General features: G+C 32.9%; 9 protein-coding genes and 1 pseudogene across 9 annotated transcripts; 9 read left to right on the top strand and 1 right to left on the bottom strand.

Moving 5' to 3' along the window:
- The first annotated feature begins 48,018 nt into the window (after positions 1 to 48,018).
- LOC124539197 lies at positions 48,019 to 49,491 on the top strand. The gene has a single exon (XM_047116495.1). It carries the CDS (start codon positions 48,019 to 48,021, stop codon positions 49,489 to 49,491), a length of 1,473 nt encoding a protein of 490 aa, XP_046972451.1.
- Positions 49,492 to 57,262: 7,771 nt separating this feature from the next.
- On the top strand, positions 57,263 to 59,646 carry LOC124539196 (UDP-glycosyltransferase UGT5-like). Its single transcript, XM_047116494.1, has 4 exons — positions 57,263 to 58,072; positions 58,623 to 58,845; positions 58,934 to 59,153; positions 59,355 to 59,646. Exons 1-4 carry the CDS (start codon positions 57,263 to 57,265, stop codon positions 59,638 to 59,640), a joined length of 1,539 nt encoding a protein of 512 aa, XP_046972450.1. The 3' UTR covers positions 59,641 to 59,646.
- Positions 59,647 to 62,786: 3,140 nt separating this feature from the next.
- LOC124539400 (UDP-glycosyltransferase UGT5-like) lies at positions 62,787 to 65,647 on the top strand. The gene is made up of 4 exons (XM_047116791.1): positions 62,787 to 63,746; positions 64,107 to 64,329; positions 64,589 to 64,808; positions 65,346 to 65,647. The coding sequence occupies exons 1-4, from the start codon at positions 62,925 to 62,927 to the stop codon at positions 65,626 to 65,628; spliced, it is 1,548 nt and encodes a 515-aa protein (XP_046972747.1). The 5' UTR covers positions 62,787 to 62,924; the 3' UTR covers positions 65,629 to 65,647.
- A 2,911-nt stretch (positions 65,648 to 68,558) lies between these two features.
- On the top strand, positions 68,559 to 70,918 carry LOC124539335 (UDP-glucosyltransferase 2-like). Its single transcript, XM_047116698.1, has 4 exons — positions 68,559 to 69,495; positions 69,849 to 70,071; positions 70,155 to 70,374; positions 70,633 to 70,918. The coding sequence occupies exons 1-4, from the start codon at positions 68,674 to 68,676 to the stop codon at positions 70,916 to 70,918; spliced, it is 1,551 nt and encodes a 516-aa protein (XP_046972654.1). The 5' UTR covers positions 68,559 to 68,673.
- A 4,336-nt stretch (positions 70,919 to 75,254) lies between these two features.
- Positions 75,255 to 77,540, top strand: LOC124539290 (UDP-glycosyltransferase UGT5-like). The gene is made up of 4 exons (XM_047116625.1): positions 75,255 to 76,124; positions 76,203 to 76,425; positions 76,509 to 76,728; positions 77,229 to 77,540. Exons 1-4 carry the CDS (start codon positions 75,303 to 75,305, stop codon positions 77,509 to 77,511), a joined length of 1,548 nt encoding a protein of 515 aa, XP_046972581.1. The 5' UTR covers positions 75,255 to 75,302; the 3' UTR covers positions 77,512 to 77,540.
- Positions 77,541 to 79,572: 2,032 nt separating this feature from the next.
- On the top strand, positions 79,573 to 82,353 carry LOC124539253 (UDP-glucosyltransferase 2-like). The gene is made up of 4 exons (XM_047116564.1): positions 79,573 to 80,467; positions 80,547 to 80,769; positions 81,670 to 81,889; positions 82,017 to 82,353. Exons 1-4 carry the CDS (start codon positions 79,646 to 79,648, stop codon positions 82,294 to 82,296), a joined length of 1,545 nt encoding a protein of 514 aa, XP_046972520.1. The 5' UTR covers positions 79,573 to 79,645; the 3' UTR covers positions 82,297 to 82,353.
- A 257-nt stretch (positions 82,354 to 82,610) lies between these two features.
- LOC124539252 (UDP-glycosyltransferase UGT5-like) lies at positions 82,611 to 85,037 on the top strand. The gene is made up of 4 exons (XM_047116563.1): positions 82,611 to 83,819; positions 83,910 to 84,132; positions 84,216 to 84,435; positions 84,627 to 85,037. Exons 1-4 carry the CDS (start codon positions 82,998 to 83,000, stop codon positions 84,907 to 84,909), a joined length of 1,548 nt encoding a protein of 515 aa, XP_046972519.1. The 5' UTR covers positions 82,611 to 82,997; the 3' UTR covers positions 84,910 to 85,037.
- A 347-nt stretch (positions 85,038 to 85,384) lies between these two features.
- Positions 85,385 to 90,386, top strand: LOC124539254 (UDP-glucosyltransferase 2-like). The gene is made up of 4 exons (XM_047116566.1): positions 85,385 to 86,925; positions 87,005 to 87,227; positions 87,311 to 87,530; positions 90,081 to 90,386. Exons 1-4 carry the CDS (start codon positions 86,104 to 86,106, stop codon positions 90,361 to 90,363), a joined length of 1,548 nt encoding a protein of 515 aa, XP_046972522.1. The 5' UTR covers positions 85,385 to 86,103; the 3' UTR covers positions 90,364 to 90,386.
- A 388-nt stretch (positions 90,387 to 90,774) lies between these two features.
- Positions 90,775 to 94,011, top strand: LOC124539251 (UDP-glucosyltransferase 2-like). Its single transcript, XM_047116562.1, has 4 exons — positions 90,775 to 91,669; positions 91,753 to 91,975; positions 92,136 to 92,355; positions 93,706 to 94,011. Exons 1-4 carry the CDS (start codon positions 90,848 to 90,850, stop codon positions 93,989 to 93,991), a joined length of 1,551 nt encoding a protein of 516 aa, XP_046972518.1. The 5' UTR covers positions 90,775 to 90,847; the 3' UTR covers positions 93,992 to 94,011.
- Positions 94,012 to 100,453: 6,442 nt separating this feature from the next.
- On the bottom strand, positions 100,454 to 119,983 carry LOC124539195 (annotated as a pseudogene).
- Positions 119,984 to 144,179: the final 24,196 nt, after the last annotated feature.

The raw sequence follows: 144,179 nt of genomic DNA, 5'->3' as shown, positions 1-144,179 counted from the left end.
TTATATTTATTTAGAGTTTTGATAATTTTAAGAGAAATATGTTATGGTTCAAGTACCTTATATTTAAAAAAAAAAACGCTAAAAAGAGTTTTTAAACGTATCTATAAAATTAAAAAAAAAATCATCCGCAAAATTTCCACAAAGTTTACATGTAAGATGTGCAATCTAAAATAAATTTAGCAACTTTAAGATAAAGTTGTTTGTTAGTATACCTTTTCGTTTTCCGAGTTTAGTTTCCGAATAAAACTAAATATAGCTTTGCGAGTTACAACACATGTGGCTCAAGAGAACGTTCGAAATTTAAAAATTTCTTAAATTTTCAATCTCATAAATAGCGCTAATTCAATTTTACATTTGATTTATCGTAATTGATTTTCGATCTGGCAACCCTGGGCTCAATGTTATTTTCTTTTCATTCGTGTCAGCACTATCGACGTTGTTGCTGCTATGAACATTTATCGCTTTGTAAAGTCGACTGATCAAATACAGTCGGTCCATTCGATTCGTTTAAAAACGCAAAGAATTATTTGAACAGATTAATAAAGTTAAATGGCTGCTTGGGTTTTATATTATCAAACTATACTTTAATTTTCCTTTCAATTTTTACTTAATAGAATATTATTTGCATATCAATGCCATTACATTTAAAAAAAACGCATTTCGAATTGTGTTCTAAATATATGTGACGTCACAGTATTTTTTTAATTCGGACAATACAAAAAACAAATATGTAATTTAAAGTGCCAAGACACTATATGTTATGTTTTAAAAAATAAGAGGTCTATGTATATAATACGCGTATAAGTTATATTCATTCTCACAAGCGTGGCCCTCTACGTTAAATTATTGGCATGCATTAATAGGAGTGTCGCTTACAAGATATCCTAGTGTGGGTAAATGAAGAAAAGGAAAAACAAAATAAAAATCAAATTTGATTATATAAATAATTCTAATTTCACAAATTTTGAAATATAAGTTCATTTTGTTGAAGATTTTTAAAAAAGATAAAGATTTCAGTTTATTGATAAATTCATACGATGATTGGAAGTATATCCGATGAGATATCTCATCGAAAAACACTAACGTAACTCGTTACTTATAAACACAAAGTTTGTCACTGATTTCTACATTTCCAACTTAAATAATGACAAAATGCCTTACAAACTCGCATCACTAACTTCCTACTTTTGGGCGATGAGATTCCAGAAACACTTTTATCACTCTTCACTAATATACAAAGCGCGAAAGAACTGTTTTCATATTTATGACTCTCAAATATGATAAACTTCCACACAAAATTTAATCCTAAGTTTCACCTTTAAATGATGATTTTTTTCCAACTTTTTTTAACTTTTAACAACTTTTTAAACTGATACACGTAAGTATAAATACTTATTTTAATTTTTTTACATCAGAAATGACGAATTTTATTCAAACTTTCATCGCCCTTTAGTAGATGAATTATAGAAATATATTCTTGGAACCTAATAAAATTCCATTCCAACTTGGAATTTCTAATAAAATATACTTAAAAACGAGAGTATTCATATAATCTAAATTGAATATTTTGTTGTTTCAACTATAATTACTTGGAAGGGTGGGCTTTCATGAGTGAATAGTATATGTATGTGAGTTATAATTTGTACATTTATAAAGTGTTCATTATACGGACGAGAAGGAATAAAAATGTCTTTTAACAGAATCAATTTTTAAAATGATTACATTTCATATAATAATATAACCAAGAAATGCCGATAAGTTATTTATTTTCTTTTCCATTTATTCTGAACTGGAAATTCGATTGGTTAAACTCGGCTTCTCGGCTTAATTTTAAAGTTTTATTATTTAATGTACTCGTATATTTAAATAAATAGCCATGAGCTAGATTAATAATTGTTAGAAACTCCATTTTCGTTCTGTATAAAAGTTACACGTCCGATGTATGAAACAGATTATTTGAAACTGTATTTTCGTTTGGAAACTTATATAAATCATCTAAAGAAGTTTATTTAAAAATAATGTAAGCTATATCAATTTAAATTAATTTTCCCGTTTTAATAATTATTTGTTTTTTATATTCCATAGAGAATATTAAGCCTTAACACTTTAAAATTATTGAATCGTATTTAAGAATTTATGTACACAATAATTATGCTCGTTGTAAATAATAATGTAGATAGAAAATATATGTAATGTAATGAATTGTTTTGCATAATAATGTTATATATTTATGTATATATGTATAATTAAAATCATTGTATCATTAAATACACTTATGATATTCACAACGGTAAATTACTTCATTTAAAATAATAAATTTACTAAATTTAGTTGATTCAATTTTAAATGAGAAAATTTATTTTGTTTCGTTAATCGGATTAAAATTTTCAATTTTGTTTTGTTGTTAATTTGAAAGTTACAATTAATACCGTAATAGAAATTATATTGCCTTTTAGTTTTATGTAAACTTCGGTTGATATTATTTTAAATATTGAATGACTTTTTCATTTGAGCAATACGTTTGAATATCGAACTTCATTATTCATTTATTGTTGTTTTTTTTTGTTATTCTTGTACAAAGTCACTTAATATCCAGTGTATAAACTTGTATAAAACATAATTATATATTTTAACCTGTCTTGTATTCAATTTATCTGATATTAATATTGTAATTATAAAGGATGAATATGAATGATTGTTCATAATAAAGAGATATTTGAAGCTGTATTATTTTATTTTATTATACCTGTCATTAATATACAGTACAGCAACAGCCTGTGATTTGGAACATATTCCACCACGCTGTTCCAATGCGGGTTGGTGGAATGCAAATGTGGCAGAATTTCGATGAAATTAGACATATGCAGGTTTCTTCACGATGTTTTCCTTCACCGCCAAGTACGAGATGAAATCAAAACACAAATTAAGCACATATACATAGTATATGCCTGGGTTTGAACCCGAAATCAACGGTTAAGATGCACGCGTTCTAACCACTGGGCCATCTCTGTTCAAATTGATAATAATGCCTTTTTATATTAAGTATGTGTGGCCATCTAAAAGGAAGTGGTCAGCACTGCCCATACAGCTAGCTCTAGCGCTATAAGCTATAATATTAACCATTCCTTACATTAACAATGTGCTACGAATCTTGGAAACTAAGATGTTATGTCCCTTGTGCCTGTATCAGTAAGTATATTTTGTCATATTAAAGTAAAACTAATATAAAGAGGAAAATGTTACAAAGGTATATTTATAAGATCTTATTACTTCCAGAAGACCATTGGACCCAGACTTGAAATTGAAATTGCTTGAAGATGTATAGTACGACAAAACTTAAATGTAGTATCGGCAAATTCCATTCGACGCTATTCGTCGCTATAGATTCTCGCGTCAGTTCAACGAGAGAAAGCAAGTGTAAATCGACGTGTCAAATTGACGAATAAATTAGGTCATATGATATTACAAGTTATAAAGTTTATGTAAAGATCATATTCACATACGAAATAAATATTGATAATTTGGGATAGCGTACTCATTTCGGATGTGATCGGTTTTACGAATATTGCCGATGCTACATCTAAGTTGTGTCGTACAATACGTGAGTCTACATAAATTTATTAACACGAGTTTGCAATAATGACAATAATAGCATTAAATCAGAGACAAAATCTAATCACTTTTTAAATTGAATTCAGTATCTATCTACATATTTAATATTATTGAAATTAACTCTATCTGTCTGTATGTCGCTGTTTCACAACCAAACCAATGAACGGAATTTGATGAAATTTGGTGTGAAGCAAAATTGAACTTTAAGAGTAAGTACATATGCTATAATTTTTACCTAGCACATGATAACCAACCTCCCTAAAACGCGAGTAAAGCCGCTAGCAACAACTAGTTATTTATAAGCACGCTGTATACGAACATGTACGACATATGCTCAATATATATAACACAATTAAGTGTATATAATCAAGTTTGTTTTGTAACCCAATGAGCTCAAACTATATTGGCTTATTAGTAGTGATTAAAGTATCCACTATCCTTACAGATCCGTCATCAGATCTTAAGATTATACCAAATTAATGTTGTGTTTTCTAAATTACGTGTATTAGAAGGCTTTTAATATAAATCAACTTTTACATGGTAAAAACTAATATCCATCCCATATCTTTTCATATAAATTGTAACCATATCTAAATATTTAATAAATACCAAAAGACATTTTTCTACGAAAGAAATACCGAATTCTGAAAATGTATAGGTATTTTGCGTACTTGAGATATTTCAGCAATTAAAGTTCAATGACCTTCATCGACATTTCGCTGTAAGTATTTATTATTTAAGAACACGTCATGAATAAATGAAATTGGAAAGTATTAAATAATATAATACGAATAACTGAAGAAAATGGAGGAAATTTACAATAAAACAATAGAAAATCATCCACTGATCTTCAGCAAAGCGGTTTGGTCACGATCAAAGAGGTTAAAAATGGTCATTTTGATACTTTATTATCTATTTTATTGTGTCTGACTCGGTTCTTATCAAAATCAAAAATGGTGAACAGAACGGTATTGTCTGCATCACCATTCTTCTTAGGTTTAACCAATCATCATGACAAATGTCTTTCGCCGCCGGTTTTTCCGAACCGTTACGACTTGAGAACCTTTAAGAAAACAGCGTACTCCTTCAAGGCGGCAACGCAGCTACAAGCCCGCCGGTGTTGCAGATATCCATGGACGGTGGTTGTCACTTTTCATCAGATGAGCCTCTTACTAGTTGCCAACTATCACATTAAAATAAAGAAAACATATGTCAAACGCAAGTCCACTGTCCAGTGTATATATTTTTGGGTATGAAATATGTGACCCTGTAACTGATCTCTTCGTAATTATGGATACCTTTGCAGCATGGGTATGTATTACTAGGTATGTGTTTATATATAGCGAGTTGTCCACCTGTTTAACTCAATTTTTTTATAACATCGGTTGGTGACTGGTAAATCACCTGATGATAAGTGGTCACTACTACCCATTGATATTAAAGGGGTAATGCACACCAACCTTGAAAACTAAAATAATTTATGCTGCAGTTACACTTGCTTATTCATCTTAGGTACATAATAAGTGGATGGTATCTATCTTGATCTATGTAAAATAAATTTTTCGGCTTAAATATCATGTGTTAATTGTGTAGTTAGCTTCTTAAATACTGTAAAGTTGTTGGGTTAGGTATACAGTTCAACGCTGATGTAGGCCGCCAGGTTTGTACGAGAATAACTCATGTAAAGCCTATTTATATGATACGCAGGTAACCTTTTTTTTACGCCTAGCACAAACTTCCTGAGCCGATGTACCCCAGTGGGTAGAACACGGGCATCATAACCGAAGACTGCGAGTTCAAACCCTGGCCAATTTTGAATTATGAAATATTTTTTTTAAATATGCTTATGTAGTTGTTTATCTCGGATTCGGTATGAAGGAAAACATTGTAAGGAAACCTGCATGTATATAATTTGAGTGAAATTTATTACCTTAGTACCTTGACCTCAAAAGAGTACAAATATTATCCATTTTTATCGCATCATAGAGCTATGATTTATACACCATAATTATGTTTATATCTATACATATAATAAAATTGAAGTGTCCGTTTGTAAAATCAAAATAACTGCTTTTTACTAAATGCATGTACCGTATACATGCATACATACATCAAAAAAACATTTTTTATAATTTTTGTCTGTCTGTCCGTCGCCTGTTTGTTTCGGCTATGCTCTGGAACAGCTGGACCGATTTTGACGAAACTTTCACTGGCAGATAACTTATATAATAAGGAGTAACTTAGGCTACAATAATATTTTTTTTTGATAAATTCGTACAAGGTCGCAGGCACAGCTAGTTTTTTATATAATCCATGTCTTATAAAATATAGTTATGTATATATTTACTTACAGTAAAAGCGACTTATTTTTGTAAGGAAATTACTTTAAATCGATTGTAAAAATTCGTAACGTCCAAAGTTTTACTGGAGTTCGTCTTAGTTTTAGAAAAAATCACGGGAATTTTATTCAAGCGTGCGGAACTGTTATTTACTGGTTTTGTATAAAATCTCGAGTTTCTTCGACCCTTTAGGGGGCGACCCTAATAAATACAGGTAAGTAATGTCGTTGAATCTGCCGTTTCGTGTAATAAAACGAATAATCTTTTAATTTCTTCAAAAATATTCCATTTTTAAATTACTTTTCATAACTTGATTTATTTCATTTCATTTGTAGATATAATTATTATTATTTATTTATGTTATATTGAACTATTGATTACATATCAATACAATGGTCGCTCCACATTTTTGGACCATACAAATGGTATGTGGTAAAACATATACAGCCTGTAAATTTCCCATTACCGGGCCGTGGCCTTCACTTCTTTTGAGGAGAATCAACCAAGTATAAATGTATCCACCACGCTGCGTCAATGCAGGTTGGTGGATACATTTATACTTGGTGGATTTTTACATGAGCAAAAGATCAATTATAAACATATGCAAATTAAGCACATTAAAATTCAGTACTGTACAGTACCGTACAGTATCTAAATTCAGTACCTGGGTTTGAACTCGCAATCATCGATTAAAATGCACGCGTTCTAACCACTACATACTAAATACCTATAATTACGACATTATTTGTCTGTACTTTCCCAAATGTTTTGTTATTTATTTAAATTGTGCTATTGTGGGCCTTTTGATAACCTGAATAAATAATACATAAAATATCAACATAAATACATAAATTCATTTGAGAGGACAACAACAGCTTACAGGAAATTATCTCGCAACGTTAGTATTTTCATATCTAGTTACAATCTTCAGATTCCTTTGTGTTTATTTTTTTTAAATAATGTTCTGTTAAATTTTCACAACTGGGTGGGTGTTAGACTCGCTGGCGTCAAGAACGCCTGGTGCGCCCAGTTCACCGTGATATAGACTAAAAAATCAGAACCAACTCTTTGGGATATCACGGGGTTACTTGAGCATACAACCGTGACGAATCTTTATGTATTTGATAATATTTATAAATTTCTCGCTATGAACACAGTATGATTTCAGTCATATATGATACAAAACATTTTTATTTATGACTTGGATGCGAAAAGTATTCTTGTCTTACATTTTAATATGAACTTTAGTCTGCTTTTAGTATTAAACTTAAAACCATTTTCGTTATTAATCAGTAAGCGGTATTTCGCTTACTGATTAATAACGAAAATGGTTTTGATTAAGCGATTTTATTATATATATATATATATATATATATATATATATATATCTTATTTTTTTATATATAATTATATTAATTCTTATATAAATATATATATGTACATATGGAATATCATTTATTTACATAAGAATTAATAACATTAAATGCTCAAATATGATTTAAATGCTGAAGGAAAAAAAGAATTATATAATCGGGTATTATATAAAATTACTTTTTTGTTCCATTTGCTGTCGAAACCTTTGCCGCTCGGAGTAGTGGTGCAAAAAGTTTCATCAAAAGTATAACACCTCTCCTCATTGCCTCCACTGGTGGCAGGAGGGCTGGTTCGTTTTTTGCCCAGAGGATCGGAATTGCTATTCAACGGGGAAGTACTGCTATATATATATAGGTTATATTATATATGCCAATTGTCCGTGATATGCTTCAGACGTATGACGTAATTCCCTTCTTATGTGGACCGCACAAATGCGTACTAATAATATCGCCTATCCTTTATCCGTATTCTTCTAGTGAGTGAAGACAGTAAGTGAAATCTTCGAAAATAAGAGCTCGGATTTCGAGGTATCCACTCCCCTTTTTACTCGTCATAATACCACTCATCTTTTGCGCGTACATATAAAGTTAATCCATTTAGATATTTTCATTAAAAATAGATAGCTGGTTGTCATCGTCACTATTATAACATAGTATAAAACAGAGTCGCTTACCGCTATCTGTCCCTATATAAGCTTAGATCTTTAAAATATATAACTTATATTTATAGTTATAAACAATATTGACCTTCAGAAACAAAAACCAAAATATCCTATGTAAAATATAAAATCGACTTTGAAACTAAATTATATAGTAAATGAAATTAAAACAACTAAGATAAAACATCGTAATGAGGAATATAAAAGCAAATTATAAAAATTAACAAAGAAATACAAAACTTAAATACATTACTTATGAGATCGAATGATGAGATCTTAATTAGGTAATTTTAAAGATTTAAGCATACATAGGGATATAGAAGGACAGAGAAGACAACTTTGTTTTATACTATGTAATGAATATGTCAATATCGCCGTTACACTTAAATAAGACATCAGAAAAAATATCAAGTTTCGAAATTTTAGAGCACATTTTGTTATGAGAGCAAAGTCTGTTTTAATCTCAACATAAATTCGAGTATGTAATCTATTACGATAAAGGATTATCTCCAACAATATATGTTATATTATGTTATTTAATACATGTTCGAAATTGAATTTGGATTCGTAGCTGTGTTACATACGAAATTCCTATTTGAGTTTAATTTCCACGGGGACGAGAGTTTGTCGACGTTTGAATTTGGGATAAGGATATATATATATACGCACTTATATATATAGATATATATATATATAAACAAATATTAAATCAACATATTATCGTTTAGTTTGAATTCAAAAGAAATTATATATAGTGCCCCGTGTAAAAAAAATATAATAGAAATTTAGTCTACATCGTATAGAATAGAAAGAGTCAGACAGAGAGAGAAAGTGACGGAAGTGACTCCTGTATAACTGTTTTTACTTTATTCACTCCAGTGAGACACGTAAAACTTTCATTTTAATACATATCATAAAATTGGACTGTCTGTTTGTAATATTAAAATAATGACTTTTTACTAAAGGCATATATTCAATATTTGTAAAGAGTAACTGAGGCTTTAACAATAACTTTTTGTTAAATTCAAACGCAGACGAAGTCGCGGGCATAACTAGTAACAAATATAGTTTTTTAACATTGTTATGCGTAAATATATGCGTGATGCCATAATATAAATACGTGATGTAGGCTTCAATTAATTCCAACGAATAAAACTGGCTTCGGTTACTTGAAACTAAATATAAATCTCCAATTATGCCGTTATATGATCGTCTTCTGTAAATGTAAAATTATTTAATCTGCTAAATTATTGAAATTGGCATAACGAAAAGGCCAAATAATTTTTTTTTTAATTCAATGTTTGTCTTTAACGAAGTAATAATGTTATATATATAATGAAAAAATAGGATCGTTTTAATTGAGCTTAGTAAATACATTTACAAATAGTTGTGCCTGCGAGCTTGTACGCGTTTGAATTTGCCAAAAAAAAAAAATTGTAGCCTAAGTTAGGAGTAACAGATAACTCATATAACAAGGAGTTATTATATGAGTTATCTGCCAGTGAAAGTGCCTTAAAAATTGTTCCAGTCATTCCAGAGATTAGCCGGAACAAACAGACAGACAGACAGACAAAAATTGTTAACAAAAAATATTTTGTTATATGTACCGTGTATACATATATATGCATTGAGTAAACAAGGGTTATTTTAATATCACAAACAGACACTCTAATTTTATTATATGCATGTATCGATGAGTTTTATATCTTCAATAAAAAACTAAATGTATACCAATAATCTTATACTATATGCTACATAGAAAAATACTATTATATTTTATTTAGAATTAACTAAAACAACATAAACGTGTCAATTCGCTGGAATCCGTGCCTACTTTAGGTATCGTTGTCTCAATTCTTTACTTTTGCACTATTAATAAATAAAATATTATTATAAAATAAATTAAATTTTTATTTTAAATTATTGTATTAATTATTAATGGTATTCGAATTTACTAGCTTATTCGTGTACCTTATTTGCTGGATAATAACAGTATTAACATTGTTTCATGTATATATTACCTGTCATCCACGAATAAGATTAACATTTGTATAAAATGTCCCATGAACGGTTTATTTTATCTCACAAGCCGTGTTTCATTAATTCATTAAAAATATAGAACAATCAGTAACTAGTTTTAGTTCATATTTGTATATATATATATATTTAAGCATTTAATGTTGTTAATTCTAATGTTAATAAACGTTACTATTTTCTGTTAAAAAAAAAGAACAATCATATTTTTCTCCCAATTAATATCTAATTTAATTTAAGGTATTTTTAGTAGTGATACTAGCAACACTCAAAGTTTAACTTGTGTTGAATAGTATTAGGGCCTTAATAGAATATTTAATTTTTTCAGAATATAATAATAATGGAGTTTTAAAGTTGGATAAAACTTTTCAAAACATGTGCCTACCGACCTTTAAATAGTCTTTAATTCTTGTTTGTGATTAAATGCTTTAGTTTGCAATTCAGAAAGTTGTAAGCATGTTTAATATAAGTATAATTCATTGATTATTCAAATTTTTATGTATCGAAAGAGGATCTCTTTGACGCTGAGTATAGCTGGCATAATCTTAAGCGTAGTAAATGGTAGGGCTTTGTGCTAGTCCGTCAAAGCCTAATTCTGGATCTGCATTTGTTTTAACAATCTGTAAAGCCAACTAAAAAAACATACTTATACCCCAGTTTGGCCACAATAAAGTCATGTTAATAAAAATAATTTGGACAAATAATTACGTTCATACCTAATGACTTGATATTTATATACTTATCGATTACGAATAACTACGCAGTTTCTATAAACCAATTTTACGCCTTGTAAGATTTCTCCGATTGCGTTTTTATATTTCAAAACAAATATTATCCCAAAATGAAATATACCATTTTGCCCCATACCTTCATTAAATTTATAATATAAATTTATGAATTAAAAACAAATCCTTTTATGATAAATTGTTATTCAAAAATAATAAATCGTCCTTTCACCTGTTTCTTGTTTCCAGGAAACACAGGTGTGTCAAGACAACGCAAATTTTAATACATTTATATTAAATTCTTTAAATTAAATGCCAACATCCTAATAATGTTCTTAATAAAATCAAGTTTATTTTCACTGTCTTTTTTATACTATATACGTAATATTGTCGTTCACTTATTAGATGTTGGTCATAAGTTTTTAGGCATCCTTATTTGGGAATGGGAACGTAGTAGCTATCCTTACTTGGGATTTAAGTTTCCGAAGCCAAAATTTCACCAAAATCAGTTCCATGGTTTGAGAGAAGAGAGAGATAGAGGTAGTATCGAATTTATAATATTAGTGTAGATAATAAGTACGGTCCGAGATGGAGTAATGGTTAGAACATATCTTAACAGATGTTTTGCGGGTTCAAGAAAGCACTCAGGAAAATACCATTCAATTTTCACACGCTTAATTTGTGTCTATAATTCATCTGCTTATATAAATTCATATACTTATAGGAATACATCGTAAGGAAACCTGTATCTATCTAACATCAACAAAATTATGCCACAAGTGTATCCACCAACACACATTATCGCAGCCAGGTGAAGCCCAGCAGCAAATTTACTTTACTTATATGCTTAAGAATAATTACACTTATATGCTTAAGAATTTACTTGGTGGTAGGGCTTTGTGCAAGCCCGTCTGGGTAGGTACCGCCCACTCATCAGTTATTCTACCGCCAAATAACAGTACTCAGTATTGTTGTGTTCCAGTTTGAAGGGTGAGTGAGCCAGGGTAACTACAGGCACAAGGGACATAACATCTTAGTTCCCAAGGTAGGTGGCTCATTGACGATGTAATGAATAGTTAATATTTCTTACAGCTTCAATGTCATCCGCCAACCTATGACATAAAAAAACGAATAATAATGTTTTTTGATAATAAAATACATATATCACATAGCCAGCCGACAAACATCAGAAACATATATTACAAACCCAAAATATATATCATAATTGTGATAGTAATTTCAAGATGAACAACACCAAATTAAAAAAAATGCTAAGCAACGCATATTGATGTGTGTGTGTGTTTTTAAATAGATAGAGTGATTCAAGGATTTTGTTCCTATAAGTATGTATGATACATGCATAATATAGTAGAGAAATACTGATTATTTATGTAATGTAAATAAACATGCGTTTACGTTTCAAAGACTGGCTGAACACTACGAGATAGATAATAATAATGTACTGCAATGGTATATGTTCATGTTTTAAGGATAACCCACATTAACCGGACGGACGGGCAGACGAGCATATGGGCCACTTGATGGTAAGTGGTGACCATTACCCATTGACAATGACGCTGTAAGAAATATTAACTATTCATTCACCCTCATTCGCTCATTCACCCTTCAAACCGGAACACAACAATACTGAGTACTGTTGTTTGGCGGTAGAATAACTGATGAGTGGGTGGTACCTACCCAGACGGGCTTGCATAAAGCCCTGCCACCAAGTAAAATCCTTAACTTTTTACTAATCCTTTCCCAATTAAATATCTTTAATACGTATATTTTGCATTTAAAATTAATTAATCTATATAATCTAGGCTCTATACAGCATTAAATTTAAATTAATATTTTCGGAGATATAGCGGATTTAAACCGCAAGGACATAGCAATTTGCAATGTCTAATGAAAAACAAGTTGTACACGTCGTGAATGAAGAGAATTGGTAGTATATTTAACATGACCATTTCTCCCGCGCAAAGCAGGGGCAGATCGCTAGTTTTGTCTTAGATTATTATTATTATATTCCTTTTCTTTACCTTACTAGAACTGTCATTACAAGTCTGAGCATTTACGATTCCAATTTGTATACAAATAAACGTTGTTTAATAGGATGAGATATGAAGTTGTCTATTTGCAACGACTATAACAACTGCCTGTAAATTTCTTACTTTTGTGCTAAGACCATCTTTCCCTTTAAGGAGAAAGTATGGAACATATTGCACCTGATCCAATGAGGATTGGTGGAATGAACAAATGTTTTAAAATGGCTGAATTTCCTTGAAATTAGACACATGCAGGTTTCCTCACGATGTTTTCCTTCACCGCGGAGCACTAGATGAATTATGAAGACGAATTAAGCGCATGCATATTCACTTGCCAGGGTTAAAACTCGCAATCATCGGAAATGATGAGCCACTAAACCATCTTAGCTATTGTGCGCGCGCATCATAATAATTCACTCTTATATTTTTTTAACACGCCAAAAGCTTAACTTCAAAACGGATGTTATTATAGTTGGCTGTTTGTAAAATAAGTTTAAAAAAAGTTTAGTTTTAAACAAAACGCCTGCGGTATGTGATCACGTCTCAGAAAACTTGTTCATTGTGGTATTTCTCACTAACATTCCAGAAACTGTAACAATAAATTTTAAAAGAGATACATCGGTTGGTTTTGTAATTAAAGTTTTAAGGAATTTATTTTGTTGTACGAAATAGTATTTGTCTAATATTTCAAGGAATATTGTTTTTAATTTGTAAGAAATAAACTGCTTTGTATAAAATAAAAAGAAAAATAAGTAAGAACTCTAGCTGAACTGAGGGTTATTTATTGGACGTTCAGCACTATCCTAACTTCTATTGACAGAATAATTTTCGCTCGCGTTTTATTTGTCAAGAGTTAGGCATAAACAACCCTAGCGTATTATAAGTCCTTACTTCATACCAAATTTAATCAAATTCGGTTCAGTAGGATAATTGTAAGAGAGCAATAGCAACATACAAACAGACAGTCTTTGAGATTTATAATATTAAATAGAATAACTGTATCGCAAACGGCAATTTAATGACACAATATAGTATTTCAACACTGAAAATGGATGATGAGAGCTCAATTAAAAATACATGAGTTGTGAAAATAGTTTTAAAGAGGCTTGAACTTCAATTCAGGACATTATTATGCTTAGCACTTGACGAACAACTCTTCAAAAGAGAAAGAAATCGCGTTTGATAACTAGCCTTTGATAAGCCATTGTCAGTAATGAGAAAATAAATTAAAATAGCGATATTCTGGAAAAACAATCTCGAAACTAACCACATAACATGATTGTGAAATTATAAACTGATTGGCATTTCACCTAAAGTTCGTTGTCATGATTTAGAATGAGATACGAAGTGAATTCAAACAGAATCACGCTACTATAGATACTTGTTACCAAATATCAAGTTATTTATTTAAACCTACACGTATCTACATGTGTAAATATTAGTTTTGAGTGATTTATTTTAATAAATGCTTTCTATTATGCTCTGCTTTGAGGACTAGCTTTATAAATATTACGGATGAATAAAACGCTCATAAAAAAAAAAACGCTCAGGTCGTTTTGGGCATATAAAATTACAACCGTAATAAGGGCGAAGAGATCGTTGGCGGATATTTATCTAAAGGATTTAAAAATATGCTTCGGATAAATATTTTTTTTCATCCATACGAAGTCGGGACAGTCTAGAGTTATTATTGATATTATCTTATGATAATCTTTTCATAAACAGTCCATAGTTTTAATAACATATTTTATCTTTTATAAATGAAGAAAATGAGATATATTACAAAGTATAATATAACATTTATCCTTGAGTTTGACAAGGGTCGTATTACCAAATTAAATTAATATTATAGCTACTCTGAAAAAGCAGAATGCCCAACATGTGTTTTGGTAACGATTATTTTATCAACGATTTTTTTTTGTTCCACTTCTAGTACTTTCTCGAGATTGAAATCGAAATCTTCGTTTAAGATACACAGAACTATATCGTGCACTAAAGTGCACATAGTAAATATAAATATTCAAGCGACATAAGTAAACGGTTTTTATAATACAAGTAGTAACTTAATTTTATATTCGTATGTTTCAAATCCTCACTTATAATTTCAATTCAATGTAAGTTAGTGAAAGCCGAGATGAGCCAGTGGTTAGAACGCGTGTATCTTAACCAATGATGTGAGTGTTAATAATGAATTTCGTGCTCGACGGTGAAGGAAAACATCGTGAGGAAACCTACATGTGTCTAATTTTATAGAAATTCTGCCACATATGTATTCAACCAACCAGCACAGGAACAGCGTGTTGAAATATTTTCTTTGGCCCAGCAGTGGGAAATTTAGGGTGTTGCACGAAATCCTTATATTAAAAACGACGTATGGAATCTTAACCAGAAAAATGTAACACTAAATGGAGTTTTATTCAGTAATTTATGCAAAAGTCTTACATGTTCTAATTGTTCCAGTTCCACGTTTACATAATTTTCTCGCGTTTTCTATTATCCTAATATATTTTATAGATCAATAATTGTATTACATGTAATCTATATATTATGAATAAAGTTTCAATAACTTAATCATTAAGGTTGATAACAAATTTGGGATCGTAATGGAAGTAATTTAATTTGAAGTCAATTAGATAATTATCTACAAGGTTGAGACTATATTAATGGTATATAAGTTACAACTTTATCTACGCGTATAATAAAATCGGAGTGTCGGTTTGTAATATTGAAATAACCGCTATTTACTAAATGACTATGTATATATGTTATACATCATTACGTGTTTATATATTTATGTCTAATGGTGTGATGAGAGAGATTAAAATGCGTCCTGGCTTTCCTTTGTCCGCGAGAGCCTTACTTGTAAGAGTTTGAGGGTAATAATCTAGATAATTATGTCTCAAGAGCTGAGATGGCCCAGTGGTTAGAACGCGTGCATCTTAACCAATGATTGCGGTTTCAAACCCAGGCAAGCACCACTATATATATATTCTTAATTTGTGTTTATAATTCATCTCGTGCTCGGCGGTGAAGGAAAACATCGTGAGGAAACCTGCATGTGTCTAATTTCATAGAAATTCTGCCACATGTGCATTCCACCAACCCGCATTGGAACAGCGTGGTGGAATATGTTCCAAACCCTCTCCGTAATGGAAGAGGAGGCCTTATCTCAGCAGTGGGAAATGTACAGACTGTTACTTTACTTTTTTTTACTACTTTTATGTCTCAAGCCTAGTTTTCTTGTAAAGGATGACGGATAGAGCGTCATAGTCATTTGTGTGACCATGCGCTTTAAATAAAGAAAAAAAAGGATCACTACCTGTAGATGCCACATTTGACCATTCTTATAGTAGTAAACTTCGAAACAGAAATGTTTAGTATGGTTGTGTTCCAAAGTGAATTCTGAATGATGACGTAACTACAGGCCCAAGGGACATGACATTTTAGTTCTCAGTGTTAGTCGCTCATAGGCTATGTGAGGAAGTATTAATAATTCTCACAGTGCAAATATATTTAGACGGTGGTGATCGCTCATCTTCCTGAAATGACATAAATTCTTCACGCCCTGCATGATAAATCTAGTTACTGTGGTGTGTACAACTAACTCTAGAATCGATTTGTCAATATGATTAAAATTTGGTTTGTAGATTGGTTTAATGTTGAAATTGCTCCTTAGACGCTTTACGTTCCGTTGAAATGCATAGTTCCAGTGGGAACTAAACTACGGCGAAATTTGTAACGCCTGAACGAATTTTAATCAAATTCTGTGTTTGTGTGTTCACTGTCTACAATCTATACGATAATATGTACAAAGCGGTGACATCGACAGCGGTGAATTAGTTGTATAAATTTGTTTAACGACAGGCTTTGCCAAAAGCATTAGGCATCACTGAAAAATTGACAAATCATGTTTACCAATTGAACAATGAATACATGCTTATTTTAAATCTCATCCCGGGGTCACAAATAACTTCCTAAGAATGCAAGTATCAATTTGTTATGGTCATAAAACAAAGTTTTAGTTTTTTGTGTTATTATAAGTCAGTATTTAACTCTAGCGAGTAAATAAGCTTTTCAACCGACATCAAAAAGGAGGACACCGGCTCTAAATATAACAATAACTATAACTACTTTTACATAGTCTAATATTTTAATTTCATTCTTCTCTAAAAAATATTTGAATCTGCAATTATTTTTATTACTTTTTAGTGCATATTAATTTTGATTTAAAATAGTAATTTGATTGAAGTAGGTTTTTCTTTTTGTTAAAATCTTCATTTACTCTAACATATTGATTAAATTGACGCATAATTTACTTAAAAAAATCTTCCTTTTACATATCACCTTTCTTGTATATAAAAAAAGAAAAAAAGTATAGTTTTTTTTGTGACTAAATTCTTTCAAGCGGGTTTCAGTGGAGCGAAATGGCAGAAATCGTCACATAAGGAAAAAGCGTTATGTTCCCTCCGGACGACTTCTCTCTCGCTTTCTTTTCATCACTTTTATAAATGCTTTTATATAAACTTATGTTTTGCTGTTAGTTACAATTCAAAAATCAAAAAGTCGCGACCCCTTAATAAATAATTTAACTACAAAGGATGAATTAAAAAAAAAAGTTGCCAATATCCTTTGAAGAGAACACAATTGCCACAAACATTTTTTTTTTTGCATAAAATAAATAAAAAAAGTTGTATACAATAATTTATTATATAATTTATAGAGTTAGACTAATATTTACCGTCATCTTAAGCACCAAATGATCTCCGGAAAACTTTAAAATCGGGTATCAGCAGGACATTCATATTTATTTTAATATACGATAAATAATACTACCAATATATATATATATACTTAAGTTAGCTTATAGAAACGGCAGGAGTTTTAATCTTAGTCACAAAGGCTTCAATTACATCAACAACAGCCTGTAAATTCCCACTTCTGGGCTAAAGGCCTCCTCTCCCTTTGAGGAGAAGGTTTGAAACATATTCAATTACATCACTGGTGTATAATGCGTCTTGTATTTTACCATATTGTAAAAACACACTTTTTTCATAATTTGATTTGTAAGCGCTTTTGGGTAGGTACCAAAAAATTATCACTGTGCTCTGGATTTATTGATCAGTAAGCCATCGTATATGAGGCATAGAGGACATATCTTATCTCTCAAAATTGAAGAATGGTAAATTCTAATAGTGACCATATCATTGGACGGTATAGCCTATCAATCATAACCTGACCCATTTGTCCTTCCGTCCTGTACTGTAAAACAGGCCACAGGAATCTTGAAAATAACAACTTTTAATGTAATTACAGAAACTTCTTCCACCTTTACATATTAAATTGGGACTAATGAAGAACTTTGTCATGGCACTCAACAAAGATGGAGTCGTTGAGTACCTGTGAAGTAAATTTCTGCGTCAAAGCGATGCCAAACTAAAAGAAGGAATCTTTATTGGTCTTAAAATTCAAGCGTTTCTGAAGTACTAAAACTTTAATTTAGTTTTAAAGGTCTTTTAGAAAGAGCAATGGTTTTCTAATATAGCAGTTGTTCATGATTTTTGGATATAATATGTTCCAAAATAAAAATTAACTGTATTTTAATAATATTTTCATATATGGAGACGACAATAAATGACTTCATACTCTGTCCGCGCTAATATTTCTCGTGAAGACGTCGACGAGAACCGGAATAAACCCGTCTGACCTTCTGTAATCAGTTTTAAGTAAGGTAAGAAATTATTTTATAGTAGATGAAAAAAATGTTCCATTTTTTATATAGATTTTAATTGGTTTTCATCTAGCACTTTCATTAGTACACGGGAATTTCTAAGTTTCAATTCTAAAAATCCAGAAAAAACAACTATCACAATACATGAAAGCCAAGGCTTTGGATGAAGTGAATTCCGTATTCCCTTTAAAGTAATTAAAAGGTTTTTTTTTGCGTTAACTTCGATTCAAACGCTTATACAACTCTAAGCTGTGTGAAAGTTTTTAAAAAAGTAGTTTTAAAATTTTGAATGAGCCTTCGACGAGTTGAGTGAAAACATAAATACCTTTGATATAAAGAGTTCTAATAAAATCCTTTTCAACTTTCTATAGACGGATGTTAAAAAATTATAAAGAGGTTTCATATCGTTTCCCTAAATTGTAAACATGACTTGGCACACAGTAAAATACTCTACTATGATATTATGAATAAGTACGTTTTGTAATATAATTAAAAAAAAACATCATAAAATGAAGTCTGATTTTGATGTTAATGTAGTTTTAGTAAAAACATTTTGGTACAAAAATATTAGATGATATGAAATTTTAGCATAAAAATCTAACTAGAACTGAAATTTAATACAACATTTAATATTTCCTTTTACAATAAATATACGAAATGAAATCAATACGAATGAAACAATGTGAATAATTCCATAATAACATCTAATTTCACAGAAATTCTGCCACATATGCATTACACCAACCCACATTGGAACAGCACAGTGGAATAAGTTCCAAATTTTCTCCTCAAGGAGAAGAGGCCTTAGCCCAACAGTGGGAAATTTACAGGCTGTCGTTGTTGTTGTTATAACAGAAAAATATCTACTACTTAAATTCAAAATGAGCATTAAAATTATGTCTTATCAATAAATTGACTGGCCGATTAATTTAAATAGATGTATGGAACGAGAATGTTCTAGAACATTCCCCGCATAGAAATAACTGGTTGTACCGATAATATTATGGGCTATGCCGCTTGCTTGTTTTTCTGAAGGATGGATGGTTCATTGAGGCTGAGTACTTATTACCAATGACCCTATTCTGTAACCGTCTAAGGACTCCTGCAAATGTGCCGGGTAATTTAAAAAAAAAAAACATTTATTTTTGTTTAATTTTCATTTTGAACACTGTGTATATACACGTATATATTGGCTCAGTGGTTAGAACGCGTACATCTTACCCGATGATTTCGGGTTCAATCCTAAGCAAGCGCGACTGAGTTTTCATGTGTTCGATTTGTGTCTGTAATTCATCTAAATCTCTTACTTGGTGGTGATGGAAAACACCGCGAGGTAACCTGCATGTGACATGTTAACCACTAACCCGCTTCGGAGCAGCATGTCGGAATATGCTCCAATCCTTCTCCTCAAAGGGGAGAGGAGACCTTAAAGAAATTTACAGGCTATTGATCTGTATAATGGTTGATGATATTTTTGTGATTAATACAATTTGATTATGAAGTTACTATGAACTGTTGTATATAGTAATTTAAAGCTTTTTATACTGTATTGTTATGACTAGCATAGCAGTGTATCAAATTTACATTTAGAAAATCGCCATAATGGTTTATCTAAGATATTACAAATTGAAAACTAATTAACATTTGATTATGTTTTTGTGTGTAATTTGGGATAATGCACCAACGTTGGATACAATATTATGTTGAGTAATAAGAGTAAAGTAAGAAGAGTAACAATAATAAGTAATAATCTAAAAACTATTGAAATTTCCAATATATATGTTAACATATTGGATATTGGTGGTAGCTTTCGCGAATCCCTATATTACACATATTTCTGATATTAATTAATTAGTAAAGCTAAGGTGGTGCTCAATACTTGAGTTTCGGGTATAAGGCCATCCTTACCATAGCTTTTATTATTAGACCAGTTATTGTTTATGATCTGTCATAAACTCTGAACACCAGTAGACTTATAATATAGGTTAGTTTGTTTTCTTTCAAATAGAATAAACAGATAAAATAGAGGCGTACTTGTACTACGAACTGTTCTTTTTTATGTTATATGGTAATAAATAAACAGGAGGCTCACCTGATGGAAAGTGACTATCACCATCCATGGATATTTGCCACGACGGCTTGCAGGTACGTTGCCGGCCTTTAAGATATGAAAACTGTAAGTAATAACAACAGCACATAACGCATAACCTTTACGTATGTGCATACTTTATTACATACCTTACTCGGGTTACACCCTACCTTTTTTGAGTCCGACTAATATCCTATATTGATGAAAAGAGTGGGCCATTGATGTTTATTATTTCTTTACCTTTTAGTTCATTATTATATAATTTATTTACTATTTATTACCATTACATTCACTTCATTTAATACCTCATTAGAGCAAGTTTATATATAATAGTAATATTAATAATATTATAAAATATAGAAATATATTGAGATGGTCGTGAAAAAATTTGATATCCACCATTTTGTGGTGGCTGCCATCTTGGATTTATAATGATACTCTACATACTCGTATACATTTTTTATAAGAATATCAGATCAATCTGTCAAAAAGACAAGGGGAAAGGGTATAAAATTTTATGTTATCTTTTCAAATTCAAATTATACAACATAAGAATCAACAAATGGTAACGATCATAGATACCTCGTGATAATCATAAATAAGGAAAAAAATATTACGTATAAAAATAATGTATTTACGAAACAGCTGCGTTTGTAAGATTCCTAACTTTAAAGTCGGTTTTCATTTTAGTTCCATCGCAAGTGTCCGTCTTCATTTCCACGACGCTGTCGTGCAATTGAATTGAGGGCAATCCGGTTCTGAGAATTTCCTGGACTTATAGTAAGCTATATGTAAATATAAAGTACATTGAACGAGTTCATTTTTAAACACAATCAACATTCACTTGTTTTAATCTATTTTTTTAATAAGTTTATTTACTATCAATTTTGTAATAACATGAGTCATAAAAAACCCGATTTGTGTGGGATGAAAATCGACCAAATGTATGGCCACTAACCCACATAGATGGAACTTGGTGGAATACGTTCAAAATTTATTTCGTAATTTATTAATTGTATTTGACTTACATACATTTGTATTCCAAGTATTGCCTTTTCTTTTCGGTTGAATCTATAAAAACCGATGGTTACAAAAATACATTGGTAGAAAAAGCATATTATTCAATACAAGATTTTATAGATGATAAAACTTGATGACTTTGTATTTTTAAATGTTAAAAAAGAGTAACTACTGAGTTTCTTGCCGGTTCTTTTCGGTAGAATCTACTTTCCGAACCGGTGCTAACTTCACTTAAATGTAGAATGACGATTCAAAAGTGCTTGTAAAAGCCTGCTTGAATAAAGTTTATTTTGATTTGATTTGATTTTAATATAATTCTGTAATATTTATTAAAAAGTGCTTTTACAAGCCCTATGATTTTAAAAAATATTGCAGTTAAAACGCAAGCGAAATCAATAAACTCGTCACATATGAAGCCGCGTTGTCGTCCAATATATTGCGCTCGCTATTGATATTGCGAACTAGCTTCTCTATTGACGGCAAACTGTATTAAAATGGCAATCGAATACATTAGGTTTGATGACATAAAGCTTATCAAACCTTTATAGTCAAGTTAATTATAACGATTGCAATACTCCTTTTAATAATCGACTTTCTATTCGTATGAAAATATTATCGATACTTGTATTTCTTTTTTTTTTTTAATCGGTAAGCAGACGTGCAAATGGCCAGTATGTATGTATGTAGTGTTCAGTTTTATTATAAGATCTTTATCTTTACACAGTATGAAAGAAAGTCGCTTATCGCTGTCTGTCCCTATGTATGCTTAGATCTTTAAAAATACACAACGGATTTTGATTCAATTTGAATTTTGAAAAAATTTGAAAGATTGTTTTTGTATATAATACATTGACAATATAGTAAAGATACATTAATAATTTTAGAAGTTTCTTATGTGATGTCGTAAATAAATAAATTCTGTTGTGTATTTAGTATTAGTATTGCACCCGTACAAAGACGGGGCGGGTCGTTAGTTTATTCTATTTCTTAAATCCTCAATTATATCTACGTGGTAAGGTTTTTAGATGAGTTTTCATAAAGCTGCCAATAAAATATTATTAGGTTGGCAGTATGAAATGAAATACATTAAGTATTTCATGATAAAATTTAATCGCAATATTACGCAACGCGAACGCAAATGCTTAGAACATTAATGTAATTGAATATCGAAATGTTTTTTAGATGTAATTATTTAAGTAAATTGTTTAAATAATTGGCGGTGAAGGAAAACACCTCGAGGAAAACTGCATGTGTAAAATTTCATAGAAATTCTACCACATGTGTTTTCCAAAAAACCTGCATTGGAACAGCGTAGTGGAATATGTTCCAAACCTTCTTCTCGAAGGGAGAGGAGGCCTTAGCCCAGCGGTGGGAAATATACAGGCTGCTATTTTTGATATTATTTAAATATTTCTGACACTCAAAAAGCGGACCATACTTAGAATATCTTTGAATGATAATATCGGTAATGAGATTATATAAATGAGGATTTAAAAACGAGTCGCAAAATTAGCAGATTGAAATGTATGACAAAGAACTGATGACCATTGGACTATACAAGTCCAAAATTTGACATATCGAAGCGTAGCATGATTGAACCTGTGTGTGTAAGTGTATTTTAAAAGTTTTTAAAAGTCGGATGATAAATATAGTGGATTGTGATTGGCTGATAATGAGGATTACGATGTAACTTCTTTATTTTAGCAATTATTTCATTGAAAACTAATTGTTCGGTAAATAGTTTATTTGACTGTTCGATTTCACTTCGAGGAATATTGAATTTAATATAATAGAAATAGAATGCATTCTATATTTTGAATATCGAAAATGAATAAATTCCACAAATCGTATTGTTTGTTTAATTTTATTCGAATGTGACATTCACTTCAAAAAATATAATAGTTACGATTTATATTATAATGACATTTTTTCGTTTTTCGATAATTCAAAATGATGAATGTATTGTTATTAGTTTAATAGTGATAAATATTCAATATTATTTAGGTAATTAAAGTATTTGTATTACATAATTTTAATTGATTGCTTATATTAATTAAAATCATGTAAAGTAAAGTAAAGTAACAGCCTGTAAATTTCCCACTGCTGGGATAAGGCCTTCTTTTCCATTAAGGAGAGGGTTTGGAACATATTCCACCACGCTGTTCCAATACGGGTTGGCGGAATGCACATGTGGCAGAATTTCGACGAAATGAGACACATGCACTATTATTTTTTTTAATTAATGTCTCATTTTGAAAGGAAACGATCTCGAGGGCTCGCGATATAATAACAAATTTCAAGAAAATTTTATACTTACGTTATCATTTTAAAAAATTGCTTTTAGATAATTTTTATAGTGTTACGACATAAAGACAAGTATTAAGAAAAGAAAAGACATATGACGTGTAATATCTGGCTGGATCGATGTTGGTTTTGCTAAATATATACGAGCTGTTGCTCGCAGCATTGTACGCGTGAAAGTTAAATATACTATAAATTAACTTCAAATATTACATTATATAAGATATCTTTGTATACCAGTGGTATGTTTTCACCTGGGTAGGGTATAATATACAAAAACGCTGAAATACGTATTTAGTCATTTATTTAATCTCCGTAGGTATGACATATTTAATTAACATAAGAATTAATAACATTAAATGCTTAAATATATACAAATATGAACTAAAACTAGTTACTGTATAAATCTTGACCGCGTGGAATGGTGGCAAGAATGTAGCAGCATTTCCCCATTGAATCGCAATTCCGATCCTCTGGGCAAAAAACGCCCAGCCCTCCTGTCACCAGTGGAGGCAATGAGGCGAGGTGTTATACTTTTGATGAAGCTTTTTGCACCACTACTCCAAGGGCCAAGCGTTTCGACTGCGAATGAAACAAAAAAGTAATTTAATATAGTACACGAGTATTTAGTTACATTTTATTTAGTTACATATTAGTACCAATCTAAAAATTGATAGTTTTCACTTGGCTCTAATCGACTCCCCTATGTCAGATCATAAACAACTCTATTTGGAATTGAAGAAAATAAAATCACCACCAAAACAACGTAGACAGTATGAAGCAATAAACTATGAAAAGCTAGCCACCTTGGCGACTGAACTTGAGCTTGACAAGCATAATAATGATTACATAGAATTTGAAAATCAATTAAAAGAATTAATTTCTAAAATTAAGACAATAAAAACGAAAATTCTAAATCTCCCTCAAAACGATTGGATAAACAAGGAAGTCATTAGTGAGATAAATAATAGAAATGCCTTATGGATAGAATTAAAGAAGAACAAAGATGATGACAATTTGAAAATAAAATTTCAGATAACGAGTTCATATGTATCAAAGTTTATTCAAAACACAAAAAATAACTATTACTATAAAGAATTTACAAAATGTTATAAAAAGCCGAAGAAAATGTGGAACCTTGTAAATAACCTATCTAACAATAAAATAAAACAAGTCTGTGCTCCTTCAAAACTTTCCGTTGATAGACAACATATCACTGACCCAAAAGAAATATGTGAAATATTTAACAAATACTTCTCTACAATAGGACCTATGCTAGCAAATAAGATAATAAACACTTCTTACGATAATTTGTCCTATGTCTTACCTAAAATTAATCTTGAAACTGACCATGTTATGTCTAGTCTTGAACCATGTACAATAAGCGAAATAATCCATATAATACACAACCTTGACAGTAACTGCAGTGTTGGAATAGATGGTATAAACACAAAAGTATTAAAACGCATACTAAATCAAATAGCTAGGCCCTTAACACAATGTTTCAATAAGTTATTATTAGCAGGATCATTCCCAGATACATTGAAAATTGCTTGAGTAACGCCTATTTATAAATCTGGACCTAAAACGGATCCAGGTAACTACCGGCCCATATCTGTGCTACCAGTCCTATCTAAGATACTAGAAAAAATATTACACAATAGATTACATAAATACTTGGAAACAATTAATTTTATCTCTGAACGGCAGTACGGTTTTAGACCAAGAAGTAGCACACTTACTGCGACAATTGACCTAGTCACTAAAATTAAACACAGCATCGATACCAAAAATATAGTTTTGGGTATATTCATTGACTTAAAGAAAGCCTTCGATACTGTGAGCCACAAATTACTGTTAAAGAAGCTGGAAAGCATAGACATCCATGGTAATGCTTTAAAAATGTTCGTATCTTATCTAACTGATAGACATCAAGTGGTGAAAATTGAAGATTATCAAAGTAAGTCATTACCTTTAACTTGTGGCGTTCCCCAAGGATCTATACTAGGCCCTTTGCTCTTTCTGACTTACATTAATAACATCCAAGACCTTGGCTTACATGGATATATAACCCTGTATGCAGATGACACTTGTCTTTTCTATTTTGGACCATCTATACAGAATCTCATCCTTCAAGCTCAGGAAGACTTAAATACTTTAGCAGTATGGTTTCAACGTAACCTCCTAACAATAAATACGTCAAAAACATGCTACATTATTTTTAAAGCTAAAAATAAAGTAATTTTGCCACACGCACCCCTTACAATTAATAATGAACAATTACAACAAAAACACACTGAAAAATATCTGGGATTACGGATAGAGAGTAATTTAACCTGGAATACTCAAATTGAACATATAAGAAAAAAACTAACATCAATTACTGGCTCAATTCGAAACCTAGCCCGATGTATTCCGCGTGAGCTGCGTTATACCATCTATAACACTCTAGTCAAACCCCACTTACTATATCTCATTGAAGTTTGGGGAAGTACCACTAAAACAAGACTAGACAACTTACAAATAGCACAAAATAAAGTAATAAAAATTCTCTTCCGATATCCCTTTCAAATATCTACTACAAAAATGTATAATGAAACCAAAATAATGAATATCCGACAGCTCTATACATATAGTACATGTATCTTGATCAGAAAAATTCTTGACAAAACTATCCACACTAATATAAAATTTACCAAAGTAAAGAAACATATTAAACGTAGCACCCGACGAGCTAGCCTCCTTGTATTACCTAAAACTAGAACAGCACACAGTAAAAAAACCCTTACATATGAAGGAGCACAACTTTATAATAAAATTCCTGCTAACATAAAAAATGTAAAGTCATTCAAAGCATTTAAGACAAAACTGGCTAATTACATTAAAGCACAATCATTTTGAATAACAATAATAGTATAATTTGATATTGTATTATTATTGTTATTTAAAATGATTATTTGAACAATAACAAACTAATGCGTTGAATGGCTAGTTATTTAAGACGAGCACAAATGTTATCTTACTTTTTCTGTGTGTTCTCATGTAAGCGACTTTTGTCTTTTTGAGAATTAATGTCTATAAACCTAAACCTAGTTCTTTTATTTTAATGTACACGATTATTTAATTCACGTAGGTATGTTTTTCAAAATTGCTTCCTTAATGGGTTGCTACTCAATAAAACGATCCCACTCAGCAAATAGAAAGAGTCATGCACTCTAACTTTATTAGTTAATGATGAATGAGTCAGACAGTCAAAATATGTATTTTTATATAATATATTGTGTACTACATAAATGATACAATAAATTATTGACATTGTAATAACGAAATGACGAGCACTAAAATTGTTATCAAAAATCACATGTGAAAAATACAATATTAAAAAATAAAAATTATTAAAAATAAAATTTCACTATATCCGTACATGAAAAAGAAATATTAAACAGTCGCTTGGCTGAAGGTTTTCCCTTAAGTGACGATTTGTGTCAGGTCACCCTCCTTAAAGCCGCGTAAGAGAACTCCGTTCTAATTAATAAATGAACATTTTTATTAGCAACGGAGAAAACGATGAATGAAATTATTCGATGCAAAGAAAATCACTCGACAAACAGAGGAGAGAACTGGAGTTGTACCGAATTACTCTGTATTATATAAAGATTTTTAAATAGATGCCGTTCTTGAAACTATTCTTGGATTTTGATTCAACAGAATGTTTTAGCTTTAAACTCAATTTTAAGACGAAAGAGTTTCTTCGTCGATCTTTAAATCTTAACCGATTATTGCAGGTTCAAACCCAGGCAAGCACTACCATATTCCACCACACTTGGAACAGTGTGGTAGAATATGGTAAATAAATTGGCGTGAATACTGTACAGTGTGTAAACATTATAATAGTACAAATAAAAATAACATTGAAAAGACAACAAAGGCAAAAATAATAAATTAAAAATAAAACATCTAAAGTAAACAATGTTTTATTAATGTACTATAAATACTATGTCAATAAAAAATATTTACAAAGTGATAACATTCGTATTAATTAAGTGTTATTATTAATAAAATATATATATTATTTTTAATTTAAAAAAATATTGCTATTTTAATGCCAATATCAAGATTATTCGTAATAAGTGGGTGGGTATATTCAAACGATTATTCTAAAATTTTGTAATTTTTTAATGAAACAAATCAATTCCACTGATAAATTCACAATAGTCATCAATATCGATTAGTTTATATATCATATACACAAACTTACTGAATCTAATAATGAGACATTAGCAATTCATCACAAACGTTGTTCGCGGGAATATTTGAATGCACCCGTCATTCCAAGATGGCCGACGCTATCCATGACGCGACTCTTTACTAGAGCGCAGTTTAAATAACATTGACACTTTTCCGACACGTATAAATAAACAAGATGGCGCGCCACGTGCTGTCAAATACAATCATTTGTGTATTTAATTTTATCATTTTGTATCAATCCTGGCAGAAATGATAATAATAGTTGGCACGCTAAGTAGCATAAGGCTGCCTTAACATCACACATATACAGAATACTAAAAGTACATACTAGTTGTATATGCGTAATGTTCAATTTTCATGGATCAATTACTTTTATTTTTAAAACTTTTATTTAAGTTACACAATTTAGTACTGATTATAAATATGGTATTAATTACAAAATTAAATAAAAACAAAATAGATATTTGTTTTCAGTAAAAGATGTACGTATTTTTATTATTATCTTGGATCTATTATTATCTCTAGTATTATTGAGAAAAAAATATTATTAATCAAAAGTTTTTATATAATCTTGAAAAGATGACTTATTGAACTCAGAAGGGCTTCCCCTTCTAATTAATTTAGGGTTGTTGTAGAAGTTGGATTCTATTCAGAGTTCACGTTCATTCAACTCCGGTTCTTGGAAGAAGTAAGATTTTTTATAATATAATAGATTGAATGCTATTGGAGCTGAGATGGCTCAGTAGTTAGAACGCATGCATCTTAACCGATGATTGCGGGTTCACATCCACGCAAGCACCACTTTATATATGTGCTTAATTTGTGTTTATAATTCATCTTGTGCTCGGCGGTGAAGGAAAACATCGTGAGGAAACCTGCATGTGTCAAATTTCATCGAAATTCTGCCTCATGTGCATTCCAACAACCCGCATTGGAACAGCGTGGTGGAATATGTTCCAAACTCTCTTCTTAATGGAAGAGGAAGCCTTATCCCAGCAGTGGGAAATTTACAGTCCGTTACTTTATAGGTTTATTATAAGACACAGAAATTATTATCTTATATCACATAGGAATAAATACAATATTGGTATCAACCGCTCACCACATATTATTATTCTTACAAAACACTATTATTGAAGGGAAGAAGGGAAAGACTATATAATGTAACTAAAACTTACGAATCGTTTTATCACAACGTAACATATAAATAAAAGCTAGTATTGGTCATTCATTATCAATCAATTACTGGCTATGACTATCACTTATAACGAAGTCTTTTGTTTATCTACTAGTGCAATATATATATAGTACCTACCTAATTTGTACCTACTACTTTTGTATACATAATCATAATTAATCAGTTGATTCCAATGTGAGTAAATATATACAATAGAGGAAATCGGCTGGCGTAAAATAATTGGAGCAGTGTAGTAATTTGTCTCCAGATTTACCTCTCAAGAGGAGAAACCTTTGTTTGACAATTTTATATTTGGGTCGAGATGGCCCAGTGGTGAGAACGCGTGCATCTTAACCGATGATTGCGGGTTCAAACCCAGGCAAGCACCGCTGTTTCATGTGCTTAATTTGTCTTTATAATTCATCTCGTGCTCAGCGGTGAAGGAAAACATCGTGAGGAAACCTGCATGTGACAAATTTCATAGAAATTCTGCCACATGTGCATTCCACCAACCCGCATTGGAAGAGCGTGGTGGAATATGTTCCAAAACCTTCTCCTCAAAGGGAGAGGAGGCCTTTAGCCAAGCAGTGGGAATTTATAGGCTGTTGTTGTTGCTTCATAAAAATATTATCTCAGATTATATACTAAAAGAATAATGCCATTTTATGAAATCGATATAAACGTTCCAAACATAAATCTCCTAGTTCATATCGGAAATAGTCTACATCGTTAGCTGAGGTCGACCAAAATCGTTGCAAAATAGAGCATATGACATTGGAAAATGATACCATTCGAAATTACCGCTTTATAATGACCCTTTGTTTGGGTATTACATTATGTTGACATAGAACAATGACTAAATTATTATTATTGACGGAATTATACATCGTTAACTAATACAGATTTACATAAAACCATATGTACAGTCAGAGTAAGAAAACCTTCGTCAGTTATCAAATTCATTCCTTTATCATGTCTTAAACTCTTAGTACCTTTTGGATCTAAACATCAAATCATTGCGACGCAATATGTCATTCTCAATCGGTGAAGCAGATTATCGCTCATACTGAGCACACGAAAATAGATCTTAAGGTGACGAACCTTATCTTACACTGACTGTACAAAGTTTTTCAAAGTTTTGGAATAGAAAAATAAAACGCTTTGAATGCATAAATGATTTATATCATATGTCTGATAAGCAATTTGAAGTTGAATCAGATAAAATAGTAAGTTTGAATAACCCTGGATCAAGAATATTACACTTGCAAAAAGTATTTATATCGCTATCAATATTAATTCGTATGATACTTGAAGGGATGTATGATATAGGACATATCGTGCGTAATAATTAACTAATACAAAAAATTGGAAGTGACTTGTATCGTAATCGAAGTATCACACAAACGAATCTTGAAACTTATGAACAATAGTAGTGCACGCGCTTTGTTTTGACGTACGGTAATTTAAATTTCGAACGGTCGCTATTTCCACAGTGTGCTTCTGGCTACGTACTATTATCATAGTTCGAATGAGTATGATAATACTGTTTTACGATTATCGCGTCCACGACACGAATAAAGTATCGATAAATTCGAAAGATTTGCTTGGGCGTTGTTATGTTTGTATCCGGTGGAACAAATATTGTAGATTTATTATAATTGTGTCGTTCGTGTACAGACCGTGGGATGGTCCGTGAATAATACTATGAGATATTTGTATATATTTTGTCTCTCTACAAACTGTTAAGATATCGATAGTATTTATGGTTATCAGAGATAATGAATAATACACAAAGTTTCAAATCTATCGATGTATCAAATAAAGACTAAATTAACTATTCGCATTACTAGTATTAATCATTTCACTAGGTCTGTTTTTTTTTAATGAGCGTTTTCAAATGGTATTTTAAATATAAACATCGAAAGCCTATGTCTTCGTTTCGTTTCTTATTAACCTTAAATAGGTTAGTAAGTTTATCTGTCTTTGTACTGTTATAAAAAAAAAAAATATTTTTCATTAAGATTTTGTTTTTTGGTTGACTAAATATATCATCCCATATTCGGATGTTTGTTCACAACTTTCATAAAAATAGACCTAACCTCGGCATAATACTATAATGCCAAAAAACTATTTCTTTGAATTCGTCACCAATTTATATGGTATCTCTATCACTACATAAGATAAGATAAATTACATGGAAATAATAATAGATGGAATTATACAAAACCTTCGTTTATAATAGCTTACGTTTCACTTTAAACTTAAGACATAAAGTAACTTGGAGATTTAAAGAAAAGGACCTTTTCTTAAAGAAACTTTCATTGAAAATTTCTGAAAACAGCAATGGTAAGAATAAAAGTTTTTAGCTGTTTATAACACTCAAAATTCTTAAAAAAAGAACTGTTTATTTATCATTTCGTTTAAAGTACATACACACATTGTACACCGTCTACCGACATACACTATTACACACACACATGTATTCGCGCTCGTAAGTACAGTCGGGGTAAAAAAAGGTTTGTCGCTTTAAGATCAATTTTCGTGTGCACAGTATGAGATAATCTGCTTTATATTGAGAATGACATATTGCGTCGCAATTATTTGATGTTTAGATCAAAAAAGTACTAAGAGCTTAATACTTGATAAAGGAATGAATTTGAAAACTGACGTAGGTTTTCTTATTCTGACTGTACATAATTCCTCGTCTTTACCGATAATTAAACAGCTAATAGGTTTATAGGTCTTTGTTTCAGTTGCAAGATACGACAGACACAAGAATTCGCGCGAGCTCACACTTGTAATTTTTATTTTCAGTAAATAAAAACACGATTAGTGAACAGTAGATAAATTCATTGCCCCTAATTGGGTATTTGCCAAGCGATAGCGAACAAAACACTGGAATAACTTCAGAAGGTCAAATGAGGGTTATCGGGATTTATTGTAATGGGCAGTTGGAAAAACTTTTGGGACCTCGCTTATCTCGAAGAAAGCAATAACGTTGGCGATTCCATAAGCTTGAATTTGTATTAGAGTATTGTTTTTTTATGAGTTTTAAATTTGATAACCAGCGGGTCGAATGAACTAATAAATGTTTTTTTCTGTGGGCAAATGTTCCACATTATGGTAGGATGTCACCACCAAGATCAATATTACCTAATCATTGCAGCGCCAAAACGCTACCCGCCTTGAAGACTAAAATGTTTTGTCACTTGTACCTCTTACACTTGCTTACTCAACTTCCCAACTGAAACATAATAATATGAAATATTATTATTTGAGAGTAGAATGTTTATGAGTAGGTAATACCTACTCAGTTTGGCTTGTAGGAAGTTTTACCAAAGTACTTATTAGTAGCGATCCCAATTATTTTTGCCTATAACTTGTACAATATTATAATACATACCATTGATTTTATTAGCTTAAACCTGTAACGGGGCTTTAATATAAATTGCAGGCATATACATAATATTCATAAACTATTGTATAGGCCCCACTTAATAGGGTCCTTTAGGTCCTTTAGGTCCTCAGCGAGATATGCCCTTTGGTGCTATTTCGGGATCTCTTGTGCCTTCAGAGTCCTGCGAGTTATCCGAATCGTCGTGCTCCTTTGAAGACATGTTTACGCATTATGCAATCTGATTATCATGACAATTAATGGGCAATCTAATTTTTCTAATAATAAAAATATCATAAAGAAAACATTTTGAACTTAATAATAAATCTTAAGTAGAAAATAAAACGATGTAAAATTGGAAAATACCTTTTATTATTACAACAGATTCATTACAAAAAAAACTCATTTGGTGTACTGTTATAGACCTATTAAAAGATCGTTAAAATCCTGACTAAAATAAGAATTTGTTCTATGGTTTAATCTTGGACCAATAATACAATATCTTTAACGTTACCTTACAAAATTAACGTCCTATGGGCATCGTTCTTTTACATTGTACAAACAATACGAACGAAAAAAGGCGGTTTCTAATATCACTACTATCAGTATACGACTGAAAAATACGTTTTTCTGTCAAACTCATACATGTAAATATTAAAATTCACTCAAATATGACATGTAAACATTGAAATATTCTGAATCGCAACGCATAATCGAAACTTCGCGTAAGTTGGCTTTACTTAATGGCAGCTACCTCCCGATGATTACAAATGCTCCGCTGACAACAATACATACATAATGTCGAATGAATAATGTCTTATTCCTGAGGTGTGTTAGTATTGTAAAAAATAGTTCTCTTAATGGTGCAAATGTCCTTTACCATTTCCATGAGGTGGCCCATTTGTTTTTGGCTTAACTACGTATAGAAAAAATCGATAAACATTTGTCCTATCCTGCTGTAAAGAGTTTCATTTCAAATAAAGATTAAGGTTTCTGATTCTGTTCACGTTGAACCGCAATTATGTAAGCTAAAAATTAAACAATGTCTTGTCCCTGAAGGCATTATAACTTCAAGGTTCAAATAATTTGGTCGTATATTGTATGGATGTAACTTGATAATTGGTCAAAGTGCAGCGTCTAATATTAACAATATTTGATAGATGGTCAGGTACGTTGCCACGTGTAATATAGGTTAAGCGTCACTGGTTCCTTTAACAGAGGTAACACCATTTGTCAATATGTTGGTACATCTGGCGTTCAGCCAGAAACGGATTTAACGAGCTCTATCTATTCAGGTTTAGGATTTATCTCGACTCTCGGAATTAAATTTGTGGTAAGAAATAATTTATTCCAGTAAGATTTATGTGGTTCCCAATCTGTCTCACCAATTGTATTATTGTGGCATTTATACTTGATCTTTGATGACATTTTGGCAATACTGATCCTGTTTTTAGTTAATTTATAGTGATTGAGTTTTTACATTTTTTATTTTACTGCTCATGATTTTTTGTGTTGTTCAGTGCCCTATCTATATTTCAGAGAAAAAGTAACAGCCTGTAAATTTCCCACTGCTGGGATTATGCCTCCTCTTCCATTAAGGACAGGGTTTAAAACATATTCCACCAGGCTGTCCGCATTGGAATGCGGGTTGGTGGTATGCACATGTGGCAGAATTTCGATGAAATTAGTCACATGCAGGTTTCCTCACGATTTTTTCCTTCGCCGCTGAGCACGAGATGAATTATAATCACAAATTAAGCACATATATACAGTGGTGCTTGCCTGGATTTGAACCTGCAATCATCGGTTAAGATGCACGCGTTCTAACCACTAGACCATCTCAGCTCATATTTCAAAGAAAAACAATCATATTAGGAAAAAGTGCCTCTGTTTTTCATTAGAATATGTGAAGGTAACAGAATACCCTACGTATTCTGTCTGGAACCTATCTTTACTAAATTGCGAAAGTATAACATAAGATAAAGAAAATAAGGGTCAGATCGTTATTTGAAAACTGTAAGGCAGATGAGCCATACATAAACCTTTCGTTTAAAAAGTGTACCCAACTATCTGTTCATCCTGACTTCTTATTAAGCTTATACTAAATGACCCCTCACATTTTCTCCACGTAAAGTTATATAGTTACAGTTTTGTGAAAAATGATAGACTTATATCTAATTATATATTTTATTAGAAAACAAATGGATATAAATTACAATCATTGTCATATTTATATAACGCAAAGAAAGGAGATGCTAAATAGATACAATTTTTTTTTCACTTTTAAGGAAATAATTGAGTAATTTTGGAAATAAGTTAGTTTTCATAACTAAATAGCACTGTATATATAGACATTTTAATCAGTATTGTATTAAGTTTATGCATAGGAACAGGCATACGAAAGTCACAAAACTACAGCAAAACGCTCGGTTGGATCATAATTCGTCATAATCAATCAAACACGATTGGACGTTGACAGCGTAATTATGATTCCATACTCGGCGCGGTTAATCACAATTGTTGGCCGTCAAACTATCTGAGGAATTATTGAGCATTCCGAATTGACAGCAATCATTAGAACTATGTTTAATGTGTCTTTTTTGTTTAGATGTAGGAAATTGCATTTCGTTTTTTTTTTTTTCACTGTTATATTTAAGCTCCAAAGAATGTCTCTTTTTTGGGGAAATTATCTTTAATTTATATGTTTTTACAAGCTTTTATTTAGTTTCACCTGTCCCGTTGTCTGTCGTTCTGTAATCAAATCTTGCAACTTAATTTTGATCCACTTCCCGATTTCCGATTGAGCTGAAATTTAGAATGCATGTATAAATCGGATGACAATGCAATGTTACTGTGACATAGAGCCGATCTGATGATGAAGCTGGAAGGTGGCCATAGGAACTCTGTGAATAAATGATGCAACCCTATCGAGTTTGATCTCATTACATTCGTCTTGACGAGTACTTTGATACTATATGGTAACCAGGGTCTGATGTTGGAGTTGGAAGGTCGCCATAGGAACTCCGTAATTAAACGACGCAACCCCATCGAGTTTGGGCTCATTGGATTAGTCTTGACGAGTACTTTTATACTATATGGTAACCAGGGTCTGATGTTTGAGCCGCAAGGTGGCCTTAGGAACTCCGTAATTAAACGACGCAACCCCATCGAGTTTGAGCTCATTGGATTAGTCTTGACGAGTACTTTGATACTATATGGTAACCAGGGTCTGATGTTGGAGCCGGAAGGTGGCCATAAGAACTCCGTAATTAAACGACGCAACCCCATCGAGTTTGGTCTCGTTTGATTCGTCTTGACGAGTCTCTTGCTTTCGTCCCATATTAATTATTAAAAATAGAGGTACTAAAAAGTTAAAAATAAAATTAAAGAAAAAAAAAACCTTTTTAAAAACAAGCTTTTATTATTTGTTTATAAAATGAACTAAACAGTTAAAAATAAATTAACTCTATTAAGAAATATAATACTTTGTAACTTGATTGTAACCTTTAACGACAAATAAGCGTCTTCGTCTAGGACAAAATAATTCCATATTGTACAAATTTATTTAATTTTAACACTAAAACTTTTCACCATACATAATTATTCAATCTCGTCCGCCTTTATCGTCTTTATCATAGTCCCCATTTATAAATAAAAGCGTGTTACATTGTGATAGTTTGAGGAAAATGTTGTGTTGTATCAAATCAAGTTACAAAGTGTTATATTTCTTATTAGAGTTAATTTATTTTTAACTTTTTAGTTCATTTTATAAACAAATAATAAAAGCTTGTTTTTAGAAAGATTTTTTTTCTTTAATTTTATTATTAACAGGCAGAATTACAATTTAAGTTCGAAGAATATATAAATATTTTTTAATAATTTTTGTTTGATTCAAATAATCATCATAATTCGATTATGGTATTCATATCAATATTATTTTGAATATCCAGTCCAGTAGATTCCAGTAAATATATTTATGGTGTTGGAATGTTTCTGGGTTCGAGATTCCTTAGCCGGCCAGGATGGTATTCGGTCAGTCGGTTCTTTATCGGATTATATCTATAGGAATAATAATTAAACGCCATTTTAGGTTGGAATCTATAATCTTCTTACAAGTCACCATTTTTACTCTCTTCACCAGTGTTTTCAACAGTCTTTGGCGTCATCTATTGTGCAATTGTAGTCTTCCAATTATTGGTCTTTCCTTGCATTATAGAAACAATTCATTCCTCCGTATTATAGAAACAATTAGGCTAGGTTTTAAACATTGTAACGTAAAAATTGGCTCACATGAAAGGACATTCACTCCATTTTCATACTTCTGAACTTGAAGGGATTTCTTGTGTATTTATTGAATACAGATAGGGGTGGAGGGAATTGCAATATCGCTATAGATGCAGGAACTTTATTACTTTGATGTATGAATATATGGCACCATAGACTTCAGTGCGCTTCATCTATAGAGCATCTGTAAACACAAATCTTCTAATATGATTGAATAACTTTGGATTAATGTATGTTAACTTATATAGATCATCTCTATCAATGTATTGCTGACGGGTTGAGTTGGGTTGATTGACGTTTTCACTAAGTAACAGCTCCCGGGTTTCGATAATTTAATTTTGATGTTTTATACATATTGCATCACGATAATTACTCCGAAATGTTTTATGAGTTCCTCGTTGACTATAAGCCCTTAATTTTCTTTTTGTTCTTGCTCTTTGATGCAATTATATTTCCTTTGCCGCATCAGCTAAGGTTCGGCAATTTTAGACCTAAAGTCTCCGTTGTTATGGTGTACAATGCCTTTTTAAATATAAATGTTTTGTAAGATCCCAGTAGTTTCTTTGTATCCTGGTATGCTATTTACCTACGGCATCTAGGTAATTTTTTAGTTCTTTTGAGGATCGAGCTAGAATGTAGTCTATCAGCCATACCTCTATGCCTTTGGGTGTGATTATGATTGGACATTTTTTTGGTATGTGGAATATGATTTACAGCGCCTTGTTTCATTCTCGCCTAGGGTAATGATGTTTTCGAGGGCCCTCAAGGCTGTCATATGGCTAATTATAATATTTTATAGAGGTTGAAAGGCTGAAGCAGCGTGTAGATGACGAAATTTTTTTTTTTAATTTTTGATCACTATATGAGTATGGTTAATGTAGACATGTTTCATATATGCCTTTTTGGTCTATTAATTTATTGGTCTTATAATTAATATTTGCATAAATTAATTGATTATAATAATACGAAAAATAAATTATTATTTCACTAAGTAAATTAACGGGAAACATAATACGGCGCTTCTTTGTTTTATATTTAATCAAAAAGATCAATTAATTGGACGAACTGAATCAAGAACATTTGCAAATATCAGGTCTTAGCAATTATTTAAATTAATATCAAATGTATACAGAATATCATTTTATGGAACAAGACTCATACTCACCTATAAAAGTAATACAGTATGTTGATGGTAATGAAACTAAATGCCATGTATATGAGCTAGATGCAATATATATATATATATATATATTCTTGGGATGGTCACGGGTTATAAACAAACAATATTCTTCTTGAATCCAGATTTATTTTGTTAACATTGGTTTCACATTAATCAGTGTTTCAAATTATACATCTAATATCTTATATTTTAAAACTAGTCTATCGTTCTCATTATTCAAGAATGATCCATTACATTCAATTCAAACATTGCCGTCGCATTCTAATAAATTATAGTTATACAATGTGTAAAAAAATAATAACTCTAACAATATATATATATGTATGTATATTTGTAAATACTTCAGTATACCTCAAAAATATAGGAAAGAAATGAATGTAAGTTCATATTATGCAAGTAATAAGTGATGCATGGTTAAAAAACCACAAGGGGCTGATTCATTCAGTGCGGTAACCAATAATATTTTACTGGGATCCTTGTCATCACTCCAAGGGGTTATCGTTTCTATAATGGCAATTTAATTAATTATTTTTTGTATTGGTTGGCGGACGAGCATACGGGCCACCTGCTTGTAAGTGACCACCATCACCCATAGACAATGAAGCTGTAAGAAATATTAACTATTCCTTACATCGTCAATGTGCTACCCACCCTGGGAACTAAGATGTAATGTCCCTTGTGCCTGTAGTAGCTGGCTCACTCACCCTTCAAACCGGAACACAACAATACTGAGTACTATTATTTGGCGGTAGAATAACTGATGAGTGGGTGGTACCTACCCAGGCGGGCTTGCACAAAGCCCTACTAGCAAGTAATCTTTCGTTCTCAATGTAAATAATATTTTAATAAATGGATTAAATATCAAAGTTGTCCAAAATATGGCAAAGACTAAAATATTTTTAATTAGTAATTCCATGAAAACGGAGGATTTTTTTTTTTGTTTAAAAGAAAATATAATTAAATTGATTTGTATTTTTTTGTTTATAAAGAAAAAATATTTTTATTAATTTGCATTCACCATACATATTTATATATTCGATAATAACTCAGCTATATTGTGCACTACTGAGTTTACAACTTTATTTTACTTAACAACTTATTGCGACTTTAATTTTACTTCCATAATTCCGATTACAATTTCGTCTACGTTGAAAACGCCATTTACAAATCCATAGTGATTATCAATCATCATCATCCACTACTGGACATTGGCCTCGAAAATAGCACGCCACTGTGATCGATCTTCGGCTACTCGCGTCCAGCTTCTGCCAGCCGCCTTGCGTAAATCATTCCACCGTGCCCGAGGACGTTCTACACTACGTTTGCCAAGACGCGGTCTCCACTCTAGAACACGTTTTACCCAACGGTTATCAGTTCTGCTACAAATATGGCCAGCCCACTGCCACTTCAGCTTACCTATCCGGTGGGCTATGTCGATGACTTTGGTTCTCTGACGGATCGCCTCATTTTTGATGCGATCTCGCAGAGTAAATATGATAATAATGATATCGCGTCAATTTGCTGTTAAAAGGTGTTTATTTGACTTTTCCCCCTTAATGAGTTAAATAGAGTAGGTACATGCACACATGCAGACAGTAAATATTTTTTCAGTGCCTTTGACAACGTTCAAGACAAGACAAGAAAGGCTGTGTTGTTCTATCTCTTTGTGATTATTTAAACAAAACAACATCAATGTTAAAGAGATTTGGACTACAGGCTTTTGTGTGATAGAGGTGCAGTAGGTATTTATTAGTTTTTTTTTGGAAAACAGTGGTAGGTTATTGGATGGTAAGTGGTCACCATTGCCATTACTAATCATCAATTCATTATACATTTAATAAACATGGTTTTACCAAAGTTAACATTAATTAGGCTCTAAATAACATCAATCCTGAGAGTGTCTCCTGCAAGATAGCTCAATTCAAGGCGATAATAATAGTACTTTGTTTTATTGTCAAGTCTGCTGACAGGATGTTACTGGCCCATGAAAATTGTGTATAGACTGTCTGCTGATGACGTGTCTGCCCCTACTTTAAAACAATAATTGCAAATTATTAAAAAATAGGCCAGGTAGCTTGCCTCCATATCTCAAAGATAAAAATTAAAATAATGATACATATACTTTCTGTAAAGTTAAAAATATCTCCGAAATATCGAATTGCATAGAGCTATTTATTATGTAAATATTGCGATAAGGATTCGTAGAAAATATTTTATGTTTAGGCCCGGTTTGGATATTTAAGGTAAACCGCAAAGATATAAAATAATATATTTACGTTCGTAGCATTTGCGTTTCGATCACATAGACCGTGATTATATAATTAGATACGTTCCACCACCACATTTTACAGATATTCTACAGCTAAACAACAGTACACAGTATTGTTGTGTTCCGGTTTAAAGGGTGAGTGAGCCAGTGTAACTACAGGCACGAGGGACATAACATCTTAGTTCCCAAGGTTGGTGGCGCATTGACGATGTAAGGAATAGTTAATATTTCTTACAGCGTCATTGTCTATGGGTGATGGCGACCACTTACCGTTAGGTGGCCCATATGCTCGTCCGCCAACCTATTCCATAAAAAAACGTTGATCCGATTCGTGGAAGATTTTCATCCGATGTTGTTCGCCGCCGAACACGAGATGAGTTATAAGACATGACAATACAGTGTTGCTCTCCCGGGTTTGACCTCTTAATCTTCGATTTACATTTTCATGTTTCAGTAACTGATCTATTAGGGATGTCCTAAGCATAGTTTTTAAATAAAATAAATTTTAAATAATGGACTAGTCACACATTATTCTGATCTTAATGTAAGTTATGACACTCTTGTTACGGAAAATCAGAAGTAACGACGGTACCAACACACCCAGACAACATAGAAAACTAATTAACTTTTTCTCCATCGACTCGGCTAGGAATCGAACCCACACACACTACTCGACCACGGAGGTCGTCAAATTGTGGCTATATGAATATGGATTTTTCAGTTAACATACATTTAATGACTCATCTTTTTTAAAAAATACTAGCAATACCCAAAGTTCATTAATTCCTAGTATTTCTATTTGCCGCTTCTTTTAAGCTAGTGCACAATAAAAACTTGTGTTAGAAATTGGGGCGAGAATAACTCAAGGGATCAGCATCGATCCTGGGACTTTTACATCGCTAGGAGCTGACGCTTCGTACAATTTATGGAATACTTATAACTAAATTAATTTAGATCAAATTCCCAATCAATTATATTCGATAATACACATATTAAATTATACAAAGACTTGATGTAATATTACATAATTAATCGTATTAAGTTAAACAATGAGAGCGACGATATAAGTGGATTAAAGTGATTCCTGATTTCTGAGTTCGACGTAATACAATTGACGTTGATAATAATTTGATTACAATGATATCAAATCTAAGAATCACTTGCTATTATAACTTAAATCGTGTATTATAACCTCTTAAACTTGATATGGTTTTATGGAAGCCACTACCTATTCATCATATATTTTACAATCAAACGGGACTTTGGCGAGAAGAGAGATGTTCCAGTTGTTAGAAAGCGTACATCTTATCGGATGATTGCTGGTTCAAACCCAGGCAAGCACCACTGAATATTCATGAGCTTAATTTGTGTTTATAATTCATCTCGTTCTCGGCGTTGTAGGAAAACATCGTGAGGAAACCTGCATGTCCCAAATTTTATAGAAATTCTGCCACATGTGTATTAAAGCAAACTGCATTGGAACAGCGTGGTGGAATATATTCCAAACCTTCTCCTCAAAGGGAGAGGAGACCATTAGCCCAGCAGTGGAAAATTTACAGGCTGTTTTTGTAAATAGGACTTTGCACTAATATTTTTCGGTTTGAAGAAAATTTCTTCAAACGCAATGTTTATTAGTGTCGATGACAGACAGATGATTTATTCTACCAATAAAAAATAAATAAAGTATTTGTTATAAGTTTTGATTTGTTCTCAAAGTGATCAACTGTAAATATACGAGTATACCCCAATAACTCATTTAATCAACGGCTCGGTAGCGTGTTGACTTTGTATTATTTAATTATGTTTAAGGGTACTTAAATTACCAATTAAGGTGTTTTCCATTTGATCGGCTTAATCTATAAATGATAAAGTAAATCTGTATGTTTTTCAGTATGTCGCTTTTTCACTTCCCAACCGCGAAAACATATTTGATGAAATTTGGTATAAAGTAAATTTGAACTCCAAGGAAATGGAAAAGTAACAATGCTTGCTGCATAGGCTACTTTTTTGCGAGAAAAGCCACTAGTAACAAAATTATTCGTTATAAATCTCAAGCCATACAACCATATACAAGTTTGTTATACACAGTGACAGCTACATAATCCGAACACGTGATACAAAATAAATCAACGAAATGCATCCATAATTAATGTTTGCTAATGACATAATTATCAGAGGGAATTTCAGTTACGTACTAATTCAAATATGTAGCTTATCATACAGGTGCATTAAATCCCCATATGAACTAATTTTGAACTCCCATTGTTAAAATTCATTAGGTTATAGTACAACACAACTTACATGTAGCATCGGTAAACTCAATAAAACCGATTACTGCCGATTTATACAACCAATAGAAATAACTCTCTATCGCACCATTCGACGCTATAGATTATCGCGTCATTTCAACCCGAGAAAGCAAGTGTATGTAAATCGACGTGTCAAATTGACGAATATATTAGGTCATATTACAAGTTAATACTTTTGTGTAAAGGTCATATTCACATAAGAAATAAATATTGATAATTTGGGATAGCGTACTTAATTCAGATGTGATCGGTTTTACGAATTTTGCCGATGCTACATCTAAGTTGTGTCGTATGTACATAAGTTCATAAATATTATTGTTCAGGATATGACAGAATATGTCTTTGTTTCTTTGATTTGTAAAAGTGCATAATAAATCCAACGATTTGCTGATTATAACGGCTCATTTACTAACAAATGGCCATTTAATTCTACTTTTCATAACATAGTATTCTAGTTATACTTTAAAGACGTCTTTGTCCTCCGGCGTGTGAAGCAACTTTACGATGATTTAACATTCTAGCACGTGCTATTATAGCCTGTTCGGACACTGCTTAAAGTACACGTACCTTTGTTTCTGTAATAATATGTAAGTTACAAACACTACTTTTTTTGCGATGACATTTTAATAAAACCTACAAAAAAGAATAATTGGAATAAGAAAAAACGTATTTATAATGAAAATATATACTATCTGTAATATGATATAATTCTGTATGTGTCACTGAAATAGATTTCATAGTTTAAATAAACTGTTTTCTTTAATATAAAATCACATCAATTTTTTATGGAAACTTATTACTTGTTATAAATATACACACACATACCAACGCGGGTTAACAACACGCAAACAATGCCACAATTTCGACTAACGAATGAAATGTCTGTTACAAGAAAGAATCTGAAGAATCTGTTACAAGAATTTTAAAATTAATGAATCTGAATAAACAATCATATCTTTGAATAAGGCGATTCCTTACATCTCACTTGTAAAACAATGAAAGCCAATCTGTGATATTATTTATTTGACGCGGACTTAAAATTGCTATAATTATTATTATTATCGCAGCAATTTATTCATACATATCATTTCCAAAATTTCAATGTCGTGTTCTGATTTTAAATTTACTTTTATTTCTTTCATAATTTAACACAATGTACAAGTAAAGCGTAGATAAAAGATGTATTTTTTGTGTTTTAAACAAGCGGACCGGTAAACGGCATCAGTCATTGACCACGTTAGAAAGTTTCTTTACGCCACCAACCTACGTAATCTAGATGCTATGTCTCTTGTTCCTGTAGTTACTCTGGCTTACTCATTCTTTCAACGGGAATACAACTACAGGTAATTATATTTAGCTGTAGAATATCTAATCACTACATATTATAAAATAAAGTCTCCCGCCGAACCTGGTACTTTGAATATGACGTCACTTGAAATATGGCGTCCTTATGATACAAGGTTGTCATTCTAATATTTCTCTTATGAGAAGAGGCTATTGTCCCATCAATAGTGTTAGTAACGCAGTAACTACATTACGTTAATTAAACCACAATCCTGTTTTGAATATTAAAGGTTGTTACGCAACATTTGATATTTGTATGTTTGAAGACGTAACTAATTCTGTATTGAAACAAACATATTTCACAGAGTTACGTATTTGTATATGTACTTAGTTTCAATCGTTGATAAATCTTTCATGGTTTGATTGATTGTCATGCTGTCTCGTTTTTTATATCACTGGAAAAACCGATTATTGTGTGAACACACCGGTGTAGTGTGAGATAATCAAGTGGATGAAATTTCCGGTGCTGATTGCAATAAAGACAGATATTAACCGTTGATTGCGGGTTCATACCCAGGCAAGCAACACTGAATATTCTTGTGCTTAATTTGTGTTTATAATTCATCTCGAGCTCGGCGGAAGGAAAACATCGTGAAGAAACCTGCATGTGTCTAATTTCATAGAAACTCTGCCGCCTGTGTATTCAACAGAGGTGGAATATGTTCCAAAAACTTTCTCCTCAAAGGAAGAGGAGGCCTTAGCCCAGCAGTGGAAAATTTACATGCTTTGATAACACTGTCAAATAGTGGTAAATAATTCATGACCATTTATGATCATTTATGGCATCTGCGTATGTCATGAGTCATAAGTCATAATTTTTAATAAGTCATTGAAATCGGGTAAAATTCCGTATTTCTTTTTGACACAATCGGTAACAATTATTATATAGTCACGAGGAGGGAAGATAAATTAATAACACCTACTTTGCAAAATTAAAACATCCTTTCCGGGGCATGGTACTCGTTGCCTTTTTTTACGCATGGAAAATCTTGGGTAACCGGATTATGCGGGATTCCTATTCATTAAAACCACTGCAATGGTATTCCTCGTCTCGGCATAACGCATCTGGGAAGGGTTACTGCTGGTTCCGTGGAGCTTTCCTTAGGGGGCGATAGAAATCTAAAATAGGAAACAAGAGACCCCCACTACACGCACCGTTGGGTCTAGGGTCACGTGCTATGTTTTTAAAGCTCCGGATGTCAGTGCTATGGCAGGGCCGAGACGAAGCTTTTGTTGTCTTCGCCGCAGCAAGCATCAGTCCTTTTCCATTCCCTTTTATGAAATTTGAATAAAGAATATTTTGATTTTGATACCTACTCTCCTTAACTTCAGTACAAATTGAAAGTAAACGAACGTTTCGGATATTGAAGTACTTCGATTAACAAACACCAATATTTCTGTGTATATATACCCAACTTAAAAGAGATGAGAACAGAAACTGATGGACTACACTATAAACTAGGTAGAAAAAAGTATCCAGTGCAAAAATGTATAAAGAAATATAATTACATAGATTTTTTTTTATATATATAAACAAAAGCTAAATTTTGCATAATAAAAAAAGTTAATATTGTGTTATTGTAAGTAAAAAAATATACAAAAGTTACAAATCGAAACTTACCAAATATTTCTTTTTTCCAGTCGTATTCTGCTGTTCTCTACTCGAGATGGAAATAGTCAAAGAAGTTCATCGAAGTAAAAATAATAGTATTTGGCGTTTGTAACACTTACAAAAACTCAACTCTAGCACAATTTAAATCCTAAAAACCAAAGCCGATGCCAGAACTGCTCTTGACTCTAAATGGCGAGTTCAAAGGTATATTTTATGATTTCCAAGTCCTCTAACTCTAACCGGCTCGTTATCTTCAAATATAAACTTCACTATCTACGTCCGTACCGTTTTTACATCCACCGTGGAACCCTAAAAGAAGATAAAAATCAGTGATAGTTATAACGCAGTCGTAAATCAGAGAGCCAATATTTTGTCGAAATCACTAGCACTAGGGGTGTGAAAATATTTTTGTTGTAATAAAATAAATATAAAAATAAGCTAAAGCAATTTGATCCTAATTACACATATATTAGTGGTACATTTAACTTAATTCTAATTCTGATTTTCACGTCGTTGATAAAAAAACTAAACTAGCAATCCGCCCCTGCTTCGCACGGGTGTAATACTGATACTGAATGTACTACAGAATTTGTTTATTTGCAACATCACATTAGAAACATCTAAAAATATCAATGTTTCTTTCGACCTTCTTGATTTACTCTGTCTATAATCAGTTGCGTAGTTTTAAATATTTAAGCACACATAGGGATAAAGTGATAGAGAAAGCGACTTTGTTTAATACTATGTAATGATGATGATCAATATCATTGAAAGGAACCACACAAAACCTAGTTTAGATGATATATTTTTGCGTATATGACAACCCTGTCGTTTCGGACGTGAAGCGAAAACCGATGTCCTATTACCAACCACGGGTGTGCGTATTTTGAATATACGAACTCCACCGATTCATATGAAATATTAAATTTTCACGAGTAAATTGGATCAAGCAATCTTCCCTACTTTCTATAGCTAATTCAATGTATACAAGATCGATTCAACAGAAAATTAAATCTGAGCTCAAAATCTTTGTTAGTTTCTTATGCATTGAAAAATAAGATTTTTTTTCCTATATACTTAGGTAAGGTAAGAGTATTACAGATTCAAAAACAAAACGTCTTATCAAGTAATATTAATATATAGTATAGTAAGCCTTATTGGATCTGATCGTCAGATGCTAAGCATAAAAATGTTCAACTTTCAGACTAAAATCTATCGCATTCAGGTCAGTGGTTTGGTTGTAAAGGAGCGTTTATAACATTAGCATTGATACAATATATTATATATTCCAGTTTACGATATTTAATAGCACGTTTCGTATAAATAATTTGCGTTAATAATTTCGTAAAAATGCTTTAATAAATATTGATAGCAATTATCATTTCTATCGAATTACAGTTTCGGTAACTTACTCCAAAATGTATATTGCTATTTAAAAACGGAACGATCATTTGAGCTTATATGTATAAACAATTAAATATGATATACGATGTCTTAATTGATAACAAACATAAGGGCAAGTGCGAGATATTATACAAGAATAGAAGAACATGCTGTTCACAATTGTCCTCCAAATGCTCTGTCCAATACTGTACACGCGAGAAATAATTGGACTGTATGTTGTGTGGATGAATAAAGAGGGGAGTTGCAATCAAATACGGGCTCTTAATCTTGAAGACAATATCTTCTTGCGCTCTCTTGGTCTTCGTATACTTTACCCACTTGGTTTAATCATTGGGCTGATAAAATTTATTGGATTTTTCTGTCAAAAATACTCGAAGAGTCCAGTCTGGATTTTAAAAGTGTATGCATATTAAGGTCGTGGAATACATGTAAAGTTTCCAGTGTACTATAGTACATATTTTCTGCGTAGTTGGCTTGGCTAATCTGCTTAAGTATCGATTGAGATTGGTTATAATCACCATAACATATATAAATAAATAACAGGTATATGAGGTGAATAGATGAATTGAGCTAGGTTGGGCAGCGTTCGGACGTCTTCGACGGAGGTTGTGTTGGATACTGCGACTAAATATTACGATTTGAGGAATTTAAACGACATCTGGCTTTAAAACTGGTTTTCGTTATCTCTGACGTCACATCTGGACTATTTGCTTTGTTTATCGGACACTTGTTTTGCTTACGGATTGGTTTTGTTGTTGTGAATTGGTCTTTTTAGATCGTTTATTGTTTCAGTTTTATGTATTTATATTAATATAAATACATATATTGTTTGTTTGGTTGTTTATTTTTTATGTTGTTTGTTCTCGGCGATGGAAGTCGACACCGAATTATCGTCGGATGCCCTAATTCGGCGAAAAAGGCTGTACGAGGGCCTCACTATTTTTAACTCCGATTCCGATACGGAGACGGAGACCAGGATAGCTGCAAAAAGCAAGCCTGCTCTTCGCGGCAAAACCACCAAAAGTCGTGGAAGTGGTCTCGCTCGGGCTAAGGCCGAGCTGAAGGCCAAGGCCAGTGAGGCTGGAGAGGAGGCCTTCGAACGATCGCTTCGCAGTCGAGCGTTTCGAAAGGAACCTCCTCATACTGTTTTGGACTCCGAAGAATCTTCTTTCTCGGATGTCCAAACCAAGGATCCCACAAAAATGGGCGCGGAGGAACTTCGCGCACAGGCTGGTCGTAGCGCAGCCCTCATTTTGGAGGTGGCACAAAAGTCCTCCAACTTAAAGGGAGGGTTTGGCAAGAAGCTGAGGGAGTCGGCGGCTGCACTACAGGCGATCGTAGATGCTTTAGCTTCTCGGACGGAAGCCGAGGAGACTCGAAAGCTCCGTGCCGATAATGGACGCCTGCGCAAAGAGGTGGATAGCCTCAAGGCCGATGTGAAAGCTCACCGCCGTGATTTTGCGGAGATACGGTCCAAGGTCGCTGTGGTAAATGAGGCGTCCACCAGCTCCACACAGGATGCTCGGATGGTGGACAGTATAAAAGCCTCAATTATCTCAACGATAGGAGTTATGCTCAACGCCCGATTTGCCGAATTGGAGGAACGCCTCCCTCCTGCAAAAATACAACGCCCTCCATTGGCTGCGGATAAGAGGCGGGAATCAGCGCAGCAAATCGCTGTGTCCCAAGTGCAGGCAGTCCATTCGGCTCCACCGCTGAATTCCGCACCCCTACATAAACGGGTGTCACCAGCTGCCCCACCGGCACATGTTGCTGGCTGTTCAAGCGCCGTGTCAGAGACAACTCCACCTCAAGTTGTCCAGGGGATGTCCTGGTCCACTGTAGTTAAAAAAGGAAAAAAGGGGAAACAGCCTTCGGCTGGAACGATTGCAACGGAGGCGTACACGGTGCCCAAAGCACCCCAAGCGGTTAAGCCCAAGTTGACTGCTCCTCGTACAGCTGCAGTAGTGGTTACACTGCAGCCGGAAGCGGAGCAGAAAGGCGTAACATATGCCCAGGTCTTGGAGCGAGCTGAGCAAGGCATAAAACTGCAGGAACTCGGGATCAACGGAGGTTTAAAAGTCCGACGTTCCGCGACGGGAGCCAGAGTGCTGGAGCTGCCGAGAGCACAGTCGGACCAGGCAGACAAACTAGCCGACAAGCTCCGCACAGTGTTAGATGGGGTGGCCAGCGTCGTTCACCCCGTAAGAAAGGTGGACATTAAGGTAACGGGGCTAGATGACTCCGTCACCAAAGATAAGATAATCGCCGCAGTCGCTCGCGAGGGGTTAGATGTGGAGAGATTACACGTGGGCCCGGTTACATGGGTATGGTCCGCGTGACATGTCCAGTAGCTGCGGCGAAGAAGCTGTCTGACGCCGGTCGTCTCTTGGTTGGGTGGAGCTCGGCTAGGGTATACGTGCTGGAGCAGCGCCCTCTGCGCTGCTACAAGTGCATGGGTCTTGGCCATACGAGGGTACTGCATCATTCAGTGCGGATCGAGGGAGCCTTTGCTTTCGGTGCGGCGTTAATGGCCACAAATCGGCTGAATGCACCGGGAAGCTGCGCTGCGCGGTGTGCGCAGACGCCGGCAAGCCCAGGGTCAACGGAGATCGGGCGGATCAGGGCTCTAGCCCAGCAAGCCCTGATCGTCCAATGGCAGGAGGATCTGGGGTCACCCACAGCAGGCCTGGCGACAGTGGAAGCGATCCGCCCCCACTTGATTCGCTGGGTTGAAAGGAAGCACGGCGCACTGTCGTACAGAATGACGCAGGTACTTACCGGGCACGGATGCTTCGTTAAGTAAGTACGTACGGACGTAAGTACCTGCACGCGATAGCGCGGCGGGAGGAGACACCCTCCTGCCACGAGTGTGGTGCGCCAGTGGACGCGGCGTACCACACCCTGTACGAGTGTGCTGCGTGGGGGCCCCAGAGGCACATCCTTGCGGCGACTATGGGTGGAGACCTCTCGCTACCGAGCGTTATCAACGCCATGCTCAGTAGCGAGATGTGCTGGTCGCATGGTCGCATGGTGCATGTCGCAGAAGGAAGCCGCGGAGCGGGAGCGGGAAAATAATGCCGCCGCCGACTCGCTCCGCAGAAGACGACCGGGGAGGAGGAAAAGGCGCTACGCGCACCTTCTCGCCCCGCCTCAATAGGTGCCGCAGGGACCCGGGGGGGTCCCAGTACCCCGGGAATTCCCCCTAGGAGTTGGAGGCCCGCATAGGCGGGCCGACCGTCAGGGCGTCACGATAGCATGCGTAAGCGATCCCGTGGCGTCCGCCGAAAGACGGAGAGGGTACCGCTGGTTTTTTAGTGGGTAAACCCGGCCTACTTGGGCGCTCTAGGCGCCCAAGGCTCTGGGGAGTCCCACACACCCCCCCACTTCCCATCACATAGGGGAAGCGCGTAAAGCGTTTTTCCAGCGAGAAAAAAAAAAAAAGGTTGGGCAGCGTTTGGGAAATTACGTCGAATCTTTACATCGTCGATCCCACGCAGCGCCTTAAGACGAAAGTCTTCAACCAGTGCGTCCTACCCGTCATGACATACGGAGCCAAAACATGGACACTCACGGCAAGGCTGGTGTACCAGTTTAAAGTCGCCCAGCGTGCTATGGAAAGCGCTATGCTCGGCGTTTCTCTGCGGGATCCCAACCACCAAAAAGAACCAAAGTCATCGACATAGCCTACCGGATTAGTAAGCTGAAGTGGCAGTGGGCTGGCCATATTTGTCGCAGAACGAATAACCGTTGAGTAAAACGTGTTCTAGAGTGGAGACCGCGTCTCGGCAAGCGTACGACTATGACGACTTACGCAAGACGGCTGGCAGGAGCTGGATGCGAATAGCCCATGAACGATCTCAGTGGCGTGCAATTGGAGAGGCCTATGTCCAGCAGTGGACGTAAATGGGCTGATGGATTGGATTGGAAATAACAGCTTGCAATCATTTAGTGTGCATACTGTAGGATTGCAACGCAAAAGTTCAATACCACGCCAATTTCTTCTGGAGTTTTGGTTCTCAAATTTACGCACATAATTATGTTGATATTCAGGTGGAAATAAATTAACGATTAAATATATGATTAAAGATATGATTGAAAAATGCAACGAACGTCTATTGTTAGGACAAAAGGTTACAAGCTCAATGTCAATTAGCATATGGGCCACCTGATAGTGAGTGGTCACCATCACCCATAGACAAAGACGCTGTAAGAAATATTAACTATTCCTTACATCGTCAATGCTCCACCAACCTTGGAAACTAAGATGCTGTGTCCCTTGTGCCAACAGGCACATAGCATTGGCTCACGCACCCTTCAAACCGAAACACAATATCTGATGAGTGGGTGGTACCTACCCAGACGGGCTTGCACAAAGCCGTATCACCAAGGGCATAATATTAAAATGAGAAAAAATATAAAAGTTGACAACTAATAAACAAATATGGTTGCGTTCTTATAGAAACCAGAATGTCACTTTTACACATGCATACTACCGCTTTCAACTTATATTAGGCTCGTGTGGTGGTTCTTTTATATTCCAAACAAAAAATATTTTTATTTTATTGATGAATTTGTGATGGTTCTCATTTCTATTTTTAGAAAGGAAGGAATATCCAAACTATGCTACACCATTAAAATATGAGATCTATTCTTGTCGTTGAGGTAGTTTTTGCAAAAACATCATAATTGCCTTGTGTTCCTTAAAATAACTAAACAAATCCAAATTATAAAATAATAAATTTATTAACAGCCACTTACACTTACCACTTTAGATTCAACGCTGACAAAAAGCACGTTCTCTTCTTGCTTGCTTTACAGGTATCACAATTTTAGACTGAAATATTTGCTTGGTGATAGGGCTCATTCATTGCGTATTTTACCGCTTATAAACTATTTTTAAGCTAATAGCACTATAGATTAATTCAACACATATTGTCTACAATTTTAAAATTAAATTTCTATTGAATTGGAAACAAGCGAGACAGGTTCTTTTCACATATCAAAACTTATTTGGACAATATCCAAGTAGTTGCAGATTCGATAGAGGATAGTAACATCCTATTGCTTTCTATTGAATGGTCTCTCTAGATGCATGCGGTGGACGTGACCTGTCTACGTTTATGCCACCCTGGTACTTGTGGAGCATTGCTTACGACATATTAGAACAGCATATTTGCAACAAATGTATCAAATTTATTACCGAGCGCAGTAAGTACTAATGTTACTCGACATTAATTGCGAAGCTAAGCAGGTTTCATTCTAGATAAATTTATAACCCTACCTGTTGGTTTATTCACATCTTGTCTTGGATATATTAGTATAACAATTATAGTCACCTGAAATTCAAAACTTAATTCGTAGTCATTAAACACTTGATTTATTGATTTTTTCGATAACTGCGATTTATTGATTTTTTCGTAACTGTATTTCATATGTATACGACGGACCTACTATCGAATCCAGCTCCTTAAGTGGATTTATTTAGCGCAAGAAAGAGTAGCACTCTCTCACGATTTTATTTAACGTAATAAATAGAGATATTTGATATTATTTTAAACTAGCTTTGCTCGCGACCTGGTACGCGTTTGATTTTAACAAAAAAATATTTATTATTGTAGCCTAAGTTACGCCCTATTATATCAGTTATCTGCCAGTGAAAGTCCCGATAAAATCAGTCCAGCGGTTCTAGAGAGACAGACAGACCGACAAAATTAAAAAAAAAATGTTATTTTGGTATATGTACCGTGTGTAACATGTATACATTTAATAAAAAGGGCTTTTTTAATATTACAAACAGACTGTCCAATTTTATTATATGTATAGATTTTATTTCAAACTAGTTACATTTCTTTAAGAACAGAAATCAATTTACCATTTATAAAATTTATTAAGACTAAATTAATGAATAAATCTTATTATTCATTGAAAGTGAAGTATTGTGAAGAACAACATTGTAAATCTGTTTATTTGAAAACAGTAACTATGGGAGTTTCTTGGCGTTACTTCTGCTAGACGCTTCTTTCTAAAACGGTGGTAGTATTTAAGTATAGACGATTCAAAAACGCTTAATTGTGAAGTTTACTTGAGTAAAATTGAATTTGATTTGATTTGAAACGCATTAACGCAACCTCGATGTCGCTGATGTCTAAGTTAGATAGGGGGTTGTAGAAACTATCCACCAGTCTTCTGCGAAGAAGGCTTGCAACACATTCCACCACGCTGTTCTAATGCGGGTTGGTGAAATACAAGTGTGGCAGAATTTCTATGAAATTAGACAGATGCAGGTGTCTATGCAGGTTACGATGTTTCCCTTCACCGCCGAGCACGAGATGAATTATAAACACAAATTAAATATATGAATGTTAAGTGGTGGTTGCCTGGGTTTGAACCCACAATCATCGGTTAAGATGCACGCTAACCACTGGACCATCTCGGCTCAAATTCAAACCAACAACACAAACGTTACGAATCATGTTATTTTTACATTCCATTTGGGATTTCAATCAGCTGTTCCGCAAAATGTTTTGTATTTTCGACGTTTGTAACAGAATGAGTTTCTGAATGTACTATGATATGAGTTTATAAACATTGCATGCTGACAACGCTTAACAATTTCATAGTTCTAAATCAATTTTATTGGCCAATAAACTGAATATATTTTTAGAATTTATTAACATCAAATGCTTAAATATATTCCATCACGCTGTTCCAATGCGGATTCGTGGAATGCACATGTGGCAGAATTTCGATGAAATTTGTCACATGCAGGTTTCCTCACGATGTTTTCCTTCACCGCTGAGCACGAGATGAATTATAAAGACAAATTAAGCACATGAAACAGCGGTGCTTACCTGGGTTTGAACCCGCAATCATCGGTTTAGATGCACGCGTTCTAACCACTGGGCCATCTCAACTTCCTTCGGAATATGATCCAAACCTTCTCCTCAAAGGGAGAGGAGGCCTTTAGCCCAGCAGTGGAAATTTACAGGCTGTTGTTGTTGTTTGTTGTTGTTGCTTAAATATATACTATGATAATTGAACTAAATTGTTACTATATAAATTTTCTAGATTTATCTTATAAACGTATCTTAATTCTTCTAAAAATCGCGTTATATACGTTAGGTTTGACACATACGTTTACTTGATGTTCTTCCCGGACAAGCAATGATAATATTAAGAAAATATCTAATAATTTTTTAGCCATTTTTTGTAGAAGCGATATAGGGTAACTTTCAGTAATTGGCCACTCAAATCTTCATTCCATTCCAAACATTTTATTATACGCACCTCTGAAGATGTTTACTGATTCACGTAGTTATCTAGCTATCATCTTTGATTATTTTATTTTCAGTATAGATACTGACAGTATTATCGGTAAATTTTCGACACTCGGCAGATATGTCTCAAAATTATTGACTGCGAATTTAAAAAAATTATAAATTAATAAAAATTTAATAACTAGCATAGGTGGCTAGTTATTAAATTAAATGTGGCTAGTTCCTGTCATGACATACGGAGCCAAAACGTGGACACTCACGGCAAGGCTGGTCCACCAGTTTAAAGTCGCTCAGCGTGCTATGAAAAGGGCTATGCTCGACGTTTCTCTGCGGGATCGCATCAGAAATGAGGCGATCCGCCAGAGAATCAAAGTCATCGACATAGCCCACCGGATTAGTAAGCTGAAGTGGCAGTGGGCTGGCCATATTTGTCGCAGAACCGATAACCGTTGGGGGAAACGTGTTCTAGAGTGGAGACCGTGTCGCGGCAAACGTAGTGTAGGACGTCCTCGAGCACGGTGGAGCGACGATTTACGCAAGGTGGCTGGTAGAAGCTGGATGCGAGTAGCCGAAGATCGATCACAGTGGTGTGCTATTGGAGAGGCCTATGTCCAGTAGTGGACGGAAATGGGCTGATGGATTGGATTGGAATGGTGGCTAGTTACTAAAATCAATAGAATTCGTTATGTAGGTTCTAAATAAAATACTTTCAACACGGACTTTCTCATCCACAAATTTTCATTGCCTGACATGACAAGTCAGGCAATCTTGTTTACACCTATAAAGATGTATCACCTCGATTGTCACCCATATTAAATATTATTTGAAAGTGTTTAGTGATAAGTCGATGCTGTAACTTTTACAAAACAAAAAAAAAATCTTATGCCTTTGTTAAGGGGCATAAAACCTATGTTATGATTAAAGTATTCGAAATTGCATACTTTTTATTGTACTCCACCCAAATGCAACACACATTTTGCAACCTGGAGACATAGCAGCATTTCGCCAAATTAATTTGGGTTGGAAAAAATGTCAAGTATTTCTTTAAAGCGATTCAAATTTGAGAAAAAGCTAATTTAAAAATGTAAAGGATTTATTGACTTTGCGGAGTCGGAAAATTGGCGTTATAGGCCTATCCTTACTTCTCGTGCACATAAAATGATTACAATCGAATTACAAAGACAATTGGGAGCCCAAGACTTCTCATTTTTATCTAAGATAATCCTAAAATACTCAAAATAGGTATTATTCACCAATTCTGATATAGCTTTTCAATCGTTACACACATCTTCTCCGCATATATAGCAAAAATGATCTGGATTGATTTAATAAACGTCTCCTTGAACTACTCATTACGCAAAAACTTCAGATACCAATCTGAACACAGTAAAATACACCTGTTATCGATTAATATAGGTATATGTTTAAACGATAAAAAATAAAAACAAAGTAACTCGAGTTGCTCAAAAAATTTTGAGTGTAGATTTGATTACCATAAAATTCGTGGCAACAGACAAAAAGTTAAATTTTGTAAACTAGTGTTATCACTGATTTTGTCAGTGATCAATATTAGTGGTGCGTTGTTTTTAACACTTCAATGGTCAAAATCAAAACACATATTAAAAAATCCTTTAAAATGACAGTTTGATTATTGTTAATAATACCTACTACATACACTTATGTTGTAGGTCGTCATATTGCAAGTCATATGACGTTACAAAAATTAAAAATATTTTTTTTTGGTGATACAATATTTCCTATATAATCATCATGTTATCTTCATATCTTAATTATATATGACATCGCCAGACGTCGCTAATGTCAAATTCTAAAAAAAGATATCTTTCCTTATCACAATATTTTAATCTTTGATAAAGATAAACCACACTACGTCTAAATACATACTTCATGTATAGAAATGTTAAATATATTTATAACTTTTTGAAAATTGATAGACGAAATATTCTACAATCAATATACAATTCGTCTGTTAATTTAGTGTAAATATAACTATGCGTCCAATTATGGTCCATCCACAACTAATATAAAATTATGAAAATAATATTTTATTTCAAAAAAACAACCTTTTATGTAACGAAACGCGAGAATAATACATACGTGTGTATAACATATAGATGTATAACCCAATCATAACTATGTTTTTTTTATTTATAGTAAATATTGAATTCGGCGTGTCGTTCGCAAGACTCTATTATGAAGCGTGAGTTGTGTAATTGGCTCATATCTAAAGCGATACGAACCCTACGACCCTAATCTTACATACATACAACATCATTTATTATTTATTGATATTCGAACTGAATATTTTTTTTAAATATTGTTGTAGACTGGCCAGTAAAAATCGAATAGACAACTATTAACATTATTAAACCCAGTAAAAATTCTAAATTAATATCTATTAAACTAATGCGCCAATTACATTGTTACAAGATTCAGATTTTAAAATTATTATATCTGTCTTATTGTGTAAGTTTCACTGTAACGGAAAGAATCACCTCAGATCTGAGAAGAATCGGCGAAAAGAAATCAGCGAGTTTTCTCTTTGTCAGAAATTTAAGTAAGGACTCAAAAGCACTGTTTTTTAAGTCTTCATATTCGAGGAATAAGATTTGTTTTTATTTTATGAAAATATAAATAAAAAATATATTTCTGTACATACAGCAGTACCTTCCAAGTTTTAGTATATAAATTTGAGATAAAAAAAAATTGTGATAAGAATGTTATCGCAAAACCAAGAGTCAAATAAGTCTTAAAACTTCACGAAAAGATATAATATCATATATTTCACTTTTTTCTCGAATCAGCGTTCAAGATGTTTAATATTATAATTATTTTAATTTACCTTTTTCATGGAAGTGAATCGGCGAAAATATTAGGCGTTTTTCCAACGCCTTCTATAAGCCATCAAGTTGTGTTTCGTCCAGTAATGTTAGAACTAGCTAAGCGTGGACATGAAGTGACAGTGATAACAACAGATCCAGCATATCCAAAAGGTCAAACACCTGAAAACCTAACAGAAATCGATCTGCATGATATTTCCTACGACCACTGGAAGTTGTTTACAGAAAGAGATAGCGGACAGGATCAACTTGAATTTTTTCGTTTCGCAAATGATTTTCTCTTAGAATTATTCGTGAAACAATTCAAGTCAGCTGAAATTCAAAAATTCCTCCGCGATGATAGGAAATTCGATTTATTGTTTATCGAATCTTGTATTCGACCGGCCTTTGTGTTTTCGTATATCTACGATGCACCAGTTATCGAATTCAGCTCGTTTAGTGGTGTTTTTACCTCTTACGAAAAGATCGGAGCAGCCACACATCCGCTAATTTACCCTAACGCAATGCATAGAAGAATTTATAATCTAACCATATGGGAGAAGTTCAGCGAGTTATATATTCATTACTCAAGCGAGAAAATTTTTAACGAACACGAAGAAATGGAAAATAAAGTATTAAAGTCGATTATTGGTTCAGACATGCCAGATTTGCACGTTTTGGGTGAAAAAGTACGCATGATGTTCCTAAATGTTCATCCTTTATGGGATTTCAATCGGCCTGTTCCACCAAATGTATTGTATCTAGGAGGCTTGCATCAAAAACCTCAAGCTAAGCTACCGGAGGTACGTACTATATATATTAAATTTTATGATCATTAATAAATGTCACAAATTCATAAGATCTTATCTATTTTACTTGGTGGTAGGGCTTTGTGCTAGCCCGTCTGGGTAGGTACCACCCACTCATCAGTTATTCTTCCGCCAAATTACAGTACTAAGTATTGTTGTGATCCGGTTTTAATGGTGAGTGAGCCAGTGTAACTACAGGCACAGGGGACGTAACATCTTAGTTCCCAAGGTTGGTGGCACATTGACGATGTAAAGAATAGTTAATATTTCTTACAGCGTCATTGTCTATGGGTGATGGTGACCACTTACCATCAGGTGGCCTATATGCTCGTCCGCCAACCAATACCATAAAAAAGATCCTAGATGACTCAGCGATTACAAAAGACTATGGTTTGAGATAATAATAAATTTTATCGTGATTTTCTGAAAATATAAGAGTCGAAATGAACGCGCAAAATAATTGTCAAAAATCGTAAGATACTGTTAAGGAACTTCAGGCACGCGTTTATTAAAAATGTCGAATAATTATAATAATATTTTTTAGGATCTAAAATCTTATCTAGATTCTTCTAAACATGGAGTTATATATATGAGCCTTGGTACAAATGTGAAGCCTTCGATATTACCACCAGAGAAATTGAAGATATTTACCGATGTGTTTTCAAAACTTCCTTACGATATTTTATTGAAATGGGATAAAGTCGAGTTTCCAGGACTTCCAAAGAATGTTAAAATTTCAAAATGGCTACCACAATCGGATTTATTAAGTATGGCCTTTCTTTTCAAAATTATGTAAATTTTAATTTTACCTATTGTTCTATTAATTTTATTGTATTTATGTACTTTTGCAACTAGGACATCCTAAAATAAAGCTATTTATAACACAAGGAGGTTTACAATCTACGGATGAAGCTCTTACTGCTGGCGTACCTCTTGTTTGTATACCAATGCTTGGTGACCAATGGCTTAATGCGGAGCAATACGCTAAATTTAACATCGGAAAATACATTTTATTTGAAGCACTGACAGAAGAATTGCTGATAGATGCTATTAATACTGTAATCAACGAAACAAGGTAAATATTTTACTTTTTTTTTTTAAATAAAACGAATGTGTAAAATAAAGATTTAATTTAAAATTCGAATAACACGTCTTACTATTGACAAATCTAGGTGCAGTCAAGAGCTAAATATTGTGAAACTTAAATAATACTAACATCTATTAAGATTGCATTAACGTCATTTTACTTCATGTTGTGTATTTCTTTTGATTTCAGTTATCGTCAAAACATTGTCAAACTTCGCAATTTTATGAAAGATCAACCGCAATCGTCGCTGGAGCGCGCGGTGTGGTGGACGGAACACGTCTTGCGTCACGGCGATGTGGAGTATCGGCGCACGCCCGCCGCGAACATACGCTGGGCGGAGTATTATGAACTAGAAATTGTTCTATTGTTGTTAAGTTGTTTGATTGTATTCTTGTCAGTCGCAGTATTAGCGATATATTTTATTGTTTCAAAGCTTAACTATTATACGCACTTAAATGTTAAGAAAATGAATTAATAAGCTGTAGATCAGCTTATTAATTCATTTTCTTAACAATAATGTCCGCTATTTATTTTTTAAATAAAATTTTATAATATATTTCAAAAACAAAAATTATATCTAAATTGTGCAGAATTTATGATTGATAATTTAATACATTCAAGGGAATAAAACGGGTTTTAAATATTTCTTCGTGAAGATGATTATTACAAATTAGTATACTAATACAATAATAATATATTTTAATTATAATATCACGTTAAGAACTGCGAAGACGAATTGAATACTCAAAATTATTATTATTTTTTATATAAAATTGTAATATAATTTTAACTTAGTTTAAAAGTAAAAAACGTTTGTTAAATTCACTAAAAGTAACGGAAATAATTGTTTTCCTTAGAGATTTCATCAGTAAAAATATAATAATCTTTAAAGATGTGGATTTCTCATTTTTTTTTCATAAACTTTACTTAGCATACGTACATTTACCGCAATTTCCTGACAAATTATTTATATATAAAAAAAGACCTCCGTGGTCGAGTGTGTATACACCGGATTTCATGGGTACGCCAATCCGAGATCCCGAGTTCGATTCCCGGCCGAGTGGATGTAGAAAAAATTCATTTGTTTTCTATGTTATCTTGGTACCGTTTTTACTTCTGGTGTTCCATAACACAAGTGCTTTAGCTACTTACATTGTGATCAGGGTAATTATGTGATGTTGTCGAATATCTGAGTCGAAATAAACTAGTTGCTATTTTTAGGATCACGGCTAGCTCATATTATGTATTACGGCGATCTCCTATGGGAGCTCATGAACGATCAACCCGATGTTGGTCCCTCGGCACCTGTTTAAACTTGCATGTCTAATGTACTAGAATATTATGTAAACAAATATTATGCAATATTATTTAAATGCTGAGGTCATTTTTAATTTAACTTTAAATATATATATATTTTAATTTAATTCAAACAGAAAATTAAATTAATTTTTGTTTGAAATATTCATCTCATATACAAGTTTTTGATGACCGTAAATTATGTTTCAAGTTAAATTTGTCCATAAATCAAATTTTGAAATATACTATGCCGATATACAGTTCCTAATTTGAAATAAATTAATATTTAAATAATTTATTCCCAATGAAATAAGTAAACCAAAATACGTTATTTAAATAGGCTCTAAAGCACAAGCATTTTTGAAACGTCATTTTGAAATTTACTTTTTGTTCGTTTATTACCAATAATAAAATTAAAAAGCTAAGTATGCAGTATTGCAGCATACTGCATTGACGTTACTCTTCTAAAAAATGTCTATTGACTACAAAAAAACTAAGTACTAAGTACCAGTATCATCACTACATAGTATAAAACAAAGTCGCTTTCTATGTCCCTTTATCCCATGTATGCTTAAATCTTTATAACTACGCAACGGATTTTGATGCGGTTGTTTTAGTAGATAGAGTAATTCGAGAGGAAGGTTTTTGTATATAATACATGGATAATATAGTAAAGAAACACTGATAATTTTAGAGGTTTGTAATGTGATGTCGTAAACAAACAAAATCTGTAATATGTTTAGTACCAGGATTACACCTTTGCGAAACCGGGTCGGGTCGGTAGTAATAAATATAATAAACAATCTGGTATTTTCCTGAATACGACGTGAATGGGCTTGAATAAATTAATATTGAGATTTTAGATTATAATTACTTGTATCATTCCATATGCGGTTTCTAGATGATGTAATCATAATTATTTTAAAGCATTAATACTCTTTTAGTGGATACAATGGTTTAGTATATTTTACTTTACTAATTTGGTCGTTGGTCTATTAATAAGTTTGAGGACAAGCAATCTCGAGATTCGAACTTCGATTTTCGGGATCGATCTTCTAAAAAAATATTGGGTTTTTTTGTTAAGGAAGGTAGCTGGTATAAGAAGCTATACATATATACTAGGACCAATTGTATGGGCCGAAAACATTTTACTAATGGGAAGAGGGGAACTCCACAGACTCATGGATGAGTTTCAGCACAGGCGAGAGGGCGGGAGCGGTATATTAAAACGATTCTGTAGCCTCTTCGATTCTTGCCAAAAACGGCTATTGTAAGTTTAGATAAGAAATCCTCGTATAACCCTTCACCTTATAATATCGTAATACCATTCCAAAGGTAACCACTATGTAAGAAAAAACTTGCTTAGTCTACTTAGGTAATCAGAACCACTTAGACATTTCCGTTTGGCTCTATTAGGTATCAGACCAATTATAGTCAATCATGGCCTATTATGGGCCGCCTATATGAATCAGACGTATATTTAGTTTTGAACAACATTATTATTCGCAATATTTGCTGTTGATAAAGAAGCTTAAGAATATATTTTGTTTATCTATTTCATTTTTTTTATCTACTACTAGCAACCCGCCCTGGCTTCGCACGGGTACAATTTACTAATAAAGTAATATTTGCTGTTAAAATAATTACTTTATAATATATATTTATTTATTATGTTCTATAATTACGTCATAAATTATAAATATTAATAATATTTTTAGGTTTAGTTTGAGTCGCAAGTTTATTACAAATTTGGCTAAAATTAGGGGCTAAGATGTAACTGCCGATCACTCTATTCGTAGCAAACCATTTATTTGTATAAATAAAAAGAAATTATATACATAAACCTCCCTTACTACCCTCCCTCACTACTCTTGCTTCTAGTGAAAACCGCATAATTATGCGTTCGTAGTTTAAAAGAAAATAGCGAAGAAAAATTTATCTTTTAAGCTAACTTTTGTTGTAGAATATGGTACATACATTTAATACATGTCTTATAGCTATGATGAATATTATGATCACAACTATACAAAAAAACTAATCAATTTTCAATGCTAAAATTATTCATTGAATAAATGGAAAACTTATTCCATACTTTCGACGTGTTATTCCGATTTCCTTAATATGTGAAACATTGTTTTCTCAAGCTCATATACCAACACACGTATGAATTTTAACATCTAATCAAAGAAATTATTATGATACTATTAACTATTTAAACTTATTTTTAAATAATTTGACGTAACAATTATTTATTATTAATGTAATATATTAAGTAATTTTTTATCACAAATATGATAACCTTATCAAAGCTTTTTATGTACGGTAACAAAACATAAAATTATTTTGTGATATTACAATGCGACATGTAACTGTACTCTAATAAGTATTATCGCGAAACGGAATTAATTTACTACTAATACGTAACAAGTTCATTATTATACAATAGTCAATGTTTTATACAAGATGTCGAGATATTTTATAGTGTTTGTTACTTTGATACATGTGATCGTTGAAATTAAAACAGCAAAAATATTAGGAGTATTTCCAGTTCCATCTGTGAGTCATCAAGATGTGTTTCGTCCACTTATGTTAGAACTAGCAAGAAGAGGACACGAAGTAACAATGATAACGACGAATCCAGCGTTCAAAAAAGGTCAAACTCCTCAAAATTTTACTGAAATCAATGTCCACGACATTTCCTACGAACGCTGGGGCGTTTTCTTTGCGGATAAAGGAAATGAGAAAGATCGAAGTCAATTATTCTACTACATCAGCGAATTGCTTTTAGACTTGTTTGCAGTACAATTAAAATCTCCAGAAGTTCAAAATTTAATTCGTAGTGATGAGAAATTCGATTTAGTCTTTGTCGAATCCTGTATACGTCCGGCCTTAATATTTTCGCACATTTATAATGCGCCAGTGATCGAATTCAGCTCTTTAGGTGGTGTGCTCTCTGCTTTTGAAACGATAGGAGCAGCCACACATCCTCTCATTTATCCAAATGCTATGCACAGACGAATTTACGACTTGACGTTATGGGAAAAAATTACAGAGGTGTACATTCATTACATGAACGAACACATTTTTACGAAACATATGGAAACGGAAAATGAAGTATTAAAGTCAATTCTTGGTTCAGACCTGCCAGATTTGAAAGACTTGAGGCAGAATGTTCATATGATGTTCCTAAATGTTCACCCCATTTGGGATTTCAATCGACCGGTTCCACCAAACGTGCTGTATTTACGAGGCCTGCATCAGAAACCTCAGAATGAGTTACCAGAGGTAACAGATTGCATATTAATAAATTATGTCATTACAACAACAACAACAGCCTGTTTATTTCCCACTGCTGGGCGTTCCCTCTCCCTTTGAGGAGAAAGCTTGGAACATATTAAAGCTGAGTTTTCATGTGCTTAATTTGTGTTTAGTGTTTATAATAATTCATCTTGTGCTTGTCGGCGAAGGAAAACATCGTGAGGAAACCTGTATCTAATTTCATAGAAATTCTGCCACGTGTGTATTCCACCAACCCGCATTGGAACAGCGTGGTGGAATATGGTTAAAACCTTATTATGTAATTAGTTTACGACTAATGTTAAATTGAGCATAATATAATTTAAGAAGGTATAAATATTTTTACAGGATATGAAATCATATCTAGACTCTTCAAAACACGGAGTCATTTATATGAGTTTTGGTTCCAATGTTATGCCTTCTCGGCTCCCATTAGAAAAATTGAAGATATTTACGAATGTGTTCTCTAAGCTTCCATACGATGTTTTATGGAAATGGGATAAAGATGAGCTACCCGGACGTCCAAAGAATGTGAAAATTTCGAAATGGCTGCCACAGTCTGATTTGTTAAGTAAGTTATTCTAATATTTTAGTGAAGTTTTCATTTATTAAAATTGAGAAATTCACTAGAAATTTCTAAGGGAAAAATATAAATCTTCATAAGAAAAAAACAACATTGTTTGCACTCATAATGTTCAATAAAATTGTTGAAAATGTTGTGTATCCTAGTCCTCATTCGATTTAATATTCTCAATTGATTCGATTTTATGAACTATTTAACTTAAATGTATATTTTATTATAAGACTGACATCATTTGTTTTTCAATCAGGACATCCTAAGGTAAAGCTATTTATAACACAGGGCGGCTTGCAATCTACAGATGAAGCGCTTTCTGCTGGAGTGCCCCTTATCGGTATACCGATGCTTAGTGACCAATGGTTTAACGTTGAGCAATACGTTAGATTTAATATTGGAAAACTAGCTTTATTAGAAACGCTAACAGAGGAACAGTTAATGGATGCTATCACGACTATAATCAACGATGAAAGGTACAAATTTCACAATCACTTGGTACAAGATTTAATGAACATTCGATGAATTCATTTAAATGGTAAATATTAATAGCATTAAAAAAATCGTTCAGTACTGAACAGTTAACCTGAAATATTATAATTCCATACAAGTATAGACTTCGTTCAAGTATCATAGTTCGTTTTTTTACGATTAATTACAACCATATTTTTATTGTAAAATCGTGTCTTCTAATCGCTCTATTCCTTTAAAGATCAAACTTCCATTTTTTACATTTTTTATAGCATATGTTTTCGGACGAGGCCACATGATTGCAAGTGGTCACCATCGCCCATAGACAATGACGCTGTAAGAAATATTAACCATTCCTTACGTCGCCAATGCGCCACTAACCTTGACATTTAAGATGCTATGTCCCTTGTGTTTGTAATGACACTGTCTCACTTATCATTACTGTTGTTTGGCGGCAGAATGTCTGATTTGTGGGTGGTACGCAGACGGTCTGCACAAATACCTACCGCCATAGGTTTAAACCTATCGATTGATTGTTTCAGATATCGCAAAAATGTTGTTAAGCTGCACAGCTTTATGAATGATCAACCACAAACGGCATTGGAACGCGCGGTCTGGTGGACGGAACACATTCTTCGCCACGGAGATGTGACATACCGGCGCACACCTGTAGCGAATATAAAGTGGACTGAGTATTATGAAGTGGAAATAGTGTTGTTGTTGTTAAGCGCTTTGATTGTACTATTATCAGTCATATTATTGGCAATATATTTGATTGTTTCAAAAGTTAATCATTACATGCATATAAAGGTTAAGAGAAGTTAATAAATAAGTTTATTTTTGTTTTGTATGTGTTATTTTCAAACAAACATATCTCAACTAGTGACAAACCCTTGTAATTTAATATAGAATAGAGAGAACAGTGTTAATAAATTAATAAGACATCACGATGAATTGAATAAGATGAAATATCTTTGAGCATATTTCAAGAACTGATGGGCACGATCTGATTCGAAAAAGGTTTGCTGTCCGGTACATATATCAGTGATTGCAGCAGATGCTTTTTTTTATGTTATAGGTTGGCGGACGAGCATATGGGCCACCTGATGGAAAGTGGTCACCATCACCCACAGACGATGACACTGTAAGATATATTACCTTACATCGTCAATGGGCCACCAACCTTGGGAACTAAGATGTTATGTCCCTTGTGCCTGTAGTTACACTGGCTCACTCACTCTTCAAACCGGAACACAGCAATATTGAGTACTGTTATTTGGCGGTAGAATAACTGATGAGTGGGTGGTACCTACCCAGACGGGCTTGCACAAAGCCCTACCACCAAGAAATGCTTCAATTGTAGTTTCAATCAATTAGAACGATTCATGTCGGTCAATTATTAAGTAAAGGAATATTGACCATATTGATTGAACATTTGGTAAAAACATGTCTTTAAAAAAAAGACGCTTCTAAATTAGATGTAAAAAGCTCCTAATAGCCAATACTTATTCAAAGAAACAAGTAGAATATTACGGTTTAAATAATATTCAACACAAAGATAGTTATAATAAGGTACTATTAACATATGTGCCTATATCTAATCGAATACGTTAATTGCCTATTCAAAAGCCATTTTTATAGTGGCTTTATTGCTTTAGATTGTTTATAGAATAATAATAATCGTTCGTTTATCAAAGTAATTAATTAATTTTGCTATTTAAAATTTGATTAGAGACGCTTATAAGTATTCAAGAGGATTATAAAAGATTTTTAAGAGCTTAATATAATTATAAAAAAATATATAAAGAAAGTAATCGTAGGTTTTGGAAATACGGTTACATTATTTAATGTTATTCGAAGATGGAAATGTTCGGTACATAATTTTATATAATAGCATTAAATGGAAAATGATAATAAAACAATCTGATAACGTATTCAAAAGTTTAATTAAATTAATTTGTTTTTTATAAGGAACTAAGAACTGTAATTCCAAACATGTACTGCCTATAATTTCCCACGGCTGGGTAAGGTAAGGTAAGGCCTCTTGTTTTGAGAAGAAGGTTGGGGACATATTCCATCACCCTGCTCTAATTCAGTATGGTGGACTCACATGTGGGAGAATTTCGTTGAAATAAGATATATCCAGGTTTCGTCCCGATGTTTTTCTTCATGAATGATGAATTATAAGCAAATTATTCTATCACTGGGCTATCTCTTGTCAGTCTGCACTGTCATTCCAAGATAAAAATCTATATATATATATATATATAAATAATATAATATAATAATTCCTAACTGACTCATTCATAATCGCCGAGCGATAAACTATTAAAGTAAGTTACTATTAAAGTGTATGCCGGATCATTTTATTTAATAGACACCCACTATGAAAGGAATTTTGGAAATTCTACCCCTAAGGGGGTGAAATAGGAATTGAGCGTATGTACAGAAGTCCGTCGTTTTTAAAGTTAGAAATATGAAAGTTTATTTTTGAGATACTAGAAAAATTAGTAAATACGTATTTAAATGTTTTTGGATATTCTACTCGTAAGGGGTGAAAAAGTTTCGAAAGTTAGTATGGAAGTCAGTAATTTTTTAAGGTGAAACATGAAATTTTATTTTGGGGAAACTAATTACTTATAAAAATTACTGGACTAGACATTAGAGGCTAGTGTTTTTTACATGGATAATTCCAAATAGCCTGTTCGAGAATGAACTTTACGAACAGTCTGGTGGATCTAGCCCACGAAAGTTGAACCATAAATGTACTTTACAAAGAGGTCTTAAGTTAACGTTATATTTTAAATTAGTCTGTTAAGTCATTTAATTAATTTCCACACGAGCAAACAACGTGTGCAACAGTTAGTAATAAATAAAAATGCCAAGTCGTTATGACTTGGCATTTTTATGTATGGTTATTAGGTTAGGTATTATTTTATATAATATATATTAGTTGTTAGGTATTATTTTATGTATGGTTACGTATGTTATCAAACGCTGTTATCTGTTAAAAATATATAGCATGGTTTAGACTTGGCTTAGATTTTTTTGATATATTTGAATTACTGTTTGATCGTTTGAACACTTGATAATCAAGCTTTTGGCGTTTAATTCATGATTAAAACGTTATCATCAAAAACAAATGTGTTATTGGTAGTAAATAGAAGGTTCAATAAAAAAAGTAAAGTAAGTAAAGTAACAGCCTGTACATTTCCCACTGCTGAGATAAGGCCTCCTCTTCCCTTAGGGAGAGGGTCTGGAACACATTCCACCACGTTGTTCCAATGCGGGTTGGTGAAATGCACATGTGGCAGAATTTCGATGAAATTAGACACATGCAGGTTTCCTCACGATGTTTTCCTTCACCGCCGAGCACGAAATGAATTATAAACACTAATTAAGCACATATATATAGTGGTTCTATGTTGTCTTGGGTCTGGGTGTTTGTGATACCGTCGTTACTTCTGATTTTCCATAACTCAAGCGCTTTAGCTACTTACATTGGGATAGAGTAATGTATGCGATGATGTCTCATATTTATTTATTTATTTTACTATCTTAGGATGATGATGACTAATGCTCTTAAGTATTGAAGATTACGATCAAGTTAACTGTCATTGTCTGAATTAGATGGTGTGAACGATTAATTGAATTATTAAATATCGCACATGTCATGCCATGTCATGTCATAATGAGCTTGTCATAAATTTATCGTTAAATTTATAAACAGACACGTTAGACTGCTATATATATCCGTTGAATTGCGTAGAGTAGTAATTGTTTATCTTTAAATGATATCGTACAAATAAAGTGGCCGATAATTCCTTATAAATCATTATATTCCTATTTTCCGTCAATGTTTAGTTAAATATGTCGAAATTATTTAAAGTAATCTATTTGTGTGCGTGTGTGTGTGTTGGAGCTGAAACGGCAAAAATATTAGGAGTGTTTCCAACTCCTTCTATAAGCCATCAAGTTGTGTTCCGTCCATTGATGCTAGAACTAGCTAAGCGTGGACATGAAGTCACGGTTATAACAACAGATCCAGCATATCCAAAACATCAAGCCCCTCAAAACCTAACTGAAATTGATGTCCACGATATGTCCTATGATTATGTAAAGGATTTTCTGGTAATCCACGGAAAGGAGAAAAATCCAATAAAACTTTCTCACGTAGCCTGTGACTTTATTTTAGGTGTATTTGTGATGCAATTTAAATCGGCTGAAATTGAAAATCTTCTGCAGAGTAATAAACAATTTGATTTGATAATTGTCGAATCTTACATACGTCCAGCGCTTATTTTTTCATATTTATATAATGCGCCTGTGATCGAATTCAGCTCGTTAGGCGGAATTAATTCAGCGTTGGAAATGGTTGGAGCAGTCACACATCCTCTTATATATCCAAATGCGTTGCAAAGAAGAACTCACAACTTAACATTCTGGGAAAAGATTACAGTATTATATTATTATTATGCAACAGAATTTATTTTTGCGCAACACGAACAAACAGAAAATGATGTGTTAAGATCAATTATTGGTTCAAATATACCAAATTTGAAGGATTTGAGGCAAAATGTTAGGATGTTGTTCTTAAATGTACATCCTCTATGGGATTTCAATCGGCCTGTTCCTCCAAATGTATTATACTTAGGGGGTATGCATCTAAAACCACAGCAAGACTTACCAAAGGTAAAACATTACAATTTCTTGATTACTAAAATATATATTTTTTAATTATATTAACCTTTATATATGTCGGTGGATGTGCAAATGGACCGTATTATGGTAAGTGGATATCACTGCCACATAGACTTTCTATTAGTATTCTAAGATATAATAATATTAACCATTCCTCATTAATATTAATTCACCAACATCCTTTGGCTAAGATGTTATGTCCTCATTCACTCCTAAAATCGGAACACAACAATAAGGATTGCTGTTGGTTTATCTGATGAATCAGCTTTACCAACTATTCGAGACTGTACAAGCCTTAAGCTTAAGCCCTATCATCGATTAAATTCTTATAATACTAATTTTAGGATTTGAAATCATATTTGGATGCATCGAAAAATGGAGTGATATATGTGAGTTTTGGTACAAATGTTAAGCCATCGGTGTTTCCACGGGAGACGTTGAAGATATTTACTGACGCGTTTTCTCAATTGCCTTACGATGTTCTGTGGAAATGGGATAACGACGAGCTTCCAGGACGTCCAAAGAACGTTAAGGTTTCTAAGTGGCTGCCACAATCCGATTTGTTAAGTGAGTTTCATCGATATGACGTAAAACCTGCAGTAATGGAGCTTAAACAGCTCATAAAGTAATTGTAATGGTTTTTCCATCAGGACATCCGAAAATCAAGCTGTTTATAACTCAAGGAGGCTTGCAGTCCACTGATGAAGCGATAACCGCAGGAGTGCCTCTTATTGGCATACCTATACTTGGTGACCAATGGTTTAATGTTGAGCAATACGTTAAATTTAATATTGGAAAAGAACTTGCAATTGAAACAATGACAGAAGAACAGCTAATGGCTGCTATTAAAACTGTGATTGACGATAAAAGGTAAACATTTAATTTTCACTAATAGTGTCTTTTCTTTTTCGCATACAATAAAAATCTTATAACCATAGCCTTGCTATCTCGTATTGTGAGCGTATAATTTATAACATAAAAAATTACATTCTTTGTAAAACACTATTCATATTGTTAAAGAAACTTTTGCCTCCATGCTTCTATTTTTTTCCTACTTCTTTACATAATTTATTATAAAAAGTTTTATTCGTGTAAAAGTAACTGGGTTTAAATTCTTTATGATTTCAGTTATCGTCAAAACATTGTCAAACTTCGCAATTTTATGAAAGATCAACCGCAATCGTCTCTGGAGCGCGCGGTGTGGTGGACGGAACACGTCCTGCGACACAGCGACGTGGAGTATCGGCGCACGCCCGCCGCGAGCGTGCACTGGACGGAGTATTATGAACTAGGAATTGTTGTATTGTTGTTAAGTTGTTTGGTTGTATTTTTGTCAGTCGCAGTATTAGCCATATATTTTATTGTTTCAAAGTTTGAGTATTATACTCACTTGAAGATAAAGAAAAAATTATGAATAAAACATTGTTTACTTTAATAGGTACCATGACTTATTATTATATTTCAAAAAATAAATATAGCCACGGATAGATTATACCATAGATAACGTAGACTAAAAAGTTATAAAACATAGACATAGCTAAGACACGGTTTATATCGAGTTGTGATATCAAAGCTAGTTATTAACATTTAAGTAAACACTCTTTAGTAGTTCCAGATACGTAGATAAGAAGAGAATCTGGTGGTTTTACCAGTTGTGGTAAATAAAATTTGCCAGTGGAACACCACATACCATTTTTGACAATATGGGCATACTATATTCATTGAATCAATGATCACTTCGGGATTTACTTTATTGTATTTAACGTTTATTGTAATTGAAGGCTGATTTATTGAGATTGGTTATAGTTCTTGAAATAAGTCTGTTTTTATCGTTGATCACGCAGTTATTGGACTCACTCGTCAGGTTTCTCAGAAGGTTTGATGAAGATACTCTTGTTCGAAGATCTGCAGCTTGATCATTACCTTGACTGATTCGGTAGCTCTCAAAGAAGAAATTCGGATTATGTTTGCTTCTAAACGTATTTCTTGTTGGTGTGTTATTTCCGTAGTTCTTTTGTTTGTATGACTCTGAGCATTTGTAGTCGATGTCCCGATATTTTATGCACATAATGTAGCTCCAGTTTTCTATTTATACAAATAATTCACTAGTTTTTTGACTTACGATTACATTTTAAACTAAAGATTCATTAGTAATGTAGCTACGAGTATATTTACTAATTATGATTATTGTTCACTTCCTTGAAACCAAAATAGCTAATCACTTTCGTATATGTCACCGTTAGATTACAAAATTCGTTAGATTACAATGTGTCTCGCCAGATTGTAATCTAACGAATTTTGTTTAATCTTACGGTGACATATATAATTTATAAGTATCTTATCTTAATATGATAATTATAATTGATGTTATTGTTTTATGCTTATTGACAACAGACAGGAATACATTTCCTTTTTGAATGTATATTTTTTTAAATTATCGGTAGACCGGTTTAGAAATCGATACATGGAAGGGGGAATTGTTGGTGATTTTTAACGATATGGATGGAATAATTATTATCTCCATGAAAAAATACATACACATACCAATTCTCATAATAGTAAATTAAAAATTTTCTGAGTCTATAGATGTCATATGTTATTAGCGCAATCAAATCAATCAATTAACAACATTAAATGCTTAAATATATATATACAAACATGAACTAAAACTAGTTACTGTATAAATCTTGACCGCGTGGAATGGTGGCAAGAATGCTAGCAGCATTTCCCGTATACTGAAACTAGTTACTGTATAAATCTTGACCGCGTGGAATGTTGGCAAGAATGCTAGCAGCATTTCCTGTATACTAATTTTTATAATAATCGATACAACCGTTCTTGAGTAAAAAATGGACATATAGTGAGTCATAAAACGAATATTTATGACGAAATTGGACAGAAACATTGAGAATAAAGACGGGCTACACATTTATATAGTAGTATAGATATAGAAGTATATATATATAGACTAGCTTTACCCGCCCGCTTCGCTGGGCATTAGTCGCCGTAAAATGTTTTTATAATATTTATTTTTTTAATAATTTTTGATCATTAAAAATGTACAAATAATAAAGGAATCAAGAAACATAATTTTCGATCACACAAACAAATCCTCTTTTATCCGGTTCTATCAAATATCCACGTTATTACATTTACAACCTTGACCACACTTGGGAAGGTACGTAAAAAATCCTCACCATAATAGTGCATCTATCTTAGACTTCCTGTGTATTAAGTTTCCATATTACTCTTTATCCTATATCAGCAGCTACTTAATTATTCGATGTTGTACCTCGTAAATCAATGTACTATTAGGTTTAAAGTTTTGATTGGTTGTACCGAATGTAGTTTAATTCTTCGTTCTTGAACCTAGCGTACACATTACTAATGAATTGTTGTAACAGCTGACGACACTTCAGAATATGATTCGATTGATTATCTCTAATCATTGTACGATACGCATAAAAATCCATGCAACTAACTCTCTTCGATGTCACAAAGCGTGTCGAGATATTAATTTTATACAGTCTAAGATTATATCCATCTTCTTCACTCAGAAACAGAATTGGATAATAATCGTAGAATTCGTCATACGATTAGTGCGTTTCAGCCAAACCATGCATGATTTTTATTTATTTTTATTATGATAACAATATCTCGTTTTGTAATTTCTATACCAACAACTACAAGTGTGACTTCAGGAGTCATGGGAGCATTAAAGCGCCTTTAATGTTCATTCGATTGCGTTCTATCTGCTTCAATAATGACTTTGAATTTATCTCTTGTGTCATCGTCTAGAGCAATATTGAAATATCTAACTTAATTAAGCGATGCTTTCTCGATGATTTGTAATATTGAACATCGTCGATCAATCTCTTTTTATTTTTTGCAATTTGTAGATACTGGGGATTTTCTTCTAATACTGGAATAAATGAACCAATCTGATGATTGTCCTTCACTTTAAGACCCGAAATTATTGTATTGTACAATATTTGTTGTTCCAAATGATGTCACGTGAAAACATGAAATGTATTTTATAATATGCTGAAGGAAATATTTAGACTTCTTAGTAGTTCCACGGCGTTGGTAAAAGAGGTTCCGCTGGTTTAACCAGTTGTGATAAATAAACTATGCCAGTGGAGCAGCACATACCAGCATTTTTTTAAACTTGACTATATGGGCATACTTTCTAGGAACCAATGATCATATCGGGATGCATGTTGTTATCAGAACCTTTAATGTAATTGAAGGTTCATTTATTGAGATTTGTTCTAGTTCTTGACTTAGTCTGTTTTAGTCGTTGGTCATCCAGTCGTTGGATTCGCTCGTCAGGTTTTGCATTAGCTCTTGATGTAGATGCTCCTGTTCGAAGATCTGAAACTTGATCATTATATTGAGTAACTGTTTCGGCAGCTCTCAAAGAAGAAATTCGGATTCTATTTGCTTCTAAACGTATTTTTGTTGGTGTGTTGTTTCAGTAGCTCTTTTGGTTCTATAACGCTGTACATATCTTGTCGATGTTCCGATATTTTGTTCCTTCGGTGGTATTTTAATTGATTGTTTTGGTTATTTGTCTTACGTTTGCATTTTATACTAAATATTCATTGTTATTCTAGCTATGAGTATACTTACGAATTATGATTATTGTTCACTTTCATATAATCAAAATAGCTAATCACTTTTTCCCGTACATGTAATTTATAATTTTCTTATTTTAAAATGAAAATTATAATTGTTACGATTATTATATGTTTATTGACATATGACGGAAATTAAGTTTGTGGTTTTGCTTATTGAATACGTTTTATTTTTTTATCTGTCTTATTTGTCATCGCACTAAATAGTTTAGTTAACACGTGTTTTCATGCGATGGTCGAGTCAATATATTTATATAAAACATTATAGATTTTTAAGATTGAGATGCGTCACTATAAGATACTGTCAATTATTACGTAACAACTTAATACTTCGAGTACTGAGATTCCAGACACAATTGATTTTCAATTGTTATGGATCGTGGTCTTAGGGAGTAGACGTATTAAGACAGGAAGTCGCTTAAGTATTACATTGACAAGACTTGGTATTACATGGATCTCACAACTTTTTACCGTAGAACAACTGAGTTGCGAGACTTGGTTTTTTTGACAAGTATTGTTTTTAATGGGATTTCATTATTTTTTATCGGTTGATCAAATCAAAATACTTGTACGTACCTACTCATTTTCATGACAATCGGTTGAACGGTGTAGAAGTCTTTTTATCGCAGCGCCACCTGGTGGCGAGTTACATCAATGGGGGTAGCATAATTACTTTTTATTTCAAAAAGCACATACGCATAACAATTTTTATAATGATCGGTCAAATAGTTTCTTAGTCTATAGATGGCAGACATACAAACACATCCTTTTTTAAATATATAAATAATCTATCATTTGCGCAATCGAGTGTTCTTACCGTATACGAATTTTGTAAAGATCGGTTTAGCCGTTCTCGAGTTATTGCGAGACATACACACAAACAGACAGACAGACAGACAAAAATGTCAAAAATGGTAAAACTGATATTAGACAGTCATAAAATAAATACTTATGACGAAATTCGACAAGAAAATTGAGTATACAGACAGACTCTAGACATTTATATAGTAGTGTAGATATAGATATAGATTATATGTTTCTGATTACATGTTATCTCAAACTAAAGTGGCACATATTTTATAATATGCTGACAAGATATATAGATAGAGTATAAAGAACACGACGAACATTATTGTCTTCCGTGTGTATGTTTAATTAAATATGTCGAAAATATTAAGTGTGGTTATATATTGTGTGTTTATGTGCGTTGGAGTTGAAAATGCAAAAATATTAGGAGTGTTTCCATTTCCTTCTATAAGCCATCAAGTTGTTTTCCGTCCATTGATGTTAGAACTAGCTAAGCGTGGACATGAAGTCACGGTTATAACAACAGATCCAGCATATCCAAAACATCAAGCTCCTCAAAACCTAACTGAAATCGATGTACACGATATGTCTTATGTATGTATCAGAGATTTTATCAGCAAACACGGGAAGGAGAAAGATCCACTGAAGTTTTCTTACTTGGTGAATAATTTCATATTGGATATGTTTGTAAAACAATTAAAATCTGACGAAATTCAAAATCTCCTTCGTAGTAATAGTCAGTTTGATTTGGTATTTACCGAGTCCTTTATACGTCCAACTCTTATTTATTCACACATATTCAATGCGCCAGTGATAGAATTCAGCTCGTTAAGTGCGATTAATTCAGCTTTTGAAATGATTGGAGCAGCCACACATCCTCTTATTTATCCAAATCCAATGCATAGAAGAATTCATAACTTAACGATATGGGAAAAAATTGCAGAATTATATTATCATTACGGTATGGAGCTGATTTTTAAGTATCATTTACAAACTGAAAATGACCACTTAAAATCTATTCTTGGCCCTACTATACCAGATTTAGACGATTTGAGGCAAAACGTTCGAATGTTGTTCTTGAATGTACATCCTGTGTGGGATTTCAATCGGCCTGTTCCTCCAAATGTATTATACTTAGGAGGTTTGCATCAAAAACCTCCACGTGACTTACCGCAGGTACAACATTGTTCAATTAATTAATGTTTATAATACTTTAAAGGTTTGATTAAGTTTCTCAAAATACACGTTTTTTAGGAATTAAAATCATATCTTGATTCTTCGAAAAATGGAGTGATATATGTGAGTTTTGGTACAAATGTTAAGCCATCAATGTTTCCTCCGGAGAAGTTGAAGGTATTCACTCATGTATTTTCACGACTACCTTACGATGTTCTGTGGAAATGGGACAACGAAGAGCTTCCAGGACGTCCAAAGAACGTTAGGATTTCTAAGTGGTTGCCACAATCCGATTTATTGAGTAAATTTCATCGATATAACACAAAACCTACAGCAATGGAGGTAAACGAACTCGTAAAATAATTGTATCTATTTTTCCATCAGAGCATCCCAAAATCAAACTGTTTGTAACTCAAGGAGGTTTACAGTCTACGGATGAAGCTTTAACAGCTGGAGTGCCTCTGATTGGCATACCTATGCTTGGTGATCAATGGTTTAATGTTGAGCAATACGTTAAATTTAATATTGGAAAACAACTTGCAATTGAAACAATGACAGAAGAACAGCTAATGGATGCTATTAAAACTGTGATTGACGATAAAAGGTAAACATTTAATTTCACTAATATTAGCAATATGTTGGATGAATTTTTTTGTATTTTTCTTTCGTCACCATAGATTAACTATTTAGCAGTTTATACATGCGATTAACTGGTTATCAGTTAATAAGGCACAGACTGCGAACATGTACACAGTGACTATAGAAATTGTGAGTTGAATATTTGGCATATAAATATTCCTTACTTGTAAAAAAATATTACTTAAAATGCCAGACAACAAAAAAAAAATTAAAAATAAAAAGTACCTACAAGTATATGAAAAATTGTTGTTATACAACAAGTTAATAAATAATTATAGGATGATAAGTAAAATTAGCACAAATTTATTTATTTCATAGAACAAGTCAATAGTCATTTAAAATTAAGATCACTTATTTTGTAAAACACATACAATTGATAAAGAAATTGTCACCTTCATGTTTCTACTTTTTTTCTACTTCTTTATATAATTTAATTCTCTGAGTTAAACTTCTTTATGATTTCAGTTATCGTCAAAACATTGTCAAACTTCGTAATTTTGTAAATGATCAGCCGCAATCGTCGTTGGAGCGCGCGGTGTGGTGGACAGAACACGTCCTCCGACACAGCGACGTGGATTATCGGCGCACGCCCGCCGCGAGCGTACACTGGACGGAGTATTATGAACTAGGAATTATTTTATTGTTGTTAAGTTGTTTGATTGTATTCTTGTCAGTCACAGTATTAGCGATATGTTTTATTGTTTCAAAGGTTAAATATTATACGCACCTAAAGGTTAAGAAAAATTAATAAATAAAATATAATTTTCTTTAATAGTTGCCGTGACTTATTATTTTATTTCAAACCATAAATATGGCTACGGCTAAAATATAAAATATAGCTGATACCTCCATGTGTCTAATTTCAAAGAAATTCTGCCACATATGTATTCCACCAATCCGCATTGTGCAGCTTGGTGAAATATATTTCAAACCTTCTCCTCAAAGAAAGAGAAGACCTTAGTCCAGCAGTTGGAAAATTTACAGGCTGTTGTTGAATATAAAACTTTTCAGAACAGTGTTACTGTTTACAATAATCTCTTCCAGATAATCAGATAAGATAATCAAAGGATAAAACGGGAATAGTTTACTAATGAGGAACGATTTTTAAATATAATGTAATATACAGTACAAGGTCAATATTACGTAAGATTATGCAATGTGCAATCAATGGTGCAATCGCGATTGCAAATTATTATGCAATCTCCAAAAAATTGAATTAAATAAGTTCTTGATTTTTTTAGTAACAAATAGTATTTTTACCAATTTATTTAACATCAATTTCAGAACAGTTTTTCTTTTTTATATTACATACAATTTTTTATTAAAAAACGGTGTACATTGTATCTAGGAACAATATTTTTTAAGCAAGTATGGCACAAGAAATGTACCTATCAGTGATTTTTGTTGATAAGTAGATAAGCGTTTAATTTTTTTAGTTAATCGTTGTTTAACGGAACTTTGTAATTGAAACAATTAAGGAATGAATACGAATATATGCCGACATTATGTTTTACTATGAGTTTTGTTTACCATAGAAACGCAGTTACGATTCAATAAAGAAGTAGTTAATACTAGTAGCTAATATGCTTGTTATTTTCGAAAGTAGGTAATCAGGATTCTTTCATTGTAAGTGCTTCTGATGTTATTTTCTATTTATATATATTTAGTTGATGGTCGGTTCAGAAGTATACATTTCAAAATACCTATGATTAAATAAGGATTTTGATCTAAGCAGAACATCGATGTGGTTCAGCTTACTTAAATAACCATTAGAAATTAGTATCAAAGTTTGCATCAACTTTTCAAATACATATACAGTTTGTTTATCTCTATATGTATTATCGCAATGAATACAATAATGACTTTTCACTTTAGTGTTTTCATAGATTCCTTACATACATATGTTTGTATATATACTACATAATTTTATATACTATAACACATATACAAAATATGACGTTTTTATAAACATTTAAACAGTTTATCAAAGTAAACAGGTTACGTTCAGCTAAAACTCTTTAATTACGTACAAACATAATTAATTTATTTACAAGATTTACATCATGTTTACATCATATTTTTAGGGTTCCGTACGTCTGAATACAAAAACGGAACCCTTATAGGATCACTCGTGTGTCTGTCCGTCCGTCGCTTACAGTCTATTATCTCCGAATCTATTAAACCGATTAAGTTGAAATTTGGTACACATATCAATTCCTGTAACCCAAATACAGAGGTGTAACGTGAGCAGATGAAATTTGTATATGGGGGGTCATTTTTGGGGGAGAAGGAGAAAATTTAAAAAAAAAATTCTGAAAACTAAATCGTGTGGCATAGCAAATGAAAGGTCTTGTTGAGAAGATCTTAAATGTATTTTTTTGTAATTTTAAAATAAATAGTTTCCAAGTTATTCAAGAAAATAGACGAAAATTGACCATTCCCCCCCCCTTATCTCCGAAACTACTGAACCTAAAATTTTGAAAAAAATTCAGAAAATAGTTTTCTCCTTATAGATTATAGGAAAACCTATAAGAAGTCCATGATATTAAAATAACATGGTAAATCACTCAATATTGTGCGTACCAACTTACATTTGCAGGTGGAATGTGTGGGAGAACATATTTTTTAACTCCAATATTAAGTTTTGTTGAATCGGTTTGTAGATGAATATTTAATGAAAAAAATAAGCCCACAATGAGCATTATACGACCAATATTTTAGGAGATATTAACATCGTACGGAACCCTCTTCACGCGAGTTCAACTCGCAATTGTCCCCTTTTTTTTTGGTTATATATTATCACAAACTAATATGGCAGATATCACATTATGAATAACGCGGAGAACATTACATTTCTCTGGCTTGTGTATTTTTAATCAAAAATGTCGAAAATATTAAGTGTAGTCATATATTGTGTGTGTATGTGCGTCGGAGCTGAAAGTGCAAAAATATTAGGAGTGTTTCCAACTCCTGCTATAAGCCATCAAGTTGTGTTCCGTCCATTGATGCTCGAACTAGCTAACCGTGGACATGAAGTCACGGTTATAACAACAGATCCAGCATATCCAAAACATCAATCTCCTCAAAACCTAACTGAAATCGATGTGCATGATATGTCCTATGAACTCGTTAAGGAGTTTTTCAGAAAGCATGGAAACGAGAAAGATCGACTTAGGTATTTTTACTTGGTGTGTGATGTCGTTTTGGATTTGTTTGTGGCACAATTAAAATCCGACGAAGTTCAAAATCTTCTTCGTGGTGGAAGTCAGTTTGATTTGGTAATATCCGAATCTTTTATACGCCCAGCTCTTATTTTTTCACACATATTCAATGCGCCAGCAATAGAATTCAGCTCGTTAAGCGGGATTAATTTAGCTTTCGAAATGGTTGGAGCAGCCACACATCCTCTTATATATCCAAATGCAATGCATAGAAGAATTTATAATTTAACGATCTGGGAAAAGATTACAGAATTATATTATCATTACGGTATGGAGTTGATTTATAAGAATTATTTACTAATTGAAAATGATAAGTTAAAATCTGTTTTTGGTCCAAATATACCAGATTTGGACGATTTGAGGCAAAACGTTCGAATGTTGTTCTTGAATGTACATCCTCTTTGGGATTTCAATCGGCCTGTTCCTCCAAATGTATTATATTTAGGGGGTGTGCACCAAAAACTTCCACGGGACTTACCGCAGGTACAACATTGTTTAATAAATAAATGTTAATAATACTTAAGTGGATTGATTCAATTTCTCTCAATATACTTTTTTCTAGGACTTAAAATCTTATCTTGATTCTTCGAAAAATGGAGTGATATATGTGAGTTTTGGTACAAATGTTAAGCCATCGATGTTTCCACGGGAGACATTGAAGATATTTACTGACGTGTTTTCTCAACTGCCTTACGATGTTTTGTGGAAATGGGATAACGACGAGCTTCCAGGACGTCCAAAAAACGTTAAGATTTCTAAATGGCTGCCACAATCTGATTTGTTACGTAAGTCTCATCGTTATAACACAATTCTATTTTTTTTTGTTTTTTTTTCTCACTCGAAAAACGGTACCCTCAACGTCTTTCGGCGGACGCCACGGGATCGCTTACACATATACCATGGTGCCCTGGCGTTTGGCCCATCTATGCGGGCCTTCAACACCTCGGAGGGATTGCGGTGTCCTTCTGCGTTATGACACTTTAGCAGAAGGAGGTGTTGATAATGCTCGGTAGCGAGAGGTCTCCGCCCATAGTCGCCGCCAGGGTGTGCCTCTGTGGCCCCCACGCCACACATTCGCAAAGGGTTTGGTACGCCGTGTCCGTACCGTACCGTAGCATCCCTGCGGGGTAAGTACCTGCGTTATTCTGTACGACAGTCTGCCTTGCTTCCACTTGACCCAATGACTCAAGTGCGGATGAATCGCCTCCACTATAGCCAGGCCCACCGTGGGTAACGCCAGGTCCTCCTACCATCGGGCGATCAGGGCTTGCCGGGCTAGAGCAATGATCCGCCAGATCTCCGCTGACCCTGGACGGTCGCCCCCGTCCCGCGCCGGTACACTTTCGCGAGCAACCCCACCGGGAGGTCCCAGGGCTGATCACCTGAGAGAAGTCTCGCCGCAGTCCACGACACCGTTCGGTATCCCCTGATGCCTCGCACCGCTATGACCCTCTGCGGCTTTCGTAGCGGGGCCCGATTTTAACGTCTACCCAGGTCGGGGCACCGTACAGCGCCATGGACCTCACTACGCCGGAATACAGACGCCGGCATAGCGATCCCGGCCCCCCCACATTCAGAACGAGGCCGCCGAGAGTGGGGGCGGCGTTTATGAGCCTTATAACATAAAACCTGCAGCAATGAAGCCAAAACAACTAATAAAATAATTGCATTTATTTTTCCATCAGGGCATCCTAAAATCAAGCTGTTTATAACTCAAGGAGGCTTGCAGTCCACTGACGAAGCGATAACTGCTGGAGTGCCTCTTATTGGAATGCCGGTGATTAGTGATCAATGGTTTAATGTCGAGCAATACATTAAATTTAACATTGGAAAAGGTCTTTGTATGAATACACTCACGGAGAAACAGCTCATGGATGCTATAAAAATTATAAGCGATAGTGAAAGGTAAATATTTAACTTTACTTCCTCTTTAATATTATTAAAAACTTTCATAATTTTATCATTCTATTTCACGAAGATTTATAATCCATTATTTTTCTAATAGTTTTTTTTTTATGTATGTATGTTTCAGTTATCGTTATAATGTTGTGAAGCTACGCAACTTCATGAACGATCAACCGCAATCGTCACTGGAGCGCGCGGTGTGGTGGACGGAACACGTCCTGCGACACAGCGACGTGGAGTATCGGCGCACGCCCGCCGCGAGCGTGCACTGGACGGAGTATTATGAACTAGGAATTGTTGTATTGTTGTTAAGTTGTTTGGTTGTATTTTTGTCAGTCGCAGTATTAGCCATATATTTTATTGTTTCAAAGTTTAAGTATGTGCACTTGAAAGTTAAGAAAAATTGATATTAAAATATTATTTTATTGTATTAGTAGCGAATAAATATGATATTTTTAATGTGATCTATAGTCGATTGAAAGGCTTAAATTTTTTCCCACATTCACTTCATACGAGAATGTGGAATATAAATATAAATATAAATATGAGACAACATCACATACATTACTCTGATCCCAATGTAAGTAGCTGAAGCACTTGTGTTATGGAAATCAGAAGTAACGACGGTACCACAAACACCCAGACCCAAGACAACATAGAAAACTAATGGTAATCTACATCGACTCGGCCGGGAATCGAACCCGGGACCTCAGAGTGGCGTACCCATGAAAACCGGTGTACACACCACTCGACCATGGAGGTCGTCAATAATATATACAATCTAGATACTTCATTCCAGCGCTTTCATAGTTCATTAATACAATTTTTAATATAATGCATACAAAAAGTATGACGTATTTACAGACATTTAAATGATTTAACAATTTAATGGAAGAAAAAATCTTAAATAAATCTCCCACAAAAAAATCATCTAAGTTACATTCAGCTAAATTCTTTAATTACGTACGAACATACCTCATTTACAAGATTTTATATTTACAATATAATTTTCTGATTACATGTTATCGCAAACTAAAGTGGCAGATATCATATTATAAAGAACACGACAAACATTACATTTCACTTCCGTGTGCATTTTTAATTAAAAATGTGGAAAATATGTAGAGTGATCATATATTGTGTGTGTATGTGCGTTGGAGCTGAAAGTGCAAAAATATTAGGAGTTTTTCCATCGCCTTCTATAAGCCATCAAGTTGTGTTCCGTCCATTAATGCTAGAACTAGCTAAGCGTGGACATGAAGTCACGGTTATAACAACAGATCCAGCATATCCAAAACATCAAGCTCCTCAAAACCTTACTGAAATCGATTTACATGATATGTCCTATGAAGTCGTCAAAGATTTTATCAGAAAAAATGGAAATGAGAAAGATCAACTTAGGTTTTTTTATTTGGTGTCTAATTTTATTTTGGATTTGTTTGTGAAACAATTAAAATCTGATGAAATTCAAAATCTTCTTCGTAGTAATAGGCAGTTTGACTTGGTATTTACCGAGTCTTTTATACGCCCAGCTCTTATTTATTCACACATATTCAATGCGCCAGTGATAGAATTCAGTTCGTTAAGTGGAATTAATTCAGCTTTTGAAATGGTTGGAGCAGCCACACATCCTCTTATTTATCCAAATCCAATGCATAGAAGAATTTATAATTTAACAATGTGGGAAAAGATTACAGAATTATATTATCATTACGCTACGGAGTTGATTTTTAAGAATCATTTGCAAATTGAAAATTATATGTTAAAATCTATACTTGGACCAACTACACCAGATTTGGACGATCTGAGGCAAAATGTTCGGATGTTGTTCTTGAATATACATCCAGTTTGGGATTTCAATCGGCCTGTTCCTCCAAATGTATTATTCTTAGGGGGTTTGCATCAAAAACCTGCACAAGACTTACCGCAGGTAAACGTTGATTCCAACGTTGTTCAATTAATAAATGTTAATTATACTTAAAAGGTTTGATTAAATTTCTCTAGATATACTTTTTTCTAGGACTTAAAATCCTATCTTGATTCTTCGAAAAATGGAGTGATATATGTGAGTTTTGGTACAAATGTTAAGCCATCGATGTTTCCACGGGAGACGTTGAAGATATTTACTGACGTGTTTTCTCAACTGCCTAACGATGTTCTGTGGAAATGGGACAACGACGAGCTTCCAGGACGTCCAAAGAACGTTAAGATTTCTAAGTGGCTGCCACAATCTGATTTGTTACGTAAGCCTCATCGTTACGACGTGAAACCAGCAGCAATGGAGCTAAAACAACTGATACAATAATTGCATTGACTTTTCCATCAGGGCATCCTAAAATCAAGCTGTTTATAACACAAGGAGGCTTGCAGTCCACGGATGAAGCGATAACTGCTGGAGTGCCTCTTATTGGAATACCGATGCTTGGTGATCAATGGTTTAATGTCGAGCAATACATTAAATTTAACATCGGAAAAGGTCTTTCTATAGATACACTCACGGAAAATCAGCTAATGGATGCTATAAAAATTATAAGCGATAGTGAAAGGTAAATACTCAATTATACTTACATCAACTTTATTCAAAACTATTGTACATACTATAAAAATCTCACTTTTATCACACAAGTGATATAAATTAAGAGGCATAACAAAATATCAATATAATCACTTTCTATTATTACGAAGATAGTAAAGATAATAAAATTCAGATTCATTATTTTTCTAATTTATGTTTCAGTTATCGTCAAAACGTTGTCAAGCTACGCAACTTCATGAACGATCAACCGCAATCGTCGCTGGAGCGCGCGGTGTGGTGGACGGAACACGTCCTGCGACACAGAGACGTGGAGTATCGGCGCACGCCCGCCGTGAACGTGCACTGGACGGAGTATTATGAACTAGGAATTGTTGTATTGTTGTTTAATTGTGTGATTGTATTTTTGTCAGTCACAGTATTAGCGATATATTTTATTGTTTCAAAAGTTAAATATTACACTCACTTAAAGGTTAAGAAAAATTAATAAATAAAACTTCATGTTCTTTAGTAGGTGCCGTGACTTATTACTTTATTTCAAAACATAAATATGGCTACGGATAAATGACACTATTAGTGATGAATACTTTATAAGAATAAAATATTTTTAATATATTATATTTAAAGAGATTGGCAAGTACACTCAGCTCTGCTGCATTACTTTTACAATATAATGTCCTAAGGTCTTATGCTCTGGAGTAATGGAGCCCCTCTTCATAAGATTTTTATACTGCACAAAAGGGCTATTAGCGCAATTATTAACTTAGGAACTTAAGAAACATTGAGGCATCAATCAAAATAAATAAAGATTTTAACTGTTACTTCTCAATATATATTCCATAATTCAGTGTACCAATCATATGATACAGTACTTTAAAACAATAGGGGAAATGTTATTCATTTGTCTCTGTTGTAAGTCATAGAAATACCGCAGCGAATCTTGTAAATTTTACTGTGCGGGCAGGAAAGCAAAACTTGTCACAATAGGTCCTATAACAACTAATATTAGTTACTGCAAAAAAGCAGATGTATTTACCAAGTTCCTCATCATTCCAAAACACAACATTTGTTTCCAAATTACGTCGTTACATTTTGACAATTGTTGGATTGTGTCATGTCTGCAAATATTGTTGTAATTTAAACATAGTGTGCGATGTTCTAATTGAACCACGGTCATTTTTAAGTCCTTAAACCTAATCATTCGGTTATTAATAGTAACATATCTCATCCATGAAAAAAAAACTGACAAATATTGCAAGTCATTGTTACACAATACGCGTTATCACTATGACAAGATAAAAGTAATTCGTTTACTAGACGCAACAAAATCATATCGTAATTTTTCTTCAATATTTATATTTATATAGCCTTGAAAGCGTTGCTTAAGGAAATTTACCAGATATGGTTCGATAGATAAGACACTTACAAGTTCATATGCGTTTTAATGGTTTATCTACATAAACAAGAAGAGAAAATCCAAAATAGATCTCCTATGGATTAGGTAATTTAATATTCGAAGTTACATTATTACGCACAGACACAGCTCCATTACACGTTTCTATGTTTACATTATATGTTTCTGATTATATGTTATCGCAAACTAGTGGCCGATATCATATTATATAAATACTACAGCCATTGTATTCCTCTTCCGTATCCATGTGCCCATGTTTAGTTAAATATGTCGAAATTATTTGAGGTGATAATATGTTGCGTATGTATGTACGTTGGGGCTGAAACAGCAAAAATATTAGGAGTGTTTCCAACTCCTGCTATAAGCCATCAAGTTGTGTTCCGTCCACTGATGCTCGAACTAGCTAAGCGTGGACATGAAGTCACGGTTATAACAACAGATCCAGCATATCCAAAACATCAAGCTCCTCAAAACCTAACTGAAATCGATGTGCACGACATGTCCTATGCACTCGTCAGGGAGTTTTTCAGAAAGAATGGAAACGAGAAAGATCCAATTAAGTATTTGTACTTGGTGTGTGATGTCGTTTTGGAATTGTTTGTGGCACAATTAAAAACTGACGAAGTTCAAAACATTCTTCATAGTGAAAGTCAGTTTGATTTGGTAATATCCGAATCTTTTATACGCCCAGCTCTTATTTTTTCACACATATTCAATGCGCCAGCGATTGAATTCAGTTCGTTAAGTGGGATTTATTCAGCTTTTGAAATGATTGGAGCAGCCACACATCCTCTTATATATCCTAATGCAATGCACAGAAGAATTTATAATTTAACAATCTGGGAAAAGATTACAGAATTATATAATCATTACGGTATGGAGCTGGTTATTAAGAATTATTTACAGACTGAAATTGATAAGTTAAAATCTGTTTTGGGTCCAAATATACCAGATTTAGATGATTTGAGGCAAAATGTTCGGATGTTGTTCTTGAATGTACATCCTCTTTGGGATTTCAATCGGCCTGTTCCACCAAATGTAGTATACTTAGGAGGTTTGCACCAAAAACCTCCACGAGACTTACCGCAGGTACAAAATTGTTTAATTATTAAATCTTTACAATACTTAAGAGGATTGATTACATTTCTCTAGATACACTTTTTTCTAGGATTTAAAATCCTATCTTGATTCTTCGAAAAATGGAGTGATATATGTGAGTTTTGGTACAAATGTTAAGCCGTCGATGTTTCCACGGGAGACGTTGAAGATATTTACTGACGTGTTTTCTCAACTGCCTTACGATGTTCTGTGGAAATGGGACGACGACGAGCTTCCAGGACGTCCAAAGAACGTTAAGATTTCTAAGTGGCTGCCACAATCTGATTTATTATGTAAGTCTTATCGTTATAACATAAAACCTGCAGCAATGAAGCCAAAACAACTAATAAAATAATTGCATTTATTCTTCCATCAGGGCATCCTAAAATCAAGCTGTTTATAACTCAAGGAGGCTTGCAGTCCACGGATGAAGCGATAACTGCTGGAGTGCCTCTTATTGGAATGCCGGTAATTAGTGATCAATGGTTTAATGTCGAGCAATACGTTAAATTTAACATCGGAAAAGGACTTTCTATGGATACACTCACGGAGAAACAGCTCATGGATGCTATAAAAATTATAAGCGATGGTGAAAGGTAAATATTCAATTTTACTTACTCTTCAATATTATTTGAAACTATTGTACATAACACATCAAAGAAGCTTTTCTGCGAGAGCTAAAGAAAAAATCTCACTTTGTAGGATTGATTATCAACCGACTTCCAAAAGGAGGAGGTTATCAATTCGTCTGTATTTTTTTTTTTTTTTTTTTTTTATGTTTGTTACCTCATAACTTTTCACTGGGTGGATCGATTTTGATATTTTTTTTTTTTGTTTGAAAGGTAGTGTTTCCCGTGGGGTCCCATTTTTTTTTTATTTTTTTCCGATGATGGTATCCATATGAAAACGACATAAGTCTTAAATTTGCATTATGTATATGCACGACAAATAGGTGAATAACTGAAAATCACGTTAACCAATTTTGATAATTCTTTTTTTATTATAAAATATATACTTCAAGGGTAATTTGGTGAAAGTTTGGTAAGGTTCTGAGCATAGGATCCATGACAAAGTAACGGAACGGAAGGGAACGGAACAATTCTGAGGAGCACGTTAGCGATACTCAGTCGAATCTTTTATTTATAGGTTATTTGGATATTTGAGTCACCTTCCGTAATGTGGTTATGTTTATGTAATTATCATAGTCGAATATTATAATCAACTAGCTACCCACCCCGGCTTCGCACGGGTGCAATACTGATACTAAATATACTACAGAATTTGTTTATTTGCGACATCACATCGCAAACTTCTAAAATTATCAGTGTTTCTTTACTATATTGTTCATGTATTATATACACAAACCTTCCCCTTGAATCACACTATCTTTTAAAAAAACCGCATCAAAATCTGTTGCGTAGATTTAAAGATATAGGGATAGAGAAAGCGACGTTGTTTTATAATATGTAGTGATGGAACTCCTATACGGCTCACAGGTAAGGTGCGATATGGAGCAGAATTTCTTACTATCTTTAATCAAATTTTGTGTATGTGATGTGATGTCATATGATGTACGAAATATAGTTGGTCTTTTTCAAAGTTTTTTTCTGAGTTCGATTACAGCTCTTTCGAGGGATCCTTGTAGTTTACGCCGCGTGACGTATTAAATCCGCATTTTCGAAAGTCTATTTTTGCTTTATTCGAAAGTTCCTTTTGAAATTGTCCTCGAAGTAGTTACTGATTCATATAAACGGCACGCTTAATCTATCCATATTAAGAAAAAATGTTAGTCTACATCAGCTTCACTTAAAATCAAAAAATAAATAAAATTTTAACAAAAAGAAAAACCGACTTCAAACAAAACACTTTTTTAAAACAAATAAAAATGTACTAAAAAGTAATAAAAATAATTGCATATTTAACATATTTTTGAGAGTCCTCCTAGGTAAAATGAAATGAAAAATATTAGACTATTTAAAAGTCGATTTACGATTATATAATGTAGTTATAATTATTGCTATATTTGGAGTCGGTGTCAGCCAATGCTATACTATATCTATCAAAAAACAATACGAGAATACTTTAAGAAATATGTTTCTTACAAATTACCTTTTATACGATATTATACTGGGTCAATCAAGAGGCTCGTATCGCTTCTTTCTTTCGATTGTTGAAGCGTGTGCCCGTCGCTGACACCGGCTCCAAATATAACAATAACTATAACTACATTATATAATCGTAAATCGACTTTTAAGTAGTCTAATATTTTTCATTTCATTTTACCTAGGAGGACTCTCAAAAATATGTTAAATATGCAATTATTTTTATTACTTTTTAGTACATTTTTATTTGTTTTAAAAAAGTGTTTTGTTTGAAGTCGGTTTTTCTTTTTGTTAAAATTTTATTTATTAAAATAATAATCAAATAAAAACGTTTTAAAACGATTCTCTATGGCTGAACAACTTTAGTTTTCGTTATGGTACACTAAAAGTAAAATTCAATTGAAGGTTAGCACATTTTTTTTTGTCATTTTCTTATCCCGTTTCTATTATCCGGGTTATGTGGTATTCCTTCCTACTAAAACCATTGCAATATTTGAATTTAGCTCGGATTGGAGAGTCTGTGCGTTCGTAATTATATAAAGAATCTGTGACCTATTCACAGCTCCAAGTTCCATTTCAAGCTAAAATACTAGCCCCCATGATCGTAACCTTCCTCGCGGTGATGATCTCACATCGTAGCGAGAACTTTCCCGCTTTTCGTGTAGCCCATTTCAATCACGGAGTGGAGTACATTAGCAATAAATTTACTTTTATCAAGATCAGTGCTTAGTATAATGAGCTCTTATCAAATCTCATGGTATATTTTAACCTAAGATATTTGTCCTGATTCCTCCATCGTTCTTAATTTGCTATATGATTTGCCACTCGTTAAGTTACTTTCTTAATTTATTTTTTTACATAAAGCTAACAGATAGCTAACATCTATATTGAAAATAATATAGGACATGTTTTTATTGCATAATCGGTAGAATCACACAAGCGACATTAATTAAACGGCATAACAAAATATCAATTTAATCACTTTCTATTTTTACGAAGATTATAATAAATACAGATTCATTATTTTTCTAATTTATTTTTCAGCTATCGTCAAAACGTTGTGAAGCTACGTGACTTCATGAAAGATCAACCGCAATCGTCCCTGGAGCGCGCGGTGTGGTGGACGGAACACGTCCTGCGACACAGCGACGTGGAGTATCGGCGCACGCCCGCCGCGAACGTGCACTGGACGGAGTATTATGAACTAGGAATTGTTGTATTGTTGTTAAGTTGTTTGGTTGTATTTTTGTCAGTCACAGTATTAGCGATATGTTTTATTGTTTCAAAGGTTAAGTATTATACGCAGTTAAAGGTTAAGAAAAATTAATAAATAAAATATCATTTTCTTTAATAAAAACCTTGACTTATTATTTTATTAAAAAACATAAATATGGCTATGGATAATTTACACAATTGGTGTTGAAGACCTAATAATAATAATATATTTTTATTACTAGCTGACCCAGCCACGCATTGCTGTGGCTCAGTAAATATAACATTTTGAATATTTTTTTAGTAATTCTTTGTAAAATCAAACTCATATATCCTAAAAAAAATTAAGTAGATTCATTCATATGACATTGAAAAACTTGTGATAAACACGAAGAGAAAATCTTAAACAAATCTCCTATGGATTATGTAATCAAACATTCAAATTAACATTATTACGTACAGACACAGCTCCATTACACATATCTATGTTTACATTATATGTTTATGACTATATGTTATCGCAAACTAAAGTGGTCGGTATCGTATTATAAAACACCACAATCATTGTGTTCCTCTTCCCTGTCTATGTTTAGTTAAACATGTCGAAATTATTTAAAGTGATCTATTTCTGTGCGTGTGTGTGTGTTGGAGCTGAAACAGCAAAAATATTAGGAGTGTTTCCAACTCCTTCTATAAGCCATCAAGTTGTGTTCCGTCCATTGATGCTAGAACTAGCTAAGCGTGGACATGAAGTCACGGTTATAACAACAGATCCCGCATATCCAAAACATCAAGCTCCTCAAAACCTAACTGAAATCGATGTGCATGATATGTCCTATGAACTCGTCAAGGATTTTGTCAGAAAGCATGGAAACGAGAAAGATCAAATTAGTTTCTTTCACATGATGTGTGATTTTATTTTAGATGTGTTTGTTTTACAATTAAAATCTGACGAAATTCAAAATTTTCTTCGGAGTAATAATCAGTTTGATTTGGTTTTTGTCGAATCTTTTATACGTCCAGCTCTTATTTTTTCACACATATTCAATGCACCAGTTATAGAATTCAGTTCGTTGAGCGGGATTAATTCAGCTTTTGAAATGGTTGGAGCAGCCACACATCCTCTTATATACCCAAATGCAATGCATAGAAGAATTTATAATTTAACAATGTGGGAAAAGATTACAGAATTATATTATCATTACGCTACGGAGTTGATTTTTAAGAATCATTTGCAAATTGAAAATGATAAGTTAAAATCTATTCTTGGTCCTAATACACCAGATTTGGACGATCTGAGGCAAAATGTTCGGATGTTGTTCTTGAATGTACATCCAGTTTGGGATTTAAATCGGCCTGTTCCTCCAAATGTATTATTCTTAGGGGGTTTTCATCAAAAACCTCCACAGGACTTACCGCAGGTACAACATTGTTCAATTAATAAATTTTTATAATAAATACTTAAGAGGTTTAATTAAATTTCTCAATATATACGTTTTTCTAGGACCTAAAATCCTATCTTGATTCTTCGAAAAATGGAGTGATATATGTGAGTTTTGGTACAAATGTTAAGCCATCGATGTTACCATCGGAGAAGTTGAAGATATTTACTGACGTGTTTTCTCAACTGCCTTACGATGTTCTGTGGAAATGGGACAACGACGAGCTTCCAGGACGTCCAAAGAACGTTAAGATTTCTAAGTGGCTGCCACAATCTGATTTATTACGTAAGTGACATCGTTCCTTATTCGTTTATTTTAAATGTTACGTCATCGATTTATATACGACGACACTAAATGTTTAAAAATAATATTTAATATAGGTAACAGTCAAGGTTGGAGCTCACACAATTCATTATATAATTGCATTAATTTTGTTTTCAATCAGGGCACCCTAGAATCAAGCTGTTTATAACTCAAGGAGGCTTACAATCCACTGATGAGGCAATAACAGCTGGAGTGCCCCTTATTGGGATACCAATGCTTGGTGATCAATGGTTTAATGTCGAGCAATACGTTAAATTTAACATTGGAAAAGGGCTTTCCATCAAAACACTTACAGAGAAACAGCTAATGGATGCTATCAAAACAATAAGCGATAGTGAAAGGTAAATATCCAATTTTTACTTTATAATAAATTTGATATTTTCCAAATCTTTAAATCTAAAGCGAAAATCTCAGCTTGTATAATTGGTTATTATTTCAGTTTTAAAACAATTATTTTATGAATGTAATTCACTTATTATATTATCACTATTATTACATAATAGAAAACAAAGTCGCTTACCGCTGTCAGTCCCTATGTATGCATAGATCTTTAAAGTTACGCAACAGATTTTGAAGTTTATTTCAATAGATAGATTGATTCGAGAGGAAAGTTTATATTTATAATAGGTACATGCACAATATAGCAGATAATGATTGAAAAACTGTGAACATTGTACGACATTCAGCAGTGTATTTAGTATCAGCATTGCAACCATACGAAGCCGGGGTGGGTCGCTAGTAAACTTAAACACAGAAAGTAAAATTGAACTGACAGCTACTTACGATGACTTTTTTAACTCGGATCAGTGAGGTTGAGCTATCCTATATATAAAAATTATCGAAAACTGTGATAGGGATGTTTCGAGGATACGTTGGCGCGAGTACCGTTACTCATGAAGAAGATCACTAAATTACTGTATGACTGACCAAGTCGCTAAATGAGTCCAACATTTTGTATAGGCCATTCCAACTACAAGAGTATCAAAGGCCAATAAACTAATTTTAAATTAAATTAAAGCTATTAAATTGGTCAAGATCTTGAATAATTATTTAACAGTTATTATTTATCGATCGAACTTGCCATTTTAAATATACTCGAAGTTAGGATCAGACCCAAGTGCAAATTGAAGTGGATATGAGTAGTTAAGTGGAGAGATATAATAAATAAATGTATTTTAATCTAAACAAGTGCTTAATATAATGAATTCTTATCAAACCGGTTAGCATACGTTATCTTAGATAACTTTATCTTAATTTCTATATTAATTTTAGTTTAGTTTAACAACTAGAACAACATAAAAATAATTACGCGACAACCTTTTTTACTCAAATGGGTTATTTGATTTACATAAAAGGCTATTACATGTTAGACCAGAACTGTTACTTGTAAAGTTATGAAGAAAGGGGGCCAGGTACGAAAACCTCAATAAAAGTAAAGCTTGCGATAAACGTATGTCTATAATTGAAAATAATAACACTGAAACAACCGAAATTAAAAAAAAAATCTATCAGAGCTTAAAATCTGATTGGCTGATACAACATCTCTGGCTAAGTTGTCTTGTACCATGATGTTGACCTCCCGATGAATTTCAGTTACATAACGAAATCGTATATATATTACATTAAATTTCCTATTTCTTCGAAGATTATAATAACTTCAGATCCACTATTATTCTAATTTATTATTTCAGTTATCGCCAGAATGTTGTGAAGCTACGCAATTTTATGAACGATCAACCGCAATCGTCCCTGGAGCGCGCGGTGTGGTGGACGGAACACGTCCTGCGACACAGAGACGTGGAGTATCGGCGCACGCCCGCCGCGAACGTGCACTGGACGGAGTATTATGAACTAAGAATTGTTGTATTGTTGTTAAGTTGTTTGATTGTATTATTGTCAGTCGCAGTATTAGCGATATACTTTATCATTTCAAGACTTCACAATTACACACACCTAAAAGTTAAAAAAATGTTATAACTAAATAGGTAATCATAGCTCAAAGCTCCATAAATATTATGAATTCTAGTAGGATGTACATATGTGTTTAATATACGTTTTTTTAAATATATCTAATATTTTCTTAACGAGTATTTATTTATCCTAATTGAGAACTAAAACTGGACAAAATATAAACGACGGACGTACGTAGTACTGTGTTTTTTTTTAATATCAATAAATGCTTAGTCACGGTTTTAATGCAGAAAATATTGGAAACTATGAAATAATATGTTTTTATTGTTTTGATTAGATTATTTTGACTGTCTAGATTTTTTTCTCTTGATAAGATTATCTCTACAGCTGTACGTACTTTGAGCTCATAATTTGAATAATTATTTTATTGTTTATTTGTATCACCAAGGAGCGTAATAATCTATATCAATATCATAAACGTGAAAGTGACTATGTCTGTCTGTCACTCTTTCACGACGAAAATCGCTGAACCGAATTTGATGAAATTTGGTACGAAGCAAACTTGAACTTCAAAAAAGGACATAGGGTACTTTTTTGCCTGACACATGACAACCAACACCCTAAAAGGCTAGCGAAGACGCAGGTGACTATTATTCTAATTTATATAATATAATGTTTTTTTATGACAATAGTTTTGTTTATTTTTATAAGAGAAACAGAATATAACGGAGATATCTGCTAGTATTCATGCTATTATTCATTCAGGTCATGTTACATAGTTATATTTAATTTAAATCCGTATATTATACATATGTATTTAGTTCAAAATGCCTCTGTTGCCAAATTAAAAAGAAATTGTTAAGGAATGCTTGTGTGCAAAGGGAGACATATATGTATCTATATAATATAGGAGACAAAAAAGACCCGCTGAGTTTTTTCATCGGTTCTTCTCAGGTCAGGGTGTTTTCCTTTCCAATCCGGTGGTATTGTTTCATTTGATCATCAATAAGAAAGTGAAATTCTATATTGAATAAAATCAGATTGAGTTTAGTGCTCAATGTAAGTCATTCGTATGTAAATAAATTGTCATCCACATAATTACATCACAATTAACTTCGTGACGTAATTACAAACTATGTGCGTTTGTCCGATAAATATTCTAACCCATGACCAATACAGATGATTATACAAGATTTCTAAGCAAATATTAATCAATAATATATCGACCTTACACCTTATCAAAAATCATCTTAAAGGTTATCATTCTGTCGAAGACGATGATAATATTGATTTATGAACGTGACACATCTTATCGGTCATGACGCCAGTTCGTTAAAAAATCCTCCTTTAAAAAAAATACCTCAGAGGAGTTAATGATTTTGTACCTCTCAATTTTTTTTAAAATAAATATGAGACAACATCACATACATTACTTTGATCCCAATGTAAGTAGCTAAGGCACTTGTGGAATCAGAAGTAACGACGGTACCACAAACACCCAGACCCAAAACAACATAGAAAACTAATGATAATCTACATTGACTCGGCCGGGAATCGAACCCGGGACCTCGGAGTGGCGTACCCATGAAAACCGGTGTACACACCACTCGACCACGGAGGTCGTCAATTAAACAAACTGCTGATGTAGACAGTGCTTTTTATCATCGATCGGAACGGGTCATTTTATATCTTAAGTAGATTTTTAGTTTTAAGATCCTTTATCAAAGTTAAATGATAGATCTACAAGATCTTTTTATCTGTGATGACTTTATATTGAATTTATTAGAAAGTAACCAATTCGTGGACTGTGAATATTGAAGATTGTATTGCATATTGTGGAACTAGAAGAGTCAAATATTCCACCTAGGTTTTAATATAATTACCGTCAGCAAAACAATTACACCAGATCAGATATTTTTTTGTTAGGTACTCATTATTTCTCCTGATTTCGAATATAATTTATAACATCACTTTTTCATCTCTTAACACGTAATATCTACTAAAAAACCGTAAATAATATTTCATTCTGTTTGAATTTTAAAGATATGTTTTATACCAAAAAATATTACGTAAATGCCGATTTTTGGAAGTTAAGATAATAAATTACATATAATTGATGACACTGGACTTTATCTTCAAATAATATTTAATTATATTCACAGCTGCGTGTTTCCCATCCTCTTGATAAGGTTAGAGTAAGGTTATTTAAATGTTCAAATCAGGACGCACGTCGTACCTTTAATGAAGGTATTTTTAAAACGAATTTCTTACAGAACGTAACTTACAGTAGAATGAATTGACTGAAAATACCTCCAGGTGACCTTTCTCTCTCTTCCTCTTTTCTCTCTATGTCTTTTTACCACATACGTTTTTTAATTCACTCAATATTGTGATAATAATTTTTTTTCCATGTTATGTTACAACAGTAACAGTCTGTAAATTCCCCACTACTGGGCTAAGGCCTCACCTTCCGTTGAGGAGTATATTACAAGCTTATTCCACTAAGCTGCTCTAATGCGGGTTGGCGGATGCACATGTCACGATGTTTTCCTTCAACGCCGAGCATGAGGTGAATTATAAACATAATATAGACCTAAATTAAACAGAAGAAAATTCAGTGGTGCCTGGGTTTGAACCTGTTATCATCCGTTAAGATCCACGCGTGCTAACCACTGGGCCAAGTCGGCTCTGATGATGATGATCCAATGTCTGTTATCTAATCCATATTATAAGATCGATTTCAACAGACCCTAACACCAATAGTAATAATTACTATAAAATTAATATATAATATATAAACTAATATATATACACTTAATATATATACTAATGTTAACAATCTCTCCTTGTTGTAATTAACAGTCGTATAGTCTGGATAAATACTTTTGATACTTGAATGACAAGAATATGTATAAAACATTTATAAAATCAAAACGAATTATACAAAAATTCTCAGCCTAATTTTCAAGCAAACATGTTCGTTCGGGTTCAGCTGTAATTGTAAAAGGTTCACGAGAAAAAAATATATGTACGCTATAAAAGGAAACTAGGGACCGGCGTGCGTTACTTCAAGTTATGTGTGTGTAAACTCAAAGTGTTAGTATGACTTTAACCCCTTTTTTCCACTCCTACGTCTTTTACAATTACCCTTTACGTTTTTCAAAGAGTTAATTAGGTCTTTATATATATTTTAGATGTGTTACTATTTGAAAACGGAAGTGTTTTGTAACACCCTATAAATATCCAAGCTGAACATTTTAGCTAGAAAAAAAACGACCTCTGTGTGTAGTAGTGTGTTCGGTTTTCATGATTACGCCACTCCGAGGTACAGGGTTCAATTTCCAGCCGAGTCGATGCAGAAAATTTTCAGTTTTCTATGTTGTCTTAGGTTTAGATGATTGTGGTACCATGGTTACATCTGTTTTTCCATAACACAAGTGCTTTAGCTACTTACATTGAGGTCAGAGTAATTTATATGATGTTGTCCAATATTTGTTATGTATTATTATTATATTTGGTATTAAGTCTTCTTAGTAATAAAACAAAAATTCCACCACTGTGTGATAGAAACACAAATATTTAAGAAAATATTAAAATAACTAAAAGTTTTTCATGTAACTTAGACTATGAATAAAATAATATGACATCCAATCCAATTATTATCGCCAGGATACTTAAAAGAAAGTCGCTCATGGATTGACTGTACGAAATAAAACAATCTTAAGTACATAACGTTATATATCACAAACATTTGTCAATACATCACCAACACACCAATCTTAGAAAACAAGAAGTTATGTTTCATGGACCGTCATTTTACTAGATAACTCAACCAAACTAAGTCCTTGGTGTTAGATTGGCATCAAGTTAGACGAGCTTTAACCAAACCCAACCATCAAGCAAAACTCATTAATTTAGCTTATGATGGCAAACATTTAATACAACAACAACAGCCTGTAAATTTTCTAAAGCTAAGACTTCCTCTCCCTTTGAGAAGAAGGTTTGGAACATATTCCACCACGCTGTTCCAATGCATTCTAACCACCGGGCCATCACGGCAATACCGAAACCAAAAATACACAACGTTTTTAAATTCTTTACGAGGTATTCAATTCCCAGCATTTTACGTTCCATTTTATTTATCTTTGACTTTTAAAAGAGCAAAAAGTGAACTTAGCTTACGTCCGAAAATTCCCAAAGTACTTTATTTTAGCCCGAATTCTCAATAGACAAAATGTTTTAACTATTTTGCGAATGGAGACTTGATCTATTCATTCTACGTGGCGTTGTCATTTTGACGTTGAATTTGCTTAAAAAAAGTTTGGATATAGAGTCAAGTTTTAAATCATACTATCTGTGCCTGTTACCTTATACGCGTCTGAATTCAACAAAAAAAAATAATAATATTGTAGCCTATGTATATCAGTTATCTGCCAGTGAAAGTTCCTTCAAAATCGGTCCAGCCGTGTATACATACATATAGCTTGAGTAAAAATGGTGTTTTTTAATATTCAATCAGGCACTCCAATTTTATTATATGTATAGGTTAAGTTCACATAATACGATTTTGACCGAGTAATTCTTATTGTAAAAATATTGTGTGATAATTTCTTTATATTTCCCGGTTTCGACGTAGAAATCTTAGTAATATGACAGCGAAGAGGTGCCTTATGTTACAGAGTAACCCTAACCTCCGATACGGTGTTATGACATTTGATTCTATATCATAATTTATATCACATTACTATTGCATATTATGAATATAGCAGGGGCTATTGAATTTACTTTATTATAAACAATTAATATTGCAATTAATTGATCAATAATTTGTAAAACTGTAATTAATATTATTTTATATGGCATAGCATTTAATACTGGCATCTAACACTATTTCTTATGTCAAATATTATTGAGCTGTCATTAGAAAACAATTGGATGATAGCGTGGCATTATAACAAAAGATAGAGAGATTGGAGCAGCATTGTAAAACGATTATATTATTTGGCCATCCCGCACTACTGAAATTACACTAATTATATCAAGAATAATACGCATTAATGATATAAAACTTTTGTATGTGTGTTTGACCCTATAACATTAGATTGTAAATTTGTTTGTCTGTTATCGTACTATTTATTTTATGTAACAGTTCCGAGTTATAAATTATTTGCTTCCGTGTACAATAAAAAAACAAAACTCATTATCGATATCGTATACATAATATGTTATAGATAATTAATCAACGGCTCTCGTTCAAGGCCGATAATGATGAATAAGGCCATATGTGTATACGTTGACGTATACTACGACCCACTTAGGATGAGCATGGTTTGATTATGGTATTAATTATGGTAGTAATAAGTACGTTATATCTACCTCATAAGGATCCCAACAGGAGTTACTATGCATCTTTAACTGATTTCAAAAAGCAAAGCAAATTATTGTGTAATTTTATACATATATGAAGGGGAGCCGGCAAGATTGTTTGGGTCACCATCTTCGTCGTCTTCACATATCTTCACGAAATACAACATCGTATATTGATTTTTACACTCTTTCTCAGTCGCTGCAATATATATATGGACTAGTTGTTACTCGCGGCTTTGCTCGCGTAGAAAATATGAATATATATTGTTGGAATAAACAAGCAACATCAGCGTCAAGTCATACAACTTCCCTATTTAAAAAAAAAAAGGCGGGAGATTTGTAGTTGACACATTGAGAATTGCAATTATAATTATTACGGTGTAATGTGATTATTGATGGTTATTTGTGTTGTAGACTAAATGTTTTTCTTTTGTGGTAGATTGATTGTTATTTTAAATTAAAGATAATTGTTTCAGAGGTTAATCTACTTCCTACTTCTGGTTCTAAAATCAGAAGTGGGATACGCCTGTGCCCACTTGCAATAGTAACAAATAACCATCAATCTATTTTGCTATGTCTAATACGACATCGTTTTCGTTCTTGTTATCATCGCTCCCGCAGTAGTGATCGTGATAGTTTGGTGAAAAAGGCGATAAGTAAAAACATAGCTAGGCTAAATGCGATTGAGGAAAACAAAACGATTATCATGCAAACGCCTCCGCGTATCGTGGCCAACACATGTAAGAATTATAGCGAATTACGTTCATCAGCTTATACATTCGCTGACGCCTTGTTCTCGATTACCCGCAATAAGTAACGTGATAAGAAGTTTGATTCGAGACGAGACAACACTTCCACTTCTTGGGAAGCTTGCCGTAAGATATGCAGGAGCCGAGCAGGCGACGAAAGTTTCTCCAGATGGTCGCTATGAATTAAAATAGCGCAAGTGGCAAGACCACTCAAGCGGTAGCTCAATGCATGGAAGGGTGAATGGTGCCCTGTAAGTTGCGTATCATTCGAGGGTGAGTTCAATCGTTTTTATTTTCAGCTATGAGTCTATGTGTAATGCAAACGATGGCGGACCATGAAAGTCTGACAGGTGAAGAAGTAATATAAAGCGAAGGTCTCTAGTAAGCCACCTGATTGAAAGTATGCCAAACGTTATCTCATCATGTCATAATATGAGTACTGCGTAAACTGCCTCTGCTCGATGGATCTGTACCGTGGGTATCGCGTAATACTGCCTCTGCCCACAGGTAAAGTTAAATGGGCATCGCGTAATACTGCCTCTGCCCACAGGTAAAGTTAAATGGGTATCGCGTAATAATGCCTCTGCCCATAGGTAAAGTTAATTGGGCATCGCGTAATACTGCCTCTGCCCACAGGTTAAGTTAAATGGGCATCGCGTAATACTGCCTCTGCCCACAGGTAAAGTTAAATGGGCATCGCGTAATACTGCCTCTGCCCAAAGGTAAAGTTAAATGGGCATCGCGTAATACTGCTCTGCCCAGGATATGCGTCTCTATCCAATAAGTTTTATGTTTGTACCACATCTTTAATGAGCGTGATTGACGAAATAGAAAATGGCTGAGTGAATGAGGGCCGCATAAGTGTGATGAATAGAAAGATTATAAAGATTATGCAAATATTTTTCTATTTCTTTTATTTATAATAAATTATTTTCGACAAATGCGTGTCATGATGATAAGATCGTAGATGACGCTTATAGTCGGACCTTCTGCGAATCTCATCACTCATCAGCAATCTAGAACCAGCGTGGGTGCCCGAGGACGGCGCACCGTCAGGAGAGGCCGTGTTGGAATAAACAAGCAACATCAGCGTCAAGTCATACAACTTCCCTATTTAAAAAAAAAAAAGGCGGGAGATTTGTAGTTGACACATTGAGAATTGCAATTATAATTATTACGGTGTAATGTGATTATTGATGGTTATTTGTGTTGTAGATTAAATGTTTTTCTTTTGTGGTAGATTGATTGTTATTTTAAATTAAAGATAATTGTTTTAGAGGTTAATCTACTTCCTACTTATGGTTCTAAAAATATATTTATAAATTAACTTAAAATATTACATTGATGTAAGACGTCTTTGTTTACAACATATTTATTTCAATCAATGCTATGTTCTTTCTCAGGCTCTAGACTATTTGTGTACCAAATTTCATTTAAATCGGTCCGGTAATTTCGGCGTGAAAGTGAGACAGACAGACAGAGATAGTAGAACTGTAAAACTTGAAGGTTACTTTACCGTGCGCTTCGTACTTACTATTTCAAACCCTATACTTATATTTAATGTAAAAATACATTTTATTAAGAACATAATTTTATTCAACACTATTTGCAACCCAGCTTTGCTGGGGTCTCAGATCAATATCTGATAAAAATATTGATCAGCAGATGTTGGGCACTAAAAATCCTTCCTTAGAGTTCATGCCAAATTTGTATCAGAGGTTTATCCATGAAAGAGCAACAGTTACAAAACAGATTAGTATGGATAACTAAACTGAGCCATAGTGGTATAAAAATAAAGAAACATTACTCCGACCATTGAGATTACCAGCCATTCAAATTTATATGAAAAGACTACATTTAGCCGCACTTACGAAAGTCCTAAAGTACAATAATAGTAACCATTCCCTTATCACCGTAAAATACAATAAATTCACCTACATCAGCATAATTATACAGACAACCAGCGAGAAACTCTTTACTACTAGCGGAATCGTACTGTTTCATATAACTAGCTATAAACTAATAGCAGATGATAGCGCTCGAAAGCGCTGAAGGCGCTGTATATCTTAATGGATGGAAGGTTAAAGATGTCGTTACTCGAAGACCCTTTTCGTTACTTTAAAAGGGCCTAATGAGATCGTTTCTTGTAATGGTAATTGCCGGCTTATAATGTTATGGAAATAACGTTAAAGGTCAATAGATTTTAGCATGAAGAACAACAAAATAATTGGATTGGAAACATTATTTGTCACTGTTTTATCAATAGAATAAGAGAGAGAAGGAAATATATGTTCAAGTGGACTCTGGTGATCTTATGGGACAGCATAATATAATAAGACCGGAAAGATAACATTCGCTGGAACAACCACTTTAGCTGTTTTCCAAGACTTGGAAATTCAAGTACTATGGACTTCCGACAAAAACAATTCCTGACTTTGATTTTCTGAAAATGATAACTGACTGAATGGTGACTGCGAGTGACTATATAATATAACAGATAATAATGTCAACAGTTATTTAGTCAATATTTATAAATAAATTAAATTAAAAATCAAAGTGATAATCTATAAATAATGACTAACAAATAGGTATGAAATTATATATTTTTTTAAATAACAATGTCAAAAATAAATATAAAATAGTAGTCACACGTGGCTTCGCTTGCATTTAACGGTGATTGTTTAAAAAACATTTAGGCTATGTTCTTTCTTCTTTGCTTGAGACCAAATTTCAAGAAATTCGGTTCAACGGTTTGGTCGTGAAAGAGCAAGACACAGACAGACTTTCACATTTATAATATTAATATAGAATATACTGATATTGACTTTAAAACAACGACCATCAAAAAACAACATATGTTTTAAATACATTCGATTGATCAGATTAAATCACATTTAATAAATATCGCGGTTTTACTCCCATTATGTAGATAATCGTTTCATGAGTTCATCAGTTACGACCACAGTTTGGCATATTGGCTGACGTATTATTGTTATCGCTTCTCTTCTAAGGGTCGTAATATGACGTTAGACCTATTACCCTCGTCAATAAATGGGCTATTCAAATACAAGTGTCAGTACCTGAGATTATAGCTTTCAACTACACATCCAATTTGGCCAGGTGTATAATGCGGATGCCTATATCAAAATAAGTTTTAGATAGTGGGTACAGATGACGCATATATTTTTCGTTTCGTCATATTTCTAATATTTGAGCTCGATCTTTTAATTATAACTTGTCAGGTCTGGCAGACGCTTTTCCGGCTTTATATGTGATGATAGTTATGACGTTATAGACGTAATGCAGTGTCATCTAGCAGTGTGGTTACATTAGTGTGGATACGATAAAACTTTTCAATAAAAAAATAGCAGCTATCATGGTGATTGATTAGAGGTTTTCGAGAATATTGATCTCAAATATTGCGTCTTTTACTGTTTCCAAACAATTTCGTAATTAAAGTCATATTCAAACATACTACATACTACTTAATAGGTCAGACCTATGCTCGAAGGCTATATTTATAGGCTAAAAAGATTTAATATTATCTATCGATATATACATATGTGCCGTAAACAATACTACATTATACGAATACATTACTAAAGGTAACGAAACACATAAAATTAAATAGCAGTAACATAAGCAGAGGTTACTGAAATATTAAAACTATGATTGAATTCGTGCTTATTATATATTAAAATGCTTATCATAATCATGATTATCTACATCTTCATTACCATTATATACCTCTGCCTGTCCCTATGTATGCTTAGATAGAGTGATTAAAGAGGAAGGTTTTTGTATATAGAATACAGACAATATAGTAAATGAACACTAATAATTTTAGAATAGTCTAATTTGATATCGTAAATAAACAAATACTGTAGTTTGTTTTGGTATAAGTTATGCGTGTGAAGTCGTGGCAGGTCGCTAGTTTGAATATGTACAATGTTGATTATATATTTGTTCTAGTTCGTAGAAAAGTATTCAACAGGTTTCGATATTTCTTGGAAAATATTTCCAAGGAGACAAATTATTGCCGACCGTATTCACAGAGACAATGCAACACTTGTTCTAAACATCCATGATAACAATCTGTATAAATTAGGCAATTATTTCGATATTATAATTATTAGCTTCCAGAAATTTCATTTTTGCCAAGAATTTCGTATTTACTTCGAGAACATTAAGTCGGTGACGTCACATATGCGTTCCTTGAAAATCTTGTAAAGTCAAGAGAGCCAGAGCATGTCAAATACGGAGTCATCCATTTACTCGGTGTTAAGGCTATGTGAAAACCTGTCTGGAGAGATACGGTAACACTTATTCTACCCTTAAATAGCATTCTTAGTATTATGGTTATTGATAATACTTTAAAATCTTCAGTAACACAATAAGAATAAAAGTGCTTATTAATATACACAAATAAAAAGTCAAAAAATATTTAATAGCAGCATTTCCCCGTCGTCGTATGTTAAATTATTTTTATGTTTTATTTGCTGTCGATACGCTTGGCCCTAGGAGTAGTGGTGCAAAAAGCTCCACTGGTGACAGGAGGACTGGTTCGTTTTTTGCCCAGAGGAGCATTCTTGCCACCATTCCACGCGGTCAAGATTTGTACAGTACAGGTTGCAATGAGGCGAGGTGTTATACTTTTGATGAAGCTTTTTGCACCACTGCTCTAAGGGCCGAGTGTTTTGGAAGAAAATGGGACAAAAAATAATATGACATAAGACACGAATAATTAGATCACACGAAGAATATTTTCACGATCACGAATATTTAGATCGTATTTTGCTTCAGTTTTATCCGTAGCGGCACCGGCTAGTAACATTGTTAGGTTAGTGTACCAGTGTTATTACAAGAACAAGGGGCAAACCTATTTGATCTGTTAAAGTTATTGGTGTTATAAGAAATACATAATAACTCATTTTTGATTATTAGTTTTTGATCCCGGACGTTCACATAAAGGATTTCCTCTCAATTAAGACTTCCAATAAGGACAGTAGTCTAATATCTAATACAATTGGAATTGGAGTCTAATATCTAATGAAATGGAATACCCAACTTTAGAAAGACCTGCTGTCTTTCTAAAGTTAGGTATTCCATCTTGATAAGTAAATTCCATTACAGATCCATTACATACATTCTGCGTTATTGGATTATTCAAACCACTCGAACTAATCTAAAGTTTTCGTTTCACGGTCAATTTATTTCGTATTACGGACGATATTTTGATTAATGAACGTTAATTTAGTTCCGAAGGATTCGTCGAAACTGAAAAATTGATGTGAAAGTATGATTTATTATCTAACTCAAAATGTATTTAGCAATGTCTTTATAAAATAATATATATTTAATAAGGGTTTAGTAAATTCGGATGTATATTTAGCTGGTCTTATGTCCTTATCTATATAATAGTATATATTTGAAATTTTTGACTTTGCCGTTTCGTTTGTAAAAAATACGTTGGTATTATTATATACAAGATAAAACTTCTTCCTTCCGGTAAACGATAAGACTTCCAAGCAGGATATACTAATTTAAATAATGGTATTAACTAACATGACTTACTGAGTTTCTTGCCGGTAAAATCTACTTTTCGAACCGGTTGTAGCTTCACTTAATTTTAAAATGACGATTCAAAAGTGTAAAAGCCCACTTGAATAAAGTTTATTTTGATTTTCTTTTGAAAGCCAAGATGATGCAGTGTTTAGACACCTAATACACGATTGCGGGTAGAAACTCAGATAGGCACCACAGAATTTTCATATGCTTTCTATAATTCCTCTCTATATATTTGCCAGTAGATTTATATAAGTATCATAGTTGGACTCGTTTCAAATTTAACATATTTTTATTAAAAGAGATACGTAATATACTTAATTGTAGTTGTTTCACATTCTTGATTACTTTTGTAATCTATATCTATGTTAATAAAATTGTAAATGTAAAATTAACTCTGCCTGTCTGTATCACTTTCACGATCAAACCGCTGAACTGAATTTGATTAAATTTGGTATGAAGCAAACTTGAACTGCAAGAAAGAACATAGGGTACTTTTTGGCCTAACACATGATAACGAACATCGTAAAATACGAGTGAAGCCTCAGCCCACTATTAGTATTTACAATATATGTATATGCTAAGCTGTACGAATCAATTACGACCCTTAAATTCAAACACGAAGTTTAGTCGCTGAGCGATAATGACCCGTATTGTCAAGGAAATGCGGTATTCCTAATATTCGTCTATTCACAAGCGGAATACAAATTCGTGCAACTTACTTCTACTACTTCAACCTGAGTTCCTGAATCTGTTTGCACTTCTGTATATAAATTATGTATGTTCAAATTTAGACTGTAAGCTGTTATTTATAGTAATTCTATTATACACTAAAGGCAAAAAAAGGAGAAGGTATTGGGTAACCTATGTCTACTCATACCCATATCAATAAGAACGATTTTAGGACGAAAAATTCATAATTATTTGTTAATTACATATACGTGAACGCGTAGAAACGAAAAAATATTTACTTCAAAATAGAAAAAGGAATATTATACTGTAACTTTTAACAAAAACATTTTCTATACTTTTTGAAAAAAAAGAATCTAACTAAATTATTTTAAAAACACTTTAAATTATTACCAATAATAATAATACGCTAGGTGTAAGTAAGCGTAGAACACGCTCACTATTGAAATGTAATAAGGAATTAGTCGCTAATAAGCATTAGCGACTAATTCCTTAGTATAAAAAAAATAATTAATGTAATACGTAAATAGATATACATTTTTACAATTAACTTTCCCAAATCTTTCTATATAAATGTTCTGTATGTATGTACAAACGTAACTGAATTACTTCTAAAAAGTAACATTTTACGCATAAATGCGTATACATATAAGTCACACATTTTTATATGTTTTTGTTAAACTATAAAATAAATTTTCTTAGGACTTAATTTTATAATAAAAAAACATAAGATAAGATTTTACAGGAAAAATGTATACAAATATAAGATAGAAATTAAAACAAATACACGCCGTCTAAAACACTGCGTTGTGGCATTGTACATTGCTGGCTCTATTCTCTGTAAAGCAAGACTTATTATTTGAGCTAATTAAACGCTAAGCGAGTCTCGAGTCGCCGGGAAATTTTCTTGAACCACTTTCATCGAAATATTTTCTTTATATTTTTCTGGTATCTGATAACCTGAAATAATTTAAAAGCATTTTATTTTCGCAGGGGAAAGTTCAGAAAATTATGAATACATCATCATCACCATCATCAGCCCGTTTTTGTCCACTGGTGAACATAGGCCTCTCCAAGTGCACGCCACTTTAGTCTTTCTTCGGCTACTCGCATCCAGCTTTTGACGATTTACGCAGCCCGGCAGGCAGGAGCTGAATGCGAGTATGAATACAACGTGTAATAAATTAAACAACTTTATTATAAATATAATAATCAAGGTTATGAACAATATGATGATTAAATATATTGCTGCGTTGAAACTATAACAAACTTTATAAGCATTTGAAAATTTCTCCAAGTTTGAACTCTTAACTAAGCGAAGCGCTGAACTATCCAGAGATCGCTAAACTGTAAAGAGAACAGACAAACATATTTGCAATATTTACTTAAAACTCTGAATGCATAAATAGCATTGAATAAGTTTGAAGTTCCTAAAATCTTAGGTTCGAATCACGAGACAACAAATATGACACAAATACACGATTTCCGTGGCTTGTCTTCCACGTGACGTAACTGACGAATGCACGCGCTTCAAATAGCGAATTCCTACAAGACATTGGAACATTCGCCTAACTAAGCCCTCACGTGAACAACCTCAAAAACCTAACCTAAACCAATTACTCGGGTTTATATTAACGTAAGACAATATTAAAGTAGATGGTGCATTCGTTTTTAACTTACCCACACGACAAAATTTTGATAGCCCTGTGCAGAAGTCTATGAATTTTATAGTAGTTCCGGAATTATGTCGAAGTCTCATCGAAATTTCTACCTCGTATCGCAGTAAAGTGCTGACAGAATGAATTGACTTACACTCACCACGTCACCTCATAAATTGTTAACCTATTTCGTTCCTGCGACGTGTTCAGATTATACAATGACATTTCAGATATAACCTTAGATTTTGTAAGAATCGAAAGAGCGAATGTCCCTCATGACTTTTGAAAATGCAAATATTCGAAATGCATAGTGACATTCTTATCGTAGCTTACCAAGAATATAAATATTATTACAACATAGAAATGCGACGACCTTTCCATATAAATGTATATCATATACGAATTTATAACATTTTCAGACTTTATTTTTTTATATGATAAGTTGTTTGTGAGAAATCTTTGGAAATAATAAGATATATTTATTGGTTGAAAATTGTATTATTATATAAAACAAAATAATTTTACTATTTATATATTAAATAAACTTCATACAGTTATGTGCTTAAATCAGTTTTTTAGTAGATATGTAATCTAATGGTGGTAATTGTTAATGTACCACCAAACTTAAAAGTATGTTCCTTTTGCCTGTAGCTACATATACACAGAAACAACTGCCGTTTTATTCCTGTGACCCAAACAAGCTTGCACAAAGCACTAAGAAAATGAAAATCGAACACATTCGAAATTAATTTCAAAAACATTCCATAAGATATTCTTGAACGGATGGAAGGATAATATATCCGTATATACCATTATATCCGATAGTATATTCTTAGATCTAAAGACAACAATCAAAAGCCTGTCTTAAAATAAAGTAAATTGAAGTCGCGAGCGCCACTGTCATTGATAACGGCGCCATCGTCGCGCTCATTTCCATTCAAAAGGAATTTATTGTTCGGTTCGTCAATGATAATTTCTAAAGGCTATTGAAGTGTTTGTTATTGAAAATGAGGCTTCGAATGAAAAATTTCTGGCTCTTCATACTATTGTTCTTCTAAATTTTTGCACTTGAAAAATGTACAATTGTTTTTAGTTCTTTAAGTCTGTTTGAAAACTCAATAAGAATGTTTGTTAAAGTTATCTTAAGATTGATTTAAATAGAAAATTGTTGTCATTTATTAAACTTTGTGAATAAAATACATAAACCCAATTATTTATATATTTTTTGAAATTTTGCTGTTTATGACATAATTTTTATTAAAAACTCACCAGTATTGTGTAATAATGTTTGATTACTTCAAACATTATTTTCCTGTTTCACTGTCCTCGTAGTAACTGACAGACACTGACAGTAGATACTTCAATTTTGATTATTAATAATTCGCGAAGCTCGTAAGTGGAAAATAATAAGTATAAACGAATATAACAATTCTAATAATTTTCCACGGCATAAAAAAGTTTTTAATCGTTTACACAACCATAGAATTGATATGCTGCTCGTTTTGCATTTCTAGTAACTCTAATTTCACACTTTTTTTTTAATTCGTGATAGGGCTTTGTGCTATGCTTAGTATTTTTGTGTTCCAATAAATAAATAGTAAAGCAATCATTTAGAAAATTTAGTACGAAATTAGGGATCATAATATATTGGTTAGATTAGACCAAAATTGTTAGCTGAGCTGAGCACGGGAGTCGGACTTCGACATTCCATGTCGAAGTCATAGCATTGGTTTTAGTAGTAAAAATACCATATAACAATCAAAAAGGTTTATATTGCATAAAAAAGACTATAATCATTTATACAACATTAGAATTGATATGCTCCTTTTGCATTTCTAGTAACTATAATTTTACGCTCATTAACTTCGTGGTAGGGCTTTGTGCAATACTTAGTATTGTACTGTTGAGTTGCGATTTCAGTTAGTCAGTGTAACTATAAAAACAAGAGACATAAACTCTTAGCTCCCAAGGTTGGTGGCATTAGTGTGACGTAAGGAACGGTTGTTTCTTAAAAATGTAAATATAAATATTGAACAACATCACACACATTACTCTGATCCCTATGTCAGTAGCTAAAGCACTTGTGTTATGGAAAATCAGAAGTAACGACAACAAAAGAACACACAGACCCAAGACAACATACAAAACTAATGAACTTTTTCTCATCGAACCCGTAACCTCGGAGTGGGATACCCATGCAATCCGACCTACACACAACTCGACCGCAGAGGTCGTCAATTTCTTACGCGTCTATGGGCGCTGGTTTGGTCTTTTTATAAGCCATTATATTGTCTCATATTTAATATACATTTATATTGGATTATTTAGATACGATCCATTATTGTAGTTAGTAGTAACCGTTAAATATACCCACAAATGAACATAACATTGCTAATATTTCCAGTTGGCTATAAAGTTTTTTTTATTATTTTAATACTATTTGTGAATTCGTCAGTGGTCCATTAGTGGGAATATTGATCAGAAATTGTGTATAAGTCTGAATAATGTCAACCGTTAATCAATGACGAAATTTCCAAAAAGAATCAATTAAACTTGTTAACAAAAGCTATTAAAAGTAATAAACGATTCAGAAATTTTAAAAATAATTACTTTAGAACTGCCTGTACTTTTTTTCCTTAATAAACCTTAATCACAAAAAAAAAACTGCTTTCAACTTTGCTCCTTCGAGGAATCAAGGTAATTTTAACTTTGAGGTTCCAGGAATTAGCATTTGGAACAAATATCTTTAAAAATGTCGTAAATAATATAGGGCAGTATGATATATTTATACGTAAATATTACGCAATACTGAACTATATACAAGTAAATTTTCTAACATAATAACAAGAATTTGTAACGTTTTTAAACCTGGGTGTTTATTATTATTTATTAATTATTAAAGTTATCTTTAATTGTTGTAGATCTATTAATATAGTATTCTAAAAAAATTACAACTAATGTTATGAATTCGACGATAATTCTATATGCAGGTCTGTTGCTCTTTCACGTCTAACCTATGGAACCCAATTTGCGCAGCTGGAACTCCCAGCACGTTTACATTTTAGGTCCTATATTAGAAAACGCAACGGGCGACAACTTCTGCAGATTAGATACAACTAGATACAACTCTCTGCTTCATGGTAATCATGTCTTGTTTTAAATTGAAAATTCACGAGAAGACTAAGTATAAGGATATAAAAAGTTGATATAATATCTTGATAAGTCAGTTGTGTTATTCCTTGTTTATGGTCCACCTAAGTGGTCAATAATGCTTAGAATACATTGGTGCCTTAAGAAATTTTCATATTTCTTTACATCGCCAAAGCAATTAATCTTCCATGAGAACTCAGATTTGTTATCCCTTCTACCTATTACTAAATGTACTAAGCATTGCTTGGCTTTAAAATACATGATGAGTGACTGGCACTAAGCCAGGCAGGCTTGACCAAAGTTCTACAATCAAAAAAATAATTGGAAGTTCAATAAAATATTGCCAGTATTCGCCATTATTAATAGTGACAATATTCGCAAGAAATATAAGGTTGGCTGTTAATCGAAGAGAAAATTGCACAGTAGTCTGTTTTTGTTGATTTATTTGAGTCGTAATTTCAAAGACGAATTTTGATTTATAATACAAGTATAGTTAGAAAATGTATTTTTAACTATTGTATCTTAGTAAAATTTCGTCTTGTAACACCTAAACAATGGCAATCAAAAACAATTTAGAAATTGACAGGTCATTGACAAATGAAACAATATTTTAATATTTAATAGCAGCAAATATTATTAAATTTAGACTTTGATTAACGTATTTTTTTAATAAAACAATAAGTCAAAAAATGTAATATCTTTTGACAATTATTCCTTTAGTAATATACCTTTTATTTTCCAAAAAAAAAACGCTATAACTTTTTCTGCTATATTTCCAGCATCTTTTTTATCAACCTCGAATTTATTATGATCAGTCGAAATTATTTTTTGTCGTTTTATATTGGTCAACATAAACTGTCTCGAAATGTAACTAAGTTATAATTTTATATTGATAGTATTTCTATGGTAAGTAGACTCAAAAGCGAAACAGTTTTTAACAGATTGTAAGAGACCAAATTTTAAATTGTTCAAGATTATTTGTCTCCTCCCGTTTGTACATAGATACAGAGTAGATCAGAATAGATAAATTATAGGTTACCAACTGCTTCCCCTTTTATGTGTATGTAGATCTTCATGATCGATTCAGTTGTAAAAGCGTAAGAAACTAATTTCATTTTTCATTTCCAAAATTTGTAGACAAAGTGAAAAGGACTTCCAGTTATGTACAATAAGTATTAATTTTCTTTAATCTTGAAGCTAATTTTATATTTAAGATTCGAAACAATTGATCGTATCACTGATACTATGACATACAAGAACATTATCAAAGCAGTTAATAGAAACAACACTATTTTTACTTCATAATATTCAATCCAGGGGATATTCGCTGCTGGAGTTCGCCGATATTCTACTTCACTGTGCCGTAGTACGTGTTCCGTCCACCATACCGCGCGCTCGAGTGACGATTGTGGTTGATCATCCATAAAGCTGCGTAGCTTAACAATATTCTTACGATAACTGTAATCAATAAATCGACCAATTTAAAGAACTGTTCCCATTTTTAAAATCTCAGAATTCTTGTTTTTCTATTCCAGAACGTATCAAATATCCCTGACCAGGGTTATAGACATACCAAAACTCGGGAATTTCTCGTATCAACGATACGTCAATGCATTTATCCATAGGTACGCCTAATTTGTGTACGGAAATTAAACATTTAAACTGTTGTCTAAATTCTATGAATATTTTAATACTTAAATACTTTGCGATATAAAAAAATAAAGAAGTGTTCACAATAATAAACTACCAATGTTTATATATGTAAGATACGTTTATACTGTCAACATTAAATTTACCTTGTGTTTTACCTTATAATTTTCAATTAATAGCTATATTTACACATTTATGCTATAAAATAAAATAAGTCCAAATAAAAACTGTGTTTTTTATACATACCGAATATCTTCGATTACAGTTTTAATAGCATCCATTAGCTCTTCCTCCGTCAATGTTTCTATCGCAAGTCCTTTTCCAATATTAAATTTAACATATTGTTCGACATTATACCATTGGTCAGCCAGTATTGGTATGCCAATCAGAGGCACTCCAGCAGTCATAGCTTCATCAGTTGACTGTAAACCCCCTTGAGTTATAAATAACTTGACCTTGGGATGCCCTGATCGGAAAAGTAAATTTATAAGAGCCGTTAAATGTTGTACGTAAAATAGGACAAAAGAAGGGCTTACTTAACAAATCAGACTGTGGCAGCCATTTTGATATCTTCACATTCTTTGGGCGTCCTGGAAGCTCATCTCTATCCCATTTCCACAAAAAGTCGTAAGGTAATCGCGAAAATGCATTGTTAAATACCTTCAACGTTTCCGGTAGAAACATAGATGGTTTAACATTCGTACCGAAACTAATATATATAACTCCATGTTTTGATGAATCAAGATACGACATTAAATTCTGTAAACATATTTATGTCGTTATAATATTTAATAAATTACTTCTATAATTTTACTAAATTACTAATAATTACCTCTGGTAACTCTTTTTGTGGTTTTTGATGCAATGATCCTAAAAACAGAACATTTGGCGGAACGGGACGATTGAAATCCCAAATGGGATGCACATTTAGGAACAACATTCGAACATTCTGCCTTAAATCGTTCAAATCTGGCATATCTGAACCAAGAATTGACTTAAATACTTTATTTTCCGTTTGTTCATGTTTAATGAGGACGTAATTGGTCGCATAATAATAATACAGCTCTGTAATTTTCTCCCATAACGTTAAATTATAAGTTCTTTTCTGCAGTGCATTGGGATAAATAAGAGGGTGAGATGCTGCTCCTATTGCCTCATAGGCCGAAAGAATACCGCTTAATGAGCTGATTTCGATTACAGGCGCATTGTAAATATGTGAATAAGCGATGGCTGGTCGCGTCCAAGATTCAATAAATAACAAGTCAAAATTTTTATTATCACGAATTAGTTTTTGTATATCATCAGACTTTAATTGTGTAACAACTATATTTAGGAGCAAATCGCTCGCAAAACGGTAAAATTCCACTGGATTTTTCTCGTTTCCTCTTATCCCAAAAGCCTTCCAGATTTCGTAGGAAATATCGTGCACATCGATTTCAGTTAGATTTTGAGGTGCTTGACCTTTTGGAAACGCTGGATCTGTTGTTATAACTGTAACTTCATGTCCACGCTTAACAAGTTCTAATATTAATGGACGGAACACAACTTGATGGCTTATTGAAGGCGTTGGAAACACTCCTAATATTTTTGCCGTTTCACTTTCAGTGAGCACAAATATTAAACTACCTATCCCAAGAATTATTTTCCACATATTGAGTTCAACATTGATCAGAAAAGGATAAGAATGTTTATGTGACGTTTACCTTATTATATACTCCTTTAGCTTTGCAATTACTTATTATCAATAATAGTTAATATTAATCGATCTAAAAGACCTGTTTTAAAGTTAGATGTTTTATAAAAAGTGATTAATTTTATGCACCATATGATTACCATATACATAATACGGTTTTTTGCATGCATTGGATTCCCTTACTGCGCTCATTCCTTTTTTGTAAGATGTGAGGTTTTAAGTGAGTACTACGTATTTCATTTGATGTAAAATTTGGAATCCCTTGTTTTCCAATGATTATAAAGAATTACCTAACAAGATTTTTCAATTTGCCAATGGACATTGAACATTTTAAATAGGTTTCTAGTAAAATAGGGGTAGATATCTAAATCAAAATATATGAATCAATTAATAATAATTCAATTTTTCTAACCAAAGTTTCGGAAAGGCATCAATAAAGAACACCTAAATATGCGAGGCATGTTGTATTGGATTTCATGGTAAAAATATTTTTTGCTCGATTCGGAATTTCTCGGAAAACCAATATATTCCGCAGTCATACATACTAGAATTGAAAAAACACTCATATTATATGTTGGCCTATTATTCTAAACGAATATTTACCAAATTTTATGTCCGTACATATCATGTTTGTCCATGAAGCTATTACAAAGTATGATTAGCTTTTTAATAAATTTTTTTCTTAATTATTCATATAACTAATGTTAAATCGACTTTTGAATGCGTTGATGGCAGATGGATGGGACCCTTGATAGTTCAAGGGTATAGGATATGGATAGTATAGGGATATGGATAGTTCAACCCTTAGTTTAATTTTCGTAAAAAAATCATAATAAAAGTCTTTCTAGTGACTAAATCAATGAAGTCTTTAAAGCCGATAACTTCTTACTAATATAAACAATCGCAAGCGTAACTGACTTGAGTTTCTTAACTTAAAGGTTTCCTCCAAAAATATTACATTGAAAACAAACTTTCAGAAATAACTACTTCTCAACGTGGATTGAGAATCCCTCGTGAAACATAAATGAAACAAACAAGGTTGGTAGTTCAAGAATGTGAAACCTCAAAAGTTTTGGGAGAACTTCCTTGTATTCTCAAATGTCTTGGGAAAATCAACTATATTGATATATATTCATTTTATATTAAAAAAAATATATGTATAATTCATTTTTAGATTTTTAAATCGCGCGCTGTTAGGTGTTTAGAATTTGGTTAAATAATTACCGTAGTTATTATTAATCATTTATTATTAATCCCAACATATTCAAATCAATTCAGAAAGCAGGTTCTTCCGAGGGGAACCGGAAAGAAACTCTATAGTTACTCTTTTTTACCATTTAAAAATACAGTAATGTTAGATAATAACAATTATATATGTATTTGTAATTTATGCTGCCTGTAAGTCCACAAGTATTAATTCCACGCTTTTTTATCGTCTGCATAATCTTGTACTGAATAATGTGCCTTCTTTAACAATGTATTTTTTACAAATAATTTAAATTTATGAAACGGCAAAGTTAAAATGTCTGTGGTATTTTATTAATTGTTTCAAACACGCTATGTTCTCGATGGTAAATATTAGTGAGAGCTGTGAATATCTCTGCGATGCAAACAACAAGGAAAACATCTGTGACTCAAGTAAATATTCTTGACCTGTGGTGAACGCTTTCTTTCAATCACTTCATATTTTCGCCGAACATATTCACAATGTTACCGGAAACTTGACCAAAATATTTTGATGATTTATATGTGTCTTATAAACATATAACTTAAAAGCGTTTTGCCGGTGTGTTTAATTTCGTTCATAGCAGAGAGATGAAATTTTTTTATGCTTGGATATATTCTTCTTTATCTTAAATACTTAATTTTTTTCGTCAACAATTGTTATTTCAAGTCGTACTGTAATCTTTAGGCCTGTAATATCAAGGGGAGTAAGTTTGAGTCTGCCTAAAGTTAGAAATAGTATATAGGTGTCCGACATAGAATCTTCTTGCTCGTCAAAGTATGCCGTATCTACTGTTAAATAATGATGTATGATATTCAGAAAATCAGTTTTTATTTAACAGTACACAGCCGTGATCAAATAATAATAATCAACAATGCTATCCAAACCATATTTTATTAATTTAAAAGATAATAACAATAAAATGATCGGAATTGCGAATCAATGGGATAATGCTGCTGGCATTCTTGCTTACATTCCACGCGGTCAAGATTTATACAGTAAATATTTTTAATTCATATTTGTACATAGGTCTTAGTCTTAATAATTTTCACGTTCATAAATGTAATTTTTATTAGCAGAATCTTAAACGTCTTTAATATGATATCTGAAAATTAAAGCATCGTTCTCTAAAGATATAGTCCGTGCCTTCTGCGTGCAACCGGAACGTTACTCAAGATACCAATTGGGAAATCGTTGGCGGTAGTTGTAAATAATATTTCTTTTGTTCTTCAAATAGACAAATGCCACCTTAGTCTACCCGTGACCACGAACGCTGTAAAGTGCTCGAAACGTCGGGATGTCAAAAGTAATTAATACACGCGATTCAAATCCGTTATAACTAGTTTTATTTAACTAATAACGTATATTTGTGATAACTAGATCTTATATAGACTTATGCTAAGAATTCAAACAAAAGATATCTATTTGACTATAACTTATGATTTTTGTTTATGATGATCTTTATATAAATTTTTGTGTATTGTACTGCAAAATCTATTCCGAGTGTCTTAGAGGCGTCCGTTCTAAAGAGTGACAACTTCAGAACGATGATTTAACTAATAAGCCAGAAGCAAGTTATACTACCTGACCAAACTTTAAAATAAATTCAGAGAAAAGTAGATTCTAAGGAAAATATCTACAAGTATAAGTCTTCTAGTATATTTGTTATTTATCTGGGTATAAACAAAGGAATAAATTTTGTTTTGCTATATCTTCTTTACAACGATCGCGATACATCCGATATTTGTGTATTTAGTTTTATACTTATATTCCAATTTATAGACAAAATCATGTCAAAAGGTGGATCTCTCGAAATACAGACATTGGTTATTTATATAACCAATGTTTATTTTTATAACAAGTATTAGGTTTTAAACTAACATGGTTATTTTTATTGTTACAGTTATTAATTACCGGATATTTTGTTTTATTTTTATTTTTATTCGTTGGAGCTCGATATTTCGACCTTATCTACGAATGTCTCGTTCACGAGACTGAAGTTTGCGGGTAGATATTTTCATAACATGTACCTGGTACACATACCGTTATTAATAACTGAAATAAAGTATTAGGTTATTTATATCACAAGTATTCATAATCAAAACCATTTCACAACAATTTACAGTACCAAAAATAATACCCATACTATATTTTTGAAAATATCCAGAATCAAACATTCTGAATATGAAAAAATAAAAAACTTATGTTAGATGTTATATTATCTTTACTTTAAAACGCATACAATACCTAACTTTCGACATAATTAAAGAGGTCACTATAAATATAAGCGAAGAAATTGTTATAAAGGCACTCAATGCCAATAGCACAATTCCTACTTCATAATATTCAGTCCAGTGTACGTTAGCACCAAGAGTGCGCCGATATGCTACTTCGCTATGCCGCAAGACGTGTTCTGTCCACCACACTGCGCGTTCCAGTGATGACTTCGGTTGATCATTCATAAATCTACGTAGTTTAATAACATTTTCTTGATAACTGTAACCAAAAATGTAATTTATAAGAAAGTAAATATAAAATCACTAACGTTTTCGTGTTTACACATCATTTAAAATAATTTTACTACATCATATGTAAGTAAGCTTTGTACAATTTAATTGCTCACGATTTTTCTAGTTCCATAACACGGTCCAACAATAATGTCTCACGTTCTCTTAAAGATTTGAAACAATTGAGTTCCATTTCGTGTTTCTTTGTTGTGTGTGCATGTCGTCTATGAAAAGTGCAAGAATAAAAGGACATTAACTATTACTTAATAAAATATCTTGTTAGAGATCGTATCTTCAGCTTGAAAAAAATGATAATCCACTGCGGTTTCAATTTTAATTCGAATAGCCATTTTAATGTATTAGTGAATTTAGTGAATTTATTCAAAGTGATAAATACCTTTTATCATTTATTACAGTCTTAATAGCATCTAGTAACTGATCTTTTGTAAGTGTTTCGATATATAGTTGTTTTCCAATGTTGAATTTAACATACTGTTCGGTGTTATACCATTGATCCCCAAATATTGGTATACCAATGAGGGGCACTCCAGCAGTCAATGCTTCATCGGTAGACTGTAAGCCTCCTTGTGTGATAAATAATTTAACTTTGGGATGTCCTTAAAGGAAAATGAAGGCAAAAATATTATAAAAATTATCAACGACTCAAATACTTTAGGTATACGTTAAAATTATATATGACTTACTCAACAAATCAGACTGTGGTAGCCATTTTGAAATTTTAACATTTTCCGAACATCCTTGAAGCTCATCATTGTCCCATTTTAATAATACATCGTAAGGCAATTGAGAAAAGACATCTGTAAATATTTTTAATGTATCCGGTGGAAACATTGAAGGCTTGATGTTTGTACCAAAACTAACGTATATAACTCCATTTTTCGATGAGTCAAGATATATTTTTAGATCCTGTAAAAATATATATAAACACAGAAATAGATTGGTATGGTAGATATAAGTTTTAATTACTCATATTACCTCCGATAAGTCATGTTGAGTTTCTTGGTGCAAACCTCCTAAATACAACACATTTGGAGGAACGGGCCGATTAAAATCCCAAATGGGATGAACGTTTAAAAACAACATCCGAACATTTTGTCTTAAAACGTCCAAACTTGGTGCATCTGAACCAAAAATTGAACGCAAACCTTCATTTTCCTTATGTAGTTGTTGCAAGAAAATCTGCTCTTGTGAATAATGTATATACAATTCCGTAATCTTTTCCCAGAAGGTCAAATTGTAAATTCTTCTGTGCAATACATTGGGATAGATAAGAGGATGAGAGGCCGCTCCTATCATTTCAAACGCAAGTAAAATACCACTTACTGAGCTGAATTCGATAACAGGCGCGTTATATATATATGAAAAAATAAGCGCTGGTCGCACACATGATTCAACAAATATTAAATCGAATTTTTCATTCCTGTTAAGTAAGTTTTGTATTTCAGAAGATTTTACTTGTTGTAGAAATATTTCTGAAAGCAAGTTTGAAATTAATCCAAACGACAAAATACGATCTTTCTCGTTTCCTTTTTCAATTTTTAGCCAGAGTTCGTAGGAGACATCGTGCACGTCAATTTCGGTGTTGTGCCTGACCTTTTGGAAACGCAGGGTCAGTTGTTATGACTGTCATTTCGTGTCCACGTCTAGCTAATTCCAACATAAGTTTACGAAAAACAACTTGATGGCTTATAGAAGGCGTCGGAAACACTCCTAATATTTTTGCCGATTGACTTCCAGTGAAAATAAATATTAAAGTAACTATAATTATACGAATTTTCCACATATTGATCTTAAATAGGAATCAGAAAAGAACGTTTTTCAATGTTTTACTTATTATATAGTCCTTTAGTTGTAATTACATGCTATCGAATTCTTTAAAGTTAATTGATCTAGTAAACTTGTACTGGACGTATGTGCTATAAATAATATTGATAATATACAAACGTTATTCATTGTTTTGTCTCTGGATAATGAAATAAAATCAAACATTTTTTCTACGTAAAGTTTATATCCATATTTCTAAGATTTCTTTTTCTTTTTTTCTCCAAGAAATAGGATACTTTCTACTTTCAATGCCTATATCAGAGACCTAGCAAATACACATAACAAATATAAAAATATAAATTCTACTTTTGTTTAATTCAATAAGATAATATTTTTATTGTATTATTCTTAAAATAAAAATATCATACAGAGGTTTTAGAGAGAAATAGAAGATTACGAAATTATTTATTTAATCTTTTTCTGGTTTTGCGTACACCCATCTAGGTGCATGCTACCCATTACTTCCTATTGTACCCCCCAACAGCAATACTAGTTATTGAGTATTACTAATTTCTAGTTTGAAGAGTGTTAGGCTGATGTGAAGAGTCGAGATGGCCCACTGGTTAGAACACGTGTATCTTAACCGATGATTGCGGCTTCAAACCCTGGCAAGCGCCGCTGTTTCATGTGCTTAATTTGTCTTTATAATTCATCTCGTGCTCATCGGTGAAGGAAAACATCGTGAGGAAACCTGCATGGGTCTAATTTCATTGAAATTCGGCCACTTGTGCATTCCACCAACCCGCATTGGAACAGCGTGGTGGAATATGTTCCAAACCTTCTCCTCAAAGGAGAGGAGGCCTTTAGCCCAGCAGTGGGAATTTACAGGCTGTTGTTGTGTTATATACCAGTGAAATTATATCTTCGGTCGGTGTCAATTGGCGATGAAGGTATGTTTAAAATAGTGCATGGTGCAGCAATGTCTGTTGTCAGTTGTGACAACTTACCATCAGGTGGTACAATATTTATTCGTCCGACATACTTAGGCATTACATACGATGTAGTACACATAGTTAAGGTTTGTCCTAAAAATTATCAACAATAATAATAATTCGGCTTAATAGTCATATGAAATTTTGGAAAAAGCCACACAAACAAAACTATCTATTAACTACATATTAGATAAATTAATTGTTTTTATCTATCGTGTATTTAGCACGAAACAAGCTACTTTAAATGTTTTTGTGATACCGTTCTTTTTTTTTTGTTTAAATATTTAGATTGGTTTACAAATTAATTATGCTATTTAAATCATTCGAATACGTCATTTCGTTTCATTTACATATTGTAAGTATTATTGTATTCCATCAACCTACATTGAAGCAGTGTAGCCGACCAAGGCTTCGAGACAACTTTTGTAGGACACAAATTAACCAGCTGACTCTATAATGTATTATTATAAAATATATTGACTTAGCTCACGAGGTTGTTGACATGTGGGATGTGGATACAGCAGTTATTTTGCCGATAGTTGTTTCAGCGAATGGCCTAATAGCCCAGAGCCTCGACCAACACCTTAAGAGGCTCTCGTTAGGCAGCTGGGTCAAGGGTCTGATGCAGAAGGCGGTACTCCTCGGCACGGCGCGTATTCTGAGGAAGTTACTTTCTTTGGAGCCCTGACCACCGGTGGCTTGGTCACAGTTCCCGCCACTGGTTGGGCTCTGTATATCTTTATATTTTTAAATATATTTTATATGTTTGTATTTAAAAATGTAATTATATATGAGTGAAAATAAATAAAAAGAAATAATAAAAATCTAAGCATCGGATATGTCACTTGTGACATTTATTATTCATTGATGCTGCATTCGATTTTACTGTATCCACAACTAATGTAAAAGATTGACTTGATAAGTAGTACGATGCAAGACCGCCAAGAATATAAAAGAAAAAAAAAAATCTCGCACATAAAATATTTTCAAGGAAAAATTAAAAAAATTATCAAAACATAAAATTCAGTTATAACATACTCTGTACTTTTAAAAATAGATTTTATTGATGTTTCAGTTGCTATTTTTATTAGAATATTTAAAAATGGAATCATATAAAAAAAAAAAAAACATTTTTATCAAAATAGATGAATATTGTTTTTATTTAGAATTAGGATCAGCTGTTTTATAAATTTACGAATCATATGAAACGTGTGAAAAATTACCGAGTCCTTAGCGTGATGCAGTAACGCAGTACGTGAAAATAGAACACTTAGCGATTTTTTTATATAATTTAATTATTCAAAAAATTGAACTGAATAAAATTCTTATTTTGTTAATAGGAATCATCAGGCTCAGTATATACAATTAAAGCATTATACATTTCGAAAAAATACATCAGATCTCAAAAATCCAACAAATTTAAATTCATCAAGATTGTTTGCTACAAATTTTCTTACAATATTTACTTAAAGTTTATATTTTTATTAAAAACTACCTGGAGGCAAGTATTCAAATAAAGTTAAGGTGCTACAAGATATTTCGGGGCGGTTAATATTTAGAAACATTTAGTATAGATTTTTCTAAAGCGGTGGTCTTAGGTCTGTGAATAATATACGTACTTCAAATTTATATAATTATTTTTTAGTTTTATTTAATAACTAACAGTATATTGTGGTTTTACAAGCGATTTTGAGCGTTTCGTTCTAGTAAAAACAAGTATATCATATATTAAATTATATAATATACAAAAGTATTGTGATTAAAAGCGACTATTATTATATCTTTCTTAAATTTTACTCGTTTTAAAAATCCTTATCCCATTGTCATCTTCCACCGGACCATTTGATCCGAGATATCTAACGCCCACGACCTAAGGGCATACGTTTTAAATCCATAGAGAATAATGATTTAGTTTATACTAACATTGTGCGAAGGTGTTATTGAGGTTTATATCAATTGATAGCAAACCCTTAATTTCCTTACAATTGGTCAACGACATGTCAACATGCTTCTTTGATTTTTGATTCTACCACTTTGTAATAAAGCATATTATTAATTAACATAATGTATTGTTTGACTTCGCATTAGTGTTTATTTACATTTCTGTCTCTGATCGTTTGTTAACCTTTGAGATCTATAAATATTTATTCATATCAATGCAGGTGGGATTACAATTATGATATAAATCAATATATTTGCGTGCTCAAGATTTAGATTTTAATAATTTAGGCAATTTATTCTTAGTATTTTGGTATTTTAATGGAATATTATGTTTTGAGATACCAGAAAATGCTAGCATCCAAATTATGGGTTGAGACAGTTGAATTTTATATGAAAAATATCATGTATTTGGTAGAAGTTATTAACATAGTATAAAACAAAGTCGCTTACCGCTGCTTGTCCCTATGTATGCTTAGATCATTGAAATTAAGCATTGGAATTTGGTGCGGTTTTTTTTATAGAAAAAGTGATTCGAGAGTTATATAGTAAAGAAATAAAAAAAATCTGTAGTAGTATTGAGTATCAGTTTGTCACCCGTGTGATGTTGGGGCAGGTCGCTAGTAAACTTAATTTTACAATTGGTAACCCATCCCTCTCTCTTTATCTCAAATTTGAATTCCATCGGAATGTATGTTGAGGATTGATGGGTACGCTTGAGCAGTCATTTTTCTAGACAGCTGGTTAGTCTCCGTTCTGAGTGACTAATATTATAGTCAGTCAGGTTTGTCAAAAAGGCATCTTTCAAATGTAATTTTTCAAATGTTATATAAAAGATAAAATGTTTTATATAATGCAAATTAAATAACGGTCCAAGAATTTAACCAACAAAAACGCGAGGCATTTTAATAGTAGTCTTGGAAGCGTTGCAGAAATCTGCTAATTAAACCTCAACTTAGCTCAAGAACTTTTGTAAAGGCTTCGTCGAATGCATGTAAGGAAAAATTCACACAAAATTAATGTTAATTACTCGACACACTTTTGAATTTTTCTTTATTTAAAAGCAAGGGTTTAGAGCCGAGATAGGTCAGTGGCTAGAACGCGTGAACCACTGATTACTCATGTGCTTGATTTTGTGTTTATAATTCATCTCGTAATCGGCGGTGAAGAAAAACATCGTGAGGAAAACTGTATATGTCTAATTTCACATGTTTTGCGGTATATGACGTTTTGCGAGTATTAAACTTAACTGTCGCGCACACCAAGATAAAACAGGTTGGTATGTTTTTATAGTAGTAGTCTTTTGTAGTGCGATACCTGTAGTAGACTAAACTTATAAAATAAAATTAATAACGACAGTTTAAAGAAAAAGATTATATGAAATCCGGTTTGATGCTTACCGTTACAAAATACGATGATCAAAAAGGTTGGAATTAATATTTGTTGACTTCCAGACAGAATAACAACAACAACAACAATAACAACAGTCTGTAAATTCCCACTGCTAGGCCAATGGCCTCCTCTCCCTTTGAGGAGAAGGTTTGGAACATATTCCACCACGCTGTTCCAATGCGGGTTGGTACAGAAAAAAAATTACATATATAATAGACAATGAATTACACAAATATGTCATTGTAATTAACTAACATGACTGTATTTTTAAATGTTGATGGAATTTACTTTCCGAACCGGTGGTTCACTGAAAAAGTTTTTTAATGACGATTCGAAACTGCTTGTATAAGTCTACTTGAATAAAGTATATTTTGATATTTGATTTCAAGATGAGAAGTAAATATTATTCATACAAAAACCTGATACAGTTGTTTCTTTTTCGTATCCACGCTGAAGGATAGTTTTGGGATATGCCATAAATGTTTGCAAACGATACTTTCCACCAAATATCGCCAGAAGGCTATCGTAAACATATAAGTAATAGGACAACAGAGCAGTTTGCTTAATACAAACTCTTTTGGGATCGTTTGATAAAATAAACGTATTTTGCATGCCTTTGCTATTTCAAATACATATGTTTCTAAGAGCTGGTGTTTTTACGGTGTTAAAATAGCTTAACAGATAAATACCTTTGACGATACATGACACGTGTGTGTACATGATAATGATCAATAGTTAATACGTTATAGAGTAACAAACAAACAAATACACAAGTTTACTTTCACCTTTCCAATATGTAGCAGTTAATATTACTTGTGTTGAACAAATTAAAACGTGTAGGATATATCTGTTTCTTGTATTGTTGATATACCAAACAGAACAAAATAAATGACAATCGGACCTACATAGAACATCTACTACTAGTTAAGTCCATGTGTATATAAGTAAAATTCTTAAAGCATCCAGTCTATTCTGAGCTCCTCTTTGAAAAGATTTTCATCTAGTTATTTTGATGGTTGGAGGAAATGTAAGTTGCTATATAGATTCGTAATTAAATTCTTGCTTTTTCGAGTCGTTAAAATTATCCAAACAACTCTTTTATAAGCAAACTTGTATTAAATAAATACAACCGTTTCATATAAACACTGGTTACTTTTGACGTTTTAATCATAACTCTATTTAAATAAAAGAGAAAGATGACAAACAGATCGAGTTTTAATTGAAGAGATTTCTGGGAATGTGGTGTACTATATATTTACTAGCTGAAACTGCGTCTTTACTCGCGCGAAATTTATGTAATAAAAACTTTCGAACCGATTTTTACCTTCTAAGAAAAGATTCATAAAATCCGTTCATGGCGGATGTTTACACCTACAAGAGGTTAATTGCCTGCCAAATTTCAAGTTTTTTTTATGGGATAGGTTTGCGGACGAGCATATGGGCCACCTGATGGTAAGTGGTCACCATCACCCATAGACAATGACGTTGTTAAAAATATTAACTATTCCTTACATCGTCAATGCGCCACCAACCTTGGGAACTAAGATGCTATGTCCCTTGTGCCGTGTGTAGTTACACTGGCTCACTCACCTTTCAAACCGGAACACAACAATACTGAGTACTGTTGTTTAGCGGTAGAATATCTGATGAGTGGGTTGTACCTACCCAGGCGGGCTTGCACAAAGCCCTACCACCAAGTAAAGTTTGTGGGTGTTATCGTTTTTACAATATTGATTGAGTGGTATTTCGTTTTCATATGTATAATATGTAATATTTTTCACTACTACATTAAGGTTTGTAATAATTTGTGTATGTAGATGGTTTGGTGATTATATCACTACACACGAATTGGGTTGGCGAATGTGATAGAATTTAATATTATATATTCATATGTGACCAATGTATAATGAAGTAATTTATTTATAATTATATATTATGATAGCGATGTCAGATTGGACAAATTTGATCATCTTCCTAATTAAGAGCCAAATATATATGTTAATGCATACTGTACCACATATGGAACAGAATTTAAAAAATAAATATCTTCAAAATTAATAAAGTTTAATTGTTATTGCTACCATTTATTATCTCTAGACACTATATAAAACCACATATATTTTATTGACAACATTTAAAAAAATCATGCACTGTAGGGTTAAGTTGATGAGTCTCTATTGTAGACAGTATTTACACTGCATTAGTAGTCAAGCAATTTCTCGAGAAACCCAGCCGCGTTTGGTATCGCCCTGTTTCGAATCTCGCAAAACATTTACGGAACCCTGCCGAGAAGGTACGGATGGAATCGAGTTTCTCTCCTCCACTGAAGACAGTACACCCAATAAGCACGCAACATTAAGCACATTATGTCAGAACAATTCCGTAGCCCCTCCAAGCCGTGCAGAAAATGTCCATCGTCGGGGATTTACTGGGCAAAAATCCTACTTAACCGAAATCCCTTAAAGGAACTTTGCAGGGTTTATTTGTATAAACAAAGAATAAGACTTTTGATGCCATTGATTGGCGGAAGCACATATGGTTAGTGGTCACCACCGCCCATATAGATGTCGCTGTAAGAAACATTAATCATTTCTTTCATCGCCAATGAGCCACCAATTGGGAACAAAGGTATCATGTCCCTTGTGCCTGTAGTTACACTGGCTCACTCACCCTTCAAACCGGAACACAACAATACCAAGTACTGTTGTTTGGTACCTACCAGACAGGCTTGTACAAAGCCATACCACCAAGTAAAAGTAGAAAGATGCGAGCATATACTTATTTAAACTGTTAGTAATAACGGGCCTTAAAAACCTCGATACAATAGTAAAATTTCTCAATTGTCAGATATTTAATAAAACAATATTCAGTATTACACATCAATCCTTTTGTAAAGGTATATTTTTAGGAGTGGCGTTATTCTAGTAATCAAATTTCTCCTCAAACTCACAGAGGTCGGCGTATATAAACCATTCAAAAATAACATTGACATTACATAGTCCTCACTTCGCTTTTCCAACGCTTCTTTTAAAACAGTTCTATTTTATATTCCACAGTTTTCATCTCTGATATCTTCATTAAAATATTCAGCTAAGGAGTGTCAGATGTAATTTTAGTAGATCTATATACAAATCTATTTTAGAAACCTCTGAGATATATTTTAAGTATCGATACTTGATTTTTTGTCCAGATTAGTACCAAGTATCCGTAACAACCAGTATCTTACACGAATATTCAAATATAAACACAATAAAATTCCTCTCGTAAGCTGAAGGTTCGTATAACGTGTATAAAAAAAAAGTAACAGATTGGGAAATTTCCTGGCCTCCTCTTCCATTAACAAAAGGGTTTGGAACATATTCCACCACGCTGTTTCAACGGTGGAATGCACATGTGTTTAATTTCGTTGAAATTATACACATACAGGTTTCCTCGCGATGTTTTCCTTCACCGCCGAACACGAGATGAAATATAAACACAAATTAAGCACATATATATAGTGGTGCTTGCGTGGGTTTGAATCTGAAATAATCGGTTAAGATGCACGCCTTCTAAGCACTGGGCCATCTCAGCTCATAACGTGTATAGTCCATTCTTACTAGAAGAGAACAAAAGCCAAATATTTGAATTAATTTTTTAATATTTGAATAGATATGATTGGTGAAGAGCCTGAATAGTCTATGATATTAGTTATGTATTTGCGAAATAATGCGTCTTGATACTTTACGAAGCTGTTATCAAAACCTTGGAATTAAAATTAAAATATTTAAGTGGAATTGTTTTGTATCACAAGTAAACATATATTAATAGACAACTGTTAGCTTTGTACAATATATCTGAGTTGTTAGCCAATCCATATTTTAGTTTATTCATCCTTCTTCGATTGAAATTGGAAAATTACTAGAGGTAAATAAAAAAACATTTTACTATTTCTTACCTCAATAAACAGAATTTTACCATCGGTAACAACGAATGTCCACTCAGCACGACAAAGTTCCTATTTTAAGAACTTACAATATTTATGTAGCGTACCTTATACGTGGTTCTAATGTTGCTTTTTAATGAGAGCTGGTTTGTCATATACCTTAACACTGCGGTTATACCGCTTTGCTTATATACGAATATAGGTTCGTGTTCCACCCCCCTACCCCTCTACCCGCTGTCGTCGAGGCTGCGGCCTAAGTCTCGAGAGCTACATTACACGTTATGTCACTTTGTGAAACTACCCAGACACTATGAATGTTTCATCTCTGTGATGTTAACTGTAATGGTTTCATGTTTATATAAGGAATACATTTTTTTAATCGATTTAAATTTGGAACACTAATAACAATTTAGATTACGAAAACAATGGAATAGCGTTTTTTGTTTAATTAAGTTAAAGAAAACAAACAAGAGGACGGTACCGACGGAGAGCCTCCTGATCGTTTGTCACATAAAAAAGAGGGTGAAGCCTATCGGTACTGCCTACTTATCAAATATAATACTGATAAACATTTTTTAATAAACAAGCTATTGACGCTGAAATAGTTTAATAGTTATAAAATAAAACACGATTTGGATTAATTATTATACTAATGTAAATTTTGTTACAACACGCATGACACACAAACATCACTTTACATGACTAACAATGAGGGTACCTTGTTTGACAACAAAACTCAGAACGTAAGTAAATGAAATCAGAGCCAACGGTAAATAGATAAAGGTAAGCCACGTGACAGGAGCAGAAACCCTGTTCATTTGAAAAGGGTCAGAGACAATACATGCGATTAATCGCTTTGATACTGAGCACTACATTATCATTTAATTATTACAAGTGGAGAGCAGAGATGGCCCAGTAGAGTTGAGATGACCCAGCGGTTAGGGCGACAACCACTGCGCCAACAGCGGGAAATCCTCAGGCATTTTTTTAAAAGGATTGAAGTTTGTCGATAGCAATTTTCTTTATCTTAGTTTATCTCTCTAACTGGCCAGTATTTTCATACTCTTTCATATTATACAAATGTTTAATTACAATAATTTAGTAAATAGCTATCAAGAATCCTTTTTATTTTTTTGCACATCTGTGGCTAGATCTCTTCAAACGAGACCATAATCAACTTTCTATGTAGCTATCGTTTCATAATCACTGGGAAAAATCGGTTTAAGCTATTAGTATATAAGATTTAATAAACGAAACAAGACAACAAGGATGATCAAGAACGGCTGAACGTTTCAATTGCGGCTCCACTGTTTAATTATTCTATGAAAAATTGTATATCAACGACTAAATGTACTCTACGAATAAATTAACTGTCAAAAGGACCAAAACTGATATTCTCGCCTCTATTTAGCAGATATTAAGGATCATTTTTATAGCGAATATTGTTTCAATTAATGTTCATTTCTTATTCAATATATTATGGCAAATCATAACGAGGAACTTTAAGAAATAGAAGTGGCGTTTCATATACATATGTGCTTAAGAAAGAGAAGGCAATATTAGATTCCGTAGCAATAAGGACAAACCGATATTGAAATCATTGAAATAAAATCCTTTTAACCGAGTGAAAATTTATTTCTTCTGACATTTTTGTCATATTCAAAATGTATCTTGTAACAAAACATATTATATATTGGAGGGGCGTTGTGAACTCAGCTACATCTAAAGGACATTACCCTCTTTTGACTTTTGATATCCGTTGTCAAGTAGAGTGCACGCCAGTTTTCATAGGTACGCCACTCCGAGATCCCGGTTTCGATTCCTGACCGAGTCGGTGTAGAAAATTAACATTAGTTTTCTATGTTTTCTTGGGTCTGGGTCGTCGTTACTTCAGATTTTCCATAAAACAAAAAAGCACAAGCACAAGTAAAGCTACTTACGTTGGGATCAGACTAATGAAGGTGATGTTGTCCAATACTTATTAATTACCCTATCACTTTACATGTCATATTTTTGTGAGAATGAGAATGAGAAGGTCATTTATTTATATAAGAGTCTTTATTAAAAATTATATTATGATGAAAATATAATTTAAATTTTTCATTTGTAAGACGCATAAAATTCATAAAGCAAAATTGCTTATTTTCTATTCTGTTATTTGAGTTCAAAGATGAATACATCTTTAAGGATCATATTTGATCAAAAATATAAATTAATAAAGAAAAGCTATAAAAAATAACTGAACTAGCCATGTACCAATGAAAGCACCCATGAAAACCGTACCTACTACTCGACCATGGAGGTCTTCGTCAATATATGCATTTTCTAAATACGCTTCAATACATTTATAATAATTGATGAAATATTTTTTATACGGAAAATTAATCAAACATTATGACGCTAGTTCATTTTGATAGAAAAACCATAAAAATGAGATTACGTCTTCAAAGGAGTTCATGTAAAATCTATCTGACTAATGATTTTAATGGCAATAATAGACGCAAATTCCCTTAAAGGCCGACGAGGCAAATATACGAGTGATTAGTGGTCATTATCATTCATAGGCATTGTCGCTTTAATAAAATATCTGCTGTTTTACATTGCCAATGTGCCATCCACCTGAGTAACTAATATTACATCCCTTGTGCCTGTAGCTACACTAGCTCACTCATCTTTAAAAGCAAAACACAACAATACTATGTTTAGGTCTTTGGTGGTATATCTGGATATCAGCTAGCCAGATAAGAACAAAACCCAATCACCTTCTTTGAAATTTAATATAAAAATACTTAAAATAATTATCGTGGACTTGCCATTGAGTATAACAATAAAAGTCTCTCTGTTACTTTAAGTCTGAATGCATTATTCATCAATGAAACTTATTCCTTACATTTATATAAAGCCGTGTGAGAATAGTCACTTAAGTCGGTCGCTAAGCGACTGAAGACCTATCTTTGCGCAAACTCAAACCAAATTGTTTGCTCAAGGATCCAAGATTGAATTATGAAGGCTTAAGTTGGAGGTGTGGTTTTTCAAAGTCAAATATTACCCAGTTTAAGACAGACAAAACAAAGATGAAAACTTCTTATTATAATTTTAAAATATGAATTCAAGTTCATTTCAATGGCAGAGGAAGTTAGGTAAGCCATAGATCATCAGACAATTAGCTAATAGCTCCGTAGTATTATGCATTTCAGAGAGATTCTGCTACTATTAACATCCATTTTAATTTTTCTTTCAATGTTCAGTTTTATTTTAAATTATGTTCATATTTTAATATTTAAGGGGGTAAAATAAGAGTTGAAAGGTTGTATCCATCTGTCATTTTTTAAGTTAGAAACATGAAAATTTATTTTCGGGGTATTAGATAAGTATATAAGCGTTAATCTGAATAAACCTCTAAAGGGGCAAATAGGAGATGACATTTCGTATACATATTTGTCTGGAAATTTTTGAAGTTAGAAGCATGAAACTTTTTTTCACGCTACTGATTATAAATTATAAGATACTTATTGAAGCTTTTCTAGTTAATTTACCCTAAGGGGAGAAACACACCAAAGAGGTCTTAAACTTACGTTATATTTTAAGTTAACCTGTAAATAAGGTCAACTTCCACGCGAGCAAAGCCACGGGCAACAGCTATTTTTATTTATTTTAATTATATAACAATAACTTTGATATAATTTTGATGGACATAATTATCATATGTGCTATATTATTAATCTGTTAGTTAGGTTAGTTAAATTGGGATAGCCGGAGGATACCTCTTAACTGCTAACATGTTAAATCTACATACGAAAGTTATATCAGCCAACGCATGCAAAATTTACTTATTTTCGAAGTGCATCGCTATAACTTTTATTTACATAAGAATTATTAACATCCTTTAATAAATTATCAACTTTATGCATTTTTAATATAAATATTCAGATGTAGATTTATTGTAATATTGTAACACTAACAACAGCCTGTAAATTTTCCCAATGCTAGTCAGCATTAGGCCTACTTTCTCTTTGAGGAGAAGGTTTAGAACATATTCGACCACGCTGTTTCAATGCGGGTTAGTGTGGCAGAATCTACCACTGGACCATCTCGGCTCTATATTAATATTGTATGCAATGTAAATTATGATATAAATCCATTGATTCGTGAGATCAGGTAACCTCAAGAATCGATGTATTGTAGATATTGCTTAAGTAGCAATGAATCGTGTGGAACCGGGTTTTGTAATCCAAATTATATACAACACGAGAATATCAGCTTATAAAATATCTTTCTTCTTGCGAACAATATAAAACAAATGTGTCTGCGGACATACGCAATGCGAAAGTCGTATATTTCATCTAATTTTCGAGATAAAATATAATGCTGTTATCTTTGGTTCAGATATAGAGTTTTCGTGGAGACCAAATGTAGGCATACCATTATATAGCGTAGAGTAAAGAGTTCTCATTAATAAGGAAATTGTAAAGCGCTATTTTATTATCGGAAGCGAAATACATTTGCCATCAGGCAGCGCTGTACACTGTAGAGGCTGTACACTAGAGCCGACCACCGAGGTCAGCTTGATTTCTGTTCAGATCCGTTCAGTGAAGATTGGTCACGACACCAACTGCTAGGAACTCTTCACCGTTTCAACAATTCGTAATTAATGATTTGTTGAGTTTTGTGGCTATGAAAATACAGGCTTTTTTTTTCACTTTGCATGACACGAATATATATGATAGATATACATTTTAACCCCTTCCTAATTCTTAACTTTAAACTCTTGTCTTTACAGAAAATTACGCTATTTGAACCTTGAAGTCACTGGCAATTTATAAGCCAAGACCGACAAAGCAACTAAAAGAATCACAATTCAAAAATCACAATAAATAATTTAGTGATTATAAATAACTTCCTATGTAGTTTCTTGCCACCGTTCCCTAAGCAGAGATTGTAAATGTTGCTCGAATTGTCAACTGTATACCGCACAGTTAAACCTGATGATGTTCGACTTGAATTTAAATTGTGATTTATAGTTTAAAATAAATAAAAAAAAAACTTTACTATACAACTCGTAGTATAGTTATCCCAGCTTTTATGTGGAAAACTCATTTTCGATTCTCCGCTCGGTCCGACGGAGAATCGCAAATGAGTCGGAGTTGAGACAATTCCTTAAGTTGGCTCAGTATACGCGTGTCCTAACTGCGTACCCAATATTCGTCATAAGTGTATGTACTTGCCCTCCCACCCAATGACACTGTCGCCTCAGGGTTTGAACCCAAGACCACGCAATTTCGGCGTTATGAACTAAGCGCTACGAGCCTAAAGAAATTACGAGATTAGTATACTGTCAGCTTGTATTGAGGTGAAGGACGCCTTAGCGTAATTAGATCAAATCTTATTCAATTTACTAATTTGATTGTTAAGTCGTTCTATTGATGAATAATTTTTTATGACCTTGATTTGTCTTTTAATATTTTAATGTATATATAATGCTTTATCTTAAAGTATAATATACAATCATCGTATTAATCATTACCTACTGAGTTTTTATGCCGGTTTTTCAATAGACACTACGTACAGTTCTTTCCAAAGCAATAGTTTTACATTTAGCTAGCCAAACGCCCCGGCTTGGAACGGGTGCACCGTGCAATACTGATGTTACACATACTACAGAATATGTTTATTTACGACATCTCATGACGAACTTCTAAAATTATCAGTGTTTATTTTCCATGTTGTACACAAAAACCTTCTCGAATCACTCTATCTGTTAAAAATATATAATAATAAAACCGCATCAAAATCCGTTGCGTAGTTTTAAATGTTTAAGTATACGTAGGGATATAGGGACAGAGAAAGCAACTTTGTTTTATACTATGTAACGATCAACACTGTATCATATCAATGTTTTTATTATATTTTGAGTTTTGATAAATATTTCTTCTTTTTCTCTTTATGGTAGAATTGTATTATAAATAAATAATGACTGCATTTTGTATTAAACTGTCTGCTTTATAAATTTATCTATCAATAAAATAAAAGAACAGCTCTTATTTTACAGTATTTTATAACAAACAAACTTATGTAATCTTTTACGGCGTGTGCCTTATTCGTAATAAAGCTCGTTGACAAAACCGAAACAAGGAAGATCCACAAATAATGACAGAGAGAGAGAATATTACATTATTATAATACAGATCATATTATTAAAAATAAATTCGAAGCAATGAAATTATTAAAAAATAGATGTAAGAAAGTATGAATATAATATAAGAAAGAATGTAGAAATTAAAGATGAAACAAATAAGTTATTTAACTTTAAGCTGATATTAAATTAATTAATTTATACTAGCGGAGTAATGAAATATCCACATATCTATAACACAGCAAGGAAAACCATAAATAAAATTTTAACAAAAAGAAAAACCGACTTCAATCAAAACACTATTTTAAAACAAATAAAAATGTACTAAAAAGTAATAAAAATAATTGCATATTTAACATATTTTTTAGAGTCCTCCTAGGTAAAATGAAATGAAAAATATTAGAAGACTACTTAAAAGTCGATTTACAATTATGTAATGTAGTTTTTTTTAATTATTTCTATATTTGGAGCCGCTGTCGAGGATCGCTAACGTGCTCCTCAGAATTGTTCTGTTCCCTTCTATGCCGTTACTTTGTCATGGATCCTATGCTCAGAACCTTACCAAACTTTCACCAAACTACCCTTAATAAAAAAAAACATCAAAATTGGTTGGCACAATTTGGAGTTATTCACCTATTTGTGGCGCATATAGTACATAATGCAAATTTAAGACTTATATCGTTTTCATAGGGATACCATAATCGGAAAGGAATAAAATTAAATTGGGGTCCCCCAAGGGAAGCACTACCTTTCAAACAAAAAAAAAATTCAAAATCGGTCCACCCAGTGAAAAGTTATGAGGTAACAAACATAAAAAAAATACAGACGAATTCATAACCTCCTCCTTTTTGAAGTCGGTTGAAAAAGGTTGTAAAGGTTTGTATAAGAAATATAACCAAAGAAAAAAAATTTTTTTGTGTATGTGTATTAATATTCGATTTTTAAAAATATTTTCAATTAATTTTTTATTTTATCTGAGAAAATAAAGCTATACCACAAAATTTTTATTATGTACGACTAAGTTACAATTGGCCGTACGGTTGAGGTCTGGCATTTTATTATAACAAGCTGGGTTGGACTTGACCCTTGTTAAACTTGGATTAAACGCGCCTGTTTTATTTAGTTTGTCGTATTAGTTTATGTTTATGGTTATTGTTCTACTTCTAACGGGTGTAGTGTGAACTTATTAATTTAGCTTAAAACTCGCTTCAACGACCGGGCTATCTAATCCGAAAATATTTTTAATTAAACATTTCCCATTATATGAAGTAAACGCGTTCACATATAGATACGTATCTAGATTATATTTTTATAAACTAGTTGCTGCTCGCAGCTTTACTCGCCTTAAGTCTGATCGAGTCTAAGACTTGAGCGTTAAAACAAGTTTTTCATTTGTATTACGTTAAGCTAAGTTTTTTATTCAATCACAGTTCATACTGAATTGATTGTAATTCCTCCATTTCATGATGGAGTGTATACTTCACTAGAGTTTCGAATATACCGCATATAAAATATGACGTTCACCAAAGCGATACACCATCAGACTCTTATTCTCTTATTAAATTAATAATGATTTATTATGATCAATAAAAATAAGTAATATATAGAAATCCTTGACATCTGAAATAATTTTATGCCATTATGGCAAATAGACCTGAAGGTAAGTGGTCACCACTAGATATTTATTTATTTTTCTCATCTGACGTCCATATTTTACATGAGATAGGGTTAAACCCAGAATCAATTATAATTAGAAAGTTAATATATTTATTTTTTCTATAAACTTTTATAGAAAACCCAAATTAAGGCAACGACACGCAACGCTTGATTCAATTTCCGAAAAATTATTCAAATAAGATTGAAATTTAATCTGATTTTATCACAGAAAATAACAGGCAAGCATTGTGGCAATTGGACGTAAAAAGTAACTCGTCATCCTCATTTAAATACTACTAACCTGCCGTGACTTTCTTGCTGGAAGGGCTTGCTTGATGAAAGCCCTTCTAGATAGGTACCACCCACTCAACATAACTTATCGCCAAACAGTACAGTTTTTCCGGTTTGCAGAGTAAGTCAGATCAATATAAAAATGCCATATAAAGTTCCCAATGTTGGTGGCGCATTATTATTTCACTGTATTATGATTATTATTCCCTACAGTAGTAAATACCGTTACATTATAATCTGTCTCGCGAGATTGTAAACTTTAAACAAGAATTTTACAATTTTAGTGCATTATTTATTTATTCGGTCGATTTTAATCTATTAAATAAAAAACCTAACGTATCCGTAATATTATGAACTATTGAAATTTTACGTGTTTTATTAAAAATCAATGGATAGTTTATAATCTCGCGAGATAGATTATAATCTAATGATATATACAATTTTACGGTGATATATCTAGTACAGTCGATTTTTCTTTCTTTTTCTTTTCTTGAAAAGAGGTAAATTAAGATTTGAAAATACATTTATTTACATAAATTTATACTAGTGTTATATGTTACTATAGGAGAAATAGTAAAATTAATGAAAAAAATTATAATTTCTAGGTCGTCAGTTAACAAAACCATTGTATGGAGCAAGACGACTCTGAGTCATGGCTCTGACAAGCTATGAGACACAGCTCGAAGTTCTATCCTCGCTTAATAAAAGTTCTTTAAAAACACACTCGATGCTGACGAGAAAACAGCTTAATTAGTGGGGTGAGAGATCTGACTGGTGCCGGAGCACGAAATCTCATTAAAACGCCCGCTGGGTCAGTTCGAATAAACACGATAAACAATTAGTAATACCAGATTACAGAAATTTCAATTAAAACTAGATTTCATACCCCAATTGTAACGAAAAGTCTGATGAAGTTAAAAAAGAGTAGTACTGCAAGTAATGATGATGCTGCTTCGGATATCCGTAGAATGAAAAAGAATTTCGACCGATGCATAAATCAAATTCATATAATGATTTGAAGCTATCTTGAATTACGCAAACTGATATTGTGTACGTACACGTAGGAAAATGTAGTTGTGTTGTAATGCATCTATATTTTGGATTCAGAAATTAGTAGCAAATAGCTTCCGTCAATTTTTTCAAAGATTTTGATAACACAAGACAATAGACAAGAAAAGCTACATTCTTTAACGATTCTTTAAACAAACAATTAAAAAACAAAACAATGTAAATTTTAAAGAGATTTGGAGATTTTTTTTATTTATTGCATGAAGATTATCACTAATATATCTATAGATAGAGAAGGCGTTTATGAAATTAGTTTCTAAATGGAGGTATGTTTCAAGATGGTAAGAGATCACCATTCCCAATAGACATTGGCGTCGTAAGAAAACACTACTAAATGATGCGAATACATGGTGATTATTTCATAACAAATACAAGTTTACTCTTGTAAAATTCTAATTGTTATGATATACATACATTTAAACAAGTATGTAAATTTTTAAAACATGCTGTATATTATAAAATTTTAAGGATATGTACAATAAAACTTATTTGTAATTAAAGTCATGAACGTATAATTATAGGTATGTTAAATATAAATGTAATGTTATATTTTAATTATAGTATAATAATTTTTACATAGCCCTATTACTTTAATAAAGTCACCCCAACCTTTATATGACTTTAACATTCAAGATAAAGTCAGCGTTAATTACCTCTAACTTAGAATTAGTATAAGCACGTATAAAATATTACGGTTTCTGCTTATATCTTAACACAATAAAGATATTTAGGTTAAATTACGCTAGAAGATTAGTAGATTTTAATTCTGCAGATATATTTTCAATTAATGAATTTAAATATTTTGGTAGTAGTCAGTAACAGCGGGTAAATTTCTCAATGCTGGGCTAAGGCCTCCTCTCCCATTAAGGAGAGTGTTGGAACATATTCCACCACGCTGTTCCAATACGGGTTGGTAGAATGCACATGTCAAATCAATTTTCGAATTTCGATGAAATTAGATACGTGCAGGTTTCTTAAATGTCGTGTCGTAATTATTCTAATATAAAACTTTGTACATATCCTGGTACAATTTCCATGTTGCGAAGAGTTTGTATTGTAAATTATAATGAAGACACAAAAAATAATAAGAATATAAATATGAATGTATATATCTCAACATCATTTACCAAATGTAAATAATTGTTATTCTTTGTAGTCACGTGCATCTTAATCAATGATCGCGGGTTCAAACCCAGGCGAGATTTATTCATGTGCTTAATTTGTGTTTATAATTCATTTCGTCCACAGCAGTAGTCAAGTCAGTAGTCAGCAGAACGAAAATATCGCGAGGAAACCTGTGTGTGTTCCTCGTAAGAACACCTACTCTTAATTTCATAGATATTCTGTCACATGTGTATTTCACCAACCTACATTGGAACATTGAATGTTCCAAACATTCGTCTCAAATGGAGAGGATGTCTTAGCTTAGCAGTGGGGAATTTACGGGCTGTTGTTGTCATGACAAGCCAGGGCATACCTTGGAAAGATGGAATACATCACTGACTAGGAGACCGAATCCGGCATAAACGTACGACTTGTCCGTTAGGTAAATTGTCATAAATAACACGTTAAATTGATCGGCCGTAAAACCAAACACGGTCCTCTTGACCGATTTCGGTCACGGAGGCTATTCTCGAGGGAGACCAGCGAACTGCTCGGGATATATTACTATAGTTTACGTGACGCTGTCTATTGCCTTTCTCGTAATCTGATAGAAGTCGTCACAATCGCCACTACTAAGAAAAGTTTCGGCAAAGGACCAACGGTGTTATGTGATTTTTGATCCATGGGAGCTATATATACTGGGAGTAACTCTCTGCAAATTTTTATTAAATAAATAAAAAAAAAACATTTTGATAGACTGAACGCGTAATTTTGGAATTTAATTTATATACATATATTATTGAAAATATATAATTATTTCATTATATTGTATCTATATATAATGTTTATCACTGCTATGTACTAACCTACCCCTTTCTAACTCTGTCTGTTTCCTCTACTTTAAACCTTGAAGAGATCTTGTACATCTTTTTTTAACACGACTAAATAATGTGTCTATTTAGATTGCAGGAATGCTGTATTTTGATTTTATTTGGTTTTGACAATTGTATCAAAGGATATAAAATCAAAATACACTTCATTGTACGCTAACAAATAAATAATATAGATACTATTGAGAAAGATGCACTAGAGGCGACTTTATCCCTAAAATAGCGATCTTTTCCAGGCAACCTTAAAACGCGACGCGGACGCGAATATTCGCGCGGTGCGAACGACGAAGCGTCATGCGAATGAAACAAACGTATAGCAATGTACACGCTTCGCCGTTCGCGCCACGCGAATATTCGCGTCCGCGAATTTCCCGTGGCCAGGCGGTATGGTAGAGGAGAGAAAAAGATATAGAAAGAGATAGGGGTGTGCAAACCAGATATAACCATAATAAATAAATACAGTGAAATATATATTATATTTAAAAATAAAATTGTATCATTTTTTTATTTGATATTTGGCAAACGAAAAGAAGGCTCACCTGATAGAAAGTGAGTGAATTATAGTTTTTAGGAAAGGGTTACATTAATTAACATGTTTAATGAAACTATGCTTCTACAAGAATATTTGTTATCCATTTCGTATTTCGAACACATTTTCTCGACTCCAGACGGTTTAAGCGTTGAAAGCGCTTCCAGCAAAGCGTCTACTTGATTTATGTCTCTAAATAGACTTAAAATAAATATTTCCTCAAAAGTATTCAGCAGGTTGAAGCAAACTGGTTTGGAGAGTGAATAGTTCAAGACACGGAGAGCTGTGTCAGGAGCTTCTAGCGGGAATAGTCCACGTTATAAATTGCTAATTCTTTTATATGAATAAAAAACAAGAAAAAATAGCACTTAAATGACGAATGAAAAAAAATGAATTTTTCACTTAAATGAAATGAAATGAAAAATAAAAAAACCACAACAGCGCGATTTCTCAGACATTTTCTGCCTCGCACAACCACTTTGTGGAACCAGCTTTCGCCGGCGGTTTTTCCGAACCGATACGACATGGGAACCTTCAAGAAAAGAGCGTACTCCTTTCTGAAAGGCCGGCAACGCACCTGCAAGCCCCCTGGTGTTGCAGATGTCCATGGGCGGTGGTAGTCACTTTCCATTAGGTGAGCCTCCTGCTCGTTTGCCACCTATGCAAAAAAAATGAAACTTCGGACGCATAATTAAATATGACTTTTCATTTTAAATTTTATTTACAACAACGAAATAACAACAACAACAACAGCCTGTAAATTTTTCCACTTTTATTGCAGGCATATAACATTACTGTATATTAAAAAAAACATAATACAGACGATATACACAATATCTCGATATTGAAGATGATGCTTAAAATCTCTAAACGTTTTCCGCATCAAGAAAAATATATGAAGGATTACGACGCAATAGAAAGGGACGTCGTTAGTACATCGAAGGGATCATTCGAACCTCTTTTTATAATATTGAATCTGAGTTCATCAATCATGGACAGTTTAAATTGCCTTAGCAATATCTACCAAGCGATTGTAAACTTTACAGCTGTGTGATTAGATTTAAAATCCATTGCATCTAAAATCAAAATAAGAATCGGCATTATGTCATTTTTATAAATCGATGCGTTTGAGTGATTTATTAAACAGTAACTGTGCTCGCGACTTTGAGTGCATTTGAATTTAACAGAAAAGTTACTATTCGTATATAGTATCGTACATATTGTAAGGAATGTCGTCCCTACCACACCAGCCTACCTGCTAGAGGCTATATAAGGTGTGCGATTCCAAGACTAGAGGTCACTTATCATCTCGCGCTAGACGATCGTCATACTGTCGGCATGTTAGATAATAATTAGTATTTCGCTAATTGTTATTATTGTCAGCTATTATAATAAAAAATATTGTTAAATTTCTCATTTTGATAAAAAATAAAATAAGAGTGTTTTGTGTTTAGATTGTCTTTTTTTAATAAATTACCACTTCTGATTGTTACAATATATTATTTATTACGTTGGTAGAGGCACCCGACGTATATATTGGAACAGTGGCGGTATGCACGAGTTCTGTGCGGCACTGGACAGTATTTACACATTGCAGCGAAACTTTATTATTATTTAAATATAATACAATAAAAGTAGCTTTTTATGGTATAGGTTAGCCGACGAGCATATGGGCCACCTTATGGTAAGTGGTCACCATTACCCACCCATAGACAATGACGCTGTAAGAAAAATTAACTGTTCCTTACATTGTCAATGTGCCACCAACCTTGGGAACTACGATGTTATGTCCCTTGTTCCTGTAGTTGCACTGGCTCACTAACCCTTCAAACCGGAACACAACAATACTGATTACTGTTATTTGGCGGTAGAATAACTGATGAGTGGGTGGTACCTATCCAGACGGGCTTGCACAAATCCCTACCACCAAGTAAAGTAGCAAAGTAAAGCTTAAGTTATTTCTTATTACATCATACGTCCCCCAGTGAAGGTTTCGTCAAAATCGGTCAAGCCGTTCCAGGGATTAACAATGAATACGTACATTTAAATAAAAAAACGATTATTTTAATATTACAAGCAGATCTTATTTTATAATTCAGATCTACTAGTCATAAGATACCGTGTTGTTTGAAAATACGTAATACTTATTGTATTCTAATTGCAAAATTATTGTAGTTTTAGGTGTGGCATTAGCATTAAAATCGACTATTCTGACTATCCAATATTAAAATAGGCTATTATTTCAATCAATTCCAAATTTCACAGATTTTTATTTAGACTTAAATAATAATATTTAAACAAAAGATTTCATTCGTTCATCTATAATTTGATGTCAAAGAAATTACTTATTATCTAGTTAATGTTCTTGTGTAAAATGAAACAACCCTGTATAAATAAAATAATTGAAATAAATATTACAAAGTACATTTTTAAGAATCAATAATAATTAATATTACTGTGTGTCAGTAATAAAGGAGAAGAGTATTAAACAAAGTTGCTTACCACTTCCTTTTTCATTTTCAGTTCATCCCTGTGTAAGCTTAGATCTTTTAAATTACGCAACCGATTTTGATACGGTTTATTTTAAGAGATAAAGTGTTTCGAGGAATCGTTTTTGTATATAATACATGGAAAATATAGTAAAGAAATATTGATGATTTTAGAAGTCTCCAATGTGATGTCATAAATAAACAAATTATGTAGTATTTAGTATCAGCATTGCACCCGTGCGAAGCCGGGGCGGCTAGTATTGCATATAATGGCTACCAATAAATCTCTTGTTTTGCCTTGATAATTTGAGTCCTTCAATTACCAAATACGATTTAATTCAAGCGTTTTAACGAAAAACCAATAATCTAATTAGTCTGAATGGTTTGTATCTGAATATATTTGGTTAAATATCTATAGAAAGTTTCGAAATACTTAATTATTTCGTTTGTTGTTTGTAAAAGTTCTATTAATATATTCAATGGCAATTAATTTAACAAGACAGGTAGGACATATTATAAATTATTAACTGAAATAATTAATAATTGCCTATAAAATATCAATTAATATAATTTAAAATAGTTAATATAGAATCTTTAAAAATAATTTTTAACGGATTTTGAGAAATAATACTCATTTTTGAAGGTAATCAAATAATCATTTAGTGCTCCAGAGTGCCGCTATATCTGGCATTTATTAAGAGAAAATTGTATCTTGGAGAATGAGAAGATGATGGGTATAGGTGCCAAATACGACCTCCATGGTCGAGTGGTGTGTACACCGGTTTTCATGGGTACGCCACTCTGAGGTCCCGGGTTCGATTCCTGGCCGAGTCGATGTAGATTACAATTAGTTTTCTATGTTGTCTTGGGTCTGTGTGTTTGTGGTACCGTCGTTACTTCTGATTTCCATAACACAAGTGCTTCAGCTACTTACATTGGGATCAGAGTAATGTATGTGATGTTGTCTCATATTTAAAAAAAAAAAAAAAAAAAATACGAAGAACATATCCACAGTACCACGGATGTCATTGGACCGTCCTTTACGAACTACACTTTGACGAAAATTGATCTCCAGTAGCGTGGAATCACGAGTAGACTACAGGCGTTGAAGGTGGTTTTTCTCTGAATTCAGAAACACATTGGATGCGAAGAAAGATCTTTGCACATGCTTTCTCTTGATTCGTTAATCATCGCCTCTGTGTATTGATGGAAAAGAAAGCTGACACACGTTTTCAAAGACAGCCTTATCAAGGGACCACAATTTACATTTGTCTTAAGGTGGAAGAACTGATCTCTTACCGATTCTGCCAATGTGCTTCGACTTCGACTTAGTAACGTTTTTAATCGTGACGTCGACGTCAGGCCATTATTGCCAACATTGCTGCTGTCGTTGTGACGCTGTTTTGCAATAACGATCAAACTGAGGCTGAGACTTTCCACCAATGCCATAAATGTCCAAAAGTATTATTACAAACTGTATTCTGTATCCCAGGTTTCGAGCTCTTCGACGATAATCTTATGAAGCTCTTGGTCTTAATTTTAGGTGAATTTAAATGAGAAAAATAAAGTATTTGGTTTTTTCTGTATACGAGAGTAATGACCACCTTCCGAATTTATGTACGATTATTGTGATCATGTTGCGGCATTTAAAATTGTTGTTAGCAAAAGATTTTACTCTATGTTTTTATTTAATTTCCTCCCTTAAATGTCCTGAGCTGTGTCAGCATGTGCTCCGTCCTACCATCGAGATATATTTGGTATTATAATAAACGGTGACAATAGTTATACGTTCTCTAGTTTTTCTCCAT

The sequence above is a fragment of the Vanessa cardui genome, chromosome 22 (assembly GCF_905220365.1).
Source record: "Vanessa cardui chromosome 22, ilVanCard2.1, whole genome shotgun sequence".
Lineage (NCBI taxonomy): Eukaryota > Metazoa > Arthropoda > Insecta > Lepidoptera > Nymphalidae > Vanessa > Vanessa cardui.
Note: the sequence above shows the minus strand (reverse complement) of the source record. Positions and strands in the feature narration are given on the sequence as shown.

Coding starts and splice junctions, on each gene's coding strand:
- LOC124539197 (XM_047116495.1), top strand. CDS start 48,019: ATGGAAGTCGACACCGAATTATCGTCGGATGCCCTAATTCGGCGAAAA.
- LOC124539196 (XM_047116494.1), top strand. CDS start 57,263: ATGTTTAATATTATAATTATTTTAATTTACCTTTTTCATGGAAGTGAA. Junction 58,073..58,622: donor CTCAAGCTAAGCTACCGGAG/GTACGTACTATA, acceptor AATATTTTTTAG/GATCTAAAATCTTATCTAGA. Junction 58,846..58,933: donor ACCACAATCGGATTTATTAA/GTATGGCCTTTC, acceptor TTTTGCAACTAG/GACATCCTAAAATAAAGCTA.
- LOC124539400 (XM_047116791.1), top strand. CDS start 62,925: ATGTCGAGATATTTTATAGTGTTTGTTACTTTGATACATGTGATCGTT. Junction 63,747..64,106: donor CTCAGAATGAGTTACCAGAG/GTAACAGATTGC, acceptor ATATTTTTACAG/GATATGAAATCATATCTAGA. Junction 64,809..65,345: donor ACTATAATCAACGATGAAAG/GTACAAATTTCA, acceptor TGATTGTTTCAG/ATATCGCAAAAATGTTGTTA.
- LOC124539335 (XM_047116698.1), top strand. CDS start 68,674: ATGTCGAAATTATTTAAAGTAATCTATTTGTGTGCGTGTGTGTGTGTT. Junction 69,496..69,848: donor CACAGCAAGACTTACCAAAG/GTAAAACATTAC, acceptor TACTAATTTTAG/GATTTGAAATCATATTTGGA. Junction 70,072..70,154: donor GCCACAATCCGATTTGTTAA/GTGAGTTTCATC, acceptor TTTTTCCATCAG/GACATCCGAAAATCAAGCTG.
- LOC124539290 (XM_047116625.1), top strand. CDS start 75,303: ATGTCGAAAATATTAAGTGTGGTTATATATTGTGTGTTTATGTGCGTT. Junction 76,125..76,202: donor CTCCACGTGACTTACCGCAG/GTACAACATTGT, acceptor CACGTTTTTTAG/GAATTAAAATCATATCTTGA. Junction 76,426..76,508: donor GCCACAATCCGATTTATTGA/GTAAATTTCATC, acceptor TTTTTCCATCAG/AGCATCCCAAAATCAAACTG.
- LOC124539253 (XM_047116564.1), top strand. CDS start 79,646: ATGTCGAAAATATTAAGTGTAGTCATATATTGTGTGTGTATGTGCGTC. Junction 80,468..80,546: donor TTCCACGGGACTTACCGCAG/GTACAACATTGT, acceptor ACTTTTTTCTAG/GACTTAAAATCTTATCTTGA. Junction 81,890..82,016: donor ATTATAAGCGATAGTGAAAG/GTAAATATTTAA, acceptor TGTATGTTTCAG/TTATCGTTATAATGTTGTGA.
- LOC124539252 (XM_047116563.1), top strand. CDS start 82,998: ATGTGGAAAATATGTAGAGTGATCATATATTGTGTGTGTATGTGCGTT. Junction 83,820..83,909: donor CTGCACAAGACTTACCGCAG/GTAAACGTTGAT, acceptor ACTTTTTTCTAG/GACTTAAAATCCTATCTTGA. Junction 84,133..84,215: donor GCCACAATCTGATTTGTTAC/GTAAGCCTCATC, acceptor CTTTTCCATCAG/GGCATCCTAAAATCAAGCTG.
- LOC124539254 (XM_047116566.1), top strand. CDS start 86,104: ATGTCGAAATTATTTGAGGTGATAATATGTTGCGTATGTATGTACGTT. Junction 87,228..87,310: donor GCCACAATCTGATTTATTAT/GTAAGTCTTATC, acceptor TTCTTCCATCAG/GGCATCCTAAAATCAAGCTG. Junction 87,531..90,080: donor ATTATAAGCGATGGTGAAAG/GTAAATATTCAA, acceptor TTTATTTTTCAG/CTATCGTCAAAACGTTGTGA.
- LOC124539251 (XM_047116562.1), top strand. CDS start 90,848: ATGTCGAAATTATTTAAAGTGATCTATTTCTGTGCGTGTGTGTGTGTT. Junction 91,976..92,135: donor GCCACAATCTGATTTATTAC/GTAAGTGACATC, acceptor GTTTTCAATCAG/GGCACCCTAGAATCAAGCTG. Junction 92,356..93,705: donor ACAATAAGCGATAGTGAAAG/GTAAATATCCAA, acceptor TTATTATTTCAG/TTATCGCCAGAATGTTGTGA.